This window comes from Notothenia rossii, assembly GCF_949606895.1.
Source record: "Notothenia rossii genome assembly, chromosome: 1".
Classification (NCBI taxonomy): domain Eukaryota; kingdom Metazoa; phylum Chordata; class Actinopteri; order Perciformes; family Nototheniidae; genus Notothenia; species Notothenia rossii.
This window is the reverse complement of record NC_136912.1, coordinates 48,022,555-48,134,492: the sequence shown is the minus strand read 5'-3', so window position 1 is coordinate 48,134,492 and position 111,938 is coordinate 48,022,555. Positions and strand designations below refer to the sequence as shown.

The 111,938-nt window shown below is 41.1% G+C and overlaps 5 protein-coding genes and 1 long non-coding RNA gene across 9 annotated transcripts; 3 read left to right on the top strand and 3 right to left on the bottom strand.

Annotated features, from left to right (window-relative positions):
- The first annotated feature begins 7,305 nt into the window (after positions 1–7,305).
- LOC307017360 (uncharacterized protein) lies at positions 7,306–52,693 on the top strand. Of its 3 annotated transcripts, none has more exons than XM_079646934.1 (16): positions 7,306–7,344; positions 42,283–42,416; positions 42,719–42,811; positions 43,055–43,268; positions 44,035–44,110; positions 44,591–44,841; positions 44,987–45,061; positions 45,266–45,339; positions 45,413–45,543; positions 45,783–45,980; positions 48,943–49,029; positions 49,767–50,020; positions 50,583–50,711; positions 50,882–51,022; positions 51,186–51,309; positions 51,741–52,693. In XM_079646934.1, the coding sequence occupies exons 2-16, from the start codon at positions 42,409–42,411 to the stop codon at positions 51,956–51,958; spliced, it is 2,073 nt and encodes a 690-aa protein (XP_079503060.1). In that variant the 5' UTR covers positions 7,306–7,344; positions 42,283–42,408; the 3' UTR covers positions 51,959–52,693. The 3 variants fall into 3 exon arrangements, with proteins under 3 accessions (XP_079503060.1, XP_079503058.1, XP_079503059.1); XM_079646932.1 differs by lacking the exon at positions 7,306–7,344 and adding an exon at positions 40,662–41,711; XM_079646933.1 differs by lacking the exons at positions 7,306–7,344; positions 48,943–49,029 and adding an exon at positions 40,663–41,711.
- LOC307013278 lies at positions 32,323–33,702 on the top strand. Its single transcript, XR_013800919.1, has 2 exons — positions 32,323–33,124; positions 33,251–33,702. It is a non-coding gene; the product is annotated as an uncharacterized lncRNA (long non-coding RNA).
- Positions 52,694–52,831: 138 nt separating the features above from the next.
- On the bottom strand, positions 52,832–58,462 carry LOC307017372 (uncharacterized protein). The gene is made up of 7 exons (XM_079646963.1): positions 57,427–58,462; positions 56,947–57,145; positions 56,142–56,187; positions 55,869–55,960; positions 54,868–54,978; positions 54,332–54,608; positions 52,832–53,488 (listed from the first exon to the last, which is right to left on the bottom strand). Exons 1-7 carry the CDS (start codon positions 57,593–57,595, stop codon positions 53,279–53,281), a joined length of 1,104 nt encoding a protein of 367 aa, XP_079503089.1. The 5' UTR covers positions 57,596–58,462; the 3' UTR covers positions 52,832–53,278.
- Positions 58,463–59,997: 1,535 nt separating this feature from the next.
- LOC307022939 (uncharacterized protein) lies at positions 59,998–63,519 on the bottom strand. The gene is made up of 3 exons (XM_079655872.1): positions 61,310–63,519; positions 61,077–61,220; positions 59,998–60,766 (listed from the first exon to the last, which is right to left on the bottom strand). The coding sequence occupies exons 1-3, from the start codon at positions 61,868–61,870 to the stop codon at positions 60,431–60,433; spliced, it is 1,041 nt and encodes a 346-aa protein (XP_079511998.1). The 5' UTR covers positions 61,871–63,519; the 3' UTR covers positions 59,998–60,430.
- An 860-nt stretch (positions 63,520–64,379) lies between these two features.
- On the top strand, positions 64,380–70,800 carry LOC307017380 (uncharacterized protein). Of its 2 annotated transcripts, none has more exons than XM_079646974.1 (4): positions 64,380–64,782; positions 65,049–65,139; positions 69,491–69,573; positions 70,571–70,800. In XM_079646974.1, exons 1-4 carry the CDS (start codon positions 64,695–64,697, stop codon positions 70,693–70,695), a joined length of 387 nt encoding a protein of 128 aa, XP_079503100.1. In that variant the 5' UTR covers positions 64,380–64,694; the 3' UTR covers positions 70,696–70,800. The 2 variants fall into 2 exon arrangements, with proteins under 2 accessions (XP_079503100.1, XP_079503101.1); XM_079646975.1 differs by having other exon boundaries at positions 65,044–65,139.
- A 10,830-nt stretch (positions 70,801–81,630) lies between these two features.
- Positions 81,631–88,414, bottom strand: LOC307018238 (uncharacterized protein). Its single transcript, XM_079648378.1, has 2 exons — positions 87,893–88,414; positions 81,631–82,413 (listed from the first exon to the last, which is right to left on the bottom strand). The coding sequence occupies exons 1-2, from the start codon at positions 88,024–88,026 to the stop codon at positions 81,837–81,839; spliced, it is 711 nt and encodes a 236-aa protein (XP_079504504.1). The 5' UTR covers positions 88,027–88,414; the 3' UTR covers positions 81,631–81,836.
- Positions 88,415–111,938: the final 23,524 nt, after the last annotated feature.

The window sequence follows — 111,938 nt, the reverse complement described above, 5'->3', positions numbered from 1 at the left end:
CCTCTCTCTCAGTATTTGTTGTCCACCTATCAGGTCCACTAAGCCTCTATCCTCTAAGAACGGATTAGGACAACAGTGCAGGACGATAAGATAACACCCCCCCACACACACACACACAAACACACACACACACACACACACACACACACACACACACACACACACACACACACACACACACACACACACACACACACACACACATCTCCTAAACCTGCATAGTGTGTTTTCTTAAGCTTTTACTATTAATCCATACAATTGCTAAATGTAATAGACAATGTCTTACTTACCTACTGTTTAAAACTATTCAAATGGGGGTGCTCTTATGAAAATAACAAATGTCTGACTGCAGATGGTGTTTCTTTCTTTGAGATATATGTGGAGCCGCATGGCCGCTAGGGAGTGCTAGAGTGGCTTTGACTGAGTTGAAAAATCCTGCATTCAAATTCTTACTTAAGTAAAAGTACAAAAGTATTATCTGCAGAATGTAGAAGAGTCATTTGTGCATTGCCTTTGTGTGTATACATAATTATATATCTGACATGCCTAATATTGTTGCATCAAGTAGCATTTTACTGCTGGAGACAAACAAACTGATTGACTTTTTGTAAATTATTTTAATAATTTGACTCTTTTGTGACTTAAAGAGTTTGTCCACTATAGTTTGATTTTGAGGGATTCATTTTGATAAAAGTAGCTGAAGCTGTTAAATAAATGTAGTGGAGTAAAATCGTATTATTTCCCTTTTAAATGTAGTGGAGTAGAATTATAAAGTACCATGAAATGGAAATACTAACAAAGCACATTTTTAAATGTTTAACAATAGCTTAACGACCAATAAAATAGATACATTTGCTGTGGTTAAAAACAATTGTATTATGATAGAAAGAAATAAATTTCCTGCTGAAAATGTGTGTGAATGCTGTAAACTGTGTACATTTGTTGCTGAATTTAGCTGAAAATGCAAAAAAAGCTGAATATTTAATTAGCAAGCAGATCTCTCCCTTCACTGTCACATCGCGAGTGCAGTAAAGCCCGCCTCCAGTTCTTCAGGATCTGCATTCTGATTGGCTAAAGCACTTATTTGTTGAAAACTCTGTGTAACGATTGGGCTGGAACTTGTGTGTTTAACCCTTGGTGAACTGGGATACATATGCGCTAAAAAAACAAAACACACAATTAAAATTCGATATGAACTGAGGAGCCGCATGAGACTTGGCAAAGAGCCGCATGCGGCTCGAGAGCGGCGGGTTGGTCAGTCCTGTACTGCAGCATCTCCAACGCTTTCGAGCGGTCTCGTGTGAACGGACACGTTTCTGGTGCCTGTTGCGTGTGGACGGAATACTTTTTTGATAACGATTGCGGTCCGTTTGCGTTATCCTCCTCGTGTGGCCAGGGTTTTAGTGCCATGTTAGGGGGACATTACAGAGCTCAGGAGTCCGCCCTTTGAGGCTTGAAGAGCGGATATATGCCCCTTTCACACCAACGCGTTTTCAGCTACGGCTCGGAGATAGAGCCTGAAAAGTACCGTTTTTTCCTGTTCACACCGCAGCGGCGCCGCCTCTTAGCTCCGGAATCCGATTCACTTCCAGCTCCAAAAAATTGTCGGTCTAGAGGCAAGAGCTTCGGAGCTAAGAAGCGGCGTCGCTTACGTCTCTCTTACGTCGAGGCGTGCAGGAGACTAAACCCACCTCCCCTGAACATGGGTCGACTGAAGAGTCTTGTCATGCCTGCCTACAAGCGGTAGTGCTTATAAACACACTTTATAAAGTCAGGCAACACTAACCAGGCTTCGTGTGATTCTGTTTATTTGTACCTTACTTTGACCATCCGTTCACTGTTATTGATCATTGTGGAGAGAGGCAGACGTTTTGTTTTGTATAGCAACTATCGGATGGAATCAATACATGGGCTGCACAGGTTGTCGTGTCCGACTATCACAAGTAGAGTCATAATAAAAATACGCCGGTAAAATGTGCCTGTAGAAAACGGTTTATGCCACAATAGGATAGTGTTAGAAATTAAAATCAATGTTTTGATGGTATAATGTAGCTTAAACATACCGTCAGTTTAAACGCTCTTTTATACTGAAAAACCAGAAATTCTTGTGCACAAGCAGTTAAGCTTTTATTCTGAAAATCCTTCATCTACGGTTAGCATGTAGCATGTGGCTAATATACGATTTCCTAAAGAGGTGAATTGAGAAGTGTTGGAGATTTGGAGGATGTTGAAAACCAACCTCGTCTCCGCGTGTCGTTTGCTAAACTGGGTGAATTCGGGAAAATAAAGCGATTAAGAAACACCAGAATACAAGTTAAACAATAATCCCGCTTTTAATGATATACAGTAACGATACAAAATACAAATACAAAGAAATCACGAAGCACTCTGCAGAGTACTCCGGGCTCAGGTTCTACCACGTGTGAGACAGGTCTCAGGAACGGCCGGTGAAAAACAAGAGCGCGAACCAAAGGAAAACACAGTCTTTCATACTAAAACACAGGAGGAGGAGGTGTACGTGCTTTCCCCCAGAGGTCATCTTATTGGCAGAGACCAACACATGGCCTGTCGCACCCAATCAGTGCGACACAGCAGCTTGTAGCCAGCACACACACATCTCCTTTATGGCCCTTTGTCCCTGTGTCCATCTTCCCGCCTCCTGACTGCCACACACAAGTTAAAAGTATGTTTTAAGATATAGTTGTTATAGTTGGCTAAATATACGTAATACATGTTAATTACTTTCATATCAATAATAACGAGGAACACGTTACCTATGCTCTTAAGCAGTAGTAGAGATGCTTTTCAAATAGTCAAATTTCACACAGGCCTAATACAGAGAACACCCTTATTAGTCCTATAGCCCTTCCATTTGTTTGAGCTATTGTTCACATCTTTACTTCAAATAAAAGGTTTCACATTGTATATTTCCAGCTTCCTTTACACATACTGTTATTGTTAATACAAAGTAACCAACCACACACCTCTATTGAAAACAAGTCGATTCCCCTGACAATTGACATGCTGAAACTCCTCGGAATGCGCTGCCTCCCCCACCTCTCTCGTCCCTGTCATAAAAACTGCTTCCATTTCATATAGAGTAATAAAAGATGTTTAAGCTAATTTCTCCACAATGTTTGTAGCCATTTAGTACCCACACATGAAAGAATAAGAACAGAGGTATAGTTGACCAGTAATCATGTAGCACTTATATTTACTTCAATGAAAACACATACACATCTGCTACAAGATTGTGTCACGCACACCCTTCTTTTACGAGGGAACATTCCAGCGTCTGGCACTATTCCCAAATATGGTGTCCCCTTCTCACCTCTCTCTCCATACACAAGGACTTCACCTCAATATATTGGGGGAGGAAAAAGATACTTTGTCCCTTCAAATTTAACACACATGAACATATATAAGGTGACACCAAAATGAATATACCAGATTTTACTTTCCTGTCATACCCCGTTACTTTAATACTTCAAATAATTCAAATAATCCTTCAGAAGCGAAATGACTTGGTGTGGTGAAAACCGAAACCTACTGATTTAACACTACAACGATAGATGTCGAGATACTACCATGTTGAATATTAAATGAAAGTACAGTTTATTTGAATACATTATTGTTTACAGACGAGAGTAGCATGTGGCAACATCCGGAATGACCGGAAACCAAACGAGCCGAGAAGTATTGTTTAGAGTATTGATTACAGCGTTTAGAATGTGTTAAATGAAAAGTGATGAAAGAGAATATGAGGAGAAACGGCGTGTTAAGCATATATTGAATGTGAAAAGAACCTATCCTCTGTTTAAATGCAATAACGGACATTGGAGACGAGGTGAGCCGGCTGGCGGGGAGGAGCCAGCAGAGGATATACAGGACTGTCTCAGAAAATTAGAATATTGTGATAAAGTTCTTTATTTTCTGTAATGCAATTAAAAAAACAAAAATGTCATACATTCTGGATTCATTACAAATCAACTGAAATATTGCAAGCCTTTTATTATTTTAATATTGCTGATTATGGCATACAGCTTAAGAAAACTCAAATATCCTATCTCTAAATATTAGAATATCATGAAAAAGTATACTAGTAGGGTGTTCAACGAATCACTTGAATCGTTTAATTAACTTGAAACACCTGCAAGGGTTTCCTGAGCCTTGAAAAACACTCAGCTTGGTTCAGTAAACTAAATCACAAGTATGGGGAAGACTGCTGATCTGACTGCTGTCCAGAGGACCGTCATTGACACCCTCCATCAGGAGGGTAAGACACAAAAAGAAATTTCTCAAAGAGCAAGCTGTTCACAGAGTGCAGTTTCAAAGCACATCCACAAAAAGTCTGTTGGAAGGGGGAAATGTGGCAGGAAACGCTGCACAACCAAGAGAGATGACCGCAGCCTTAACAGCATTGTGAAGAAGAGTCGCTTCCAGAATTTGGGGGAGCTTCAAAGACAGTGGACTGAAGCTGGAGTCCAGGTATCAAAAGTCACTGTTCACAGACGTGTCCGGGAAATGGGCTACAATAGCCGTATTCCCATGGTCAAGCCACTTCTGAACTCAAGACAACGGAAGAGGCGTCTGACTTGGGCTAAGGAAAAGAAGCACTGGACAGTTGCACAGTGGTCCAAAGTCCTCTTTTCAGACGAAAGCAAGTTTTGTATTTCATTTGGAAGTCAAGGCGCCAGAGTCTGGAGAAAGGCTGGAGAGGAGCAAAATCCAAGTTGCTTGAAATCCAGTGTGAAGTTCCCACAGTCAGCGATGGTTTGGGGAGCCATGTCAGCTGCTGGTGTTGGTCCACTGTGTTTCATCAAGCCCAGAGTAAATGCAGCTGTGTACCAAGAGATTTTAGAGCACTACATGCTTCCGTCTGCTGAAAAGCTCTATGGAGATGAGGAATTCATTTTCCAGCATGATCTGGCACCTGCCCACAGTGCCAAAACCACCAGTAACTGGTGTACTGACCATGGCATTACTGTCCTCGATTGGCCTGCAAATTCCCCTGACCTGAACCCCATAGAGAATATGTGGGGTATTGTGAAGAAGAAGCTGAAAGACACCAGACCCAACAATGCTAATGAGCTAAAGGCCGCTATTGAAGCATCCTGGGCATCCATAACACCTCAGCAATGCCACAGGCTGATTGCCTCCATGCCACGCCGCATTGATGCAGTAATCCGTGCAAAAGGATTCCCAACCAAGTACTGAGTGCATTAATGGACATTTTCAAATGTTTGATTGTGTTTTGCTGTTATAAATCTTTTTTTTTTACTTGGTCTGAGGAACTATTCTAATTTTTTGAGATAGGATTTTTGAGTTTTCTTAAGCTGTATGCCATAATCAGCAATATTAAAATAATAAAAGGCTTGCAATATTTCAGTTGATTTGTAATGAATCCAGAATGTATGACATTTTTGTTTTTTTAATTGCATTACAGAAAATAAAGAACTTTATCACAATATTCTAATTTTCTGAGACAGTCCTGTATATAGCAGCGCCGGAGGAGAGATCCGCTGTCTTCTTCTTGCTCAGGAGAACCAGATCACAGCTGTTTTCTGCCGGAACAATATTCTGTCTGTAACACTACCGCGCCTTTTTTTAATTAAAGTATCCCATTTGAATCTTTTCAGAGACTCCATTTAGTCTCATTTTAAAGCTTCTCTCCTGGACGCGAGAATAAAGAACATATTTAACAATAGCAAAAGCAAGTAGTCAGTTTACCTTCGGTTGCTATGCTAACAGCACCCATTTTATACCAGAGAAACTTTAATAACAGCGTTGTGATGCCAAACAGCGTCAATTCAGACTGACAAACATTCACTTAAGGGGAACTGGGGATATGAATCAGCTGCTTGTGTGACAGTCGGACAGTGAATACTTTAGAGCGGCCGCTGCAGTGTGAGCTAACCGGGAGCTAACGGGAGAATAAACTCCCGTGGAAGAGCAGCCAGCACTGCAGCGGTCGGTAAATGCCGCTGAAACACATTAATAAACAATGAACAAAGGCACTCTGGAGAAAAGCATAAGGTTGGAGAAGTCGTTATTTAATTTAATCTGGCTTCGTGTGATTAAAAGCAACACGATCATCGACCCAACGCAGTCCCCCGTTGTTGTTGTTGTTGTTGTTGTTGTGAGCGCCGTTGGGGAGCAAATCAGCGATGTAAACGGTGACGTCATGACACAGCAGCGGCAGCACCAGTCGGGCTCTGGGCGGTGTGAACAAAGCGGGAGCAGAAAAGGGAAACCGGAGCTGAACCAGAAAAGCTCTAGTTCGGAGCTAGAAAGGGAAATCGCTGGTGTGAAAGCCGCAAAAGAGAGGTGTATTTACTGGTGTGTTCCCCTCAACCTGATCTCACCAGAGTGCGTGAGTGACTCACCATGAATCCTTAACACCGCATTGCGTGGTGGAGTCACGAACTTTGCTACATTTACGTGTCTGCACCACGCAAACAACCCCAATGTAAAGTGAATGAGGCTCCTTCCCTTACGAAAATTAACTATAGTATTACTATAGTATACTATAAGAGTTGTATAGTATCCTATAGTAAGTTTGTAGAGTTCTATAGTATTTTTCACCAGCTATCGTATTACTATAGTCTTTTCTGTAGTGCCATTTTACTAGCTATAGTAGCCCTATAATATTTCAATAGTAATACTATGTATTTAGATCTTTGTAGTATTCCTATATTATTTTAAATAGTATAACTATAGTATAATATATAGTGTTTCTGTAGTTGTTTTTTGAACACAATGTAAACCACTCCTATAGTAATAGCATGATATTGTCATAGTGAATGCATATTATTATATAGTGTTTGTAAAAGTATTACCATAGTGTTTTTTTTGGTGTTTCTGTATTACAGTAAGACTATATTATTTTAAATAGTACTACTGTAGTATAATATTTAGTGTTTCTGTAGTTGTTTTTTGAACACACTATAGAACACTCCTATAATAGTATGATATTGTCATAATGAATGCATATTATTACCATAGTGTTTGTAAAAGTATTACACTCCTAGAATTAATGTGTCATTTTTTTTTAACACACTGCTGTGTCAAAGGCAATTCAACACATTCAGTGTCATTTCTGAACTATTTTACACACACGTGTGTACATAGAAAAAATAAAAATGCACATAGTCAACACATTAGTGTTGACTAACACTGGGCTAACATTGGGCTAACATTGGGCACTGTCCTGCCCAATCACGGTTGAGTTATTTCAAATGTATCATTATTCAACTGTCAAACTGTCAATCAAATGTCCCAACTGCCATTTCACCTCTGGCTGCTGTGGAGGATGGATGTCAGTGGAGGAGAGTCTAACTCTAGGTAAGTTATAGAGAAACAAAACTTTTTTAACAAAGTGAGCAGATATATTGTCATAATGTGAGCAAGCTAGGGGTCTAAATACATGTTTTTAAACTTAAATAAATATGTTTTGCCAATGTTGAACAGCTAACTATTGTTTGAGTTTAGCTGCCTGGATGACAATTATTTTCCTTTAGGCCGTTCTTCTTCTTTTTTATTATATTTATTTTATCTTAACTTAATGTAGCTTACACTCTTTTATGTGATCATTATTCAATCGGCATTATATTGATAGCATTAGCAGCTATATGTTTAATGCTATCTAGCTACTTTGGCTAGGTTTCATTGTTCGGCCAGATGTGGCGAGAAAGTGCGAGTGAGGCTGCGTTGATATACAGTCTCTTACAGTGCAAATACGTAACTTACTCGCACTAAAGTTATTTATTAGTAGTACGTGTACAATACAGTTTACCTGTTTCTGACTAAAACATCAGCCACTACTCTATACTTGCAAATATTATATTGTGTAGAAGGGAGATTTCATATCTGCCTCTTGTCGCTAAGGCAACTGTGTATGTGAGACGCAGCCTCACGCACGGCAGTTACTGTAGGCCTTCCCGATTTGATTGGTCGGAAGGCAAGGGCCGTCGGTCTTTCCTTCCGACCAATCAAATCGTTGGAAGGGAAGGCCGGCGGGCTTTCCTTGACATGTCCCTGACGCGTCTATCGTTATTCCAACCCAGTTTAGATTTAACCACTCCCACTTCCGCATTACGCAAGGACGTAGCTTTAGCGTCATAGACTTCATCTTCGGCAGTTATAGGGGTCGCGGTGTAAAGCAGGATATTGAATAGTTGTTTTTTGTCTTTCCAAAGGATTTGTTGACTGAAAGTAAACGATCCAGAGTCCTGAGATTGTATTACTGGTGTTTTATCATCTCAGCTGGTGTAAGTGCAGAATATTGAACATAACCTTGACTATTACTGTGTAGCCTACTTCATTTATCTGACAGCATTATTTAATGATACTATTATATATATATACACACACATGTATTAATTTATAAACATATATATATATATAAACACACACTTATATGTACTCACACATGTATTTATTCATTTATACACACAGATGTATTCATTCATTTATACACACACAGCATTATTTAATGATACTATCTTATATATATACACACATTTATTCATTTATAAACATATATATATAAACACACACTTATATGTACTCACACGTGTATTTATTCATTTATACACACAGATGTATTCATTCATTTATACACACACACTCACATATATACTGTACACTTTATATTAATTAATTTGTACACACACACATACATATATATATATAAACAAAACAACACAATATAATAAAAACAGTTGCAATAATAACATAATATGGTATGATCAATTCTACCCTTTTGTTTTTGCTCCCATATTTCAATTAAAAGATATTTTTCAAAATCAATATTGGTGGGGGCTCTTTTGAAAAAGATAATGTTAGAAATTAAAATCAATGTTTTAATGGGGAAATGTAGTTTAAACATGCCGTCAGTTTTAATCCTCTTTTATACTGAAAAACCAGAAATTCTTGTGCACAAGCAGTTAAGCTTTTAAGCTTTTATTCTGAAAATCCTTCATCTCCGGTTAGCATTTAGCATGTGGCTAATATACGATTTCCTGAAGAGGTGAATTTAGTAGCGAAATGATATGGAGTGGTGCAAACCGAAGCCTACTGATTTAACACTACAACTATAGATGTCGAGATACTACCATGCTGAATATTAAATGAAGGTACAGTTTATTTGAATACATTGTTTACAGACGAGAGTAGCATGTGACAACATCCGGAATGACCGGAAACCAAACGAGCCGAGAAGTATTGTTTAGAGTATTGATTACAGCGTTTAGAATGTGTTAAATGAAAAGTGATGAAAGAGAATATGAGGAGAAACGGCGTGTTAAGTATATATTGAATGTGAAAAGAACCTATCCTCTGTTTAAATGCAATAACGGACATTGGAGACGAGGCGAGCCGGCTGGCGGGGAGGAGCCAGCACACCATATATAAACAGCCACGGAGGAGAGATCCAGGCTCTTCTCTTCCCTATCGAGGAGCGGATCACAGCTGTTTGTCTGACTGAACAATATTCTGTCTGTAACACTACCGCGCCTTTTTTAATTAAAGTACCCAATTGAACTTTCACAGAGACTCCATTTAGTCTCCTATTTTAAAGCTTCTCTCCTGGACGGGAGAATAACGAACACAGTTAACAATCTGGTGACTTCCCTGACGTGATCTCGCTGACCGAGGAGAGAAAACCAACCGGCTTTTTCCTGGAGACGCTTGCAGCCATTCGACACACAAGAGCTCAAATCAATCGGTAAGAAGATGCCTGTTATGACAAAGATTCTTCACTAGTTAAACTAGGCAAAGTTAGATTTGTGTGTTTGATGGCAGCCGGCTGATCCTGAAAATAGCTGTGCATTTTAATGTTAAAACAACCCAAACTGATAAAATAATCACTCTAAAACCACGAGGCGTTGTTTTGTCACAGGCAGGGTGAGTTCACATTTTCTTTTGTTCCATTAACCCTGCATGCTATTAACCACGTGTGGGTGTTGAATTTTAAATATATAGTGTGTGGACATTGTACTTCGGATAGGTGCCTTGCTGCTTTCACATGGGTGTCTCTTGTTACGATTAATAGTTAGTTAGCCTATGACGTAAGGGTATATAGCCCATTTGACGACTTTTTGTTAAGATCTAGAGACATAGCGAATCGGTTAAGGGCCGAGAAAGTGAAAACCAGCGGGGCATAGTGAATCAGTTAAGGGCTAAGACCGAAGTCAGTGAAGAAAGTCCTTTTCAAGAAAGGCTTGGTTAAGGTCTAGGCCTTTATCAGTGGTTAAAACTGTTCTGTTTAAAAAAAGATATTGCGGGTGGGTTACGGTAATCGGAGTTACAGCAGCAGTGCAGTAATAAGACGACGGTCTATTATCAGTGGCTGATAGGTCTCCATATTAGTCCCAGTTTGGCGTGTCCAAATAGCAACAGTTAACCATAGTCGACTATAAAGTCAAATATTACGTGAACAGGTTTATAGCTAGTGCGTAAGGGTTCCTAACTTTAAGTGATGATATCAATAAGATAAAGCCCATTTTTTCATAGTAAACTAGATAGAAATGTGGTTATTTTAAACTAAGTGTTGTTTTGGCTTGTATTTCAGGGTTTATGATACCACACCAGTGGTTTACTTTGTTACTGTTCGTTTAAAGATCACCTAGCCATTGTTTAAACTCCCACCTGGGAGCCGCATGGACAAATCTCTTTGTCTACAGGTCAGAGTGCGAAATAATCGGGTGCCATCTTGTTTACACCCCACATGTGGAAAAACAAAGACAGGGCAATCGCCATTTCGTGAAATGCTAATTCAAAGCACTCCTTTCTTTGTTCTTATGCAGCTGGTTTCACTCCAATGAGGCATTTTCCTGACCTCCATCTTGTGAAGAACGAATAATACTTCTTGTCACAGTTGGAACTAGAAGGCTGAATCAATTTTTGGATATTAGAGAGAAGGATTGTTGTATTTCCAAAGATTTGAAGTATTGCTGCTGGCAAATGTGTTTTGGCGGTTTTTGAAATATTGCTGCTGGCAAATGTGTTTTGGCGGTTATGTGTGTTATGTGTGTTTAACCATAGTGTACATTCCTATTTTAAAGATATTTTTGAGGAAACTAAGTTTCTCCTTGTTAAAAACGAGTCAGTTTTGAAACAGCTATTCCCTAGTGGATTAAGCTGGAATTTAAAATAGCGCACTCTGGTGGTAGTACAGAATGATTACCCAAATAGCGGAAACACCATAACATTGTGAATATTCTTCTTTGCAAATGTGTTTTGGCGGTTATGTGTTGTGTTGTTTAACCATAGTGTAAATTCCTATTTTAAAGATATTTTTGAGGAAACTAAGTTTCTCCTTGTTAAAAACGAGTCAGTTTTGAAACAGCTATTCCCTAGTGGATTAAGCTGGAATTTAAAATAGCGCACTCTGGTGGTAGTACAGAATTATTACCCAAATAGCAGAAACACCATAACATTGTGAATTTGAACCAAATTCATATTTCAAAGTCAAAACTATACTGTACACTGTACAATTTTTATTTTTAACAATTTAAAATTTGCACAAATTTTTATTTTTTAAACAATTTAGAATTTGCAAAATTTTTATATTTTAATTTACTTTAATAATATAATTTTTTTTTTAAAAAAAACAAACATTTAAAAAAAAAAAACAAAAACAAAAAAACAACCTGATTTAAAGTTAAGATCGGATGACATAGGATATTAAAATCAGGAACAAAGGTGCTAGTCGGAGGATTAGTGCTTCAATCCTTGATAAACTTCATAATTTCATTCGAATAAGAAGAGAACATGTCACTTAAAGACACTAAGTTGAGACCAGACGCAGAACCATGCACAACTGCAGTTGTTAAGGAAAGGGTAAAAATCAGATCAGATGCTACAACAGTTCCAAATCTTAGATGGAAGACATGGACCCAATATAAGAAACTGTTGGAACAGTGGCAAACGAGAGGACTGCTTCCAGCAGATAATCAGCCTGAACCAACGAAAGCCCATAGAAAAGCAGTAATTGACCATGAAAATGGAGAATACCTGCGAGAACAACAAGCATGGATCAAAGCCGGACAACCCTCTTGGTATGGACCTGAAAACATTGCTATGAACAGAGCTGAAAAAAGAAAAGCTATGGTTGCAAGTCTGGTATTCCATCTGGAAGATGCCAGCCAAGGATTGACAAACAGCTTACATGTGGTAGAACTCAGCAGAAGAGAGGAAGAATCCAACAGAAGAATAGAATAACTTGGCAGAATAATGGAAAAGGAACTCAACAGAAGAATGGAAGAGCAGCTCAACAGAGGAATGGAAGAGAGACGAAAGGCAGTTGAAGCCCATAATGACATTATTGCCGAAAGACAAAGGGAGGTGTCCGATAGGGTCGCTTGTCTCAAACCAGTGAAGAAGTCAACAAGAACCCAGCTGAACTAGAGAGTGACTGTTAACGGGAGAACAGTGACGGAGCGACGGAGACTGGCCCAACATTTTCCAGCCAGTACATAAATGGACCCCGTCAGAAGACCGGGGCTGTGTTTAAAGGGGAACTTCACTTATTCTTAGCCAGAAGTGTAGTTTTTAATCAAACAATTATGTGATTTATGGAGTCAGATTACATTTTTCTCAAACACAATTTTATAATCGGTCTGAAGTATCTGTTTTAAGGCATGAGCCGCAGATTAAATAACATAACACTGATTGAGAGCTTGGATGAAGAAGTTGTAGGGTTTTTACAACAGTTTCAAGAATCAGTCTTTATTTATTTATTCTTGAGTAACTTTACTGATTTATAGTGTTGTGTGTAAGGCAATATCTCATTTGAGTGAGGGGCACCAGCCCTTCATGCAGGTCACTCTCTGTGAGAATAGTTCATATTTTCCCTCCAGTTTGGAGAAATATTTTATCATGTTAGTTCAGCAGTGTCAACCAATCCTCTAATCCTAGAGTTATCGAGACGCATTAGCGAAACCAGAGGTATTGTTTTTCGCAGCAACGATGATGCATAATACCATTACAAAAGCCATTATTGAAACAAGTAAACTATTAGAAGTGCTAATTGCTGATTTTTTTTTTTTATAGTGAATATGCATTTATACCATCAGAAAACCATAAATCATACGATATTTTTGTACCCCTTGTGGGTACAAGGAGAAGTTATATTTCTTTAATGCAACGTTATGGGTTTTACATGTCCTGTTCAGAATAGGGTAATCATTGCAATATTAATTGAGCATTTTATGCTCAAAGGAGGGAGTGTCATGATTATACAGATATGTTGATTTCAGTGACGTTGTAGTTAATAAATAATAACATGTAGTCAACAAGAGGTATGCCGAAGCTCGGGCCTTCTCCAAGGAGGGAGTGGTCCAGTTTTAGATATTAGACAAATAGAAGTGGATGAATATGTCAGAACTCTGAGTAATATTATGCAAGTTTTGTCTACACAGCAGGCTAGGAAAACTACAGAGATACCAGACGAGACACCAGAAGAGACTCCTGTTCGGCCAGGTGATTGGGTGAGGGTGAAAGTTCACAAAAGACAGTGGGCTGATCCCCGGTGGACGGAAGCGTGAAAGGTTGTAACAAACTTCACACGCGCTCCGGTTTAAAGGTAAAGAAAAAGGAGCAAATTGACACCACCTCACACATTGTCACCCTTCACTGGCGACTTCCAGAACATTATTGGGAGTTAGGACTGATTTGGCAGAGCTGGAACAAAACAATAAATAGAAATAAGATAAAGATAGAAACAGCTCAAAAGACAAATTGTCTATAGATTTTTATAGATTGTACATTAATGTGAAAACCTATTTTTTTTTTTGTTTTACATCTGAAAAAGAGTCCAATTTTTTGTATGTTATTTTTGGACTCGTTATTTAAATTCTGTAACGGACACAACCAGGGATAAAATAGAGATGATGACGAGAACAAAGCCAAACCAATTGAGGGGTCCCCTAGGGATAAGAGTACACAGGCTACTAACCCAAAAGTACAGCTTTGTACGTACAAACTCTATGAACAAAATTTCCCAGCAGACAGTGGCGACATTGCAGATATGTCCAGTCACCAAAGTTACTTATGTTCTAAATAACAGTGAGATTTAAAGTGATGGAGAAAATATGGAGACGTTCCTTTATAGTGTGTGAAATATGTGGTGCTTGAAGCATCTAGGTATTTAAATGTATGGAAGAAAGTGGTTTCCTGAAAGTTAATTGGAGTAAACATGTTACAGTGGGTGAAAACAATGTTTAGGGATATGGTACAATTATTAGAAAACATTAACTGGGCTTAGATGACATTTGACATCAAAGAAAGATAGTATGGTTAGGAAAATGGAGTGGGAAAGATTGGATTTATTTTACATCAGTGTGTTAACTATAGATAATGCGTCCCGAGATCTCTCTCTCTCTATCTCTCCGCCTGTCAGAACGCTACGACCCCAACTTCCAAGCAGACAAAAGACCTCACCACGGAAGACTCCTCCTCCTCCATCGAACAGACAGAGAAGCAGAGCTGAACCAACAATGACAAGACTTTATCCTGAACCATCTCCACCTGAGGCATCCAGAACTACAGGTGACATAAAAAGGCACACTCTCATCGGTCCCCCACAGGACATGAAGTTCCAAGCTGAGCCACAAGATTTGGACACAAGAGCAGAGTGTGGGACATGAGAGCGGAATACGCCCTCCATGCAACAAAGTAGAGACTAAAGGAGGAGATGAAAAGCAAAGCAAATGGGACACTGAAAAGAGTTACAGCGGAAGGGTCCAAGCGCAGATGGACTGAGGAGAAGGTGGACGGAGAATAGGACAGGACGGAGGAGTTGGCATGGTCCGGCAGAACGTGAGGGGGTCGTGGCTTGACAACCAGAGGGGGAGAGAAGGAAAACGGGAGTTTGTGAGTTTACACATAAACACACTTCTTCACCAACGAGAAATACGTAAAGAAAAAGATTTATTAGCCATGAATTAATCAATTGGTGAATTTATAAAGAAAAAAGAGGAAACTATTAAATAACCCTAAAAACACACTGAGGGTAGAACATATTATTCAATCTTTTCATCATATGAACAAATTATTCTTTAAGAGTTTTTTTATTCATGTGTGAATTTGGGGAAGATTTAATTTGTTACAGTATAGACCTACAGTTTAAAGGGATGGTTTTAGTAACCACTCTATAAAAGCAGACAAATCTTTATTTGTATGGAAAATGTTAAAGGTAGAGCTAGTACCAAGCCAAAGATAGTATTCCAATCTAGAGTATTGATATCTCCATTGTAGCATGGTTATTACCTCAGGAGGGAAGATTAAGGTGGAAATAACATTTGTTTTTCGTCCAAGATGTAGAGTTTTAAAATGACACTGGGCAAAGAGCGAAAGCAAAGTTTAATTTAAAAAAAAACTAATGTAGTTGGGAGCAATACATGCGGGGCCTTGGCGCACTCATTGTGATGGTGCATATTTGTTACAACAAACATCGTTTAGGGAGAAGGGGTCGCTCAACCCACCCTGCAGATGTTTTAAATCTTACTTGCAGCTTCAGAGGGAGCGCACGGCACCAGAGTATGAGTTTTAAAAGACAAGCGCCACCAGCTCCTAAAGGTCATCCATTCAATCAGTGATGACCTGACTTTTAGAGATGTTATTTAAAGGAGAAACATATCTGCCATAAGTGTAAATTCCAGAATTGAACTGCAAACCATTAATGAAATGACTTCTGTTTTAAAGTTCTTGTTAAAGGAGGGAGTGATTATCACATGCTCGGGCACCCAAGGTTCCACACACTGTAAAAGGGGTTAGCATAGCTATTTAAGTAGACAAGAATTGAAAATAAATTAGTATAATGAGTTATTGATATTCCACTGGTTCTCACACCATTTCAGGGACTTTATCACTGCATTAGAACAGACCACCCAAAGGTAATGAGAAGGAACTTTTAAGTGATGAAACTCTACAACTGTTGTAACTGAGCAAAATCTTCTCCCAGAAATGACTGTCTAGAATGCCGTACCCCAGAGTAGAACGTACAACGGCCCCTTCTAGAGAACATATTACTTTCATACCTTAAATGGTATGAAAGGAGGGAGGGTAAATTTCTCATGAGGAGATAATTACAAATGCTAGCAGAACAAGACGACCAACCCCCGTATACAGATGTTGATGACAATGATGAGTTAGTTTAAATGATGGATGTTCGGAGATGAGATTGATCAATGAATGTCCAGCTGATGTGATTCTTTACATTATGAAATCATGTGAAGAAGTGAGCAAAATAAAATGCTAAAATGGAGTGAATCCATTTCAATTTATTTTATACTATTCCAAGATAGTGTATTTTTATTTTCAATTTATTTTATACTATACCAAGATGGTCTATTTTATTTGACTTTACTATTTTATTGCTATTCTAAAATGGTTTATATCTTTTCACTTTGTAAAAACAAGTGCCTTAACACTGAGCGTGGTATGAGAACGGTTTCTGTGAAAGGAGGGAGGAAGAAATGTTCTGATACCAAGCCATTGCTGCTATTTTGAAGAATGATATTGAATGTAAACACTAGAAGTTATGCACAAGGGAAAACTTTTATGTTTGAACACAGACAAGAATTTATTTTGTATTTTTGTAAAGCCGGCTGTAAAACCATTCCATTTGATTGTATGTTTGTTAATATGAGATATGTAATATGCAAAGTTCAGATGAAGAACTCATTGATTTCAGTATTATACACACCTTTTAGGTGTGTAAGGAGGGACTGTTAGAAATTAAAATCAATGTTTTAATGGGGAAATGTAGTTTAAACATGCCGTCAGTTTTAATCCTCTTTTATACTGAAAAACCAGAAATTCTTGTGCACAAGCAGTTAAGCTTTTAAGCTTTTATTCTGAAAATCCTTCATCTCCGGTTAGCATTTAGCATGTGGCTAATATACGATTTCCTGAAGAGGTGAATTTAGTAGCGAAATGATATGGAGTGGTGCAAACCGAAGCCTACTGATTTAACACTACAACTATAGATGTCGAGATACTACCATGCTGAATATTAAATGAAGGTACAGTTTATTTGAATACATTGTTTACAGACGAGAGTAGCATGTGACAACATCCGGAATGACCGGAAACCAAACGAGCCGAGAAGTATTGTTTAGAGTATTGATTACAGCGTTTAGAATGTGTTAAATGAAAAGTGATGAAAGAGAATATGAGGAGAAACGGCGTGTTAAGTATATATTGAATGTGAAAAGAACCTATCCTCTGTTTAAATGCAATAACGGACATTGGAGACGAGGCGAGCCGGCTGGCGGGGAGGAGCCAGCACACCATATATAAACAGCCACGGAGGAGAGATCCAGGCTCTTCGCTTCCCTATCGAGGAGCGGATCACAGCTGTTTGTCTGACTGAACAATATTCTGTCTGTAACACTACCGCGCCTTTTTTAATTAAAGTACCCAATTGAACTTTCACAGAGACTCCATTTAGTCTCCTATTTTAAAGCTTCTCTCCTGGTCGGGAGAATAACGAACACAGTTAACAATAATCAATAACACCGCCTGACAGTTGTTGCAGATTATACAGCATACTTGTACTTACACACATGTACCATGATCGGAATGATCTCGTCTTGTACCTTTACTCAAGTACAACATCTTATCCAGGGCTTGACATTAAGGCTTGTCCGATTGTCCGGGACAAGTAAAAAACATGGTCGGACAAGCATAATACAGTTTAACTTGTCCGAACGGACAAGTGCATTTTTGGGGGGGGGGGAAATCACCCAAACGAAATAGTAACGTTATTCCATCTGAAATGCCTGTCTCGCAGTGTCGCAATCTCCGTACCTGTACGTCAATATTATGACTGCAGTGATTGGTAGAAATATTTGACCCGCGGGAAATTGGTGTGAACACGAACCCGCGAGTGCCTGCTTGCGCGGCTGGTGTGTATGCGCTGTCACGCTCGCGACTCATCTATCCTCGATATCCAGTCAGTGAGTAATGAGTTCAAGATGTCCTGGCTGCAGGCGCCAAAAGCGAACCAAGCCCCAGGAAAGCGACCTAGGCGAGATCCTGAAAAATCGGCTGCCTCCAAATTAGATTATGAAACAAAACGCAAAAGAAACTTCCTTCCATCATGGACCGAGAAGTTTCCTTGGCTCCGGTACACCGAAGAAGCAGGAGAAGAGCATATGATGTACTGCTCAACCTGCCGCAGTTTGCCCGACATTGCAGACACGTAAGTGGCAACTTTTATTTTTGCTAACGTTAGATAATTGACTATTTATCTGATGTGTGAAGATGATGAGATTCGAAATAAACTGAACTGTGTAGTCTAGCTAGTTATCCTGACTGACGTTCACAGTTGACAAACGTTGTGTAACATTTTTTGCCGTGCAACCAATACATTTTTGAAGAACGTTTATTTTTCATTTCGTTTTGTAAACTCATTTGGAGGCAGCCGAAATTTGCCGCCTTTCAATCGTTCTGAATGAATGGCAGCGGAAGGCCATTTTGGAATTATTGCGGTACACACATTACAAAATACACAAATTTTCCATGGGATTTTTATAGACTTCGGACCTGTATGATTAAGTTTTCAGGCTATGGAACCGTTATGTTTTCCAGCTCCTACCTCTCAGAACACAAAAGTAAGGAGCAACTATTTTATTTCAGTGTGTTCAAACCTGTTTCTCTTTTACATTAGCACTCAAAGTGATATTTTTAAACATAAATGTTTAACATGATTACATAGCATGATATTTTTTATTAGCACCCAAAGTGATTTTTCTTTATTGTGTAAGAAACTTCAGAATGTTACCTTTCAAAAGAGACCATCTTATGCATGTGCTAGAAGTATAAAGTATTATAAATAGCTAATTACTTTGGGTATGCAATCGAATGGCGTTTTATGCCAGACTGTTTATGTTATAAAATGTGCCTGATTAAGTTATTAAATCATATTAATTGTCCAAATCTCTTCTCGGTTTTATTCATTTTTTTAAATAGGCTTTTATTTTCACAAGTAAATTTCGGACAAGTGGGTTTAGCCTTCGGACAAGTAAAATGGCTGTTATCACTTCTTACACCTCTGGAAAGCACTTTTATGTAAAGGAATACATTTTTATAAATTTCCCAACATTTCATTTTTACATGGCAAAACGTTAATATATTATTAATGTTAAAATAAACATTTATAACATATTATAAATGTCTATAAAATATTAAATAAACGTTAACATGTTACATGACAAAAAAAAAAATCGAAACATTATATATAGGCTATATATACAGATATTTGCTAATGTATCCCTCTTATATCCATCAGGAATTAATATTAAATGATGAATTAACATTACCTCAGCACTGCATAAGTGTGGTCGTCAGTCATATTGACAAAGAAGCACTATTATATTGTATATTATGCAGCGTTTATAAGGACAGTATTTTGCTTGTCAGATTCAGATTTTGCGGGTGTGCCGTGTCTATGACGCTGTCGCGTAGAGCTACGTCGATCCTTGCGTAATGCGGAAGTGGGCGTGGTTAAATCTAAACTGGGTTGGAATAACGATAGACGCGTCCCTGACACAGCGGACTGCGGGTGTAGTATAGCGTGAGTGTAGCGTGAGTGTAGCGTAAATTAATGTGTTTCACCACACATTAATTTAGAGAGGCGCTGTTTCAGTCTTTGTAAAATACTCTGACAACAGCGGAGAGATGTTTTTTAATACAAATAAAAAATATAAAGAAATACCCAGCCTCCAGGAGAAAACGCCACTGGAGGCTGAGCAGAATCAACCCTGTGCTTCTCTAGAAGTTGTCTTTATGGGTGAAGTTAATTAACTTAAAATTATCATACTGCTTATAATTTATATAAGTTGTGTATTAATGGGTTTAACTAGAAGATGATAGATGATGGCATTTAATTTAATCTGGCATAATATGATTAGTCAACATCAGGATGAATTTGACTTTTTCTTGAGCTGCAGGAATCTGTTAAAGTCCTAGCAAAAAGTAAATTAAAAGAAAAATCTACAGTGTCCAAAGCACAAACCATCTCCTGGAAGTAACAGGTGAATTTGGATTTCAATCAATCAATCAATCAATCAATGTTTATTTATATAGCCCAATATCACAAATGTTACATTTGTCTCAGTGGACTTCACAGTTTGTACAGAATATCAGTATGACAATACGACACCCTCTGTCCTTAGACCCTCACATCGTACAAGGAAAAACTTCCAGAGAAAACCCACAGTTTAAAGGGAAAAATGGGAGAAACCTCAGGGAGAGCAACAGAGGAGGGATCCCTCTCCCAGGACGGACAGACGTGCAATAGATTTATCCTTGATAGGATTTAAAAATACAACACAGACTTCAAAGAGTTTATAGATGTTGATAGAAGTGAGAATCAGTAACTTTGACAGATTCCAAGTGCACTTTTCTGAAGCACCGGATCTTCAGCCTGTCCTAAGAGAAGTCTGTCAAACTCAGGTATACATGTACCATGCTTGTTAAATTGTGTTTAAAAAAATCACACAGGCCAGAACTTTACTTTGTGCTGTGCTTGCTCTTATTGTTTTGTTCAGCCAAGAACCAGTCCTTCTGAATGGCCTAACTGATCTACTTAAGAAGAAAATTCCAGAAGTATTTGATGAACTGCAAAAAGGCATTCTTACCAAGAAGACCAGCCTCAAGCTTGTCAGAGTTTGCATCTCTGACTTGGTAGAGAGGCATGGGTTGTAAGTATATGAATGTGAAATGTGTTTATACTGTATATAGGGGTTGGGACACTTTTTCCCTTAATTTCATTGCCAACCATTTCTGTTTCAGGCCTGAAATTGTTCTTGTAATTTTTTACATTTAAGTTATTCGTATTCATATTCTGTGAACAATGTATTTCATTTTGTTAATAAAGTCCCTGTCTTTCAAATTGAAACTGCTCTGCTTGCTAACTTTTATTTGTTGATACCATACTTACTATAGGGATGAATACATTATTATTAAAGCTAATTAACTATAGATTCACAATAAGATCACCATAACCAACTCTATAGTATTACTATAGTAATTTTCTGTAGTGTGTTCCAAAAAACCATAGAAATAATATAGAAAGCACTATAGTGATACTACATAAAACTCAGTAGTAAAGCTATAGTAATTTCCTATAGTGGCCGAAAAACCATAGAAATACTACAGGAAACACTATAGTATAACTGTAACTTCACTATAAGATCACCATGGCCAACTCTATAGTATTACTAAAGTAATTCTCTATAGTGTGTCCCAAAACACCATAGAAATACTATAGCAGTTTTTTGTGGTATTTCTATAGTAATTCTTAATAGTAATACTATAGTGTTTTTTCGTAAGGGTTTGTTGTGGTGCACACACGCATTTCCACAACGTCCAGCAGTGAGCTTTTATTCTATAAAACGTTTTTAAAATCTACTTTATAGCTTGTAGTAACTCACGGGAGGCTTCTTTTATTTTATTTGTATTCATAATAATTAGTAGTTTTAGTTGTAGTATATTAGTATTAGTATTCAGAATATACATATTTTTGCCATTTATTGTCTTGCTTATAATAATGATAATAGTCATTTATAAATATCATTTTAGAGCACACATTTGAAATCAGTAGGCGAGGCTGTAATTTTGCCAGCTGTTACTCTCATGAGCGAGGCAGAAAATAATAGTTTTATCATGCCAAAAAGCTGCTGTGTCGTTTATTGCACCTCAACCATTAAAACCAATCCAGAGTTACATGTTTATGTACTTCCTCTAAGAAGAAAGGACAGTAAAAGAAGATCTCTGTGACGCCAGATTTGGTGTTGTTAATGCGATATGATATCCGAAAAAAGATTCAGTTTAGGATGGCCGAAGACACTACACTACCCATAATCCCCAGCTATCGTTTGGGACTACAGTCCCGTTGACAAACCCCGTGATTAATCTTCAAGCTCTGAGATTGGATGTTGGAGTGGCAGTGCGGCAAGGTTACGCCGAGCGTCAAGCTCTTTGAAATGGAACGAAACCACGGCAGACTATTCAAAACTAGAATCGAACTCCCCACCAGAACTACACATGCTGGCTATTGTGTTTCGCAACATGTTCTCTATAGCAGCGGTTCTCAGACCAGGGTACTGCAGGTGGTCCGTGGAAAAAAGCTAAATAAAATCAGTAGGGCCTGGCTCATTTCGTGGCATCTGCAGGCAGTGGCAAGTACTTCCGGCATCTGCCACAGAGGCCGCTACTCCGTGGTATCTGTGGCAAGTATATGCCACAGATGCCACAACTTGCCGTGGCAAGTATATGCCACAACCATGCCACAACTTGCCGTGGCAAGTAAATGCCACAAGTTAAGAGTTAAGAGAAGGTTTACGGTAACTGCCACTCGCCTTCCGTGGCAAATGCTGATATTTAAACCCGTATTTATCGCGTAAAATGTCGCTGTTTTGGCATGACTCAAGAACTCGAACAATATAAATTGTTCGCCAGTTTCAAAACGCAATAAAAGGGTGGATAAAAAAGCATGCATTGTGTCTTGATTTTTAATATACTGTCATGATTGTCTTAACGGAATAACATGGTTTGTTTAGATTCACTGATATCAATATCTAATAAGAATAATCTGAAGCATTTAAATAAAAATGTTCAACCAGAATTAAAATATTAAACAACAAAACAGATACAATGACATTAATCTGTTTATTAACAAGGAAAATAATACAAATTAAGTACATATGCCTGGATTTAAAATAACACATTTATACATGTGTACAATCAAATATAACTGTCCTTTGCCTCATTTATAAAATATAAATCTTAGCATCTCACTAGCAGTGGCAACTGAAATCAGTCACAGCTGCCCTAAGTCTGTAGCCAAGTCTAATAACACCATTGTTCACGTTGCTGTGTCAATACAGATATATATATTTTTAATTATTTGTCTTTACTAGTAACAATACACCTGGTTATCGTAAAGCAGTGGAAACTCCCCTCAAGAAGCGACAATTGCCAAGGGCTTGCGTTGCAACACTCACTTGCCGATATTTCTTTTTTTATTACAATATAGGCCTATGTTTAGCCTACTATCATAGATATAGCACGTTTGTTTATTTTAGCAAACCACGTAGGCTATTCCAAGTAAAATTGAATATAAATGATAATTTATTATCTTTTTGAAAAATAGAGATCGCACATCAGTCCTGTGTACAGATCAGTCCGATAAAGTCATGCCTAAACAGTGACATTTTACACGATAAATACGAGTTTAAATATCAGCATTTGCCACGGAAGGCGAGTGGCAGCTACCGTAAAACTTCTCTTAACTCTGGCATCTTGTGGCAACTCCCGTTCAGCATGTGCAAATGCCACGGCAAGTTGTGGCATATACTTGCCACGGCAAGTTGTGGCATATGCTTGCCACGGCAAGTTGTGGCATCTGTGGCATATACTTGCCACAGATGCCACAGAGTAGTGTGGCCTCTGTGGGAGATGCCACAAATGCCAAGGCACACGCCACGGTGAGTAGTGGCAACACTCATTGTGTTCTAGTATGATAAATTAAATAACATTGTACCTTGAAAATCAATGCATTCGTTCATTTGACACGTTGGTGGTTTTAGGTAGGCTATACAGCGACCCCTGGCGGTTCTAGTGTGAAGTAAAAGTAGAAGTAGCCAACCTAAATGTTGGAATACTCTGTTACAAGTAAAAGTCATGCATTAAAATGTTACTCAAGTAAAAGCGCAAAATGATTAGCATAACATTATACTTAAAGTGCATATTACATGTTTTCATTATAATGGTTGATCATGAAAGTGTTCTCAAAGCTGGTAAAGGTGCAGCTAGTTTTAATGACTTTGTATACTGTAGTAGGGTATCTTGTGAATTTACTCCAGGAGTAACTATAAAGTCTGATTTAAGACTTGATTATATGTATCATCATTAATCAGAATCTGTAGTAAGTAACTAAAGGTAGCGTATTAAATAAAGGTAGGGGAGTAGGCTACAATTACACAATTTACCTCTGAATTGTAGTGAGGTAAGTAGCCTACTACGTAACATACCATTTACATACTCAACTAAAGTACAAGTAGGCTATTTCTAAATCACAAGTACAGTACTTGAGTATACAAGTTAGCCTATTTCCCACCTCTGGTCAACAATGTTAGATCTTTATGTCAACTTACTAATAATATATCTTGAGTATTATCATAAAAATAGCACGTTTATTTATTTTAACAAACCACGTTCTCCAAGTAAAATCTATAGAACATATCATGTTTAATCTTTTTGAAAAATATGATCGGACCATCAGTAACAGATCATCAGTCTTGTGTACAGATCAGCCCGATAAAGTTATGCCAAAACACCGACATTTTACGCGATAAATACGGGTTTAAATATCAGCATTTGCCACGGAACGCGAGTGGCAGCTAACTTAAACCTTCTCTTAAATCTTAACTTGTGGCATTTACTTGCCACGGCAAGTTGTGGCATATACTTGCCACGGCAAGTTGTGGCATATATAAGTTGTGGCATATACTTGCCACGGCAAGTTGTGGCATCTGTGGCATATACTTGCCACAGATACCACATCTGTGGCATATACTTGCCACAGATACCACGGAGTAGCGGCCTCCGTGGCAGATGCCGGAAGTACTTGCCACTGCCCGCAGATGCCACGAAATGCGCTTGCTGTCTCTCAATAAAATCCACTTTTTATTATCAAGGATTTTTGGGGACCACCTCATATGTGACTAGCTCTATCAAAATCAGTCGCATTGACCCGAAGACACATTTTGAGTTGTATACACTGTCGGGAAAGAGGAGATTCTTAGCTTTCTAATGATATCAGGCAGTGGGGTAGTGGTCGTTGGGCTCATCGGACATTTATGAGAGAAAATGTCTAATGTCCAAGTGCAAGTGAATGCACCACAAGACACAAGCCTTGTAACCCCTCCCCTGGCCCTGGCGCGAGCGTGGAAATATGATTGGCGGCGATTTCATTTGAACAGGACGGCGCAAAACGAGAAGCATCCGGACCCAAGTACTGTAGACAGAAGGAACGAGGTATTTGCGGTCTGCAATGACAGAGAAGAGACTATCAAGTTTGGCTGTACTCAGCATTGAATCAAAACGCACTAAAGCTTTGGATCCTAATCAGTTTGTAAGGCGTTTTGCTGAACAGAATGGTAATCGCCGCATCATAAGTGATTGACAGCTGATAGGAATAATATGATTGTTAATATTATCATATTAATTCAGACAAACATCGATGAGACAGTTAATTAATGTACTTATTGCAGCAGTCTGCATACATTTGGTCTAAGAGTGAAACAAACTAATTCAGTTATTGTCCAGTTAAAATGCATTCAATTATGTCTGCCATCTTATATATTTCTATTTAAGGCTTTACTGATGTGCCACAATAATGTCACCTAATGTTATTCAGTTAAAATATCAATATTTTGGCTTTCCAAGTTAACATTGATTGATATGACTGCGATTGAATCAGCATATACTTCTGCCAGTGGATGCCACCCCTCAAAATCTCCTGCCACCCTCTTGCCACCCCATGAATATTTTTCTAGATCCACCCCTGAGTAGGCTATATTTTTCGTTTCGTTTAATAAGTTAATTTCAGGACAACTTTGGGAATTTGGGAGTTTGTTTTGAGATTTAAATAGATTTTGAAAGTGGAGATAGAGAGAGAGAGAGAGAGAGAGAAACAGCGCTGTCTGCTTAGTAGCAATAATGTAGCTCAAGTCTTTATGCAACTTACGGCCCGTCTACACTACAGGCATCGAAAAATGCTTTCAACGCTTCGCCCATTCACTTGAATGGGGTGACGTAGAAGATTTGTAATCTTCGCCGAACTGCATTGTGGGGAGCATGGCATGGCTTTGCAAGCATCACAAGCATCTATCGGCATCAAAAGTTGAACAATGTTGAACTTTTAAGGCTCGATGCTTGGCATCAGCCAATCAAATCCCGTTTATGCAAATCCCGCCAGTGCAAGCGCTAGCCAATCAAACCGCGTGCAAGCTGGGAGAGCCAGACCGCAGTTCATTTCCTCATATTCCAAACGAGATATTACGGTAGCAAATCACCCGGTTCTTTACGACCAGAACTATTTATCGGGATACAAACCGGAGGAACCAGGCATGGAGGGAGGTGGCAGAGACAGTGGGTGAAACTGGTAGGTTTTTCGCCTGTTTAGAGAGTTTATATCCAGTTCACTTCGTTTTAACATTGCTATTGCTTTGTATGTCGGGGGCGGGAGATTCATGTGATTGGTTGTTGGTCGCGTTGCTCGCAAAAAATCGCCAAGCTTCAGACACGACCAGCTTCAAGATTTTTTGATGCCTGTAGTGTAGATGGGCTGTTAGGCCTATACATTGTTTATGTTACTTATATGCCTGTGTGTCCACGGTTTTGAGTCTGTGTGTGTTGAGCGCAGCACCGTCTGCTTTTTGCAGTACAGTCACTAAAGCATAACGGTAGTTTTTTGTAGACCTGTCTGCCCGTTTTGTGCACGTGCGTGCGCACTTGTGGCATTGTTTGGGATGACCTAATTAAAATACCGTCCGCCGTCCTCTTTGAGAAACATACACAACGCAGACAGACACCGGTCACAAAAGTACTGATACTTTCGTGACCGGTGTCTGTCTGCGTTGTGTAGATAGGCTTCAATTTACTTTTGATTGTCTATGATTAACTATAAAAAAATATTGGCATTTTAACACTACGTTTATATATGTACTTATTTGTATGGTTTACATATGAGGTGGTCCGCGAAAACCCTTGATAATAAATAGTGGTCCGCATCAACAAAAAGTTTGAGAACCCCTGCTCTATGGCACGTCTCTACTGGGAATTGTAGTTTTAAAAGACGTTTTTGTTTTTCCCAAAATTAGAAGTTGATCGTATTAAACTGTGTACAGCCCTGGAGGTTTAGGCGATAGGAAAAAAATTGGTGTATACAAATGTAAAACATGTAATTACTACCGGAGCTTGCGTGGGAGGTGGAGCGTTACCAGTCGGATCTGGTTGGGCTCACCTCTACGCACAGCGTTGGCTCTGGAACCTTAGTTCTAGATAGGGGTTGGACTCTATTCTTCTCCGGAGTTGCTCAAGGTGGCCGAGGCAAAGCATCGGGTGTGGGAGAAGTTTGGAGAAGACATGGAAAAGGACTTTCGGGCGGCACCAAAGTTGTTCTGGAAAACTGTCCGACACCTCAGGAGGGGGAAGCAGGGAACCATCCAAGCTGTGTACAGTAAGGATGGGACGTTGTTGACCTCAACTGATGGAGTGTTAGGGTGTTGGAAGGAACACTTTGAGGAACTCCTGAACCCGACAACTCCGCCCTCTATGTTAGAAGCAGAGCTGGAGTATGACGGGGGATCAACACCAATCTCCCGGGGGGAGGTCACTGATGTCGTCAAACAACTCCACAGTGGCAAAGCCCCGGGGGTGGATGAGAACCGCCCAGAAATGCTGAAGGCTCTGGGTGTTGAGGGACTGTCATGGTTGACACGTCCCATCAACGTTGCGTGGAAGTTGGAAACAGTACCGAAGGAGTGGCAGACCGGGGTGGGGTGGTGGTTCCCCTTTTTAAAAAGGGGGATCAGAGGGTGTGTGCCAATTACAGAGGCATCACACTACTCAGCCTCCCCGGGAAAGTTTACTCTAAGGTATTCGAAAGGAGGGTCAGGCCGATTGTCGAACCTCAGATTGAGGAGGAACAATGCGGATTCCGTCCTGGTCGTCGAACGACGGATCAGCTTTTTACTCTCGCAAGGATCCTGGAGGGGGCCTGGGACTACGCTTATCCAGTCTATGTGTTTTTTAGACTTGGAGAAGGCGTATGACCGGGTTCCCAGGGAGTTACTGTGGGGGGTGCTGCGGGACTATGGGGTGAGGGGGTCTCTATTCAGGGCCATCCAATCTCTGTACTCCCAAAGCGAGAGCTATGTCCGGGTCCTCTGCAGTAAGTCGGACCCATTTCCGGTGAGGGTTGGCCTCCGCCAGGGCTGCGCTTTGTCACCAATCCTGTTTGTAATATACATGGATCGGATTTCGAGGCGTAGTCATGGGGGAGGGGGTCTGCAGTTCGGTGGACTAAGGATTGCACCACTGCTTTTTGCAGATGATGTGGTTCTAATGGCTTCATCGGTCTGCGACCTTCAGCACTCACTGGATCGGTTCGCAACAGAGTGTGAAGCGGCTGGGATGAGGATCAGCACCTCCAAATCTGAGGCCATGGTTCTCAGCAGGAAACCAATGGATTGTCCACTCCAAGTAGGGAATGAGTCCTTACCCAAAGTGAAGGAGTTCAAGTATCACGGGGTCTTGTTCTCGAGTGAGGGAACAATGGAGCGTGAGATGGACCGGAGAATCGGAGCAGCGGGAGTGGTACTGCAGTCGCTTTACCGCACCGTTGTGACGAAAAGGGAGCTGAGCCAGAAGGCAAAGCTCTCTGTCTACCGGGCCATTTTCGTTCCTACCCTCACCTATGGTCATGAAGGATGGGTCATGACCGAAAGAACGAGATCGCGGGTACAAGCGGCCGAGATGGGTTTTCTCCGCAGGGTGGCTGGTGTCTCCCTTAGGGATAAGGTGAGAAGTTCAGTCATCCGGGAGGGACTCGGAGTTGAACCGCTCCTCCTTCGCATCGAAAGGAGCCAGTTGAGGTGGTTCGGGCACCTAGTTAGGATGCCACCCTAGGGAGGTGTTCCAGGCACGTCCAGCTGGGAAGAGACCAAGGGGTAGACCTAGGACCAGGTGGAGGGATGATGTCTCTTCGCTGGCATGGGAGCGCCTTGGGATCCCCCAGTCAGAGCTGGTTGATGTGGCCAGGGAAAAGAGAGTTTGGGGCTCTCTGCTGGAACTGCTACCCCCGCGACCGGACCACGGATAAGCGGGAGAAGATGGATGGATGGATGGACTTTGCAGATTCTGATTAATGTTATATAAACAACCCTTAAAGCAGACTTTAGTTGAGTAAAATTCAGGGAAATGTGATTGTCAAGTGCCAACAATCAGGAGAGATATTTGATAGTTGGTGCTTGAGAAGACTAAACATTTATCTGCAGATCTCTATAAAGTATATTAATTACTCGTTATTCTCTACTAATAGTTAATTAAAAATTGTATATAATTGCATAATTTTGCACATCCCTTTCAAGATTTTCTAAGGTTTATTGACATATCATGAAAAATGAATGAAAAACTTGGGTCACAGGTTCCTCAACAATGCATTACAAGACATCTATCAATATGTGTGTATACCTCCACCAGTAAACTGTCAAATTCTGCACATTTCTTATACTATCTACATACATAAGAGTATAATTAATGTGTATAATATCAGTAAAAATAAGTGCTTCAACATAGTTAACATTGCAGGAAAGCAATATATTAGACGTTAAGTACTTTGTCAGGCTTAATATTTATCTGTAGATAGATACCCCCAACGCTTTTTTCTTATTTGAAAGAAGACATTAACCTAAAGTATTCTTTAATTCGTGAATAAAGGTTAATTAGTTTGTCTGTTTTGCACATCCTCCTATTAATATCTTTGTACATCCAGCACTAAACTTTTTTATTGTAGAGATCACTTACAGTATCTTCTTGATTTTTTATATTCTATATTCCTATCATTGACCTTCTACTTTCCCCCTATGAAAGTATGTACTCTTAATATTCTTTTCATCAAATAACATTATTCAACAAAAATAACATTATTCAACAAAAATAATTCAATAACGTGCTTTAACCACTAGGTGGTGCACACAAGGTACACACAGCTTACTAATAATAACTTTCCTACATTATTATTAGTGTAGGACATTTGTGTATGTATAACATCTGAAGATGTGTAGTTTTATTCATGTTTTCACATAATTTTACAGGATGTTGCTATACTATTTCTTATGTTTTACTTACATTAATATCTGATTTGTAAAACATCACAGACAGAAAGGCATATCCGTCATTTAATGGTAAGCTATTGAAATTGTGATTCCATAGATGTGTCTCCCATCACCCAAATCCCCTGACTATTCTCTCAACTCAGTATTTATATTCTTATATTCAAAGAAAATCAGTCCTTTTCTATCAGCTATGCACCGTTATGGTGTAAATATATCTATCAATTGGACTAAATATAAAAGTCAGCCAAATTACTATTTATACTGCAAGGAGACGTATTTTGTGAAAAGAAATGCAAGATGTGGTTTAATTGTTGATATATTTATAATCCACGTCACATATTCAGTTTTGGCGGCAGTTCTTCAAGTTTGTCCAGAAGTCTTCTCATCAGGGCTCTATAAATAAAGAACCACAGCAGATGTGTAATATTTAATGCAGCCGAACCGTGTATTACAATGCCGTTATGTGATGACTTCCAAAGATAAAAGCAAGAACACTTGGAATAAAGTATTATTATTATTATTTTTTTAAATGTTTTCGGATATCATATCGCATTAACATCATATCCCAACATGCATTGCGGCTAAAACATCCAGTCAACGAGCTTCAAGCTGAGGATCTTGGGTAATCTTTTTTGAATAATATATGAGCGTCACTACGTCACTTTACAGCCCCGCCCACTTTTGGGGAAACCAACGCTGTGATTTGAACGGCGATCAAGCCTGAAGTCCCAGAGATCTTCATTACTGTCCTTTGTTCTTAGAGGAAGTAAAGAAACACGTAACTCTGGATTTGTTTTAATGTTTGAGGTGCAATAACAGGGTATATACAGGAATCCTGAAGTCAAATGTAATACCTTTAAAGACTTTTTTTAAGACCCTTTCCATACATTTTAAGACCTTATCGCCACTTCAAGTTCTAACATTGGCGACACACTTTACCTCACATTTACTATATACAGTATTGATTGTAAGATAGCACAACTAAACCGTTTATGATAACTCCTTATCATAATTCAGATAGAACAAAGCACGAGAGAATTAATTTTGTGACCAACCCAATGCAAGGTTTATTAGAAAAATTATTTGACCAATAAACAAAACAAATGACAAAATGTTGTACTATGAAATATACATTAAACTTTGGTCAGCTTCAGCGGGGTAATGCCATGTAGGAGTTCACAAATACCCATCATGGCATGTGATTCAATTCATTTGCTTTGCTGTCCCACTCTTTTTCGGTTTGTTCCAGCTCAATGCATTTCTCTTTGTGCCTCCTCCTGAGGGTGTTGGACTTTGTTAGCAGTTGAGCCATTAAAGATCCAGCTTTTCCCTCAGCCTGCTCAGCAAGTTGATCAGCATCTTTCTGAAGGACACCGCACACTTCTTTTAGGATCTTCCTTTTCTTTTTGAGCTGTTCTAGCTCATCTTCAACTGCTCTTCTCTTGAGGCTCTGTGTGGCACTCTGTCTCTTCTTCTGTTGTTGATCCAGGTAAATCCTGTACCTTGATCTTGCGAAGGCTGCAGAAGCCAGGAGCTCCTTAGTGAGTGGCACCTTTAGAACGCCACCACAGACACTAACCTGGTCGCAGATCAACCTTTGTGCCTCCAGGGATTCTTCAAGGAGGTTGACAGTTTCAACCTCCTTGTTGACAGAGAACCCCCTTTCAACCGTGGCTTGACCATGGGACAGAAGTAGAAGGCTCTGGTAGAATCTCCGCAGCTCAGGGTATGTGCTGAGAGCTTCGTGCAGGAAAACATCGAGCCGCTGCTCAAATGGCTGGAAGGAGAGGAAGCCTTCACCTCTACCCTCAACAGACAGAAATCTTTGAAATTGCTGGACGATCACATCACCTACAACATTGACAGACAAAATGAAAGAAGTAATTATTCATACAGATGGAGCACTGAATTTCGGACTCCAGCTTACAGCTTCCTGCCTACCACCAGCCAAAGACCAGTATAGAGGAATGTTAAGCCCTCCCACTATTTTCCAAGAGGGCGTTGCCAGATTTTCAATTTCAGGTTTTAACCAGGAGATGGCGCTTCATTCACAAATACAGAAAGACAAGTTTCATGGACTTTCAGTTGTGTTTTGAAGAGCATTTTAACACATCAATATTTTAGATCAACTAAACTATATCTAATCTTGTAATTCAATAATATATAGTCTTTATATATTAAATAATCATAATTATAATGTAAATGTTTACATTACACTTCTTTATTTGTTATGCTCATACTTTAACCTTTACAATCGTTTGCTTTAATATGCAGTATATTTTTGTGTTTGCTTCCTCCTGCTCCATTTCGGACACATACTGTATGATTTATTATTATTATTAATATGAAGATATTATTAAGATAAGATGTTACTTTATTGATTGAACATTTTAGTTTAGAATGTGCTCAGTGTGCGAAAAAGTACACGTCCCACCGTCCGGGACGTGTTATTTACAATATCGGACAAGTAGATATTTCAATTGACTTGTCCGGCGGACAAGTGACGTTTTTCGCCCTGATTTATTGATAAATTCAGTTTACAAAAGGCAGAACTCATTCGCAAATTGTCAGTGTCCGCCATTGTTTGTTTAGAAATGTTAGTTTCGGTTCTGCTTGTCGATTCCTAAGGGAATGCATCTCGCCGCTTTCTGTACAGTTGGGGCGGGGCGGGGCAGCGCTGGAAGTGTAGCACAGTGGCAGGGTTGGGAAGCAAAACTATGTTCCGAGTAGGAACAAATAACAATTGTCCGGTACCGGGATTAATAAGAGTTGTGGGGACAGGAGGCGAGGCCGAGCCCCGCGGACCAAAGCTCTCTCTCTCTCTATTCTCCGGATCAGCTGTTCGCTGCATGGTGCAGCTCAGCATCTCTCTCTCTTTCTACACACAGCGGATCCGCTGCCCGTTTAACAGCCTCATCTTTTTCAAACTTTCTTATGTTCTTTATCTGACACGTAATGAAGGTTATTAAGCGTTTTAGCTCCTGTGTTGTTAATATTGACCGACATTTCCTTTATGAAGTGAAGCAGCCTCCCTGTGTCCTCGCGCTGTCCTCACATCCCCGGACCCCCAGACTCGGAGGAGCACAGGGATGTTAGTATTGTTTATGAAGCAGGGTATAGAAAGTACATTATTGAAATGAAAATACTATTTATTTACTTTTACAAACAGTGAGCAGCTGGGCAGCTGCAGCATGTAATACACATGCGTCTTTGAGTTGTAGAAAAGCGCTAGGCCTTATTATTAGGCTACTAATAAGTAGCCTAATAATTAATTATTACTTATTATTATAAGCTATTATTATTAGCCTATTATCATTATATTTAAGGCCTAGCGCTTTTCTACATAGGCAGGTATCAGGCAGGTTGCAGTGTAACATCAGAGGAGACTGGGCCAATTGTACATTCTCAAACTGCACCACTTAGAACTAACTAAACAATGCAGAGATTATTTTTATATAATTGTATTCAATAACCATAAGAAATTAAACAGTATGAAGTGATTTGTAAATAGGAATACAGATTTGACTTAATGTTTTCATAAATATATTTTTCTCCCACTTTATCATGGGACTTATTTTTACCCTCTCAAAGAACCGAAAATAACCAGAATCGAAAAGCAGAACCGGAATCGTTCGAATCCAAACGATACCCAACCCTATGTGTGAAAATGTAAAATACGATGGCGAAGAAGAAGATTCCAGTGGCCCCAATTTTTGTCCATTCTGGACAAGTGAAAAATGTATTCGGACAAGTAAATTGCCAAACTCACTTGTCCATGGACAAGTACTCTCTAAAAACTTTTTCTCACACTGGTGCTGTCCCACGGTAATTCAGAAGGCTCACAGTTCACATTCCGACCATTATTTAAAACAATAGGTGCTTTCATACCTTCTACAGTTTGATTTGTATAGAGGGAGCTCTGTCAGTTTTCGAATTACCCATTTGCTTTCGGGGAGCCCTATTTTTCAGAGCACATCCTGCTACTAAATATGTCACACGCACGTTCTGTTGACTGGCGCAGCAGCGTGGATGCGATCAATTGCTATAAAAACACTCTTCAACTAATACAGACGGTGTCACTATGCCGGCGGATGTGGCCGTTGTTGAAGCCTCTTCAGGCTCCGCATCGGCAGGCCTCTCCCTCGGTGTGGAGCTGTCAAACTCGACCCTAACGCCGCTTACAGCCGGCCAACTAAAAGTTGTTTTCCGTTCACGTTGTCATTTTTAGACTCCTTCGCTTCTTTGCTTGTGAATCCAAAAGCTGTGACGCTTGGCTGTTTTCGTTTTGCCATATTTTTTTATTAGACAGCCAGAGTTAAAAAAATATCAATATGAACATTTCAAATACCGCGCCGGCATCACCGCCATAATCATAGTAACGTAAGTAAGAATGCAGCGCCGCCACATACAGATGGCAACACCCAGACATATTCACAAATATAAAACAAATATTCAAAAACTGTAATGAACAATAACTATTATTTATTTCAAGAACTCTTATATTTACAGAAACTCAACATTTCTAATCTGTGTGACACAAATATGCACGACTGTTTTGGGCTCCCCCTATTTATCTCAAAGTCAGCCTTCAGGGGAGCTCCCTCCCTCTTCGGGGGAGCCAAGCTCCTCCTAGCTCCCCCCCATTTCGAACAGTGTCTGTGTCTGAATGGCCAGCGATTAGGTGCGGCGCATTTATCATAGGTGATCAGAGCTAACTGCCTGCCGTCAGATTTCATTTAAAAAACAGATCTGATTTTAAGACTATTTCTGCGCTCATAAAGAATGATAAGAATAAGAATAATGCGTATTGAACTGGTTTCATTAATTAGTGAGTTTATTTAATACTAGAACCGCCAATCAGGTCAATTTGTGTGATGTGTGTTGTGTGTGTGCAATGTAACTTTTTTTCAATAAAATATTAAAGTCTCCCAGTCCCTGACTTTTCCTGAAAGTGTGTTATGTAGCACCCTATGTTGTTAAAAATTGCATTCTAATAGCGGGATTTGACAGGTTTAGGTAGGCCTATACAAAAACCTCTGGCGGTTCTAGTGTTAAGGTAATTAGGTACAGTAGAAGCCCTTTTTTATCAGTAACGAATTTAGCAGTTGAAAATAAAAGTCAACTAACTGAGGGTCACTTGCAATTACAGTGTTGTGTCTAACTGTAAGCTTGTCACTCAGAGTAACCTACCGTTAATTTAGCTGCTGGAGAAGAAAGATCAAGGGGGGAGGGGGGGAGAGAGCTGTGGTTGATGGGCCATTAGTTGTGTAAATACACAGCTGAGAGCTGCCGTTTCATTCAGACTGTTTAAAAAACTGTAACAACGGACTATTTTTCTTAGCGGATGCATGTCAATTTAAATCAATACATACAACTATTTTTTAAATCAATACATACAACTATTTTTTAAATCAATAAAAACATTTTCTAAATCCATAAAAGCATTTCAATTAATATTGGGAGTCATGTCGTTACTTTGTTGAGAATTTGGCCGTGTAATAAGCGGGATAATTTGCAGCGACTTGTTCCTTATGGGGAAAATAACACCCGTCATGTGTGTGTAGTAGAGGTGTGAGTGGTTAAAACACTTTCATGAAGTGAAGGAATTTCCTTCTATAAAACAGCTGTGGGCAGCAGTGAGTGTCACGGACATGAATTCATAGATCAAGGCAGACTGGTGCACACACTCTCCTGTCCTGCCAGGCGACACGCCCGTTCTAAGCCGTTTCCCTCCTCACATCCCAAGCATCCCCACAAGTGTATTATGTTGTTACATCGTTTCAGATGTTATGTTTCAGTTGTGCTCTGTCTATGTTCAGTGATGCAAACTTGTCACCTTTCGGCGAAAGTCGCCGTTTTGAATCCAAAATAAGTCGTTTGTGTGATTCATGTAGATCTGCAATACAAATATTTTTGGGGTATGGGGGGGGCTGGGACCCGGATTAATCTGCGGCCGTGAGCTGTTATGTGCCATCATGACACGCATGGTGTTCTTTTTTTATATATTATAATGAAGTACGAGCTGTGTGCTCGAGTCTTCCTGCCTGTCGGCTCTGCTCATGGATGTATAATAAGGCTCTGCTGCTCCGAGATGATGGTCTAGCTTCAGCAGCTACATTACCTACGGGTGCGTTCGTTAATATTAACTGTGCGTCCGGAGTCACTGTGGCACAGACTGGACCGCTGGTGAACAGCTGTTAGAACGGGCCGTTCAGGTGTTCAGAGCAGAGCTCCCTGTCGGAGCGGCAGAGCGTGATGTTTACATTACATTACATTACATTACATTGCATTTAGCTGACGCTTTTATCCAAAGCGACTTACAATAAGTGCATTCGACCAGGAAGATACAACCTTTAAGAAAACAGAATCATATAAGTACATCAGGTTTCATAGAGCCAAACATTTCAAGTGCTACTCAACTGGCATTTAGAAAGCCAGCCCTTTATTAGTATATAAGTGCTTTGTTAGTAATTTTATCGCTCGAAGTGGAGTCTAAAGAGATGAGTTTTCAGTTTGCGTCGGAAGATGTGTAAGCTATCTGCTGTCCTGATTTCAATGGGGAGCTCATTCCACCATTTTGGAGCCAGGATAGCAAACCCACGTGTTTTTGCTGACGGGAACTTGGGTCCCCCTCGCAGTGCGGGTGCAGCGAGCTGTTTGGCTGATGCAGAGCGGAGTGCACGTGCTGGGGTGTACGGTTTAACCATGTCCTGGATGTAGGAAGGGCCAGATCCATTCGCAGCATGGTACGCAAGTACCAGTGTCTTGAAGTGGATTCTAGCAGTTACTGGAAGCCAGTGAAGGGAGCGGAGGAGCGGTGTGGTGTGGGAGAATTTGGGAAGGTTGAAGACCAGACGAGCCGCTGCATTCTGGATGAGCTGCAGAGGTCGGATGGCACATGCAGGTAGACCAGCCAGGAGGGAGTTGCAGTAGTCTAGGCGTGAGATGACGAGAGCCTGGACCAGAATCTGCGCTGATGTCTGGGTCAGCTGGGGACGTATCCTCCTGATGTTGTAAAGCGTGTATCTGCAGCAGCGGGTTGTAGCAGCGATGTTTGCAGTGAAGGACAGTTTGTTATCTAGGACCACACCCAGATTCCTTGCAGTCTGAGTCGGGGAAACAACAGAGGTGCCGATGTTGATTGTTAGGTCAAGAGTGGGACAATCTTTTCCCGGAAGGAAGAGCAGTTCAGTCTTGTCAAGGTTGAGCTTGAGGTGATGAGCAGACATCCACCGAGAGATGTCTACTAGGCAAGCAGAGATGCGTGCGACGACCTGGGTCTCTGAGCGGGGAAAGGACAGAATTAGTTGGGTGTCGTCAGCGTAGCAGTGGTATGAAAAACCATGCGGGCTAATGACAGACCCGAGCGAGTTTGTGTACAGGGAGAAGAGGAGGGGACCAAGAACCGAGCCCTGAGGGACCCCTGTAGTTAATTGACAAGGGTCGGACTCGGACCCTCTCCAAGTAACCCTGTAGGTGCGGTCGTTGAGGTATGAGGTGAGGAGGGAAAGTGCAGTGCCTGAAACTCCAAGTTCTTGGACAGTGCGAAGGAGGATCCGATGGTTCACCGTGTCGAATGCAGCAGACAGGTCCAGAAGGATGATGACAGAGGAGAGGGAGGCTGCTTTAGCAGTGTGCAGTTTGTCAGAGACAGCAAGGAGAGCAGTTTCTGTTGAGTGACCTGCCTTGAAACCAGACTGGTGCGGATCCAGAAGGTTGTTCTGATGGAGATAAGAGGAGAGTTGTTTAAAGACAGCGCGTTCAAGTGTTTTAGACAGGAACGGGAGGAGAGAGACGGGTCTGTAGTTAATAACATCAGACGGGTTGAGAGTGGGTTTCTTTAGGAGAGGGTTTACTCTTGCCTCCTTGAGACTGTTTGGAAAGTGACCAGAAGTTAGAGAAGTGTTGATGAAATGGGTGAGAAATGGTAGAATATCAGGAGCGATAGTCTGAAGGAGGTTTGAGGGGATAGGGTCCAGAGAACAGGTGGTAGGACGGGCAGAGGTAACGAGGGTAAGAACCTCACTTGGAGAGAGAGGGGAGAAGGAGGTCAGTGTGTGGGTGAAGGGAGGGTCTGGTGACCCAGCGGTGAGTAAAGGTGAGTCAGAAAAAGAAGAGCGAATATCATCAACCTTTTTTTCAAAATGGTTAACAAAGTCGCTTGACAGAAGGGAGGAGGGGGGAGGTGCTTTGGGGGGGTCCAAGAGGGTGGAGAAGATAGAAAATAGTTTTTTGGGATTGGAATAGGAAGATTGGATCTTATCTTGAAAGAAAGTGCTTTTTGCCTGAGAGATGGAAGCAGAGAAAGAGGAGAGGAGAGCCTGATAGGTTAGGAGGTCGTCATGGTGTTTGGATTTCCACCATTTCCGCTCTGCTGCCCGAAGGATGGTTCTATTAGCACGCAGTGCATCATTTAGCCAGGGAGCAGGAGGGGACTGACGAGCCGGCCGCGATGTGAGAGGACAGAGAAAGTCCAGAGAGGATGAGAGAGTCGAGAGGAGAGTTTTTGCAGCAGTGTTTGGAGGCAGGAGTTGGAACGAGTCAGAGGAAGGGAGGGCTGAGAGCACCGATGAGGTAAAGGTAGAGGGGGAGAGGGAACGGAGGTTACGGCGGACAGGAGCAGAGTTAGAAGAGATGAGGTTGTTATGTTTGGAAAGGGGTAGAGAGAATGAAATGAAGAAGTGATCGGAGGTGTGGAGCGGGTTTACAGAGAGGTTAGAAGTAGAGCAGTTCCTTGAGAATATGAGATCAAGGACATTGCCAGCTTTATGAGTTGGTGGGGATGGAGACAGTGAGAAAGCAAAGGTGGTTAACAGAGATGTTAGTTCAGATATCTTCCCTGTCTGGAGGTTGAAATCGCCGAGAAGTACAGCGGGAGGGCCAGTTTCAGGGATGTGTGAGAGGAGATTATCTAACTCCTCCAAGAAGTCCCCCAAGGCGCCTGGTGGACAGATGTGAACTGAAAAGTCTTTCTGTGGCAATATTATTTAAGGAATCGTTGAGCTAGCTAGCTAGCATACATTGTCACTATCTGCTAACGTTAGCTTTAGCCTTCTATTTCTAATAGTTTTTTTTCATAGGCTATAAACAGAGGTGGTATAAGTATATATATTGTACTTGAGTAAAAGTAGAAGTACTCAGATCTTGTACTTGAGTAAAAGTAATAGTTCCAGAGTGTAGGAATACTCTGTTACAGTAAAAGTCCTGCATTCAAAATGTTCCTCAAGTAAAAGTAGAAAAGTATTATCATCAAAATATAGTGAAAGTAGCGACAGTAAAAGTAGTCATTGTGCAGATTGGTCCATTTCAGAATAATAGATATGATATGTTTTATAATGATTGATCATGAAAGTGTTCTCAAAGCTGCTAAAGGTGCAGCTAGTTTGAATGACTTTGTATACTGCAGGGTAGCTTGTGGATTTACTCCAGGTGGAACTAAAGTCTGATTTAACACTTGATTATATTTCACTTAATTAATCCAGATCTGTAAAGTAACTAAAGGTATTAAATACATGTAGTGGAGTCAAAGTACACCATGTACCTCTGAACTGTAGTGGAGTAGAAGAACAAAGTAGCAAAACATTGAAATACTTAAATAAAGTACAAGTATCTCAAAATTGTGCCCAAGTATAGTACTTGTTGAGTTTATGAACTTAGTTACTTTACACCATGTGGCTATAAAGATAAAAAGACTTAAGCCTTGCACAGGGGCCTGAAAATACATTTTCAAAATGCTCAACAGTGCTGCCAAAATTATAAACTGACTGTTCCACAATTTAAAATAAAATGCTTTTATATATTTCTATTAGATGTGACTCTTTGGCGTTTCTGTTATTATTAACACTGCTGCTTTAGTTGTTCTGACTGCTAAAATCCTCTGTCATTCCGTGGGGTGGGGGAGCCGGGGGCTCGGATCCTTGTCACCTTTTTCATACCTGATGAGTTTGCATCCCTGTATGTTAAAAAGCCTCAGTCACCTTAATTCATGTAATAAAAACATCTCAGGTCAGTAACACTCAAAGCTAAATGTGCAATACCATGTTCAGCTATGTTACTATTTATAATGTTATTGTTGTTACATCAGAAGATGTACATATTGAAATGATTTCTTAACTTACAGTAGGCTATTTTTTACAATGTGTGTTGGAAGGATTTATTAAATTACAATGAATATTGTCATTGTTGAAGGCTTTTAGAGAAGGGTGAACTATAAGCCTGAATTACATATAATTTCATACCTAAAAACATAAAAGCCACAATAAATAAGTCATAATTATTGTAGTTATTTGTACCTCCCGTATTGCTTTCAACCCACCAGCTTTTATGGTGTTGTTACGTCACTAACTGTAAGCTTGTCACATACAGTCTATGGTCCCTCAGAGTAACCTACTGTTAATTTAGCTGCTGGAGAAGAAAGATCAGGGGGGGAGGGGGGGAGAGAGCTGTGGTTGATGGGCCATTAGTTGTGTAAATACACAGCTGAGAGCTGCCGTTTCATTCAGACTGTTTAAAAAACTGTAACAACGGACTATCTTTCTTAGCGGATGCATGTGAATTTAAATCAATACATACAACTATTTTTTAAATCAATAAAAACATTTTCTAAATCCATAAAAGCATTTCAATTAATATTGGGAGTCATGTCGTTACTTTGTTGAGAATGTGGCCATGTAATAAGTGGGATAATTTGCAGCGACTTGTTCTTTATGGAGAAAATAACACCCTTCATCCAGATGAGGATCCCTCCGCTACACTTTGGGATCCTGGTCGACCGACGAAGCTCCATTAAAATATACATATTTTTGGTGAATTACTGAGTTTAGGCACGTTAATAACGTTTTAATGAAGTTGAATACAGTATATTCATATGTGTCAGTGATTTCATGTCAATTCGGCGAACATAAACATAAATGATCGTGGTGAAGATGATGATTAAATTAGGATTAAAAATCGAGAGCCGGGCTGCATTTCCTCCCGTTCGTTTTTTTCGAATAACAAAATTATTTTGTTAAATAACAACATGTTGATGTTTTGTAAATGATTACATGTGTCTTATTTAGCACAGAGTATGATATCCGTGACATATGGATCTTAACAAAGTTCCGCTGTACATCCAGCGTACTGTATCTGACTTTATTTCACATGAGCTCCAGTGTGGAACCCCACTGCACCTCCTGGTGGATCAATGATCCATTGCAGCTGGCTTCATTATAAATACATTTATCTATCACGGGTATGGAATCAAATTAGGGTCAATAATATTCGCAAATTATTTCACAGTCTGCAGTTGTATATCACCTGTTGTGCGCATGTGAAAAGATTTTGTGCATGTGTAAAAAAGTTTTGTGCACACAGATATAATTTGCTCGTGTAAAAACATTTTGCAGCTGTAGAAATATTTTGTGCGTGTGTGAAAAGTTTTTGCAGATATAATTTGCACGTGTAAAAAAGTTTTGCAGGTGTAGAAATATTTTGTGCAAGGATATTTACAACAGTGAGGTTTCACAAAGTCTGAGATACGGACACACACATTTCCTATCTGTGTGTGCGAACCTGAAGTTACAAGCTACAAGCTGCTATTTACGAGTACGAATTTTGACCCTGTTTTTACGCCTGAGTATGTTAGCCAATCAGCACGTTGCCCAGTGACTAGCCAATCAGCACGTAGCCCACTGACCATCCAATCATAGGACACAAGGTTCTAACGCGTTCGTTTTGCTGACCTGCGCCACTTGGAGCGTGCTTGCGGGAGTCAACATGGAGGAGCCCGAGGCGAACTCTTCTGGGACACAGGTGGGTTAATTACATGCTACCACGGAACATGCCACTACAGTTTTAATTAACTAACGTTACATCGTAATTAACTAAATATATCAAGACAGCTGTGCGTGCATCCCGGAGTTACTTAAATTGTATATTTAACGCTAGCTAGTTGATGTGGTCTTTGCTATTGTCTTAGCTAGCTACAGTCTGTTGGCTAAATTAACGTTTGTTGTTGTTGTGCCGTTTGAATGAGTAACGTCAATGTTAAAGAAAGTAATGCAACACTTTTTTCGGGTGCTTCCTGACATAATGTCCCGGGCATTTAATATGGAGAGGAAGGTTCAGTTTCCAATCCGACTTTTGTTCACGTCAGCTGGAAAATAAAGCAAGTGAACCGAAAAGGAACGGTAAAGTGGGCTAACCATACGATCTTTCAAATCTAAAAGGGTACAATCAACAGTAGTGGATTGTCAATACAGCAAAATATGCTCAGTCTTATGTTTTATAAATGGAGAACATTGGTTTAATCTGCCATACACCTCTTTCATCAGCTGCTAAATGTATTTAGTGTTTGATATATGTTATAACATGTATCCCACAGGAAAATAACTCCTTAATAGAGAGAGCTGTTCGCAGCTTTGTGGACCTCTTGTCAAATGCACAGCCACAAGTTTCAAGTTTGCCACAAGCTCACCAGCGGTCAGCCATAACAACAACTCGAGGAGACATGCAAAGGTATGATTTGAGAGGCATGAGTATAATTTATTTGTTGCTCATTATTGTTACTCAATATAACTTTGAACAGGTAGAAGGCAGGACCGCACTCCAAGGTTATTGAGGTGACGACTCCAGAGAATCATGTACAAACAAACGACAGAATGGGGGACGCACACTCCAGCTCCGATGCAAAGTCATCATGCAATAAAACAATCAATAAAACAATGACTTTGCAATCGGAGCTGGAGTGTGAATCTATTCTGTCATTTGTTTGCTCTCAATATAACTTTATCGTAACCTAAGTAATCGTTATGCTCCAGCCACCAGCCACCAGCCCGCCTCCAGACAACAGCCCATCTCCAGCCACCAGCTCAACAGCAAGCAGCCTCAAGTGTACAGAGGGAAATGCTAAGGTATTATAGTCATACTTACAGTGTATCCATTGCTAATTTCTGTTAGTGTTTTTTATGGATGTGCACACCCTCACATGAACTAAGACATAAGCTATCGCTGTAATTAGACTTGTTTATTAAGAACTAAAACTGAAGTTCTCTCCCTTTTTGAAATATTTTTTGACCTTATATTATTAGGATGATTTTGAGATTTGTTGTGACAATTATAGTATTTCATACAGCCCATTTTAATTTGTTTGATAGGTCATTTCCAGCATTCTACCAGGGGAGGAAGAATCGAGGAAAGAGGCCTTTTCCGAGCGGCAGTCTAATAATTCCCGCTGTCAAACAGCTTGAGTTCAATTTTTGTCTGATGCCCGAGAGTACAAATAAAACTCCGAAAAATGAGATAAGGCTTCTGCAGGCAGGACTTGGAAGGCGTACAATCAGCATTAATGATAGTGCTGATCATGAAGAGGTACTACATTTGTCTGTATTTCAGCTCAAACATTTATTTAAGGAATGCCATGGTACATCGTTCAGGAGCTGTTAACGTAGGAATTAGTCCATTGGCCAGAGCCCAACATTTCTCTTGTTGATACCAGTCAAGGTGGCAAAGCTTGCTTTTAATTTTTTGAAAACATAGCCTACAAGGGTACTACCTATACTATATGAGGACCTTATGTGAGAGATTTTTGCGAACATCATTATTCTAATTTAAGGCCCCCAATCACCTCTCAATGGAATAGTATGGGTATATTATATTCTCTGAATCCTAGTGAGTATTCCAGTTTTTGAGTTCTGTGTCTGTGATGTTCCTAGATGCCACAGGGTTAAAAGAAAGTATATAGAGTCATTATAACAATAAAACAGGAAATGACAAGACTAGAGACACAAGACATGAAATTAAACTAACAAACAGGAACTTAACGCTGACGAGACATGACAGATATGCACCATGCAACTTATAGGATATGCGTCTAAAATGCAACTTGTGGTTGGTGGTTAACTTCACGAGCTGATTGCTGTGACAAAGCTGCCACTCAGGAATGCTTATCATACTAAAATATCATCTACAGACATGTATATTTTCACAAATTTGAAGTACATTTTGCCACCTTGTCTGGTACCGGAATCTGGTTTGGCCCATAGACTAAATTGGGTATGTCTAACATCTGGAAAAAAGGAGGGAGAGGGTGCATGGAAAAGAATACTTATGATTTTCATGTCATATTTCATTCTAGATTACCAGAGTCCTCACTGAAGAATACCCCAAAATGAAGAACCTAACAGGAGGTTGGCTGCTATATAAAGCGGCAGGTATGAAGTATTGCTGCATTAATAATTTATTAATTTATATATGAAGAACCTTGTGTCTGTGAGGGAAAAAGATTAAGTACTGTATGTTGGTAAAATTAATGCACAGCTATTAGTTTATATAGTTCTCTATATGACTGAATTTGTTAAATTAAGGTCTAACAGTCAAATATTTTATAAATTTAAGGTACTAAAAGTACCACATAATACAAAGAGGATATGTCCTAATATCTATACTTATGATCTTTGTACTAAGTTGTTCTGATGTTTTGTCAATACACTTCAGGAGGCACTTGGCAAAAGGAAGATCTTAACAGTTACTGATGTTTATTGCCCAATAATGGCATAAAGAGGATACATTTTATACATAAATGTGAATTATACACCCTGTTAATGATTGAAAAAGACAACAACAGGGTTGACCTGTTTGTTTAATAATGTGTTTTATAATACATCTATTTTCTTTTCCATTCAATATTTGAGGTGGTAGTGGACAGAGGACCATTTCCGTGGTGGCCCAAGGCTCACAAGGCTACACAGCCAAGATGCTTAAGTCGAACACAATCAATGGGAAACACCCACTGTATATCGTCCCTCTTCAAGAGAAATTTGATACTACACCTCTTCCTCCTGATGCTGCAGAGTTCTGCAAAATGCCAAAGTCACAGTGCAAGAGTTGTGGGAAAACATTGCCCCTTCAGTTGCTTGTCATTCACATTGAAACTTGTGGCCATGTAAGTATTTTGTAAAAAGTAATTTCACCCTAAATACTTCAATTGTACAACCAATAATGCCCCTAAACTTCAAACAAAGGAAATCTCATTGATATTGAAGGAAGTGTGGTAGTTTGTATACTGAAAATCTCAAATACATTGCCAGGAATCTGACTCAGAACAGCTCCAGGAAGGTGAGGTGGAGAAACAACATGAAGCTGATGTTGAAGATCAAGTCCAGGTTAGAGGAATGTAAATTTGACAACTCAGTGTATCCAAACATTAAACATGTTCTGAAGCAAACCAACTCGACTTATTCAATACTCTTGCTCACTTGTCACGTAGTAGTAAAATGTAAAACTACATGGCCAACAGTACTGTGCATCTATGACATTGTGTCTATGATAAATACTGAATGTTTGACAAGTTCTCGTTTCCCCTTCAGTGTACCTGTCCAGTTTGTGGTGGCCAGTATCCTGCAGATCTCTTGCCCTATCATGCCAGTTCATGTGGTGAAAGGTAATCAAATTTCATTGTGAAACTAAATTAAAAAAATATTTAAAACTGAAATCTATCCGTTCCTGATTTAAAGTGCACCTGAGGATCTACCAAGTTCATCAAGCAGTTCAGACAGAGCTAGACCACATCGCAGTCAGGAAGAACATGACAGCATTTCAACTCCTGACCTTGATGCTGAGAGAATGGGCGTGGACACACATGAAGGTACTTGACAAATATTTTCCTGTTCACTAATAGCATTTTGCTACTTAAATATTGTAATAATGTTTTCAAAATGCCAGTTAATGTAATCATTTTTAAATGTGAGGTGTACACTGCTTGAGATGTAGCCCTCAAGTGTTCAAAAACTTGTTATAAACTTTGTACCTAACGTACAGATACAGTTAAAAAAAACAATGTTCTTCAATATTTTTGCCTCAAATCTTTAATTATTATAATTATAGCTTGGAAAACCATCCTTTGCCCACAAGCGGCAGCAACCCTCTTCAAAAGACATCTTTTGCGGAAAAATGAGGTGGAACCCCCAATCAGGGCAAGCGTGGACATCCGGGAGGACCAAGAATCCCAAAGTAGGGAAATACTTGCCTTCTACAAAAGCCCACAAGTTGACTGGGCACGCCCTCTACGGTGTACTTTACAAGGTAATGATACTATAGACCAGGCCTATTCAACTAGCGGCCCACGGGCCGAATCAGGCCCTTCAGAACTTTTTTCTGGCCCACAAGAGGTTGCCTGCAAATCGAAATGGCATATGTTTAATAGCATAAATAAAACTAATGTCTGATCACAGTAAATCCGACGATGCGGCGAAAACGCTGGTTTTTCCATTCGAATAATTTTGAATCCGTTATTTTGCCTGCCTCTGTTCATTAAAAAAAAAGAAGACCACACTGTGTCCGCACTTGTCATTGGCTCAGTCAAACTCACGTTACACATTAGGTTCGCGGGCCAGCGAGTAACAGCGAGTAACAGCTTCAAGATGTCTCTCTCCAAGCCCAAGAAACGTAAAGTTGATTCGGAAAATCGGCCAATTCCAGAATGAATGGACTGACAAATATGTATTTACTTTGCCAGCCTCAACAAGTAATAAACCGGTGTGTTTATTGTGCAACGAAAGTATATCCGTGATGAAAGAATACAACGTAAAGCGGCACTACAATTCAAATCACGGCTCGTTTTCTGCCAGTTTTCCCGTGGGCTCAGAGGAACGGAGAAGGAAAGTACAGGGACTGCTAGCATCATTTGAACGGAGTCAAGTGGCTTTTAGTCGCTTTTGCACTGAACAAGAGGAAGCTACGATAACATCCCTGCGAGTAGCCTGGACACTAGCCAGACAGAAGAGGCCCTTTACCGACGCGTTGACCGTTAAAGAATGCATGCTTGCTGTCATCGATGAAGTGGTTATTGACCAAAAAGTAAAAGACAGCGTCACTTCAGCCATTAAAAAAGTACCTCTCTCAGACACAACAACACTTCGCAGAGTGGAACTACTTGCAAAGGATGTGTCGGGGAAGCTTTTGGAAAACCTTCGAAAAGCAGAGTTTATATCAATCGCTGTGGACGAATCAACTGACTGTACTGACATGGCCCAGCTGTGCATCTATGTGAGGTTTTTCGATGGAGTTCGCTTTAGGGAAGAACTTCTGGGGCTTATTCCGTTGGAGGGACACACTACAGGTGAGGTTATCTTTCAAAAGATAGTCTCGTTTTTTAATGAACGTCAACTGGATTTAAAAAAAGTGTGCCTGTTGGTCACTGATGGCGCTCCAGCTATGATCGGCAGAGTGCAGGGGCTGGTGGCACGTCTATCTGCCATAGCCCCACACATGCAGTATTTACACTGTATTATTCATCAATCTGTGTTGTGTGCAAAGCTCAGTGGTGATTTGAAAAACACCATGGACACTGTCATGAACATTGTGAATTTCATTCGCTCAACCTCCAGCCTACAACACCGCCTGTTCCGTCAGCTGCTTGCTGACACGTTTGCTGAACACACAGACTTATTCGTCCATAACGATGTCCGATGGCTCAGCAAAGGAAAGGTCCTGGATCGTTTCTGTGAACTCCGCCAGGAGATTGTGTCTTTTCTTCGCACGAGTAAGCACAAACGAGCTACAAACCTCTTGGAGCGCATGTTAGATGAACAGTTTATGGCAGATGTTTACTTTCTGTGTGACATTTTTGGACACTTGAACACTTTGAATTGCGAACTGCAGGGGCGCGAAAAGTCTATCGCTGATTTGGTTGAAAGACTTTGTGCCTTCAAGACAAAGCTAACGATCTTCAAAACAGACCTAATGACAACGAAACTGCTGCACTTCCCAAAACTCGGTGCATGTATGACCACATCACCTGGAGCAAACATAACGCCAGTCATGAAAGACTTCATGACAAAATTGACTGATAACTTTACTGACAGATTCCAAGGCTTCAGCATTCCAATTGAGGTATTGCAGTTTGCCCGTGACCCGTTTTCCATCAAGCCTGATGCAGACTTCTTTGTAAAAGTAAGCGAGGTCATATATTGCATTGATGAGAGCCTCTTTCAGATGGAGCTGGTTGATGTGCAGTCTTCCTTTGCTTTAAAACAGCTCCTGAAGTCTGAGGGTGTTGTGGACTTTTGGTCTAACCATGTTAGCCAGTATCAGTACCCCACAATGAGGAAGGTGGCCTTGCTTATACTGACAATGTTTGGAGCTACCTATACTTGTGAGTCTAGCTTTTCTCATATGAATGCCATCAAAACAAGGGCACGTTGCTCCATGACCAATGAAAAGTTGCATGAGTGTCTCAGAATTGCTCTTACCACTTATGAGCCAAACTATGCTGAAATAGCTAAATCAAGGCAGTGTAATTTCTCTCACTGACTCAAACAGGCTAAACATGACAGAAGTCTGATGCATGGTATGTATGCAGATCTGTTTTTATGGTCATTCATTTTATGGTCATTCAAATAGCCTACTTACTATTTTGAAAATTGCAAAAATGTTTCCAAGATATGAATGTTATTGTGAGTCTGATGGCTATTGTTTCACTATGTTCTATTTGCATTTAGTATTAGATTTTATGGACTTGTGTTGTCTTCAATGCACCTTATGTATGCTTGGAAGTGTTGAGGATATTATACACAGGGCTACTTACTGTTAATGTGATGAATACTGTTTTATTATATTCATCTTGTTTTGTACATTAGTGGAAATGGAACTGTTAGGAGAAAAAAAAACTCATGTCTCCTTAGTTTTAAAGATGCAACATTTTTGCACTTTTGTGTCAAGCCTTGTAACCCGAAGCTTTCCTACTTTTTTATGGACTGGTTGCTTTCTGTAATGATTTATGTTGATACAATTCAATTAAAAAAAAAAAGGGATGCACTTGACTAGTTCATTTTGTATTAGTATCTATTAACACTATGTAAGCGAGAGTTATTTGTAGTGATTCCTTGACAAAGTATTGTGTGGCCCACAAACCCCCTGTGATTTTCCTATTTGGCCCACTTGCTAATGAAGTTGAATAGCCCTGCTATAGACCTTTACTCTGCCATAATGTTAGTATCATTATGTGTGCATGAATATTCAGTGATTCTTGTGCTATCATTCATAGGTGATGCAGCTGTTGGAGTTGGGGTACAAAGACACTTTCTTAGCTTGGCAATGTTTAAATTGCAGCATGGATTCAACATAAACAGTGGTATGATTTTGTGTTCATTTCAAATGTATTTCGAGTGTTATGTTTAGTGATGGTGAAATAAGCCTTTGTGAAGCATTGACGCTTTTTGGCCAATTGTATTGGAAATGGGTTCAATACTCCAGTGCATGTGAGGACCTGCTGGTGGAATAAATGTAATACAGGCAAATTAGGAAGGTGTTCAGTTGGGATGCGATTACAGGAGTTTGAATTTGCGTATGACAAATGTTGATGATCTTCTTAGATTTGATGTTTAGATATGATTGATGTTTGTCTGACTATAAGAGCTGTTTCTGTGTCCTCTACTGTGAATAATTAATAAGCCAAAGGTAATGAAATCTTACAAATGGAAATTGTAAGATTATTCCAGGGTGGAGAGTTTGCTTGGGTATTGCTTGTGTAATGATCAAGTAATACATCATGAGGACAAAATAGTTTATGACAATAATCCATGCGTGCTACTAAAACCAACAGGTAATGCAATGTTTCAGAAATGTTTAAAACGGTGAATCTCACAACATTGTCAAAAGTTCCACCTTCCAAACCGAAACATGTCATGTCATTTGACGAGCAATGAAGCACTGCAGCAGGCTTTGGCACAGTGGTCCAGATTTAGTTGCCAAGCAAGTGTGCTGCATGCTCTGGAGCTTCGGTGTCTAACAAAACATCACTAGCTATGTTTACAAGGTGATAGTTTGATTTTTTTCCATTTGCCTTCATCCTGTATTTATATTTCATAGGTGTGAGCAACATTACCCTTCTTTTTGAGGGAGAGCAGGACCACCTCCTCCCCGCCACCTCCCAGATCCTAGTAGAGAGTAACCTCTTTGTAGTTGCCGGGAGGATGATTGGACATTCTTTCTTGCATGGTGGCCCTGTACTTCACGGAGTCAGTGAAGCAATCATTCACATGTTGCTTCATGGAGATGTGGACACTGCCACAATATACCTTGCTGACGTGGCAGATCTCGACCTTCGGGAAACCATTCACATGGTAAAAAAAAAAGAAATTACTTTAATTTTTTTTTTACTTAAATTGACTGTTTGTTCAACTCTTTACTCCAACGCAACATATCTCAAAATCTATTGAGTGCATTGCCATCACATGGGCTGAGCACATTCATGCTCCCAGAATGAACTCTGGTTATTTAGATGACCTCAGAACCTTTCCTCTAGCCCCACTCTCAGGCCAAAATGTCAAATTTGCATGGGAGGAGATATCACTAAATTGTAGTAGAACATTGCCATGATTGAGTTATTTTTGTCAAAGGAAGATTCCTCTTCATTTTGATGAGCCCATTACTTTTCCTCTCGCAAAACGCTGTGACCAAAGTGTCACATGTTGTTAATGGTTGTGGACAGTTGAATCAACAGGTTAAATTGGACCTGTGGTTAAGTATTGATTCATTTCAATTAAAATATAGTTTTAACAATATTTGACAGCTGCTAATTAATCAGTTGAAATGAATATGAACCTGTCGAAATGGATTGAAAATCAGAGCAAAAACTACATTTGGAATTTAGGTTAACAATCTTTGTTCTGTTCTGTTCTTAAGCTTGATGGAGATGAACTCCTGTCTGACCAGCAGACGAACGAAATCAACAATCTTGCCTTTTCCTGGGACCTACCTGCTATAAAGCCAGTAAATCGCAGATGGCTATTCCAGCAACTGATGCAACATGCGGTGAGATTACAGCTGATAGTCAACCCACTTTATTTATTACATTTTGCCTAAATAAAGACTGCTGAATCAAAACTTATCTTAAAGCATTCCTATATGCAATACTGTTACTTTAGCACTTCAACATCCAGCTGATTTAATTGAAACAACTTCTTAATACCATAACTCCCTAGGTGATTGGACGAAGAACAAAGCAGATAAAGCAGATGAGAAAGGGACTCAAGGACACAAAGGTGTGGACATTGCTCAAAGAGAAGCCAGAAACAGCCCGGATTGTATTCCCTCGTCAAGCAAACGCTTTCCCCACTGCCCAGGTAAACACTGTGCCCACCATACACCATAGCACGTATGAATAAACAGTTATTGTCTATGTATTTCTATGCAAGTCTTTACCAACACCTGAAACATACTTAAATTAAGAGGAAACCCCCAGAAGCATGTCTTAATAAAAGTGTGGCTTACTATTTCTCCTATTAGGCAATCTTGAGTCTAATTGTCTGGCCAAGGGATGACAGCGATGATGACGAAGATGAAGATGATTCCTACCCAAGGAGCATCCAGGACCAGACAGCTGGATTCTTAAGGAAGTTTATTGAGACAGGCAAGTTTATCAGCAGGACAGGGAAGTGTAAGCTTTGTATCTTTGCAACTGTGACGGTGACTACCTACATCGCAGATTTGCAACCAATGACCACTGTATTTTCTTGGCCAATCATATTAAGGCTACATGAATTGGAGTACAGCGATTAGGAATTGGAACAGGACGAGAACAGACCAAGGGGAGAGAAGCAGTGTAGAAGCAACCTGTAGCAGCAAGAATTAGCTTTTTAAATCAAAAAAGGACATTAAAGGGAGGTTTCTAATACTACTTTGTGCCACCCTCCTTTTTTGGGCTCAGTACTATCCCAACAAAGTATTTCCATTTACCTATATATAAAACATGGTAAAGCAGTAAAATACAGCTCATCTTTAAAAATGCAAATGTCATTTATTTGATGTATTTCCACAACCTCTTGTTGTCTTTGAATGCAGCCTCTTCATCCCAACTCGAACAGCTGACAAAGTTCTGGGTAGGATGGGAAATCCCTACAGACACCTTGAAGGTCCGAGTTGTGAAGGGGGCGTACCTGAAGTCTTCCACATGTTTTGGCACATTGCATGTACCTGGGCACTTCCAAAACTATGAGGACTTTTCCAAGCATGTGGAGAGCTGCATTGCAACCTATGTTACAGGCTTTGGTCTAGTTTAGATACTGCTCATCAGTATGATTCTGTTGCAAAAAAAACATTGTTTCAGTGTTATGGAGCTTCTGCTTTTGTTCATTGGTGTAAAAAGAGATTTTGTCTTTTGTATTCTTTCACCTGAAAAGAGATCTCCTTTTTAAGAATATCGACTCTCAGAAACGAAACCTTTTGAGATTATTACTACTTCATTTGTTCCAGTGGTCAGCTCAAAATTGAACTTGAACATGACATTTTGTGACAGATACTATAATCTTTGCCTGGTACTCTTTGTGTACTGCATTTTGTTGGAAGGGCTGTTTGGATTGTGCCATATGTAGTTCTGGCACCTGGTTCAGGTAGTTGTAACCAATGGCATCATTCATTCTGTTAATAGTCAATATTTAGAAAATGGTCTATTACAGTACTTGTTATTGCTGATGTATTTACTTGAATCCTACAGCTCTTGTATCCAAAGATTCTAAGAAATAAACCATTGACCAGTGACTTTGGATGTTTGCTTCATTTCAATTTACCCACATTTTACATTTTTCACAACAATCAAAATTTGAATTATTATATTATATACCTTAAAATGTTCTGCGGCTAACAAAGTAATTTCCATTCATAAACCACAGAACTGATCATTTGCTGTGTAAACATTTCCCCGGGGACTATTTTGAATGCAGGTTGAAGTCTCTGAAAATGATTTTTTCAAGTCGTAGCGGAATGAACAGAAGTCAATGTCAGGATGAAAGGTAGGGACATTATTGTGAGTTCTAAAATAGAACATTATACTACTACTGTAGTATCTTTCATGTAACAAGGAACTGCATTAGCTAGTGGAAAGCCATGTTATTCTAAGAGTAACATTTCAGGTTACTACAAATAAAGTAGGCCTCTAAAATTGAAATACATTTATTTTCCTTTTCAAAATGAGAATATAACAGTCATGCCCTATATATATATATATATATACATTTCATCATCCTCTACCCAACCACCCCCACAAAAGTACCACGTATCTCCAGATGTGTTGGTGTTGAATGTTTGTGATCAACTGAAGGATGAAGTGTTACTTCAATTCTTCTTCAGCTAAATAAACTCTTTAAAAAGCCTCTTGGATCAGCTTGAAAAGTAGTCGTCACAAAGCTGAAAACAGGCTGTTTTTCTGACTTTGTAGAGATACGTGGTTTTCACAGGACAGAGACAAAGATACAAACACATGATGATCTTATAGAATATGATGCATTGATGGAGATTAAACTAGCCAATAGGATATAAAGGATTTATATGCAACTAATTACTGAATACTTCTTCCACTGCTGAAAGTTAGTATGCATTGTGCCTTATGCTTCCTGACTTGATTCAAGGACACCCTCTATGTAGTGAACTACAGCACTATAGATGTCTGCCCCAAAACACAATGAAGGAGCAGTAGGATTAAAAAGTTGATTCAGTCCTTCCAGTTCTTCGATGCCCAGGGGAGATGCCAGTTCAGGAACCTGTACTCCAATTTGATCCATGTCTGCAATTTCCACATCTGGAAAATGGATCCCCTGAAATAAAAAAGTAATCGGGTTAGTTAAAATAATTACATGGGATGACACCCTAAAACAGTGGTCAGGAACCTTTTCTAGAAATCATTTGGCTCCCAACAAATACAAATTCTAAATTACTAATACAGTCCATTATTTATTATTAAATTATTTCCACCCCACTGATTAATTGTTGTTTTGTCAATCTTGACATGAACACTAAACTAGATTTCAATCACTTGACATGCATTACTGAACTGTAATTTATTAAGCCATTTATTTAGTTTAAATGTTATCCTTGTACAGACTAAATAGACTAGTGCACTGCATATTCATTGCAGTTTTCAGGTGTTAATTTACCAGTGAAAGAAGTCAGCATCTTTTTTTCCTGCAATATTCTTTTTGAGGCCTACAAATTCAAAGACAAATAAAAGGAAAACAACTACAACAGTAGTTGTTTTCATTAGTTTTACATTTTTCGGATTGTGGCCTATGTCATTGTATATCAACAAAACTATTCTATGCAACTGAAACTCAATGTTACATTGTGTTGCATAGCCCATTGTTGGCTTGGACACAAATTGTAATTCTGCTGTAGCCTGATTATGCATATGGTTGTTGCTGTGTACTATTGGAAGATGCCTGGTAAAGTGAAACACAGTGGTCCTGGTAGGCTAAATTCCAGTTCCCGTGTGTTGCATTTTCATTATAGTATTAAGAACAGTGTAAGGATTTTGTCAAATAAACATATAACCAAATACTAACATTGTTATGACTTCTAAAAGAAAGCAAGGTGTGCTAACATTGGCTTCCTCCACAATGGTGAATAAAACACAGAACTACAAAACAGTTTTTCCCCTTTACCTCGAAGTTGTCAGGAGGGCTGACAGGGCTCTGACTCTTCCCGATTTCCCACAGCTGGTTAGGAGTGAGGTTACGTTCTGTTCGGAGTGAATGGTTATTCCAGCCATCTGTGAATGTGTCAAGATCTTCCTGAATTCGGGGCAGAAAGACATACTGAGCACAGAAAAGGTGTGTGCAATTTGCTGGGTCGAGAAGGCCATCCTCCTCTAGGCTGTGGAGCAGATCGTAATAAATACTTGACACGACATTCCACACGTCACGCCACAGGCGCTCTATCCTGAAAGACAGTTGACAAAAATAAATGAATAAATGCAGTCCGTAAACAATTATCACACCTTTACGTTGCAAAAAATGCAAATAGTAACTCAATGGATGTTTCCCCATCCCTAATAACACTAATATGTACATTAATCTCAGCAACAACTTTTAGCACCATAATTAATGGAAGCACGTCACTACTAAGCGATACACTAGCAAAATATATTTTGACCAAAGAAAGCTTTATGACAGAAGCTACAACCATACACTGATATTACCTTTGATTATGAACACTTTTCCCTGAGATGAAGCTTCCCCTGCCGCACCCACGAACGTCAAACATATGTCTGGCAATGTCCACATTTTCCACACCTTGGTCTCCTCTGACCCTTGACATGTACAACCATACAGATACCATGTTAAGTAATTTGACAATGTGAAATTTGAATCTCTGTACTCTTAGAGCTGGCTGTATCTCCAGTTTTCTAAGTACAGCTATAGCCATTTAACAAGCTTCACTATTGGCTACTGGCTAATCCCCCAGGGAACCAGCAGTTTTAAAGATTTTGTTACCACAGAAACAAGAGGTTGTAGTATGAGATTGAAACATTCTTTATGGGCACATCACTGGAAAGACCTACACATAATATTGGGAATATGTCATGAGGTCATGTAAAGTCATATAAACAAGGAATGAATAATCCAATCTCATTCTAAGGCCATCCCCATAAGTGTCATCACTGGTAAAGTGTTGTTTCAGAAATGACATATAGGGGGTGCTAGGGCTTCCTGGGCCTTTGCTTAATAGGCACTATATCCCCAACTATCAATTTACAACTTTTCTTGTAAAACTTAGTGAAAAATCTGTTGATCATGTAGGCCTATAGACCTTTTTGAAAAGCAGCCATTTTGACATGAAATAGTAGGGTAAACACAGGTGTTACCAGTGATACTAATTAATGTTCTGTTCCATTCAGATCAAACAGTCAGGGTGCTGCTATTGTGCATGTTGGCTCACTGGAAAGGCTCTACTGCACTAAATAGAATGGAACCTTAATCAACTTAATTAATTTAACCTGTATTTACCTGCTAGTTCATGTCAATACGGCTGCCGTGACAAAAGTCTACCTTATTTTTATAAAATGGCCTAGACTGATACAAATCAGTGTTCTTTTAACTGTATCAAGTGCACCTGACATTTTTCTTCTTATTCAGTATTTCCAATAATCCAATTTTACATGTAAAAAAAACACACACAAAACAAGAAATAGCCTGTTACCTGGATGGAAATCCAGGTTTGTCCACAGCCTCAAGGAAGAACTGCAGAGCTGTTGAAGCCTTGTTGTTATTGGCTACTTGTAGGTACATGATCTATGAGAGCATTTATAGAAAGGAAAAAGTAAGCACCACAGAAACACAGTACTCAAATAACCTATTAATGAATTAAATACTGACCCCATACTGTATGTGCGTGATAATTAACTTTAAAAAATGGCATTTAATATCAATTCACTTTTGGTCAATTGTAAAATAAACTCCAGGAAGCACGAACCTTTCTTGAAAATCCATCAATTCCACCAAATATTACCATACCATATCTGCAAAATAAAAAGGTATTAATTGCTTGATGTATCCACACCACATCTTGTCCCACCAAGTCCTTTGATGATTTAAATAATCTTCGTGTCCATCGCCAGACCCCTTTTTGTGGTGTTGTGCTGAATAACATGATGTGGTCGGCGCCTACATAAGATGACCCGCACAATGTATAGTGAAATGTTTATCTTTGGCTACAATACTGCTTGTGTTTACATTATATAAAATATAGCTGAGGAAGAGCATTTATTGTTATAAATATGTTATTTGTGTCCTAAATATTGCTGATTGGTCTTTTAAATGAATGAAGTAAGGCTAATTTTGGCCTGAACTCGAGTAGTGAGGCATGTGTTTCAGGTTAAAGCTTTTGAAGTTCTGCCCTTTTCATGCAAAAAAGTATAATGCATGGACTGTAGAGTATATGAAAAAAATATAGAATTATATTTAAACAAATAAAATAATTAATACATAAATCAATCATATACTGTAGAGTATATGATTGATTTTTAAGAAAACATGAATCGCTCATCGTCTATTGCAGCGGGTTGTAAGGAGCATTTGTGTTGAGTAGGCCATACAGTTATTTATTATGGCTATTAGAAGTCTTTAACAGCCTCTTCCAGTAAGGCTATGAAATCAGCATAAAATCATGACTCTACATCTGGGTTTCTTCACATCACCTAAAGAATATAATTTCAGACCAATTAGGTATAACTATTACAGTGTTTGTGTGCGCATGCATCCCTTTGCTGTCAGCTTACCTGATCAACTTATGGTTGGTATCGACATGTAGGAGTGAAAGAGGAGCTGGAACACTGTAGGTTCTTCGCACAACACACCCAAGGCTGGTCATTCTCTCAAGTATTCCAAGACTATCAACACGGTGCATTGACTCCCACACTCTAGTCCACTGAACTCTATGGTCTAAAGCCTTGAGACGTCCCTTTACCATCCTGTGACCTGTGAAGATAAAGTGAAAAAGATTGTCTTTAAAGAATATTGTTATCATTAGAGGGAAAATGAGGAATAAACTGATATTGTGTGAATTGAGTTGTGAAACAATTTAGGCCTTTGACCATTTCTCAGGGATACAAACTGTGACAACCATTGTACTGAAGAAGCTAAATGTCACTTTAAAAGTTACTGCTATGGCTTAGCGTCTGTGTTTCATGCCAAGGACAAAAGTATGTTATACTTCACAGAAAATCTTTACAAAACTGGTTGAAGAAGGAAGGAACTACCCAAATTTGGAGAGTCTTCCTTGATTGCTGAGACCAAGCTGTCAAGCTCGTCGTCAGTCATTTTACTGTAGCTTTCCCTTATTGAGAGGCCCCATTGTTGCATCCTACGGCGGACTGTTTTGCATGATATGCCAAGCAGTTTGGATATACAGGGGACTGACAGGTCCATTTCAATCAAGTTCTGGAGGTGGTCTTTGGAAACAACCAGCTTTGGACGCCCCCTTTCTCCAACAGTCCTGTCAACCACAACAGTTGTCCTTCTCCCGTCTACTTCAGTGGTGATGCGGGTGACCAGCTGGAGAAGACCTTCAAGTACCTAAAATGTTGTATCGGTGATGTAATTGAACACAGCTGTCTTGAAATATCAAGCCACATGGAAAAAAGACCATTTAACCTACCTCCTGTGGGAAATGTATGTGAGCTGAGAGTGAACAGATTAGAGTCATTTCACTCATGCAGATGAACTCCAGATAGTCTAGGTCTAAGGGCTGTCGCTGAGAGGCCTGCTCCAATCTAGACTGCAGTCGGTTGAGAACATGCCTTCCCACCATCACCTGACAAAGAGGTCAGAAAATGTGCTTTTATATAAAAGTACTGACATCAGGCTTTGTTGGAAAATGTGTGGAATACAGATGAACAGTTAAAGATGCTAGCAGATGCTAAAAAATACAGAAACTACAGCAACTTAACCTAAACAAGCGTTAGGTTTCAAATTCAGAATGATTTGTAATACAAATGCACAAGTGGCTAAGTAAAGTGAAATCACAACCCCAAGTCGCAGCTTGAGGTGGTAGGATATGAACAGAGAAATAAAGCAACCTGCTTTCCTGTACAGCATAGAGATAAGTTGGTTGTGCTGCACAGCTGATACTGATATTGTTGACAGAAATAACTAAACTGTATGATAACCCACCTGAGACTCAGCAGAAGTGCCTGGGTGATCCATGGTTGAGGGAAGCACAGATACAATGGCATTTCCATTGTCCTAGTGAAGCAAACAATCACTTAATTATTGGATATTGTTATAATACTAGTCTCAACTAGGTTTAATATTAGGAGGCAAGATAATGTTCAGTCAGATAGCAAAGAGAGCAGAGCTACCCCAAGGATGCCTAGCAACAAATTTACCAACAGAAAACAACTTTGTCAGTAATATCAGGTATTTCACCATTTAATTAGAAATATTGGTTGCTGTTGGCCTACTCCAAAATGAACTACATATAACTTACATTTTATGGTCACAAAACTAGCTGGGTCTACGCCCATTATGTCATTAAAAGAATACTAGGAAGTAGGACCGCAGAAACAAATAGTAAAGTGCAGAGGATTAGCCCAGGATTGTACCGGTGACTTTATGTATCAGAGGTCTGTCTCAACTCTCCTTTTCTCCATAAAAGAGAGACAGAGTGGAGAAAACGGGGGAGAGTGAGGAATAATATGTAGGCTATTTGAATATGCAATAGGAACAAACAAATAACAGACGATGCTAATCAAACTAGTATAAAATATTAGACTGTTAAGATGCCCCAAGGGGAGGTGTCGAGGGGAAGTCAACGATGGCGAACCACTAATGAAACGATGCGAGTGTGATATTTCGCTGCGACTTGAATTCATAGATCAGATCACAGCAATCAGTGGTGGACAGTTCGCAGCAGGCAGCTAAATGAAATCAAGCTGCAGTTGAATTTGGAGCAGAATCAAGATGGAAGAGGATATCATTTTAGCGGTGTCCCAGTTCTATATAATACTTCCCGTGCAAATTATAAACTCCAAAGATAGATAACTTTCTTCTCTGTATCCATCTTAAGTATGTATCACTATCATTGTTTCACCTACATGTAGGCCTATCTATAATTACAACTAGTAATTAACGTTTTTGTAAAGCCACAATATATCAGACAGGCGGCCGTTGAACATAAACCCAAATACAATGTACGATTGGAAACTGAACCTTCTCGACCTTTAACTAACTAACGTTTGCATTACTTTCTTTAACATTAACGTTACTCATTCAAACGGCACAACAACAACAAACGTTAATTTAGCCAACAGACTGTAGCTAGCTAAGACAATAGCAAAGACCACATCAACTAGCTAGCGTTAAATATACAATTTAAGTAACTCCGGGATGCACGCACAGCTGTCTTGATATATTTAGTTAATTACGATGTAACGTTAGTTAATTAAAACTGTAGTGGCATGTTCCATGGTAGCATGTAATTAACCCACCTGTGTCCCAGAAGAGTTCGCCTCGGGCTCCTCCATGTTGACTCCCGCAAGCACGCTCCAAGTGGCGCAGGTCAGCAAAACGAACGCGTTAGAACCTTGTGTCCTATGATTGGATGGTCAGTGGGCTACGTGCTGATTGGCTAGTCACTGGGCAACGTGCTGATTGGCTAACATACTCAGGCGTAAAAACAGGGTCAAAATTCGTACTCGTAAATAGCAGCTTGTAGCTTGTAACTTCAGGTTCGCACACACAGATAGGAAATGTGTGTGTCCGTATCTCAGACTTTGTGAAACCTCACTGTTGTAAATATCCATGCACAAAATATTTCTACACCTGCAAAACTTTTTTACACGTGCAAATTATATCTGCAAAAACTTTTCACACACGCACAAAATATTTCTACAGCTGCAAAATGTTTTTACACGAGCAAATTATATCTGTGTGCACAAAACTTTTTTACACATGCACAAAATCTTTTCACATGCGCACAACAGGTGATATACAACTGCAGACTGTGAAATAATTTGCGAATATTATTGACCCTAATTTGATTACATACACGGGGGCGGTCTCAAGTCAAGCTGGAGGTTTTCCCTTGAGCGAGGGCAGATCACGTACCAATCACGGCCCTCGCGTTTCAAACTGTCCGAAATGAATCGCTCCATCTGTATGTCATTATATTTAATTCCACAGTCATCTGCTTCATCGTTTGTTTGAGAGATACATAGCTCGCAGCATCTGTACACATAAAAAGCACAGTGTATTGTAGATTTCCTAAAACAAATTTAAACAAGAATGCGTAATAATTAAATCCACACAAGCTTCTATTGTCCCTAAACAATACTTGTTCCTACCAGCTGAAACTCCTCCTGCCAACTGCTTGTCCTCCAGGAATCTTTGGACTACACTCTTCATCTTTCTGATGCACCACTCTGGATCCCTGCTCATGTTTGTGGGATCCAAACATGCAATGTACCTGACGACTGGAAATTTGAGGGGGCTTTTCTCCTGCACTTTCTTGACCATTGCAGCCAGGCCCTTCATGCACTCTTTCCTGAACGTGAGCACAAAAAGCTCACCTACTCTGCCTCCTGGTTTGCTCTGAAGTGCCTGACAAATAATACATAGACTGTAAATTGTGCAGAAAGGATGATTTACAAAATAAAGTTTATATCAACCTCTCATTGAAATGACAAAATGAGTTTCAATATACATTTATTTGAAACTACACAATATGTAATGCAAGTTCATTTTATTTTTTAACAAATGTCCCTTCATTAGCATAATAAAATGGTAAAAAGGTCAATTTATCATATTAAACTGGCTGGATCAGTGTACAGGTAGAGCAAAGACATAGTAGGCCCATAACTGTATAGATCTATACATATACAGTACGTCTCTGAAAATATATCAAAATTACCTTGATGACAGATTCAGCACCAAGGCCTATGTCAGCATTCATCGGGGAGACCCAGTTCTTCTCATCAGCTGCATCGACTTTGGTGAGCTTCAGGGGGGTGATGTCCTCTAGGAGTTCACTCTTCACAAACCGTCTCAGTAGACTCTACCATATTATAAAGAAATAACAAGAAATCAATGACAGAACCATTAGTGTGGATTAATCAAATTCAGTTTAATTACTGTTATTATTACCTTCAGTAACTCAGCCAAGTCTTTAGCTAAGAAGGGCATCACTGGCCCATCAGTTTGAAATTTTAACAGGAAGGGGCTGAAGGTCCTGGATATCGCAAAGAAGAACTGCAGCTTGGCTATGATGAGTGGATCCCCTTGTGCTGCCGCAATGGTGTCATAAGAGGCTGTGGCAGGGTTTGGGATCTTCTTGTTTTTGACACCATCCACGTACTTCTGTAGCATCGGCCAAATTTCAGCCGCTCTCTCTGCCACACGGACATTTTCAACCCATCTGTGGCCGCAGAATGGTAGTGGGAAGCAGGAGGACCCTGTCAGACTGGTGAAGTCCTCTCTCCTCGCAGGAACGTTGTGGAAGAGGTAGTGCATTGCTCTCAGGAGCCTCTCAAGCTGCCACATCATAAAACCGGCCTTTACTGCGTTGTGGAGAGTGTGAAGGCCACAGCTTACTACAAGGACAAGCTGAGCACCTCCATAGAGCTCTGCGTGCTCTTTCTGTAGAAGATTCACCAATTTGAAGTTGACGTTGGGTCCATCCATGCTGACAGACATAAGCTGCCTCATCTTCAGTTGTGCACCACATTCCTGTGAATTAACAGTAATAAATTAATGACAACAATCCTTGAAAGTGTATTCTTGAAATACAGGGTCATTCAGATGCACGGTAAGGTGCAACTATAGGTTTGTCACTCATAACATTTAAATTAGTCATTTATTCGGTGTTCAAATGTCATTAAGCAAGATTGCAATATTAACTTACATTTTGTAATTGAAACACATTACTGATGGTATCTCCGTTCTCTCCTCCCACTGTGAATCGCGAGAAAGTTTCAGGGCGACAGAGACACAGAGCGTTCCCGTAACCATAGTAACTCACTCTCACCAGAGGGAGAGACGCTGTGCTGCTGCTGACCAGAGCCGTATAATATAATCTATCTATTCTATCTATACGGCGCTGCTGCTGACTGAGATTACTCTGAGCAGCATGCTAAATTACCATATAATAGATCTTTATGTATATTTTTCGCATTTCCCCCGGTAATAACTTTTGTCGTAAAAATGTGTCGCTAGTCGCATCTTAAATAATACTCGCTAATTGCCTAAGACCGTCTGAAAAGATGCCAAATCTACCAAAAATAGCCATGTGTGCAACAAAAGATTCAGTCGTTTACAAAGCACATAACTCATATTCATAATATATGTTTTGAAAATAAAAAAAGACCTGGGATTGAAGAAAAAAGACCCGTGGCTCAGGCAGGCCCTAAACATGAAATGCAAGTAGACTAGAGATACACTTACTTTAATGTGATGCAGCAAGTCCTTGGCTCTTCCGTGTCCCAAAAATTGAGACCCAAGATACCTGGCCCGTACACAGCCATCATCCCAATAACGAATGTGGACGTCCATCTGTTTTTTCTTGGTGGCTTGATTAAGGCTCTCGTCAAACATCAGCACAAACGGCCCAGCCTTGTTGATGCTATTAACGAGCTGTTCTTTAAAGTAAGGGGCCAAGCCGAGTCGGACTATGTACCCTGTTTTGTCTTTTCCACAGGCGAACTTCTTGGCTATTTCCGAATCTGGGAACATAGCTTGGAAAAGATCGGAAATCCCTTCATTGGAATTGATGGATTGGTGTTTAATTACGGTGTTGAGGCACCACAGAACCTCTGCCTGTAGCGTTGGAGTGGCGCCCAGCATCACTCGGAGGTCAGCAGTAGTGCTAGATGAAGTGGCGGAGGCTGTAGTAGCTTCAGCGATAGTGGGTGGGGGCGGTGATGTTGGGCAGAAATGCGCGATTGAGACCTGCTGTCTGCGTCCCACAGCGGCTTTGTGGCTAGCACTTAGCATGTGGGACCGGACAGCTTTGATCCCCATCGAGGCAACACTAATCGCCTTCCGACACATGCAGCAGTAGGCCTCACGGTTATTCCCAGAGACGGGCCTCAGCCATGGTTCGAACTCCGTATCCTCCAACCATTTGGATGAAAACTTGCATTTCCCCATGTTGTAACCGGCGTAAACTGACCTTCGCGCGCTATCAAGCAGCAGTCATCAGTGAGCGTGCAATGTCCTGTTCAGATGACGTAAAATCCAACGGGATGAAAAAAAATAATAACTACACAGAATCACACTATACACCTACGCAATGATTAAATTCAGGCAAACTTTAGAATATAATTTATATACTTATTGCAAACAAGCTACAAAATGTAATACCTTGGAAAATGCAATTTAATACTTTTTAATAGTTTTTAAAAGCCTTATTTTTCGCTAAATTGATTTATCAACTTTTAATACTTTTTAAGACCCCGCGGACACCCTGAATAAACGAGACAGCAGCTTTTTGGCATGTTAAAACTATTATTTTCTGCCTCACTCATGAGAGTAACAGCTGGCGAAATTACAGCCTCGCCTACTGATTTCAAATGTGTGCTCTAAAATTATATTTATAAATGACTATTATCATTATTATAAGCAAGATAATAAATGGCAAAGATATGTAGAAAATAAACGTATTTAAGATACGTTCATAAGAAACGTAACGTGGGAGAAAATATGTTTCTAGAAGATATGTAGAAAATAAACGTATTTGAGATACGCTCATAACGAACTTGGGAGAAAATACGTTTCTAGCTAAACATAATTGAGAATGCAGCTTAGTTCTGTAGGAACGTAATTTTTAGGAGACAGGGTTGCCATAATACATTCTGACGAAAAATACTAATTATTATGAATACAAATAAAATAAAAGAAGCCTCCCGTGAGTTACTACAAGCTATAAAGTAGATTTTAAAAACGTTTTATAGAATAAAAGCTCACTGCTGGACGTTCTAGAAATGCGTGTGTGCATCACGACAAAGCAGCCTCATTCACTTTACATTGGCGTTGTTTGCGTGGTGCAGACACGTAAATGTAGCAAAGTTTGTGACTCCACCACCCAATGTGGTGTTAATGAGTCGTGGTGGAGTCACGCATTCTGGTGAGATCAGGTTGGTTTCCCTGGATGATGTAAATAGCTAAGTGCCATGTTAGGGGGACATTACGGACCTCAGGGGTCAGCAGGGGTATTCAATAGACCTATCGCTAAACCACGCCACAAATAGAATTTGTCCAATCATATCACAGCGAAAATCCCTCCTGGCAGAAAACTCGGACATCACCAGAAAAGCCGTTTGTGGGGCGCATCAAACCAAAACCAGACGTCTGTGATCGAAACCACTGTGAAGAGTTCAGTTTCTATGTTTATTATCTAGCTAATATCTGATGGTGAAACGCGGGGTGGGGTGAAATGGTGGGGTACCTGTAGTTCGGACACCAGGTACCCTGAAAGACTGGATGGAGGAGTATATTTCGTACCTTTTCCGAAGCCCAAAAGAAAACTCGACAAATGCAAGCGGTGGATTATACTGTGTCGTCGACCACATACACAACTGAATGTGAAGACAATTACCAAGGACACTTATGTTTGCTCAAAGGTGAGGTCAATTCATAAAGACATAATATTTGACGGCATGTATTAGAAACGTAGACCAAACTATTAGTTTGCTAACGATTGACTTTGACTGCCAACTAGCTAGCGTATATCCAGCCCAGCTAGCTAACGTTAGCTGCCAACTTGTTAGCCAGCTAACTAGCTACAGTGTTATCAACATCAATGTTTGCTGTCTGAATTTTCGTCCTCGCTAGTTAGCTGGTGTTTTTAGCTAACTTTTGCTAACTGTCTTTTCACCTCAAAGCACAGATGGGAAGCCAACTCTGGAATATCCAGATCCCATCCGGGCTCTCGTGTCTGCTGCTCCGAAAAGACACAGACCGAGCTCACCCAAAAAAAGGTAACGTTACAGTCAGCCAGGTGCATAACAGTGAAAATGATGACCAACAAGGACAGTTATAGTTATAGATTTAATGTAGTGACCACCACTGCTAACATTCAACATCATATTATCATTTCAATGGTTACACAACAGTCACCACTACACACGACAGGCAACAAGATTAGATATTTTATATAAAGAAATACATGGCTACCTTTTTACTCTTGCTTTTAAGTGTTAACTTTCATCTGCTTTTGCTTTTATTAGCTCTTGCTTCTATTTTTTAATGTTGTTCCTTGCTTTTACTGTACTTATTATTGCTTTTATCAATTTTTATATATTTTATTATGCATTTTAGGGAAAAGCACTCATACACAGGACATCCTAGCTGACAACATTGATAGTATAAAAAACTGGCTAACGGACAATAGGTTGTCACTGCATCTAGGCAAGACAGAATCCATATTAATGGGTTCAAAAATAAGGCTAAGCAGGGAGGACAAACTTTTTATAACCACCGGAGGCTCAACCATCACATCACAGCCCTCAGTAAAATATCTAGGTTGTATCTTCTAGATGAGACTCTAGGACAGCGGTTTTCAAAGTGTGAGGCGCGCCTCCCCTGGGGGGCGCCAGAGAGCTTCAGGGGAGGCGCAGCGTGAGACACAAAAGAACGAGGAAAAGACGAGTAAAGTGACACTTGCCCACTTGTGGCTGTCTGTGGAGACCAAGTCCCCCCCCCTCGCCAAAAAGGCCGTAAAAGTGCTCATTCCCTTCACCTCCACCTACCTGTGTGAGTGCAGGTTTTCCACATTGACTTTGATCAAAAGCAAGTACCGGTCAAGGCTGCAGCCAGAGGATGATCTGCGTTTATTCCTGTGTGCATTAAAGACGCAGACTCATTGTTCCCACTAAAGTAGGGGTGAGTGTAATGAGGAGGCAAAGTTGACGTTCAGTGTGTTACCGGGAGCATATAAGGATTTATCCACCATGTTGAAAATGTTAAAAAAAATATGTCTTGAAAACACGGCGTGCGGAAATATACGGGTCGTGCTGCAGCTAGATGTGCCTGTCCTCTGTAAGAAGGTGTCGACGACTGACATGCAAGGAAGAACGGCTGTCCACAGGCTGTTCCAACTTTAACAACTGTATGAACTTCCAGGGTAGTGAATTGAGGGTAGTGTGTGGTATATTTTCATGCACGGACACGCATGTTCCACAACACACAAACTGAACAACACTCCATTTTCCGATCGCTACCAACGTTCTTGCGATCTTGTTATAATAACAAGTGCACGTTACTGATGCAATATGGTTGAGACTATTCGGGCTTATTCTAGAGGGGTGCAAGGAATAGTCCAAGTTGTGGGGGAGTTTTATACAATATGTTTAAAACATAAAAAGGTTTAAAAAAGTTATTGTTTAATGTTTTAAGGAGGTGACGCTACTCAGCCAATCAAATCGGTGCAGTCAGCACGATAGATTCAAACACACACACACAGAGACGAGACAAGAGGAGAGAAACAGTCTGAGTAATTTCAAATGGCGGAAGGTAGACAGCGAAAACAGAGCATTTAATTACATTTTCTCTTACTGGACCTCTTTGAAATGCAATTGAATACCCCTGCATTATAGCAACAACAACAATAATAATAATAATAATAATAATAATAATAATAACAGCAATAATAATTGGGAGGGGGGGCGCGGCTGTTCTTATGTTCTCTGAGGGGAGGCTCACCTTCCCACACTTTGAAAACCCCTGCTCTAGGAGGTGCCCACATGGCCCTAAATGTCCTGGGCAAGATAAGCGCCAGAACAAGGTTCCTAGCTAGGAAGTCAATTTTTCTTAGCTTTGACTGCCTAAAAACCCTTGCCTCATGTCTGGTCCAGTGCCATTTCGACTATGCCATCAGCTCATGGTACTGGAGCCTTAACAAACCCCTGCAACATAAACTCCAAACAGCACAGAACAAACTAATCAGAGTAGTATTAGGCCTAAATTCCAGAACCCATATAGGGAGGACTCAATTTACACAACTCTACTGGCTACCAGGGGAGGCCAGAGCCAAACAACTACAGCTAGGGATGGTCCACAAGATTTTAAACAGGAGAGCCCCAACATATTTTAACAACCACCTTGAAATGATTGCACAAACACACAACACAAGAGGAAGCCTGAGAAATGTAGTCCCCTTAAACAAAACAGGAAGATAGGTAAAATGTCATTTAGATATAGAGGTGCAGTGGAGTGGAACAAACTACCACTCAATATTAAGGAAACCGAGAGTGCTGCAGTGTTCAAATCAAGGATAAGGAAGCAGCTGTTTAGCAACCTGCCACTGTAATGTTGGTGCGACGGTATTATGTGTTGAACCTCTGGTGAACGATGAGTAATGTCTCTATGCACTTTGTTGATGAAAATAATTGTTTTTAATGCACCAATGAGCATGAATGATGCTTTTTTTATAATAAAAAAAAACTGAAACATGAATACTACTACATGCACTTTAGATTATGCACTAAGAATGCTCGATGCACTTCAGATGCCATAGTGCCACTTGAAACCAGTAACAACAGGGACAACGATGGAAATAAGTCCTGGACTTTTCGTTTTATCCCTGACAAGGCAAATACAAATGATGATCTGTCAATGTTGTTATGTTTGTTGTCAATAAAATCCACTTTGAGCTGGATTTTATGTATGAAAGATGCTCCATAAACAGGGTGTCCGCGGGGTCTTAAAAAGTATTACAAGTTGATAAATCAATTTAGCAAAAATTAAGGCTTTTAAAAAGTATTAAACGGCATTTTCCAAGGTATTAAGAAGTCCCACAGCAACGACAACATGAAACACCCTTTAATTTACTGAAACGACATGTCGGGAAACCCCCTCAAGGCGGCCCCCATAGCGCGCCGTAAAATGCTGCTTCTTATTTTAAGTTTCGTTGCCTTGCTCCGCTCTGTGGGGGGGGGGGAGGTCCCAATGTGGGTAGACCGGCATACGCAACGCTCTGGGGGTCCAACGGCTCCGTGTGTAAGCCCTATATGATCATTTTCTGATTACGACTAAATAGCCCGCCTCCCTCTCCCAACGTCTCCTGCTGCTGCTGGGCTGTCAGAAGAGGGTGAGGAAAAGAGAGGCAGGCACCGTTTATTAAATATTATTATACAGAGAACAGAGTCGTCATCAATTTGTTTTAAAGCTCAATAAATAACAAGGAAGACCTCTGATCGGCACTTTTCTAATTTTGTACGGAAGATTTCAACTTTAACGGACATGTTGACCGGCGGAACATTTTTTTTAACGGAAACTGCCGCACGGTTCCCTCGTCCCTTGAAAGAGGCGGAGAGGTGGGTGTTTTTCATCTGTTGGTGGACTACCTGAGAGATATACAGCAGGAGAACACGCCGTCCACCGCGGAGAATAAACAGAAGGGCAACCATGCTCCGGGGTCTTCTTCGCTGCTTTTGGTGTATTTTGTGGCGGCAGCAGCGCCACTTACAGGCCTGGCATATGTACTACAGCGTTTCCAGCATTTCCAGCGGTCTAGTGTGAACGGACACATTAATGAATCAAATGCGTGTGAACGGAAGATTTTTTTGCGTTTGCGTATGCGTTTTACCGTATGCGTCCTCGTGGGGCCGGGGTCTAAGCCAAACTATATCCGGTCACAGAGATCTGCTATTTTAAAGTAAAGTCAACACATATAGACCCTAAATATAGCCTATATTAAGAACGAGAAAAGTCTTAACATATATATCGTTTTTTGTAAACATATGACAAATGTGTGAGGGTGATGACGTCAGAGCATCGTCCTATGTGCCAGGGCTTAGCCCCGGACAGCCCCAGCCCAATTTAACCCCTGGGTATTTGTGAGGGAGCTCCTATATGGCATTACCCCGCTGAAGCTCACCAAAGTTTAATATATTTCATTGTTCAAAGTTTTGTCAATTGTTTTGTTTATTGGTCAAATACTGGTTTCTAATGGTTTCTGAGGAGTTTTACTGGAATCAAAGAGCACACAGTACAGAAGCAACAAAGCAGCATACTGCATTAAACCTGACCTTCACAGAGAGGTTGAAGTCCATGTGGAGAGGATGCTTCAGTAGTCTGTCTGCACTCTGTTTAGTTGTGCTATCTTACAATCAATATAGTAAATGTGAGGTAAAGTGTGTCGCCAATGTAACCGGTTAGAACTCAAAGTTGCGATGAGGTCTTAAAATGTATGGAAAGGGTCTTAAAAAAGGTATTAAAAGGTATTAAATTTGACCTCAGGATTCCTGCATATACCCTGATAAATGAACTATTATTATTATTATCTGTCTATGCTTAGCTAATACTCAGCTTTTTGTGTTTTTTTCACAGAATGAGGTGTGCTGGAGATGTTACTGCCCTCACAGAGACGACACAGGTCAACCCAAGACAGGACATGAGTGACAATGAAAGAGGTCTGATTTATGTCTTTGGACTAAAGTGAGCATCATGGAATGTGTGCAGCTTTCCAATCATGTCATTGATGAACTGAATATCTCTGTGAACTCTCTCAATATATATGTATATCTCTTCTTGTAAAAAGTACAAAGTCACAGAAGTCGAGTCCGCTAAGTAGTAGTTGCCCTTGAATTTGGTAATAACAGTTATGCCTCTCTGAGATGTGCATGTCTTCTCCATCTTTACGCACATAGAAATCTTTTATGGCTGTGGCTGCCTCTGCTACTGTCATGTCCCTTGCTGCAAAGGGACATTTCACCTCAAGTAAGCCTGTTTGACCATTGTCACATACTATAGCATCTGGTGTTGCCCCAAGGAAGGGGAGATCTGGTTGCAGGAGGAGGCCAGAGCTATGAACATGCCTATCTGGAAATGTCTCCTGGTACAGCTGCTTGGCCTTTGACTCATTGGCAGAGCCATAGGTTGTTGCAGTAGCAGTGAAGGGCTTGAGGTAATATGTGGACTGTATGAAGGCATCTGAAATGTTCTTTCTCTTTACTATTGCGCCAAATTCTGATGCAGTCAGCCTGCCCTCTCGCTCCTTGTGCCACAGTGGACATGCAGCCTGTCCCGTGGTTTGCAGTTGTAATATTATTGCTTCCTCCAGATCAAAGCTCTGCTTGTGCTGTGGTGTTGGTATGGCTATGTCTGGAGAGAGGGGCATGGGGATGGTCTTGGTACAGGAAGAGGATACAGGCAGGGATGTTGCTGGGTTGGTCTGTGGGAGCTGCAACAGTGCAAAAAAAGAGCTGCAGCGAGAGAAAAAATTAGAAACATCAAGGACTCATTTGTCTCCTCTTATCCCTCTCTCTCATTCCTTTCTCCCCTCATTCACCTCTCCCTCTCTCCTCATTCACCTCTCCCCCTCATCCCTCTCCCCTCATCCATCACCCCTCTCTCCTTATCCATCACTCCTCTCTCCTCCCCTCTTACGCCTCTCTCTTCTCTAAGAAGGTCAGGGTGTGGAGGAGCCTCCAGATGAGGAGCGCCGGCCTGTGGAGCAGCCTCCCCCAATGGAAGGTGGACAAGAGGAGCGAGATGAAAGATTGAGAAATCAACAACACAAATCGAATCAGTGACGAGTATAAATACTGTTCTGAGACATAATCATGTACCAAATAGATTAACACCAGAGGTCTTGCAGCACAGCCGTGTACCAGCCTATTTCAAATATGCCACTGGATTCACTTCAACAATCAACAATACTGTGTTTAGTATACCTAGCAGTGAAACAGCACAGCAAATTTCAGTCCCATTGACATATAGCAGAACTGATTGGCAAATTAACACAATGCCCCTGCGTGTGCAGCTCTTGCTTGTTCTTATGAAACTGAGACAAAATCATGATTTAAAAGATTTGGCATTTAGATTTATGATTGATGAACGTAGTGTTGGTACTTTGTTCAACGCATGGGTGGACTACATGTTCACAGTTCTAGGGGAACTACCCGCATGGCCTCATAGAGACATAATAATGGCACAAATGCCAGGAAAGTACAGAGAGGAATTTTCCTACAACGATGGCAATATTAGACTGTACAGAGTTAAAAATTCAAACCCCAACTTCACTTGTATTGCAGAGCCAAAGCTACTCAACCTACAAGTCTGCAAACACATTGAAATCCCTCATAGCATGTGATCCACGAGGTTCTGTAATACTTTGTTCAACTCTTTTCACTGGATCGATGTCTGACAAAGAAATAGTTAGGCAGAGCAACTTTATTGAGCTAATGAAAAATCTGCTTAAACATGGCTATCTGTAGGAAGGGGATGGGCTTATGGTAGATAAAGGATTTTTAATTGAAAATGACCTACACGAAATTGGACTTGAAATAAACATCCCACCCTTCGTCAAATGCCCTCTACAGATGTCTGCCTGACAAAAAAAGTGGCTGCACACAGGATACATGTTGAACGTGCTATATCAAAGATACAGAAATGTAAAATTGTGTCAGAGAGGATCCCTAACATAAGGTTGAGAAAAATCAACCAGATCTGGTGATTATGCTGTCTAACTTCCAGCCTTGCATCCTCAAGAATACCATTACCTGATAGCTCAAGCCACAATCAATGGTGTAGTCCTTTCCACCTACTGCTACCTGTATAGGGGTCTGGTTAACGATGTAGCTTATAGGTGTGCCTCTCATTCCTCTCAGTGTCTCATATATTTCCTCAGATTCCTGACTCCTAAAGGCAGAAAGATACATGTTACTGTTAACTGTGTTATGCATAGTATTAACTATTAACTGTAGAAATGTATCTGATGTTGTGCCTAGGCTATTATTCTTTCACATCAAACTGCATGACGGTGCAAACATTTTTTTTCAATAAACTGTGAAGGAGCACCATTTTGCCTTTATTACCAAATGTATCTGTGTTTTTATTGTGCTTTGAAACTACCTGTTAGGAGTGTAGGTGGGGATCACTGGTCTCCGTTTGCGGTTCAGTTTGGCATTTGCCACCACTGCAGAGGATATAGGCTGGCCTGCTACCTTCTTCCCTCTGGGTTTATGCCACTGCTGTGGCCGACTTGTACAGGAGGCAGTGTCTTCATTTTGGGCACGAGAAATGTCTAAACTGTACATGAGCCCAATGATGTGCGAACAGTAACCTGGTGCCCTATGGTTTCAACAGCAATGAGAAGGGGAGAAAAGAAATAGGCTACTGTTTGAGAACACTGCTCGTACTAGCTGCTACTTGTATATAGCTCCCAAGTGCAGTGGGACTAGGCTACTCATTGAACCTGGTGCAACCTACTTTAATTTAGCCTGCCTATCACTAACGTTACATAAATGACACAGCTGTCGGGTCTAGCTACTGGCCTACACAGTGGCTTTGATATATGCAAATCCAATGTCTGCCTGACTTTAGCCCTGCCCCACCCACTCAGTATACCGGGTGAGTGAGAGAGCTCGTATACCGCGTTGGACCACTAGCCTAAACTAAAATATCAGCAATAGTAGTAATCATGGATTATCGTCATAGTTCTTGTAATCTTCAATCAAATCAACTGTAAGTAATGCTTGAGAGTAGCTAGCTAGCTAACGTTATCTATAGCTAATGCTTGCATCACCATGGAGGTCTAAGGTGATAATGTGTTAGAAATTACTTACCCTGCAATACACGAACAACACTGCTTTATGATGGTGTTGTCATCAGCAACATTGATACAGAGCTTGTGGGGTTTCTCACTTTTCTGTTGCGAGTGGTAGCATTTGGCTTCGATTCTAATGGTTTCTTTTCTGTAAATTTGTATCTCATGAACGTACTTTTCCACTGCATACTGTAACCCTCTCTGTCTGCTTCTAGACAAAATATTTGTGTCATCTTTAAAAAACAGGTCTATTACCTGCTGTGGTAAATCTGACAATTGAACTTGAAATCCCCCCGCGGCCATTGTCAAAAGTAATTCACGGTCGGCTTTGTTTGTCCGAGTTTTCGAAAGGGGCGTGGCTTAGCGATAGGTCTATTGCATTTCAAATAGGTCCAGTAAGAGAAAATGAAGACTGTTTCTCTCCTCTTGTCTCGTCTCTTTGTGTGTGTTTGAATCTATTGGGCTGACTCGCTGACTGCACCGATTTTATTGTCCGAGTAGCAACTCCTTAAAACATTTAACAATAACTTTTTAAAACCTTTTTATCTTTATGTTTTAAACATATTGTATACAACTCCCCCACTACTTGGACTATTCCTTGCACGCCTCTAAAATAAGCCCGAATGGTCTCAACCATATTGCATCAGTAATGTGCACTTGTTGTTGTTATAACAAGATCGCAAGGACACTGGTAGCGATCGGAAAATGGAGTGTTGTTCAGTTTGTGTGTTGTGGAAAATGCGTGTCCGTGCACGAAAATATATCACACAGCCAATTACAATTGCATGTTCAATTCACTACCCTGGAAGTTAATAAAGTGGTTAAAGTTGGAACAGCCTGTGGACAGCCGTTCTTCCTTGCATGTCAGTCACCGACACCTTCTTACAGAGGAGAGGCAAATCTAGCTGCAGCACGACCCGTATATTTTCGCACGCCGTGTTCTTAACACATCTTTTTTTTTAACATTTTCAACATCGTGGATACATCCTTATATGCTCCCGGCAACACACTGAACGTCAACTGTGCCTCCTTATTTAGACCCTCCAGAAAAACGCGGGCCAAAATCCTTAATTATGCGGGCTAAAATCATTGATTATGCGGGCTAAAATCCTTGATTATGCGATAAAAATGCGGGGTTTTTATGTGATTTTATGCGGGAAAATTACGGGAAGTTGCGTAATATGCGGAAAGTTGCGAAATATGCGGAAAGTTGCGAAATATGCGGAAAGTTGCGAAATATGCGGGAAGCGGAAAAAAGGTGATTATTCTCCCGCACCCTGTTACTCTGCTACTACTGAATGAAAGGGAGCACTTTTAAAGAGTTGCTATGATAAACAAGCATACTAGAAGCAAGCTACATCACAGAAACACACACACACACACACACACACACACACACACACACACACACACACACACACACACACACACACACACACACACACACACACACACACACACACACACACACACACACACCTCCTCATTCTGTTTTCATTTACTCGTTCGTTATCTGACCAGCTTCAATATTTTAGGCTACTCACCTCGTTTCTTGCAACCCTCGAAAGGGTTTTGGAGGTTGAAGCGTCTGTGAGCGTGAGTTGCTTGGCTTTCTTGTCCGCAGCAGAAACCATTTTTGAATGTTTGAGCGAATCGAAGTGGGTATTCACAGTCGATTTCCTTTTATGCTCCAACACACAGTTGCACGGGGTACAGACAAGCCCGCCTTAACCTGCCATCAGGCCCTGTTTTTGTGGGCCCCCTATTTAAACAACAAATCAAAGTCATTTATAGCCTCGGCAGGCTCTGTGATCGCACTTCTCCACTCTGCTCTACACGCGCCTGGTCCTCTCCTCCATATGAGTGATGTATCGGGCCTCCCTCATGTATTTGTCCGGTTGCCGTTGGCTCCCCTCCACGTAGCAAGTCCTCGTCGTCCTCTCCATCTCCTCCAACAGATAATGTCCCTCCTGTCTGTTTTTCCTCTCCCGCTACTCCATCGCTATCAGAACCAGACGGCCTACTTGTCTCCGAGGCCCCGCGGCCGGCACCGCTACCGCTCGGTACAGAACTCATCTGTCCTTCCTCCTCATCCTGGCCTACAGGTTTAAAATAACCTGTAAGCGTCGGCATTTTTTGTAATAGCTGCTTGTCTCGAAACTCCTTTTCCCTCAACAATTTCCTTTTCCGAGCGCCACTCAAACTTTTTCTTCACTCAATCACTCGCAATTTGAATAAGTCACATGTGAAACATATTCTCATTCTGACGTGTGTGTGTTTGTGTATATTTGCGTTTGTGTGTATTGTGTTTGTTTCCCGGGGAAAACCCTCACGAGAAACATCGGCTGTTGTTATGCCTGCTGTGACGTCAAGTTACTCCGTTCTCCGCTTGTAATTATGCCGTTACAAGCTTCAAAGTTGTATTTATCATCTGAATTTGCCGAAACAAGTTTAATATTCTGAAAGCCAAGACTTTGTTTTTTTAAAATCAGATGAAAACAAACTGTAACGGACCTTGCTGTGTTATCTATCATTACTCTACGTCTTACAATAATAATTTCAGTGGAGGGAGGGGGGCGGCGCTGTGGAACAGCAGTGTGGCGAGGGAGAGCTGTCGTCTTCCCTTTACAAGATTCAAAAATGTATTTATCGTGTGATTTTGGAAATGAAAGTTTCCTATTCTGAAAGCCAAGAATTTGTTTATTTAAAAAAAACAAAAAACACCCGAAATAAAAAAAAAAGAATTAATTTTTTTATTTTTTAATTGGCTCATGATAGGCCCCCGATCTCCGTAGGCCCCTGGGCTTCAGCCCAGGTCAGCCCGTGCATTAAGGCGGCCCTGGGTACAGAACAGTTTCCCCCCACTTTCGTGCAAGACATTGGGGTACTGCTTTGCCCGGTCTTTAGCTGAAATGTTCGTGGGTAAATGTGATGGATTCGATTTGTTCATCTTGGTGTGTGAATTCCACACCTTCACACGACGGTGTTTGCCTTCTGTGATGCGCGGGCTGATGACGTTGCGTCATCATCACTACTCGTCAAGACGAGTTAACTCTTTTATTTTTTTTTCTCAACTTTGTGTGGAAAAATGCGGGGATTATGCGGCCTTTTGATAAATATGCGGACTTTAAAAAATCTGCGGCATTTTGCTGATTATGCGGGAAATTCTGCGATCGCAGAATCGCGTTTTTCTGGAGGGTCTACTTATTACACTCACCCCTACTTTAGTGGGAACAATGAGTCTGTGTCTTTGATGCACACAGGAATAAACGCAGATCATCCTCTGGCTGCAGCCTTGACCGGTACTTGCTTTTGATCAAAGTCAATGTGGAAAACCCGCACTCACACAGGTAGGTGGAGGTGAACGGAGTGAGCACTTTTACAGCCTTTTTGGCGAAGTGGGGGAACTCGGTCTCCACAGACAGCTAAAAGTGTGCAAGTGTCACTTTACTCGTCTTTTTCTCGTTATTTTTTTTCCTCGCGCTGCGCCTCCCCTGAAGCTCTCTGGCGCCCCCCAGGGGAGGCTCGCCTCACACTTTGAAAACCACTGGTCTAGGTCAAAAGACAAAGGGTCATGGCGGAAGAGCAGTAATATGAATGGTCACTTTTATTTTATCTATTTCCTTTCAGAGAGCTACCTGCGACTCAGCGTCAGAAGTGATAGGGAGTTCTTTGATAAGGCCTAATAGTGGGTCCCAGGTAATACGGAAGGATTTCAGAGATCCTTTTAATGAGAATCTTAACTTCTCCATCTGAAGGCATTGCAAGACATCATGTATCAACTGATCATGCGTTGGTGGGAAAGCATGTATCCATTTGAAGAGAATAGAGCGTCTAGCTAATAGAGTGGTGAAGGCAATGACACAGCGTATAGTAATGGGCATATTCTCAGGTGGAGGAAGGCCGAACAGTGCAGCCATAGGATTAGGGTCTATCTTTGTGTTAAAGGCCTGCTCAATGGTTCCAAAATGTGTCCAGCCTCGGGCAAGTCCAGAACATGTGCAGATGGTCAGCTGGGGATTGATTGCATCTGTTACAGGCATCACTCTGATCTGGGAATATTTTAGCCAGTTTAGCATGAGTAAAGTGAGCTCTGTGGAGCACCTTGCACTGGAGTAGGCCATATCTAGCACAGATAGATGATGTATGGACTAGGTTGAGAACGTCACTCCATTGATCATCGGAAATGTTGCTACCTAGATCACGCTCCCAGAGCTCCCTTAAGAGGCACCATAGGGTCCGGACTCAGGGAACCAATCTGACCATAGAGAACTGAAACCAAGTTTTTTTGATCAGGGTCGAGTGTGAGAAATGTATCAATTGGCGATTCAGGGGGGAAATGGGGAAATTGCTTTTGGATGAAGTGCCTGATTTGGAAAAAACGGAAGAGATGACTGTGAATTTGACTGACAGGGACTCAACGGATGAAAAGACTCCATCCTCGTAAAGGTCATTAAAGAGCATCTTGCAGGTTTTTATTTTTTCTACATTTATGCTTAGACTTGCTTGAAAATTACACTTAAAAAAGTGAATGCAGGATTTGATATGTTTTACGAGACATAAGGGCAGGAATTCAGAGGGAAAGGAGCAATTTTGAGCTCTGCTCTTAAAAACGGCTTTTTTTTAAGGTCATACGTCAAACGCGTCATATTACATCACGCAGGGGACACATCTCCGCTCTCTGACCGCGGGTATAGTGGAGTTGCGTTGAGTAGAGCGGTTGTGTTTTAAGGAGCTGGTATTTTTCGGTAGTTTTACATTGCATTTCACCATTTGTAATCATGGTGCAGTATTGTGTTTGTGCAGGTTGCACAAATACCAGCCTGTCAGGACATTGAGTCCACAGTAAAAAGGACCGGAGCTAGCGTTCGTTCCTGGGTGTGTTGTGCATCCACCTCCCTGCAGCACATACTCTCCACAGCTTTATCAGGAAACCGTATTACTTCTATCTCGCCCCCCCCTTCGCTGCTCTCTCTCTCTCCCCTCCAGTACTGTGTTGTTTGTGTGTGCGTGGTGGCTGTCACTCCTGGCTCCCGGCTCGACCTCCACTCACCTGCTGCAGTCAGCTGTGCACCCTCCCCGACTACACACCTGCTTTCCATCAAGCCATTTACAACGACATATCAACGGAGGCTCCACAACCTTTCTCCGCCAGATCGTCAAGTATCAGCCGTATCTCGCGTCTCCCCTCCGGTACACAGCACCGTAGTGTGGAGTTGCATTAGGTAACGCGAGATACGGCTGATACTGTCCTTGCGCATTAGTTTCTGTTATGGATCAGTATCAACAGTCCTGCCAGTAACGTTACTATATGATCAATGCTACTTTAGTTATAGCCTGATATATGATAGCTAACTTTACAATGTTGTGATGTGACGTTAGCTAACATTCTGTAGCTAACGTCGGTCACTCACCAAGATAGCTGCCCAGTTCTCCACTGGTTCTCCACACACCACAGCTCAATTTCTGCTCCTGGTCTCTTGGACGCCTAGCAGGCTCATAATTATAAGGTTGTGGTCCGTCATATGCATTCGAATATTCATGTTCAACTTCTTCTGTGTCTTCTGTGTCGAAACTAGCATTGGGATCCATGTTTATTAATACATTACACCGGCCGCTCTCCCCCTTGTGTCCCCCGTGTTACGTCACACGCGGGAGGTCACGTGCCGAGGCTTTTTTATGCGGAAGTGAACATTTCTTACAAAAACGACGCCAGATGTCACTGTAGGGTATATTTCTGTATATATTTTTGAAAATCTAGTGTATTCATCATTTTCCTACACATTTATTCACAGGTGTCTTTAACCTGGAAGTTGCTCTTTAAGCGCTGCGAGACCATTGTTCAACCAAATGTGGAAGGCCGGGTCAGTACACAATGGGGAGAATAGGTGATTGTTTGAAATTGGGGCGTGAACCGAAGCTCTATGTAACCCATGCTGTTTCCTGAATTGGAGCCAAATGCTTAAGGTGCTAGTAACAATTGTATTGCGGCAGTAATCTTAAACAAAGTGCCGCGAGGGGCTTAACAAGAGAAAAAACACTGGACGCGCAAAAACTCAGTCTTTCCAAATGTATGAGTTTGACCTTTTATTTCCAAAGCAAAAATGCAATATTCCATATCCATATGTGTATATCCTTGTATGCGTGCGTGCGGTCAACAAAAATGGTCCTTCTCTAGCTCACTCCCCATCCATCTATTACAAAGTGCGCAGGTACAAGCAACCGGATATAACCACAAACGTCACCACACAAATCCAATGACACGCCCACCAACTATAGTGACTCAAAAAACATGTATCGTAACATTCAACATTCAACATTCATTTTATCTTGCCTAAACATTAATTAAAGGATTCTGAGCACTGCTGCTTGGTGCCAGTGCTGCTGGGTGATTGCTTTGGTGCTGTAACTGTGGATGTGATTATGTTGAACTTTGATGTATATTGGCCTCTGAGCTTCTTGTGGCTTGATGTTGCAGATTTCCATATTCTACTTCATGTTCTCTGTGCGAAAACCCCCGATCAAACAGTTTGGCCACCTGTAGGCCTGTTTGTGTCAGGCACAAATGTTTTTGCTCCAGCACTGAGTGTGACTTCCTTTCGTCCCCTTTCCAAATAAGAATGCAAGCCATTGGGACTCACAGATGTGTTACTTGCAGCACAAGACCTTCCAGAGCACCTTAGCACATTAATTTTAGCCCTTGATGCGGCTATTTCCACTTCCATTTCCAGTTGCTCCCTCTTTTTCCTGAGCTATTCCTTCTTTTTCCTGAGCTCTTCCTCTTGTTCATCCAATGCATGCTTGTCTTTTAGTAACATTTGTCGTGCCATGAGAGCGGCCATGTCAGCCTCAGCTTTGATGCATGATGATATAGTTGAAACACTGGGCCTGGTTCCAGCAGAGCTCCGCTTGCAAGACCCAATGCTTCCTATGTTTGAAACACTGTCGCTTGGTTTTATTTCCTCTTGTGCTTCAGAAGTTCCAACATTTTTCCCAGATTGTTTTGAAACATGAGACATACTTTGTTGGTGTTCATCAGATATCTCAATTGAGGGAACATGTGGTGCTGCTCGGTTGTCTCCCAGTTTCAGAAAGCCATTACTTGACATCGTCGATAAATCCATTATTGTATTTCAGTGTCTTGGCAAACCATACATTTTGTTTTTCCTGTTCGTCTGCAGGAAGAAGAGGAATTACAGACTTGTGTAACAGGGTGGTTTCTTTAACCAGTTGAATTAAATGTTCAAGTTGAGTTTGTATTTGTGAGGCGTTGTCATCCCTTTGCATGAGATCCTTCATTGTTTTAATCACACTTTTCATTTTGTGAACCTTTGATTGACGTTCCTTTTGAAGCTTTTCCATTTTATTTGCCAAAGCCTTGGCAGTGAGTATCGACTCTCTCTTTTGTTCATCCATTTTTGCCACATTGACATCTTAATTTGATCCACTTATTGAGATATCCTTTTAATGTTTTAACGAATGAACAACAAATGCTCCAATCCACACAACCTCTAGCGGCACAAACCAACAAGCAACAAGTCAGTCCCCAATGGACACGCAGTAGTAACTTATTCACACTGTGTTCTAACAAACATTTACACAGCATGAATGAAGAAGTTACATACCGCTCGCTCCTGATGCTGTGTGGATTGTCCGTCAGTCTTTATCCTCCCGGCAGTACGCTGAAGTTTCCTTAAGCCACTCTCCAATACAGCGGCGAACACGGCGTTTCAATGTTTCCTTTTAATTCCACAGCGTCACAGATCGATCCACAGCGTCACAGATCAATCCTAACTCAATCTTTCCAAAAGTATGCGTTTGACCTTTTATTTCCAAAGCAAAAATGCAATATTCCATATCCATATGCGTATATCCTTTTATGCGTCCGGTTAACAAACATTTTCCTTCTCTAGCACATTCCCCCTCCATCTATTACAAAGTGCGCAGGTAAAAGCAATCGGATATAACCACAAACGTGACCACACAAATCCAATGACACGCCCACCACCTATAGTGACTCAAAAAACGTGTATCGTAACAAACACATAAAAATACTTCATATGTGGCTCCTACAAATGGGTTACTCAAATGTTTATGGGTCGCTACAGGGATCTGAGAGCAGATTATATAGTGCAAATGAGCAGAAGATGACAGCTCAATATGTACCCAAGGTGGGAAGGGGTCTGAAAGTTTATAGTTAGCCCAATAGAGGAGTTTGTTAATATTAGAGGCTCAGTAATAGTGGCGAAAGTTGGGGAGCGCCAGGCCCCCTTCTGATTTAGGGAGTTGGAGACACAACCTTCTAATACGCGCAGGCTTGTTGTTCCAAATGAAAGCATTCAACTGCTTATCAAGATCAGTGAAAAAGTATGCATTGATGTGCACTGGGATGTGTTGGAAAAGGAAAATAAACTTTGTCAGGATGACCATCTTTATAAGGTTGACGCGACCCGCAAGAGACAGGGGAAGGGAGGCCCACCTAGACATATCAGCTTTGCATTTATCTAGTAGAGGCTGAACGTTTTTAGGGAACAGGTCTTTAAAAGAGTTTGCAACAAACACCCCCAAGTATTTTAACCCCTCCACAGCCCGTTTAAAGGGGAATAGGGATTGGGGAAGTGCCTCTGCCATCTTATTTACAAAAAATACTTTGCTCTTTTGAATGTTTAGTTTGTAACCTGATGCATGGCCAAATTGATCTAAAAGCGACAGTATGGGGGGGGGAAGAGAGGATAAGGGGTTCGAGATCATAAGAAGAAGGTCATCAGCATATAGAGACAGTTTATGAACCATGCCATGACGCGTAATGCCTGTTGTATATATAAGACTATGGACTACGGAAATTTAGGTTGACCGTTTATTGAACACGTTATTGCACACGCTGCCATGACAACACAACAACAACTAACTGTATGCGGTTCACACATCCCCAAACTCCCGGTGCCATCGTAAAGGCACAGTCACACCTGATGAGACACATACATAACATTTACCCCCCCCACAAGGAACCCAATTAACTTTTAGCTATCTACTCTAGATGAACTGGGTAGGCTACCAGTCACCAGCATAGCCATGTGGATTATTCTGCCATGCAACAGACTATGCTCTGAACATTACCCCTGAGAGTCACAAGCTCACAATATAGTCTTCCAAGTATCTTGGTCTGACCCGGACACGGGCCGGATGAGCTTCTGGACGAACCACTGGCTCAACCGGCTCAGGTGGGAACCCAGCTGGACCCTGCAACTGCTCATCAGGAAAAGCAAAGTCCCTGTCCTCCTTGGGCCCTGGGTCCACGATGGGGGGCGGTGCCGCCTTCCGAAGCCGGCTTCCATGCCACCGTGATCCGTCGGCCAGACGAAAGGTGGCTGACCCCAGTTGAGCTGTGACCTTCATCGGCGCCGTCCAGAAGTATAGCAGCTTGTGGTCCCGGTTAGGACGGTGGATCCTGACCCAGTCCCCCACTGTGAAGGGAGGCGCTCTCACTCTCCGTCTCTTGTCGAACCGCTGCTTCATGCGACGCTGAGCCTCTGCGACCCTGGCGCTCTGGCAGGGTGCGGCTGTTGGTTTGACGGCCGCCGGGGCCCGTAGCCGATCCAAAGGGAGCTGCAGCTCACGGCCCATCATCAAGAGGGCTGGGGAACTGCCGGTAGTTGAATGCAGCGTCGCCCGGTAGTGAAGCAGGGTGCGAAAGAGGACACCCCTGGCAAGTACCACGTTGGAGAGAGAAAGGGGGAGATCGAATGCCATTAGTGTGTACAGAGGCAGATGGAGAGGCATATAATTAATCCAGGAAATAAATTGGGAATCGAAACCAAATGTATCAAGACTAGAAAATAGGAAACCCCACTAAACCCTATCGAAGGCCTTCTCTGCGTCAAGTGTCACTATGACTTCGGGGGTGTTAGAGAAAAGAGAGAAGATTATATTGAGCAACCTCCTTGTGTTAATAAAAGAGTGTCTCCCCACCATAAAGCCTGTTTGGTCCAGCAAAATTATATCTGGCAGCACACTTTGGAGGCGGATAGCCAGTATTTTGGCCAGTATCTTACAGTCCACATTTAACAGTGAGATTGGTCTGTAACTGCCACATGAAGTAGGATCTTTGTCTTTCTTGAGAAGCAAGGAGATAGACGCAATGGACAACGTTTCTGGTAATCGGCCTGTCTGCAGAGAGTCATTGTACATCCTAGCCAAAATCGGGGCTAACTTGGAAGAATATGCCTTATAGAATTCAACTGTATATCCGTCGGGCCCAGGAGACTTGTATCATGTATCTCCAGGGTGGAGATGGGGCCGCCCAATTCACTGGCGATGTTCTCGTTAATTTTGGGGTATGTTAAGGAGTCAAAAGGATTGGGGGTCGTGGCAGGGATCGGGGGACAATCCGAAGTGTAGAGATTGGTGTAAAATTCCGAGAAGACCTGTTAATATCAGCTGGGTTAGAAGTAAGGTTGCCATCGGACAATCTGATTTGGGGAATCAATCTGGACGCATTGGCAGCACGAGCTTGTTGAGCTAGGAGTCTACCAGCTTTGTCACCCTGCTCAAAGTAACGCTGCCTACACTGTCTCAGTTGTCTCTCAACAATACCTGTAATCAGAAGGCCGTGTTCTGAATGTAGCAGGAGGGAGAGGGAGAGGAGGAGTATGTTTTCATTGAGTAAGCGAAGCTCAACACAGATTTCTGAAAGCCTTGTCCTCTTTTCTCTTACGTCAAGTGTACAAAATGACCTGTCCCCGCACAGTGGCCTTAAGAGCCTCCCAAAGAATACCGCGACTAACGTCGGAAGTGTCATTCATTTCAATGTAGGAAGACATCTGAGTGGAAAGATAGTCTAAAAATTCACTGTCTGACAGCAGGGGAGAATTGAATTTCCATAATGGAGGGGGGGGACATACCAAGAGGGAAATTAATGTCAACCGAGGTGGTAGAATGATCTGAGATGGCTATCGGATGGTATTCGCATTAATTGACTAGATGAATCAAATTGTTATAGAGTAAAAATAAATCAATTTGTGAACTTTGTTGAAAACTTGAAAGTGAAATGTTAAACTGGAAGAGTAGGAAAAATAGTGAAGAAGCTTAATATTTAAAAGAAAAGATTTAAAAAAGGTATAAACAACAACATGTATAGCCTCAATGTCCTGAAATAGCTGAATAATGTAATAGGTGAATGGTTTCTGTAGCTGAAAGTAGGCTGAAGGAGTTAGATATATTAGTAAGTAGTAGTGAATATATGTTTACAAAGACCTGTGTGTCGAAGCCCAGAGATCAAAGGTTACCATGGAGATGTGCTGTGAAACGAGAGCCTTTCCATTGTTCTGAAGGAGAAATAAACCTTTTACATTTCTAACTATAGTTTAAAAACTGTAGCTGCTTTCGGAAACATATCAACGTGTGTGTGTGTGTGTGAGAGAGAGAGAGAGTGAGTCTGTGGTTGTGTTGTGTGTGTGTGTGGTAGAGACGTTCAGTGTGTGTGTGTGTGTGTGTGTGTGTGTCTGTGTGTCTGTGTGTGTGTGTCTGTGTGTGCGTGTGTGTGTGTGTGTGTGTGTGTGTGTGTGTGTTTGTGTGTGTGTGTGTACCAGTCTGTCTGTGGGCTTGTCTGCTCTGATTAGATGATGTCACTCAGGTGTGTTGCCCCAATCTGCCCAGCAACACCATGGTAACCAACCGCAGCACTGAGTCCCATTCAGAATGAATTGAGGATTATATCTGACAATTTTGCCACCTGTTCAAAAACTATGGCTCCTATAAAATAATGACCAGACCGTGAGCATCAGAGAACCCCGATGAACTGATATATGTTTTTTTTAAGGTTTTGTGTCTAAAATGTGGAGATGGGAGCAGTTTGTTGAAAGTTTACTTCTCTCTAGTCTGAAGAAAGATCCGGAAAATGTTTACATGGGAGTCTATTGGGAGCTAGGTGGAAGTTTTTGTCTCTTGCTCTTCAAGCATTTTTTTTTTTTTCAACCTAGGAGAGGTTTTCCTACGTTTTTCAGGAAAATTATGTCCAAGGAGTGTAGGGTTTGGGAATTATGGCAGGTTTAAAAATATATTTTGGGCGAATTTCAAGCTGCCCTCCACTCTGTTTTGAGATCAAAGCACTCTAACTAAACAAGCAGCTAACACACTAATGTTAAAATCTGAAGAAGGCCTCTTTACCAAGCTCCAAACTAAGTTAAACATCCTAAAAAGTGTAAAAGATATGAACAATCTGAAGAACACGTTTTATAGCTGAAGGTCTTGTGATCATTTTAAAGTTGGAATGAAGTCTCTAGCTGAAAGTATGTGGAAGAAGTAGCATTTGGCGCACGGTGTAGGATTTTAAGGTTCCTCCCATTGAGTTAAATGTTAAAAAAAGAGTTTAAAAAGCTCAATATTTCAAAAAGTATAACATATTTTGAAAAAGTTGAAAGTTTCCCATCATTTGCTGAAAAGGCTGACTATTTTGATATTTGAATGGTTTCTGTAGCTGAAAGTAGGCTGAAATTATTGACAAACAAACTATTGGTTGAAATAATAAGAAGATTAAAGATTCAAAGAACTATAGAACTAAGATTCGAAGAACTATAGTGGAATGCTGTAAATATCATCTACCAAGCTCTCATTCTCTGGAACCAACTTCCTTTTTTTATTATGGAGGCAGACAATGTCTAAACATTTAACCTGTTAAACCCCAAGCCTGTTTTACAGGTCTCAGGCTCAAAAATGACATTTCCAGAACAAATGACCACAACTACACTTCTAAAAGGGGAAAATTAATAATCTTTTTTCTCAAAGTAATGATAAACCTGTGAGTTGGATGTAGAAGAGTCAGAATAAATATAGATGTTTTTTATTTTAAAGAAAATTCAGATTGAACATAGTAAAAAAATGTAAATGATAGTGTCCGTCCAACAATTCTTTTTTACTTATAGTGAAAACCACCCTTGGATGATGGGTTAGTAGACTAAAAGCTTTAGGAATCCAAAGTACAACATATAATAAGTACCCTGTATCAAGATTGATGCAAAAAAAGTGACATTTGACCTTTTTAGAGAGGTTTAGAAAAAGAAACTCCAACTCTGGAGTCATTTGGGTGGAAATGGGCGTTTTTGCCGTTTCTCTGGAACCCATTGGTCGATTTTGATGATTGACATCTCTGAGCCAATAGAATCAAAGGGGAATTTCCAGATATACACACCAACGTTACCATTGAGAAGTGGGGGCTATGCGCACGTGGTTTGCACAAAGCGAAACCTATCTTATGCTCTGAAATCTGAAAACGTACAACTAGGTTTATTGCTGATGGATTATCAGAAATCATTTCCAAGTGACACAGACACATTGGATTAACCTATGGATTAACCTTCAGCAGCGTTTTTATCGTTTTAATGTCATTGAAGGACACGTTTGATCCGACAACAACAAAGGTAAGACATATTGCCGTGTTGGCTACCTAATGCCACGTGTTGTGATGTCTGTTTTTGTTTCTCATGTCACGAGTTCTGATAATTGAGTGATGATACAGATACATATCGAATCTGTGTAATCTCATGATGCTAATCGTGGGTTGGATTTGCATTTACGATAAGTAATAAGGGTTTTATACCGTTAGTTCTGTGCCAACAGCGTTAGCATTTTTTCGCTCAGGGCTAATTCAGAGGCTCAGCGTTAGTTTTATGTTTTTTGTTGTTGCTAGAAATGGTTCCTATCATAAGTTAGCTGAGTTTCTTCCCGTTACATGGATATTAAACATTCATAGTTTATTAAATACTAAGAAGCCCTCAGACGCCGTTTCCTGCAGATGATGCGTTTTTCCCCCCGCCGGCGGGCGGATGGGGTTATAAGAGTGTGCTGAAGACTTTCCTTTTTAATAAAGCCTATAGTTAGAGCTGGCTTAAGATTACCCTGTGTTTGTCCCCCCGAGACCTGCCTTATGTTGTATTTGTATTGTCTTTTTGTTGTATTTCATCTCATTATATTTGTATCTATATTATTTATTTTACATTAGATTTTGATTTTAATTAACACAAACGTGTTTTATGATATTGGTTTTGATTTGATTTAACCTTAGACTGCAGTGATCTAGAAACATGTCTGGAATTGACAAATGTTCCAAAGATATATTTAAAGATACAGGTGAATCCTCATTATAAAGACAGTAAGCATGTTTTGTTGTTCACCGGGAGTAAAGATGGTGACTTAGTGAACCTTGTTTATTAGACTCTTCCTCCCATTTGTCATGACTGGACCACAGTGACAGTTTAAGGAGCAGCATGAATACACATCTATCCGTCCCTGAGCCTGCGGCTGTAGCAGCTGAACTCTAATGAATTAGCCTCGGACGTGTTTCTGCTGTCCCCCATGTTATAACCATAGACTGTATATAACCCACATTCACACACACACTCTCCCCTACTGTGTGTGCCTCTACAGCAGGGGTAGCCAACGCGGTGCCCGCGGGCACTAAGTCGCCCGCAGGGGGGAAATTGGTCGCCCGCGTGCATGTTCTAAAAATAGCACAAGTCACCATGGAGCTCCGTCTAAAAAAATTATTGAATACATTTTTATTTTTAAAATGACAATATTGAGTATAACATTTTAAAAGCACACATTTTGTATGTACATATGTAAGTGAAATGGAGATTTGGTGCGTGAAATTGAACTCTGACCCCAGATAGGTTCAGAGTTGAACTCCACGCACCAAATCTCCGTTCCACCTTTAGCTGAGACAAGCTAGCATGAGCAGCTACGATCATGGGTCTCATAATAAACGACTACGGTAACGGGTCCCAAGGTGGGAAGACCGGCATACGCAACGCTCTGGGGGTCCAACGGCTCCGTGTGTGCCCTATATGATCATTTTCTGATAACGATGAAAGAGCCCGCCTCCCTCTCCCCACGTCTCCTGCTGCTGCTGGGCTGTCAGAAGAGGGGGAGGAAAAGAGAGGCAGTCACCGTTTATTAAATATTATTATATTATTATACAGAGAACAGAGTCGTTATCAATTTGTTTTAAAGCTCAATAAATAACAAAGAAGACCTCTGACCGGCACTTTCCTAATTTGTACGGAAGATTTAAACTTTAAGGGACATGTTGACCGGCGGAACATTTTTTTTACGGAAACTGCCGCACGGTCCCCTCGTTCCTTGGAAAAGGCGGAGAGGTGGGTGTTTTTCATCTGCTGGTGGACTACCTGAGAGATACAGCAGGAGAACACGCCGTCCACCGAGGAGAATAAACAGAAGGGCAACCATGGCAACCATGCTCCGGGTTCTTCTTCGCTGCTTTTGGTGTATTTCGGGCGGCAGCAGCACCACTTACAGGCATGACATAGTACTACATCGTTTCCAGCATTTGCAGCGGTCTAGTGTGAACGGACACGTTAATGAATCGAATGCGTTTGAAAGGAAGCCTTTTTTGCGCTTGCGTATGCGTTTTACCGTGTGGGGCCGGGGTCTAAGCCAAACTATATACGGTCACAGAGATCTGCTATTTTAAAGTAAAGTCAACACATATAGACCCTAAATATAGTCTATATTAAGAACGAGAAAAGTCTTAACATATATATCCTTTTTTGTAAACATATGACAAATGTGTGAGGGTGATGACGTCAGAGCATCGTCCTATGTGCCAGGGCTTAGCCCCGGACAGCCCCAGCCCAATTTAACCCCTGGGTATTTGTGAGGGAGCTCCTATATGGGATTACCCCGCTGAAGCTCACATATTTCATAGTTCAAAGTTTTGTCAATTGTTTTGTTTATTGGTCAAATACTGGTTTCTAATGTTTTCTGAGGAGTTTTACTGGAATGAAAGAGCACAGAGTACAGAAGCAACAAAGCAGCATACTGCATTAAACCTGACCTTCACAGAGAGGTTGAAATTCATGTGGAGAGAAGGCTTCAGTAGTCTGTCTGCACTCTGTTTAGTTTTGCTATCTTACAATCAATATAGTAAATGTGAGGTAAAGTGTGTTGCCAATGTAACCGGTTAGAACTCAAAGTTGCGATGAGGTCTTAAAATGTATGGAAAGGGTCTTAAAAAAGGTCTTAAAAGGTATTAAATTTGACTTCAGGATTCCTGCATATACCCTGCTCTACCTGTCAGCCCATTAGCTCTCATCATGTCACACGCACGCACGCACGCACGCACGCACACACACACACACACACACACACACACACACACACACACACACACACACACACACACACACACACACACACACACACACACACACACACACACACACACACACACACACACACACACACACACACACACACACACACACACACACACACACACACACACACACACACACACACACACACACACACACACACACGCATTACCAGACATTACTATAAACATAAAACCCATGGCTCCATTATTGTCTGTGTGTAGCTGTGTGTGTGGCAGTGTTATGGCCCAGCATATGTGTGTGTTAGTGTCCACCTTTTACCAGGTTTTATGTGTGTTCCCAGACCTGCTGATCAAAAACATGCAGCGCGGTGGACTGGTCGGCCTGGTGGTCTGCCCAGGCCAGGTGGTCCTAGGATTTAAAGCAAGGTGTGTTTGTATGTGTGTGTGTGTGTGTGTGTGTGTGTGTGTGTGTGTGTGTGCACGTGTGTGCGTGTGTGTGCGTGTGTGTGTGTGTGTGTGTGTGTGTGTGTGTGTGTGTGTTCTGGGGGGTTAATAGTAAAGTGGGATAACTTGCATCTCTATTCACATCAGTCTAATTTCCAGCTGAGGTGTGCTGGACGGCTATCATGATTATGTCTTTCTACATTTCAAGTCAAAGCAAGACAACAGTGTTGTTTCCTCGTAGTGAGACTCATTCCAGTACTGTCTGCCTCCAGGGAGAAGATCAGTGCTATACATAGTTATACCTGGCGATTTATCATCAGTCCAGATGATAACATTAGCAGCAAGTATAGAAATCCACAATTTGTAAAGAAAGGACATACTGTATATCACTAGGGTATCTAAATAATAAACAATATAATGAAAATACTGAATAAATTGAATACTCTACAACAGGGGTGTCAAACTCAAATATACAGTGGGCCAAAATAAAAAAATGGGTACTAGTCGAGGGCCGGACTGCTTCAATGTTTAATGCAAAACTTATTGAAATTAACTTATTGCACATATTAAACCTGGAACTAACAGAGCTTAAATTATTGCCTATAAAAACAACATTACACATTAAATAATCAGTTGCATTCATTTCTTATGATTACATTTTCCCACAGGCCAACAACAGCTTCAAAAAAACAATTTCCCTCAAAGAAAAAAACAAACATGCTCTGTTGTCTCAAGAAAAAAAGTGCAGAAGGAAACATCCATTGAAACTCAGTTTGCTGCTCTGTGATGCTAGCTCAAGCAGATACTTGGCATCTCATCTTGGGGCCAAGTTCATCAATGTTTGGGCTCAGGCTCTGAGCTGAGGAAACCCTCAGGATGGAGTGAAGGTGTGCGTGCAATGTACCGGCGGGCCAGATCTAATAGTAATTAGAAATTATCCTGCGGGCCGAAATTAAATCCAGCACGGGCCTGATTTAGCCCGCGGCCTTGAGTTTGACATGTGTGCTCTACAATATACAATCTCACTAAGCTATAGAAATATATAGAAATATACTACAGACACATGTTTGCATTGGATTATATATACATTACAATTGTGCAAAGTAGCTGTTGTGGACAAACTTCCAAAACAAAACGTGACCATTGTCATTACTAAATACTAGCATAAAATAAATGGTCTAAAGAAAATGAACAAATAAGAAAATAATCCTTTGGATGGCCTCTTAGCTTTTATACTGAATCATATGTATCTCTGCATTATTTGTGTCGTTATCTATGTTTTTATACTCAGTGATCTCACAGGATAGGTGTGTGTCTAATGTTATTCACTCAGAGCAGGTCAGGTGTATACTGTGTGTAACACCACTAACACTTTCTCTTCATTTAGTCATATCTGTAGTATTGTTTTAGCATTTTACTTGTATGCAACCAACTTGAGATTACAATTGAATATAGAACGAGGCTAAAACATAAAAACAATATCTTGAAGTACATTTATATTCTGAACAATTACACGTAACCAAATTTAATTTTACTCATTGAAATGTTCAAGACTTCTGTTTAAAACAATGTTAAGTCTTAATATCCACAGAGGCACAGACTGTGTGATGAACGCTGCTGGCCTCGCTACAGGAAGGAGCTGTGCTTCTACATCAAGATAAAGTATAAGGTATGATAGGAGCTGCTGACCAATCCCCTTATAAATAAAGGAGTACAATCGTATTTATTTAAATATTAACCTTGAGTGAAAATCACACACTTTCTTGTTGTTGGTTATGTTTGTTGGACAGCATTTTTCATTGGCTGCTGATAGAGAGCAGTGATAGAAGTATATCAGAAATCAACGTACTACATTTTGTGACTGAAAAATGCATTTATTTTTGTCTGCACACTAATACTTTTGACATGACTTGTGCCACTAAGTTTGAGACATATTTTCATATTTTTTTTTAAATGAACTGATTTTAACAAGTTTGAAATGATAGAAAACGAGCAGCTGAGAGGATCTTTCCCCCTCAGACAAACCTGGTTGGACTTTGAAGCAGGCGGAGGGCCACCCAGGATCAAGAGGTGTGAGACCTGCCAACATCACAACTAATGACCAATAAAGAGCCAGCGCACTGACCTGCTCACACTGCAGTAAATCACCCAGCAGAAAGGTGAGGCGGGGAGAAGAGAGGGAGAGCAAGGTGCTAATGAATTCATGTCATGGCTTTCTTTACAAAGATTCATTAAGATATACACATCTTCACAGTCACTTCTTTTGAAAAATGTTAAGTACATTTTGAAGGCGTTTTTTTTTTACAGAGAATTATATTGAAAGTTGTTCCTATTTTGTTGTCCACCTCATTAACATACATGAAGGGGGAAAACATTGGAAACACATTTCAATATAATTAACCACAACCCATATGATTTGTCTGGTATACAAATGAACAAGAACCATATCAAGGAGAGAAGAAAGACAGTGGTAAATCATTATATACAAAAATGTAAAAGCAAAAATGTGTCCCATTTGTCACATCTGCAGGCATAAATGACAAACAACATTGGGTATTACATTCAGTAAACCATTTCCAAATCCCAGAGGTGTGTTCTAACTGTCACCTTTTAGAAATCCATTCTGGGAAAAGTCACCATCAGATGGTACCAAACATCATTGATAAATAATACAACATATGTGCTGCAAATCAATACACAGCTACAACTGAAACTTTTTTAAGAAGTATGGGGTGTGTGTGTGTGTGAGTGTATGTGCATTGGACCAACACCATATAAAATGCAACAACTATTGCATTAAGCACTGATGAAACATGTTCTTCTATAAACCACAGTATATTGTAAATACTGATACCACTTATTTCACATTCATGAGTACTGACAAACACTGGTTAAATTACATTCTGCTCTTGTAACAAATGTAACTTTCCTTTTTTTGTATGTATTTAATATTTACAATGGCAGATTGATTTAGAGAAAGATATTCAGAAAACAAACCAGCCAGCTGAGCAGAGAGGCCTGGACACTGAGTCTTTGACCCAAATACAAACCGTTAGACATTCATCAATAGTTAGACATCAATGCAGTTGAGCTAGCTGATTTAACAAAGTTAAAATGCACAAACCAACCAAAAATCAACACATTTAAACAAGCCATTGAATAAAAAAATAAATAAAGAGGCACAAATAATAGAATCATTAAAACATATAAAAAATAAACCAACTTGTAAAAAAGCAAGGGAAGACATAACGTTTACACAATTTAAATTCACTATGTAAAGAATACATGTTATATTTGAATAAATAACATCTTATACAATGTGAAAAACATTCAGACTGACCTGACCCCCAGGGGGAGACTGGACAGCACAGTGTGTGTGTGTGTGTGTGTGTGTGTGTGTGTGTGTGTGTGTGTGTGTGTGGTAGAGACGTTCAGTGTGTGTGTGTGTGTGTGTGTGTGTGTGTGTGTGTGTGTGTGTGTGTGTGTGTGTGTGTGTGTGTGTGTGTGTGTGTGTGTGTGTGTGTGTGTGTGTGTGTGTGTGTGTGTGTGTGTGTGTGTGTGTGTGTGTGTGTGTGTGTGTGTGTGTGTGGTGTGATGTCTCCAGCAGTTATTTTGAAGTGGATACTCATCACTCACTTTATTTTATGTTGCTTTTCTAAAACAATTTTTTAGCTCGAAGTAAAATATATTATACATATACAGATTCACAAAGCATCTTCCAAAGTCCTAAATGTTCTTTAATTTAATTTGAACATTATTTTATGTGGATGTCTAGGATGTAAAGCAAATAATTCAGAGCTGTAAAAACATTGTTACAGGCTGAATGATACTTTTGTACCCTTACTTGAGTAACATTTTAAATGCACAGCTTTTACTTGTTAAAGAGCATTTTTAAACTGTAGTATTGCTGCTTTTACCAAAGTAAAATATTTGAGTATACTTCTTCCACCTCCCTACCTATGCATGTTGATGAAGTACACAATCTGCCTAGTCTATTGTTTGATAAATGTTGGTCTTCATTTCATGAAACATTCAGGCAGTAAAAGGGCCCTCCTGTTGGGGGTTAAACTGAAACCACAGAGAGTTAAAGCCCCACAGTTAGCATTGTGTTGTGTTGCAGTCCCTCTGTACAGTCTGGTCCATGCCCCCCCTCAGAGAGTGGAATCCTCTGGAAGCGCGGTTCATTAACACATGCTGGAGCTCATGTGGCAGCAAGGATGTAAGCTAATGCTTCTACACTGTACATTACATGACCAGGAAACCATGTCAGTCACACTCAGCATGTACACATACAGTATCTGTGTTGTAGTCAAGTCACCAATTCATGAGTCCGAGTCACTCTCGAGTCACCACTCTTCGAGTCCGAGTCCAAGTCCGAGTCACCAAGGGAGAGTCGTAGTCGTGTCCAAGTCGAGTCCGAGTCACCCAAGGAGTGTCCGAGTCGAGTCCGAGTCATCATTACCTATGTTCAAGTCCGAGTCCAAGTCCGAGTCACCCAAGGAGTGTCCGAGTCGAGTCCGAGTCATCATTACCCCAAGTCCGAGTCACCCAAGGAGTGTCCGAGTCGAGTCCGAGTCATCATTACCTGTGTTCGAGTCCGAGTCCAAGTCCGAGTCACCTAAGAAGAGTCCAAGTCAAGATGTATTAATCTTCGTGGATATATGTTTTGAAATGTAGCTGCTCCTCTACATTGCTTTTATCCTGTCATGTTATAATAATCTGTCTATGAACTGCTGTGAAGCGAGTTTGGCTACAATTCTTGTAATAGGCGCAATACAAATATAAAGCTTATTACTAATATTAATATTATTATTATATATAAATAAACTATATTTAAAATGAGTTATCTTTTAGAGAAGTGATTATATTTGTATGCCAATATTTTCCTATGGTAAAGTTTTCGTTTTGCACTTTTATTTTGATAGTAATAAGATCAGGACTCTTATTTTGAAGGAACTTTTACCGGTTACATCGGTTTACTAATAAAGATTTAGCCCCAGAAAGCACATGGCTACTTAACATGCAAAGTGATGTAATTCTGCATGTTAAGTAGCCATGTGCTCTCGTGTTATCGGCTGAACCTTTATTTATTGATTAGATAGCGTTACTCTGATGATAGTGTTCAAGACAGCCTATATGTCTGAACTCGATCCTTAGAGTAATGTGTTACGGAGCCTTCTCTTCAATATTGTTTCCACATAATGAGCATTTTGCGCTTCTCTTTTCCAATGTGGGAGCAGAATGTGTGAAAGCATACAGCAGGATGCGGGGTGTGTCTCTAGTAGGGATGTGCATCTCCATCACTGAGGCCGATGGATGCGCATCTCGATATGTTGCCACGATACCATACATTAACGATACATTTGAAACACCAGGCGATGCGATAGATATTCACCCCTGTTGCGATACAGTCCGATACGATTTGATTCAACATTATGCGATTCAGGGCGATACGATATGATTCAACACGATGCAAAAATAATGATACTTCAATATGGTACGACAGAGGATTTTTGTTTTATTCCTTATATGCAGCAAATCATACATTAACAAAGAGTGCTTTACATATTTGGCTCTCTCTATTAGTAATGCACATCCCATCATGCTGTTTCTTTTTTTAAACCTTTTTTACCTTTAAAAGCTCTCCAGAGTACAATTGTATCACACCTCACAGTTAAACCATTTAAGGATGCATTGCCCATGATTAACAATGTGCAAATAACAACTACCATAGTGCAATTGTTATGCCCCTAATATGGGGAAAATATAAGACAAAGGAAACAGAGACGATGTTAGCTTGCTTCAAGTCTTATGTATTATGCCCGCCAACAACATGGTACACATAGCCCGCTGTATAATACAGAACATGGATTCTTGATATAAAACAACCACTAACAATGCGCGTACTGCAAACATACATCCAATTTAACACACAAGATGTCACTTTTTAAATGCACAGTACAAACATACATATCCAAATTAACACCCAAACTCCCCTTCTTGGAGCTAAACTACACTATCATAGCTAGCTGCGCTAGCATAGCTAACGGCGCTCGCAAAGCTAGCATACACAGCTACAACAATTACAGAACCTAGAGAAACCCTCCAAAAATACCTCTAACAACTATCACTATTCACATTAATATTATACACAGTCAGTCTACATATATAACGTTTCTCACGGATGAACTCACCTAATATGGGGAAAATATAAGACAAAGGAAACAGAGACGATGTTAGCTTGCTTCAAGTCTTATGTATTATGCACCCGCGGCAAGCAACACGCGCCCTCTGCTGGACAGACCCGGAAGGTCATCAACCATGACTTATATCTATTACACACTCCCCTTCAAAACAGATGTCGCCCCGACATTCTAATCCACAATATTATGCCTACATGTCAGCAACATCTATAACATTTATTAAACACATACCACGCTCACTGTTCAGTCTGGCAAAAGTGCACACACTCAATTTACACATTTAAGCCCTTGGCTTAGTAGAAAGTCCATCATTGTATGACAAACATATGTTCACAAGCTCTCCGTTTGTTTTTGTTTTTTACAGTCCCTGAATGTATGTTGTGTGTGTGAGTGCTCTACTTCTTGCTGCATATGTGGCCAGAAGAAACGGTCTCGAATATGCATTATTTCAGGCTAAACATGTTTAGTATAAAGTGCAATGTTACAGTCTGGAACTCTTTTCATACATTTGTTTTTGACCTCCTTTGTCACACATAGTTTCAACATAGTCCGTTGCTACCTTGTTAACAGTTCTGCCTGTGCAGCATGTCCAAGTGAACTACACTCCTTTAAAACAGGTGAGTGAGATATGATTGACTGTAACAGTGTCATGTAATGATATATTGTGTGAAAACACAGCCCATAAATGTATCTCATGTCAACAATCACTTTGAATGTGACCTCTGCCGTCCATTTTCCTTTTTATGTGTTCTTTGAGTGTAATGTATGTGCATTTACTCAGTTCAATGGTGTGCAATGTCACTACCCTCATATCCATAGTACTGCTGAAAGTGGTATGGCGGTACAGTGTGTGTCCATGGCACCTTTAAGTTTGTATGCAGAGGTGGTGTTTTTATGTTGTAGCAGGCTGGTGAGCCAAGCCTATCATATGTGAAGACCTTTGGTCGTCTGCATTGTCGTCGATGCCCTTGAAGCTCCTTACTACTGGGGTCACTTTGAGCAGGTGATGGGACAGCATTCTCCACAGGTAGATCCTCAACGTAGCTGTCATTCTCCACAGGTAGATCCTCAACGCAGCTGTTTTCAACGTAGCTGTCATTCTCCACAGGTAGATCCTCAACATAGCTGTCCTCAACGTAGCTGTCCTCCCCCTCCGGCAAGTACCCAACTTCGTGTGCCATTTCTTGTTCTTTCTCTGGCTCAGCTGACAGGTTTTCCTCAGAGTGTATGCATTCAAGCTCCACAGGTGTACTAGTGCACGCAGGATTCACTGTCTCAGGTGGGCATGGATTTGATTGCTGCTTAAGTGGTGCTAGATAATACTCATCATCCTCTTCCTCCTCCCCTGTTTGCTCCGCTTCCTCATTTCTCTCCACACTCTTTCTCTTTGCACGTGGCTGTACTTGAGTTTCCAGCGGCAGGTTGTCACATGGGAGGAGAAGATTACGATGTAAAACCCTTGATCTCCCTGTCCCTCTCTCAGGTCTGAGTTCATAAACAGGGATATCTTGACTCACTTGACGCACAACTGTGTGAATAGCATCTTCCCAGTGATTTCTCAGTTTGCCAGGACCACCGCGAGGTGTCATGTTCCTGATTAATACACGATCACCAGGCTGTAATACTGAGCTTCTCACCTTACTGCCATAATGTGTCTTGCTTCTCATAGCAGCTTTGTGAGCATTTTCTCTTGTGATCTCGTATGCCTCCTCCATGCCCTGCCTCCACTTTTCCATGTAACGATGATGATTACTGTCCCCATGCTCCACGGTCAAGTCGAACAGCATATCAACTGGCAACCGTGGAGAGCGTCCGTACAACAGGTTGAAGGGTGAGAAACCTGTTACATCACTACGAGTACAGTTGTAGGAGTAAATCAGTTTATTTAGTGAGTCTTTCCAGTTAGTCTTTTGTCTCTCTGTGAGGGTCTTTAACATCTGGAGTAATGTTCGGTTAAACCGCTCGACCTGTCCGTTTCCTTGTGGGTGGTAGGGAGTGGTTCTCGACCCAGCAACTCCACAGTACTTTTTCAATTGTGTGAACAATTGGTTTTCAAATTCACCACCCTGATCATGGTGTATTCTTGTCGGAAAGCCGAATCTCAGCACATAGTCGTTAAAGATTTTTTCTGCAACTGTTTTTCCTGATTTGGAAGTCGTGGCGTAGGCCTGGGCAAAACGTGTAAAGTGGTCAACAATTACAAGAATATATTCATAACCACCCTTACATTTGTCAAGGTGCAAGAAATCAATTGAGACAAGCTCAAACGGTTGAGTGGTGACAATGTTCGTCAGTGGCGCTCTTGTCTGACGGCTTGGTTTCTTGTGCTTGAGGCACACACATCTCCTCATGACATAATCTTCGATTTCTCGTTGCATGTAGGGCCAGTAAAACCGGTCCCGTACCAAAGATGTAGTCCTGTCTGCACCTTGATGGCCCATTTCATCATGGAGCTCCTTTAATACTGTACTTTTGTGCTTTTCTGGAAGCACAAGCTGTGTTCTGTTTGAAGTTTTCCTGTACAACACTCCACTCTCATTCATCTCCAACTTGTCCCACTCTCTTAGCAGACATAAGATTTGTGAACTGAGTTGTTTGAGTTCTGAGCCTGATGGCTTCTTTTCTGCCAGCTTGTACTGAATCACTGCTCCAACATTGGGATCATTTCTTTGGTCATGTTTGATCTGTCCTATTGTCAATGGAATGATGGATGCGTCTACAGTTAATGCTGCACAACTTAATGAGACACCCATGAACCATGACACACTGGATTCATCCTGGTTCTCCACTGCTTGTGTAGCTGCTCCAATCACATCATATGACATTTCCTCTGTACACTCATCCATGAATACTTCCACGTCCAAAGGCATTCTTGACAGACTGTCAGCATCAATGTTTTCCTTACCAGGATGGTATTTAATTATGAAATGGAAGTCTGCCAGTTCTGCTACCCATCGACAACCTGTTGCATTCAGTTTGGCAGTGGACAGTACATATGTAAGTGGGTTATCGTCACTGTAGACGGTGAAGAATGGTGCATAGTATAGGTAATCACGGAATTTTTCTGTGATTGCCCATTTGAGGGCAAGAAACTCTAATTTGCCTGAGTGTAGATTGTAATTTTTCTCTGCTGTTGTTAAAGTACGTGAACCATAAGCAATCACACGAAGCTTTCCATTTTGCTTTTGGTACAATACTGCCCCCAATCCCTGGTTGGAAGCATCGGTATGGAGGACAAATGGCTGTGAAAACTCTGGGAAACCTAGAACAGGAGGCTGCGAGAGACAGTCTATCAACTGTTCCAATATTAACTGATGCATGTCAGTCCATTTGATGGGTGTGTTGGATGAAACTCCTCTACTGTTTCTTTTTGTTTTCGTTTTTTTCAGCATTTCAGTTTCTGTAGGTGCTTTAAGCAGGTCATACAAGGGACAGGCAATACGTGAAAAATCTTTGATATACTGCCTGTAATAACTTAATAGTCCCATTATTGCTCTTAACTCACCGATAGTTCCTGGGTGTTTGTTTTTCAGGGCCGTTACTGCAGCAGTATCGGCAGGGTCCACTCTATTTCCCTCAGCAGACACAATTCTTCCAAGGTAACGTACTTGTGTTTTAAACAGGTCACACTTTCTGGGCTTTAGTTTTATCCCATGCTCCCTCAGCCGTTGCAGCACCCTTCTGACAGCATTGATATGATCCTCAAATGTCCTGCTAAACACCAGAACATCATCAAGATATGGCACACATATTTCATCCCTTAAGCCCTCCAAGCACTCTTCCATTCAGCGCTGGAATGCTGCAGGGGCATTCATGAGTCCAAACGGGATTCGTACCCACTCATAAAGGCCCCAGGGGGTCACAAAGGCTGTTAGGTGTCTACTGTCTTTGGCCATGAAACCCTGGTGGTATGCCTTACCCTGGTCCAGCAGTGAAAAGAGTGTGTTTCCTCCCAGGTTATCCATAATGTCCTGTACTCTGGGGATGGGATGGCGATCTGAGTGGGTTTTCCTGTTGAGCTCCCTGTAGTCAATACATAAACGTAGAGTTCCGTCCTTTTTTCTTACGCAGACGATTGGAGAGGAGTAGGAAGACATGGACTTTTCAACCCACCCTTGTGCTATCAAGTCCAGTAAGTAATCTTTCATCTCCTTGTATAAGGGTTTTGGAACAGGGCGGTAGGCTCTTGACACTGGCTCAGCATCTTGTAGTGAAATCTTCATTTGCAAGTTTTCCACACAGCCTATGTCGTCATCAGACTTGGAAAATGAGTCTGATTCTTCTCTTAGCATCTGACTGACTATTTGTCTCTGGTGTTCATCAAGGTGAGTCAAATCCACAGGAGGATCCCACTGCTCATGCACAGGGGGGCTTTCACTGGAGATCTGGGCGTTGACATGGTGGATTGATGCAGCAGGTTTTTGGTCTGTTTTAAATATGTTTGCAGGATATACTGATCTGACTGACTGTACAGTTCCAATAATAGTTCTTGCTGCCATCGTAATGTCATGATTTGTTGTGTTTTGCACACTAACAATAATTCTTGGGACTCTATCTGCCTTCACGGACACAAGAGTATCACAAAACTCTAATCCTTCAGGCCATTGTGGGTTCTCATTTGGCTCAAAAACCAGAGTTTTATCCTCTTTGAAAAATGGAGCCTGTACTCGACACTCGAGTTGAATGGAGTTACGTTTAGGCACACTAACTCTCTCATTTGCTGTTCTTACGTTATAGTCACATGTCTGTCCTACACTCACAGCATTAATAAAGGCTTTTGCTTTGTTTTTTCGAAGATGAGGAAAGGCAATTTTTACTGCCTGTACAAGCTTCTCTTTATCCCCATGTCTTTTCTGGCCTGGCTGACTGGCTATCACAAGGTGCTCAATGACATTAAAGCCAATAATGGGACACTGCTGTTGGTTACCTTTTAGCACTAGCATGGGTATTAGCAACTCGGTATCACTTGCAGTAAGTTTAAAGGACACTTCAAGCCAACCAACATATGGCATTTCTGTACCATTGGCCGCTTCAATTTGTAAAGAGTCTATAGGGTCAATTAGCTCTGCTACATCTCTTAGCGGTACATCAGTTAGATGGCTTTCTTTCCATACCTCATCTATAGCACACATTTGTGAGCCTGTATCCCAGAGGGCCTGAGTTTTCTGTTCGTGTAGGAAACACCTGATGAGGCACTTTTTCCCTACTAACTCTCTCACAGTAGCTGTTTTTTCTTTTGCAATATTTTGTTTGTGCTTGGATTTGTCATGTGACTGTGTCGCTTTCTTAATACCTGAACATGTGTATGTCTTACAATGCCTTTTGTGTGCAGGCCAATGGTTCTCCTGACATTCTTTAGAACAATACAGTGTAATTTTGCAAGTTGAACAGTATTGTAGTTCCCTACTCTTTTTCTCTTCATTGCAATTTGCACAAGATTGGGACTTATCTGTGTGGCCGGTTGCTGCATGTCCCATGGGAGCAACCCCTCTTAGTTTAAAGGGCTCCGCCTAGTGAGTCCCTCTACCCTCTGTGCCTTACAACCTGCTCTGAAATGTTCACTGCTTCCACACCTAAAGCAATGCTGACAGTCCTCTTCGCCTGCATGAGTACAGGAAACACACCTAGGTCGGGGGCGTGGTGCTGGGTAGTATCGCTGCGGTGCATACCCTTGTTGAAACTGAGCCGTTTCTCTTACTCGTGCCGGGTGGAATGCCGGTCGGTACTCCTGCACTGCTGCTGGTGGCTGCTGGTGGTACACGCTGTTGGCATTGAATTCAGCCCTACAGGGAGAGGGTTGTTGGGGTGAAAACACAGGATAAGGGGCGGAAATATTAGCTGGTTCTCTACTTGGTGAGGGATGCTGTGGGGGTGCAGATGTGGCCGTTTGGATCGTTTCTCTGATTTGGGAGACCTCAGCTCTCAGGGCTTGCAACAGCACCATGTCAGAGCGCATTCCTTTGATTTCTGACAGCAGATCAGTGGGCAGAGTAACTGTGTTTTGCTGGCTGGTGCTTTTCATTTCCACCGGAACTTCAGTGGACTTGACTGTATTCACATTTGTTACTCGTGATGGGGCAGCAAGTTTCTTTTTATCCTGTCTCTCTTTTTCATTGGTGTACGCAATGTTCACTTTCTCCAGCAGCAGCTCATCCGAAGTACTTATCTGCATGAGGAGAGGCTGCAGGTCACTTTTAATATTGTCATTCTGTAGACCAGTCAGGACAGTATGCATGAAGAGACTCTGGACTAGTGCTGGGTCATATTTTAGGTTTGACTCGGCTTCTTGAGAAGCAAACAGGATTTTCTGTCTCATGTCCATAGTTCTAATCAGGAAGTTTTGAGGCGTTTCTTTACTACTCTGAACCTCAGAGGTGAGTTGTTTGTATAACTCTGTGGCACCTTTCTCCTGGTAATGAGACCTGAGAATTCGGCGAAGGGCAGGCAGTGTAAGGTTTTCCTTCCCTTCAAGGTAACTCCGTAACTGCAGGCCTGGTGTGATGGCACGGATTACAGCATCAATGATCTCTGACTCTGGGTAGCCCTTACTAAAGCCATTTTCAATTTGTCTGGCCAGACTAGAAAATGTGAGCCTATCTTTTTGTCCTGGCTCGCCTATTTGGCCTGCGATCTTAAGATCTTTGCGCCACATAGAACTACTGGGGAGTACTTGGGCCAGATTTCTTTCTGGGGGGCTGAACCCGGCAGGGTGGTTCATGCTTGTGTTCATTAGGTCATGCATTGCATTTTCTTTTTCTTGTAATGACAACCTTAGTGCCTCTACCTCCTTCTGGAGATCTTCCCTTTTGACACTGTCATGTACATTTGTTGTAATTTTGGCTTTGTCTATGATATCCTGCACATTAAGAAGTTCGGACATGCCTTCATCCTCTAGCTCGGCCATTTCTTCACGTTCATTATGCTCTGTGACATGAGAAATTAATTGACTGCGAGATTTAACAGTGACATGCACATTATCCGGTCCTGAAATCTCCAGTTCATTGCACACTTTAATCAGTTGTTCTACAGTCAGTGTATACAATGCACCTGTAATGTCCAGCTGCAGCTTCTCCAATTCAGCCTCCATTGTATCAGAGAAGTGGGCAGAAATAGCAAATGAGGGTTTATCTTACTTAATTTGGTTTTTTTGCTGCTCCCTAGTGGTGACTTTTCACACTTCAGGATGCAGGTTACCAACGTTGTCTGAAAACGACCTCGACTGCCTTTCCAAGCTCCTTTCTCCGATGACTGGGTTGTTTAAGGGGATGATTGATCAGAGGATTCCACTAACAACTCAGGGATGGTCCTCAAATCAAATCTCCCAGCAGCGCCTCCAAATGTTATGCCCCTAATATGGGGAAAATATAAGACAAAGGAAACAGAGACGATGTTAGCTTGCTTCAAGTCTTATGTATTATGCCCGCCAACAACATGGTACACATAGCCCGCTGTATAATACAGAACATGGATTCTTGATATAAAACAACCACTAACAATGCGCGTACTGCAAACATACATCCAATTTAACACACAAGATTTCACTTTTTAAATGCACAGTACAAACATACATATCCAAATTAACACCCAAACTCCCCTTGTTGGAGCTAAACTACACTATCATAGCTAGCTGCGCTAGCATAGCTAACGGCGCTCGCAAAGCTAGCATACACAGCTACAACAATTACAGAACCTAGAGAAACCCTCCAAAAATACCTCTAAAAACTATCACTATTCACATTAATATTATACACAGTCAGTCTACATATATAACGTTTCTCACGGATGAACTCACCTAATATGGGGAAAATATAAGACAAAGGAAACAGAGACGATGTTAGCTTGCTTCAAGTCTTATGTATTATGCACCCGCGGCAAGCAACACGCGCCCTCTGCTGGACAGACCCGGAAGGTCATCAACCATGACTTATATCTATTACACAATGCCCATACAACTGACAGCCTGATGTGCTTAAAACTCCTTCATAGGCTAACTCACCAGTTAGCAGAAAGCAGTGGTTTCTATATGAACAATAAAGAATAAAAATAACCTTTCACAAACAGCTCTTTCATAGCTGCTTACAGTAAGGAAGACATTTAAACTTTGATTGGCAGTCACAGGCTGCTGTAAACTAAACACCACTCTCTCTGACAGAACACCTCACTGAGTGATTTAAATCATATGTCTAACTTTCAGGTTTCTCTTTTCAGCCGCAGACCCCATGTCGCCTCTTTATGGGCGTCGCTAAGTTCCTCGTACTACTTGTGTACTTTAAAGCGGCTCGGCATCGTTAACAATTTGCGAAAGATTTTTCAAGTTGACCGCCTTTCTTGAACAATCCGAAGTGTTGCCAAACGTTTGATTTGTAGGTATTTTTTGGTGCGCTGTGTTTCTCTTTCTCCTCGACTTCCATGTGTGTTGATAACTGAGACTCTCGGCCTCTGTAGTGCGAAGCAGAGATCAAAGATCGTCTCTGCGGAGTGCTGACAGGATGAGGGGATATTATATGAATGAATCGTTTTTTTACTGATGCAAAGACGCTACAATCGATGCATCGCGAGTTCAACCCAAACTGTAGCCGATGTGCACTCTTTCAACCGGTGCACTCGGATCTTGAACCTTTATGCCGGTGCACCGATGCAAATCGGTGAATCTTAACATCTCTCGTCTCTAGACATCTTTAGACTGGAATAGCGGGGCCCAGTCCGTGAACTCGCTTCACAGGTGCACACGCCAGGATAGACGACATCAGACTCCAGAGAAAATTTGCTCGAGTCCGAGTCCAAGTCAGAGCGTCAATGTACAAGTCGAGTCCGAGTCATCGTGGGGTGAAAAATTCACGAGTCCGAGTCAAAGTCAGCGTACGCGATAATTCACGAGTCCAAGTCATCGTGTGCGAGATTTCACGAGTCCAAATCCGAGTCGCGTCAATCAGTGCGCGAGTCCGTGTCGAGTCACGAGTCATGAAAATCGGCACTCGAGTCCGACTCAAGTCCGAGTCCAGGACTCAATTACTCCATCTCTGAACATATGATAGATGAATACAACCATAATACATTTTAAATCATTGCATAGTGTTCATCTTTATTTCATGTGTTGCTAAAAGTGTTAGGGTGAGTGAAACAGGCAGGACCCAAATGCAGATTGAACAGAGAAAATACCTTTATTTCAAGGTTTAACACAGACAAACAGAACACTACCCTGTGAACACAGTCACAGATAAACAAGAAACCAACAATGACAGAGAGCAAAAACAGAACTTAAATACACACAAGACTAATCAACGAAACAAGAGACAGGTGAGGAGGGAGGAGAAAACACAGGGGCACCAGGTGAACACAATCAAGTAAACAGGTAGGAGGGAACAGGTAGGAGGGAACACACACAAGCTGTGTCCCAATTCAACGGCCGCATCCTCCTGAGGATGCATTCGGAGACTGCATACTTCACTTCCGCCAAACGAAGTTTGGCCCAATAAAAAAAAAAAGACAAGACTCCTCCGAATGCGGCCCGCAAATGCAGCCTTCTTTCCCCAGATTTAGAGGATACATCTGATGTACACTCCGCGGTCTACCATATAGGATGCAACGGGTGACGGTGACGAATGAGTTTTAAAAAAAATATATGGCTTGTAACGTCCCATCAACGGCTACAACGGTTTCAGCTGGATTCGTTTTTAAATGTACTCACCCAAATAGTAAACGACATAAAAGAAAAGTAAACCTATTTAATTTGTGTATTTAAATATACGGGCAATTGGAGATGTCTTCTTTATATTACATACATAAAATAATATGAAGTGAAAATATTTCTAAACCCTGTTTGGTTTTCATATTGTTGGGATTCATTATAAACCTAATTTATTTATTTAACTGCTTTTCTTATACAAATCTTACTGCAACAATTTTGTTTTGATAGGGAGCAAGGAGCAGACTGCGCAATTTATCCAGATGCGCGGGGAGAATGAAGCCCTCTTCACGGGAGCCTGTTGCGACCTCGGGAAAATAATTTAAACATAACACCAAAATAAGTAAAGCTAGATCTGACTCCATATTGAACAGTTTTGAAAACAGTTTTGAAAACAGTTTGAAAACAGTTTGAAAATATTTTGCCTAGTGTCAGAAATTATGACCGGCACTTGTGACTGCAGTTGGTTGCTAGGTGACGGGGGCGGCAAAATGTAGGGGTAACTGCCGGTGACGTACAAGGACATGCTCCGTACGAAGGACATACTGTGCTGATGATTGCTCTCCACAGGCCTAATTGAAAGAAGGTTCAATATGGTAAGACGCTATAAATTCTGTCCTGGTTCTTTCCTTTTTCTTTCTTCAGTTTTTTTAATCGTCTATAAAAAGGGAACAATGGGCTGGCTGTCTGTAGTTTGGCTGCTAATGAATCCAATACTTCCCCCTTATGGCAGGGCTGATTAGAAGAAGAAAAAACACATTTTGTCATAGTCTCCTTTGATGGAGAGCCCTATCTGTGTGTGTGTGTGTGTGTGTGTGTGTGTGTGTGTGTGTGTGTGTGTGTGTGTGTGTGTGTGTGTGTGTGTGTGTGTGTGTGTGTGTGTGTGTGTGTGTGTGTGTGTGTGTGTGTGTGTGTGTGTGTGTGTGTGTGTGTGTGTGTGTGTGTGTGTGTGTGTGTGTGTGTGTGTGTGTGTGTGTGTGTGTGTGTGTGTTACGTCATAGCAGTTATGGGGTGAATACAGTGACCTGGGGGTTTGTTTCAAAGGCTGCCAAAGCACCACCCTCTCTCTGTTTCCCTCTTCTCTCCACCTCTCCGATCGTCCCCTCCCCTGCTTCTTAATCCTTTTCCATTTTACCTTCAACACAAATGTACTCCCTATTTATGCAAATATTCTTTAAATTATATGTTAAGGCCAATGATGCACTTTGAAGCAAGCGAACACTCGTTGGCTTTTTAAGTGTCAAAAGTAGGTAGCAAAGCCTGGTCTGTATTGTCAATATGTGTGAAACATCACTCAGCAGGCCAACATTCAACTCTCTTTGCACTTATGCACAGCTGCTTTAGAATCATCTTTATCTTTATTTTTCAGGGCGAAGTGGACCTTAAAAGAATAAAAATCATCCAGGTCACTTTGTAGAAATGGGGCCCCCTGGTGGAAGGAAACTCAGGAAATAGTGGAGAGGTGGGAAAAAGACAAGGAGGAGGGGGGAGAGCAAGAAGGGAGGGGTCTGCATGAAGTAATGGCTGACAGATGTTTTGGTATTATGGCAGGGAACATTTTTATTTCAGCCGTAGTCATCTATCATGTTCCCAGTCGACTGCACTTAGAGGCCAGCAGATGGACCGACAGGAGACATGAAAAGAGATAAGTGTGTGTGTGCGTTGTCTGGTATGGAATGTCAATATAAACGTAGATATTGTTATGGGCTGTTGAGTACTTAATGTGTTTCTGCCTTAACTGCAGCAATTTGCTGAGTTTAAAGTTAAAGGCAGGAACATTCATGCATGTTTACTGCAACCAACTTTGAACCCCCCAAAGAAAATGCTTTGAACACTCCTGAAAGGTAGTAACAAAAGTGCTGCTAACGATAGATGAAGTAGTGCCAATTTATAACCTTCTTTCAGAAAATGTATTGGTTAGGTAAGTAAACCTTGTATAGAAAAAGATACAATCTGGATTGTGGAAAAAAGTACAAACATGGAAATATTAACACTTTTCATCAAAAGAAGTTGAAATAACATATTTATGACATATTTAGAGGTTTGCTAGATTCATGGCTTTTGTTCACCATAACAGTTCAAGTAACCTGCACTTTACTTTCAGGTCCTCCATCAGAATGGATAATAAAACAATTTGAGAACATTAAAGAATGAATAGTGTGTTACAGAGTGCGAGCAATTGTGTTCAACAGCCACTACACGATCCTCCATCCTCCATGGATTTAAACATGCAATCCCAAGCAGACTGAAGCTGGTGGGTCCCATTTAACTCAACATGTTACCTGCCGGCCCCCGAAGAGGAAAATATGTTTTGTTTCCTTTGTTTCTGCAGGTAGAGTAATTTAAAAAAGTACTCTATCTGACATGTAATCTTTTTTCTGCTGTTATCAATAGGGATGGCATTACATGTATTTCTTGATCTCTGGTAGGGGAAGTACACATTTTTGAAAGAGTGCCAAGACAAAGCCTTGATACCTAAGCACTCACAACATATTTAGCCTTAAAGAAGACTTATGGCGCATTTCCACTCTACGGCCTCGCTCGGTATGGCTAGGCCTTGTTAGGACTGGCTCACTTTATGCTGCGCTTCCATTACAGTTTAGGAACTGGGGTAGTATCTATAGTAACGCAGTGTAGGCGGAGCCGTGACGTCATCTTCAATGAGAACCCCAGAAAAACAACATAGCCGTTAGCTGTTAGCACTCAAGCTCACAGCTCCTCATATCTGTTCAGAAACTAGACAAAAGTTAAACAAGTACAAACCACAGACTGTCTTTGTTATGGAGAATACAGTCGATGGTTTATTTATGTCTGTATAGGCCGTTGTTGTGAGTGTGGACGGTCGGAGCATACACTGCGTTAGCTTAGCCGATCTCCATTCAGAAAACACGCATTTTAAAAGGTCTTTCGCCTGCCGTCTGTCTGCAGACTTGTCAAAGCATTAATTCATGGTTTTTACTAACCGGTATCAGTATGCAGTATGTTGTTACTTCGGCATCATTTTGAAACGTGTATTACAATTAAATCACAGTCAAATATGTTCATCTTGTTGTAGTTGTAGCCCCCTTGCCAGCGATTCTCTCTTTAGTTTAGCATACTCAGCCCGACTCAGCCTGGTTGTTGGCCCGGAAAGAACCTCGATTTGATGGGGCCAGAAAACTGAAATAGTACCCGCGAGCCGGTACTACGCTAAGTGGAAATGCAACCAAAAACGGGCCCCGCACCGCTCTGCACGCTTAAAGCGAGCTCCGCGCTGTAGTGGAAGAGCTTACAGAGCCATGGCTCAGCCCCAACCAGTCACAGTGGACTACACAGTCCCTTCTAGTCCCATGTCACCCATCTCCTTCGCATAGAGTTGATCAGGTTGTTTGTTGATTGTGGCCTGTGGAATGTTGGTCCACTCCCCTTCAATGGCTGTGCGAAGTTGCTGGATATTGGCAGGAACTGGAACATGCTGTCGTATACGCCGATCCAGAGCATCCCAAACATGCTCAATGGGTGACATGTTAGGGTTAGGGTTCAACCCTAGGGTTTTTGGACCCCCCCAGAACCCCCCTAATAAAGCAAAACTGCACGTTTCAGAGTGGCCTTTTATTGTGGCCAGCCTAAGGCACACCTGTGCAATAATCATGCTGTCTAATCAGCATCTTGATATGCCACACCTGTGAGGTGGGATGGATCATCTCGGCAAAGGAGAAGTCCCACTATCACAGATTTTTTCAGATTTGTGAACAATATTGGAGATAAATGGTTATTTTGTGTATATAGAAAATGTTTTAGATCTTTGAGTTCATCTCATGAAAAATGGGAGCAAAAACAAAAGTGTTGCATTTATATTTTTGTTCAGTGTATATATCTATATAAACATATACACACACAAACATATGCTCACATATCCATACCAACATGCATACATGCCCGCACATAATTTAAATACAGTTTACAATATAAAAAACACAGGGATGATATTTTGCATCTCTGATGTCGATCAGTTAATAAGTTAATAAAACTATTAAAAAGTAGTGCAGTTGCAAGTTGTAACTGTTCAGTTCAGCGTTTGACGGTGTTCAGTTCTCGTATGGATCTGGGGTAGAAACAGTTTTTCAGTCGGTTTGTCCTTGATTGAATTGATCTGTAGCGTCTACCGGAGGGCAGAAGAGCAAACAGGAAGTGTCCAGGGTGTGAAGAGTCTGCAATTATTTTGCCTGCTCTGTTGAGGCAACGTTGGCTGAAGAGTTCCTCCAGAGAAGGCAGTGAGCAGCTGATGACCTTCTGGGCTGTGTTGATGACCCTCTGAAGGGATTTCCTGTCCTTTTCTGAGCAGCTGGCACACCACGTGGTTAGGCAATATGCCAGCACACTATGGAGCAGCGGTAGAAAGACACCAGAAGCTTCTCCTCCAGGTTGTTTTTTCTGAGGATCCTCAGGAAGTGGAGTCGCTGCTGGGCCTTTTATACAGATGTTGTGGTGTTGATAGACCAGGATAGATCTTCAGCAATGTGTGTGCCGAGGAACCTGAAGGCGTGAACCCTTTCCACACAGTTGCCGTTGATGTACAGTGGATCTGGTGTTGTGCTGTTTTTCCTGAAGTCTATAATGAGTTATTTTGTTTTTATGGAGTTCAGAACAAGGTTATTATCTGAACACCACACTGCCAGTCTCTGGACTTCATCCCTGTAGGCTGACTCATCTCCTCTTGTGATCAGTCCAACCACAGTTGTGTCGTCCGCGAACTTGACGATGGTATTGGTGGGGTGAGTGGGGGCACAGTCATAGGTGTACAGGGAGTAGAGCATGGGGCTAAGCACACAGCCTTGTGGTGAACCGGTGCTGAGTGTGAGGGTGGAGGAGAGGTGAGGGCCTATTCTCACTGTCTGGGGGCGGTTAGTTAGGAAGTCCGTAATCCATTGGCAGATGTTTGGGGAAAATCCTAGGTCAGATAGCTTGGAAACCAATCTGCCCGGAGTGACTGTATTAAAGGCAGAACTGTAATCAACACAGAGCATCCTCACATAGCTCCCCTGGTGTTCAAGGTGGGACAGTGCACTGTGAAGAACAGTGGCGATGGCATCCTCTGTAGTCCTCATTTAGTAGTCCTCATTCTAGTCCTCCATCCTCATTTGCTCTATACGCAAACTGATTTGGTCGAAGGTGGGTGGGAGAATGGTTTTGATGTGCTGCAGGACCAGCCTCTCGATAACACTTCATGATGAGCGGTGTGAGTGCTACCGGACGGTAGTCGTTGAGGCTGGAGATTATGTTTTTTTTTCGGCAGAGGGATGATTGTGGCAGATTTCAGGCACGAAGGGATGATGTTTTTAGAGAGTGACAGGTTGAAGATCTTTGTGAAGACCTCCGTAAGTTGGTCTGCACACTCCTTCAATAGCCAGCATGTGTAGTTCTGGGGACGGGGTGGGGGAGGGGGGGGGGGGGGGGGTGGACCCGTTCAAATCCAGTGTTGGACTGTCTGCCGTGGTTCCATCCCATTTCAAGTGCTGTTCGACGCTCGGCGTAACCCTCGGAGCACACTCTCCAATCACAGAGCTTGAGGATTATCACGGGGTTTGTCCATGGGTTTGTCAAGCGAAGCGGAGAGAATACTTACTTCCGGGTGTAATATTCTCTAAAGCAAATGAGCTGCTCCGACCCTCGGTCCTGACGGACTCCAACTTGTGTTTATTAATCAAACAAATAAATAAACACAAGGATAATTATGTGTTATTGTTGAGTAAATGGAGAATTGCACAGGGGAAAATAACGTATCTATGCCACAATTTTAGATTCGGATTTTGTTAAACTAATACGTTTGCGCTGTGGACCAACACTATACATTGACGGGGAAGGGGTTAGCAATAAAGATAACACCATTAAACAGTTACACAACATAACAGAAATAATATCGAAAGCAGCGTTCCTAGCAACCACCTTGGTAACAATGAAAACGTTGTATGGATACAATTTCCTGAAGTAATCTTCGTAATAACTAGCAAACTAAATATCATGTACATCCACTGCACACATAAATCTGAAATAACAACTCATATTTCTCGCATCAAATGACATCAAAACGCATTTTAATGGCCAAACTAACTTTAAAATAGGCATTTTCCACCGAGAATAAAACGAAGTTAGGCCATGTTTTTTTTTTCTGCAGGGAGAAATTTGAAGATCATGTGACATAGACGCCAGCCATTGGAATGAATGGAATGCAGTTGGAGGTCAACCAATCACAGAGCTTGAGAACTAATCACGGGGCTTGTCAAACCGAGCACATGGTGTAGTCCTAAACGATAGCTGGGGATTCTGGGTAGTGTAGTGTCTTCTGCCATCCTTTACTCCGAAAAAATATTTGTTTCTCCGAATCGAAGGGGAAAAATACAAAAGTATTGCACACAATTTAAACCAATCAATGTTGTGTAATTAACAAGGATAATCAGGTGTTTTTTAGTCGATGAGTAGTGCAGATATCACTGTAAAATCAATCGACAGTAAGGGGAATACTTACTTCCGGGTGTACAATTCTCCATTATCCAATGGGAATGGACGCTCACATTGCCTTAAAGGGCAGCCGACACAAACGAATGCCGTGCTTCCATGAGCGTCAAATCCCGCCGCAGATGGGAATACATTGCAATCAGTTGAAAGCTATTTGCGTCCCTTTATGAAGCTGAAGGAGCCTAGGAGCGTCACAATTGCACGCCACGGGACCCTGAACAAACGTCGCTCCTGGACGTTTATGGAGTGAGAGTGTGTTGTATCTCGAG

Bases quoted from the DNA above. Each gene is read 5' to 3' on its own strand.
- LOC307018238 (XM_079648378.1), bottom strand. From the start codon at position 88,026: ATGCCTGTAAGTGGTGCTGCTGCCGCCCGAAATACACCAAAAGCAGCG. The intron at 82,414-87,892 runs GTAGTCCACCAG...GGTACTTGCCAG, and splicing joins TCTCCTGCTGTATCTCTCAG to GGGTGTCCTCTTTCGCACCC.
- LOC307017380 (XM_079646974.1), top strand. From the start codon at position 64,695: ATGCAAGCGGTGGATTATACTGTGTCGTCGACCACATACACAACTGAA. The intron at 64,783-65,048 runs GTGAGGTCAATT...CTCAAAGCACAG, and splicing joins ACACTTATGTTTGCTCAAAG to ATGGGAAGCCAACTCTGGAA. The intron at 65,140-69,490 runs GTAACGTTACAG...TTTTTTTCACAG, and splicing joins CCGAGCTCACCCAAAAAAAG to AATGAGGTGTGCTGGAGATG.
- LOC307022939 (XM_079655872.1), bottom strand. From the start codon at position 61,870: ATGAGGCAGCTTATGTCTGTCAGCATGGATGGACCCAACGTCAACTTC. The intron at 61,221-61,309 runs GTAATAATAACA...ATAATATGGTAG, and splicing joins ACTTGGCTGAGTTACTGAAG to AGTCTACTGAGACGGTTTGT. The intron at 60,767-61,076 runs GTAATTTTGATA...ATTATTTGTCAG, and splicing joins GTGCTGAATCTGTCATCAAG to GCACTTCAGAGCAAACCAGG.
- LOC307017360 (XM_079646932.1), top strand. From the start codon at position 41,676: ATGGAGGAGCCCGAGGCGAACTCTTCTGGGACACAG. The intron at 45,062-45,265 runs GTTAGAGGAATG...TTTCCCCTTCAG, and splicing joins ATGTTGAAGATCAAGTCCAG to TGTACCTGTCCAGTTTGTGG. The intron at 49,030-49,766 runs GTATGATTTTGT...TATATTTCATAG, and splicing joins TGGATTCAACATAAACAGTG to GTGTGAGCAACATTACCCTT.
- LOC307017372 (XM_079646963.1), bottom strand. From the start codon at position 57,595: ATGGACCTGTCAGTCCCCTGTATATCCAAACTGCTTGGCATATCATGC. The intron at 56,188-56,946 runs GTAAGCTGACAG...TTTATTTTGCAG, and splicing joins ACCAACCATAAGTTGATCAG to ATATGGTATGGTAATATTTG. The intron at 55,961-56,141 runs GTTCGTGCTTCC...ATGCTCTCATAG, and splicing joins TTGATGGATTTTCAAGAAAG to ATCATGTACCTACAAGTAGC.